We start from the raw sequence: 120,151 nt of genomic DNA, 5'->3' as shown, positions 1-120,151 counted from the left end.
GCATCATGTGACAACTGATACAACTTCTCACCAAAATGTGGCAGTGCTGCTCTGGCCCTCAAACAAACAAACAGGCTTGAAATCAGACCCCCCCTGGGGAGAGATCCCATCCCAGTGAGGATCCCTATCACTAATTCAAGCCCCCAGCCCTAGGGTGTAACTAAAGGGTGCAGTTTGATAGGCCTAGAAAGACCTCCACTACACCTGGAGACGGCAGGCTTGTGGACCCATCTAGGAACTGCAGATCCTCTACACAGAGGCCGAGTTCTGCTGATGGCCTAGAGCTTTTCTGGCTGTAGCCAACACCGACATACTTTTTTACTGCCGCTTCCCACTAGCATATAGCTGCTGTACTCCTGTGGGGAAGGAACAGAAGTTACCATAAGTAAGCAAAGCCCAGTTTTGCAGCCACCATACTAGACTTAACCTCCCGTTACTCTTTACTCAGTAGATAAATCCCTACAGCTTGAAAAAAAAAGTGGCTTTATTACATGACTGCTTCGAGACATTCATCAGTGGTGGCCCAGGAAGTGAAAACAAACACATACTAACAACTACACTACCGAGACATGAACTTTTTTTAATGGAGACACATTGTTGATCACAATTTATTCTGAAGTCATGAGGTGCCAGCAACAGAACAGACTGAGTCAGCAGGTCAGGCTGGACAAATACTTGATTGTAGCCACGGCTGTTGGCTATGGGCAGCAGCACTGAGTTACGCAACAAGGCAACAGTTTCTCTTCTACCTTCCTAACAAAACTGCCAGGGAAGGCAAAGGATGGACAGCTATTGAACTGTGGTATAAACCATGCAAGAGTAACAAATGTGAGAATAGGTGTGTAATAAATACTTGATGACACTGGGGGAGGGGGAACAGGCTTATTTAAAAAAAAAATTATCTTCTGCAAGACATTAAAGCTATTTTAAGTATTGTCACCACCACAGTGGGCAGTCCAGTCCAGTAGTGACAACTGGTACACGGATCAGTTTTGAAACAATACCCCTCTTCAGATGAGAAGGTTTGAACAGATTATTTATCCACTGGCTAAAGCTCTGGGGTTAAAGAAGTGATCAGTAATCAACATTTATTTCACACCTAGGCAGAATGACTAAAACTGAAGACTACTGTTCAGCTTCGTCTTCAATTACTTCAATTCTGCGAGGCCCGTAGAGTAGAACATAAGCTATATGCCAGTCTCCACCCCCAGATAACCTCAAAATATCTTCCGGTGTAACAATGCTGACTTTGTCATCATCAAATTTAATCCATTCATCTGCAAGAAAAACAAGAGGATTATTTGTAATTTAGGTACATGAAATCTAAGCGTGTTTAACAGCCCCTTAAAGGAAAGAAGCTGTGAAGGGTGGTTAACAGTGCTGTAATTTTATTTTTTACCTTGTTTCCTTTTAACCCAAGACACATAATGCCCAGAGGAACTTGATCTGCCTTGATGTGTTAGCACTGCCTGCAGGTCATAATAGCCGCAATTATTAGAACCAGTATCTGAAGGAAGAGGGGGAAAAAAAGTTACACAAGTCTCACATGAACAGTTTCAGTGTGTTTCACAGACGCGTTAGCCATACTGCAGCACTGAGCTGTGTAAAACCCCATTTGCAGCACGGTTCTAAGTCATTGTGAACTAAAAGCAGCGGCTTTCAGCCAGGACAGCCCCTCAGGAAACTGGGACTGTTGTCCATTTTTATGACATAAATATGTATCCTGGGCGTAATGCAAATGCAGTAAGCTTAAGGAGTCAAAACGATGATGTACGATTAGTAAACCTTCTGGGCAGGTTTGGCCAATACTTCCTTCAAACACCAGCTGCTGCCCACATTCAAGGCCAGCCGTGAAACTGCAAGGACCGACTTGCTGAGCACGGGCTGCACAGCGATGCTGCTGAGAATACTCAGGTACAGTAGGTCAGCCCACTCTGCAGTTAGTTCAATTACGCTATTCCATTTTTCAATGGAAAAAAAATGGCTATTTCAAAGGTACCGAGAAGGGTGTTACAGTCCCCAACGTGTCTTAACTGCCCTTCTCAGCACTCCAGAACATCCTGTTTTCACCGTGCTCTCGAGCTAGTCAATGCCCCCCCCTCCACTTCTCATGTAGCGCATCACACAGAAAATTTGGAAGCACTGAATGGTAACAGTTGGGATAAACAAGACCTCCAAAATAATTTCTGCACAGTGTCCTCAACATGAGGGTGAACGCTTAGGACATTCAAGCTCCAAGCCCCCCAAATTTAGGCAACACTAGCACCACCACAGCACTTTTTAAAGTCCAATCTTTCTATTCCTTAAATTTCTGTCAGTTTCTGAAGCTTAATTTTCAAAGGCATTAAAAATAACCGGCGTTCTCAAAATATTACTACTATCAGGTCCACTTCAACATGAGTAAATGGAAAGTTACTTTAAAATAGATTTACTTCCCTGTACTCACCATCAGGAAAAGAAAATGGTTCGTATTTAACTTCCTTCTGTGCACCATCACTCTTACTAGACTAAAGAACAGAATATGCTGAATTAATGTGAAATGGTTTTGAGCAAGCTTTAGCACAATCATCTCAAATACCAACTCTCCATTCATTTAAAGATGTTTCTAAGCCCATACATTTTTTGTTCAACTTGAAACAAGTTCCATTACAGTATTTCTAGCTGGACATCCAAAAGCCTAATCTAAACAGGACCACTTTTTAAAGCAAATATATAACCATTTTAGCACATATTGCCTAGACTGTTTTGTTTACCCACCAGATTTACAGGCTTGGAGCACGAAAACAATTCTGCAACTGAAGACTTTATTCTTTGTTAGGGACTTTCTAGCAGCAGAAGTGGCAATAAGAAAATACCAGAGACAGACTAAGTGCCAATACATTCTGTTTTAAAATAGCACTCTTTCCTTGCTCCTAACTGTGTAGAGAGAGATGCAAGTCTTATTCAAATGTTTAAATGAAACTGCCAGGAGTTAGGCTAGGAAAAGACTAGCAAACTTTGAAAAAAATTGGCTAAAACACTACAGTTTTAGCTCGTTTACTTTTTTCTTCATTAAAGAAAAGGAAGTCAGTTTTAGAATTATGTAGGCAGGGTAGGAGATTAAACCATTTACCAAGTTTTTAGAGTACAGTCTTTTAGCTCACTACTACGTATATTCTGTATTTTATCACTCAGACACATAGTACTCCCTTGTACAACCCCTTCCAGCTGGTGAGCAGGAAACAGGTACCTATACTCCACCGAACAAGTGACCTGCCAGCAAGCAATAATGTTTGGAGAATCATTTTGTGTAATTCACAGAAAACCTTTAGGCATAACACTGGTAAGCAGAAGCACTACATTTGCGTACATTTTGAAATAAAAATGTAAGCAACATGTTTGTCTACAGCTTTTAACATTTCTCATCAAGCAGTCATGCCAAAGCAGGTACTATATTTTCATGAAAATACACAAAAACGTCTAAAGCTTAATACTGAGGAGTTTGAATGCTAAATAGGAAAAAAAAAAATATATTTAAGTCAGTCAAGTTTTCTCTAGTCCTTATTAGTACCCAATTTCAGATGTATGACTTATCTAATCAAAACGTCCATGAAATTGCTGGGAGACTTACATTCTTTGGCTGTTGATTTACTTTTTTGTCTTCTAGATCTTTGAATTTTGATCGATAAGAAACCATTTTTTCCTGAAGGTCTGGCGTACATAGCTCATACACATCCAACATAAGAGGAAATTTAACATCCTAGGAAGTAAAAAGCATAAAGATTATTAGCATAATTTGGTACTCCACATTAAAGTGTTCTCCCATGGGAAGACAACACTAAGTCCAATTAAATGCAACTCTTGTCACATTTATGACAACCTGATCTACTGCAAGGTTGCTGGCAGTACTTACCTAAAGGGCTATAATACTTTCACAGAAGAATGTCTGATTCAGTATAAACAAACCATCATAAATTACTACATTCAGTATAAACACTTAGATTCTTTATTATTAGCTGTCATACTTTTATACTATGGATATACCTATGCAGGCCTAAGGAAAAAAAAATGCATGTAGAATGACTGTACACTTGCAAAAATGTCCATTTGTGTTATCCAAACAACCTTCTACAATAGTTAACCTGCGCCTTCAATCTTTATTCCCTTGCTTCTCTTGTAAGGAACAGGCATCATCTATTGTGATGCTTCCTCAGCAGCCTAGGAGGTCTATCAGCCAAGGTCAACAGAAAGCAAAACTGGAACATTTAGCTGTTTGCAGCTGGTTCTTGCATTTGTCAGTCAGAAAGCCAGACAAAATAACTAATACAGGAAGTGTTTGTTAGCATAAACATTTCTCATCAACTTTTGAATGCTATCCAGTGACTGAGAGCCTGGCCCACTCCGTAATTAAACAGCGTCCTCCGAACCACTAGTGAAGAGACCCCCAAAAAAATCCTAACAGTATTGGAGCAAATTCACTTCTGTTTCTTACCTCCTCCCCCAGTCTAGTTTGGTAGCATAGTTTGCCACACATCATCGCAACTGGGAACAAAGCTACTTTGTACTTAAGAAGAGAAACTGCACTGTTAATATTTTTAAATGCAATTTAAAAGCAAACAATTTAGTAAATAGCCTTCAAGTATTAGTTGTCTACCTATAATAAAAACTCATTGAAAAGCATAAAGAGGAATTAAATTTCAATATGCAGAAAACTTACTCACCTTAAGAACTTTGGCATTCACAGATTCTTTCTCTTTGTAAAAAAATCTAACCATCTGAATAGTCAGGTACGCTGGCAAGCGACTGATTTTAGACTGCAAAAAAAAAATTCAGAAAAAGCTGTCACTTGAGATAGTTACAGATCTTTTATACCTTAAACACTGCTCATCCTAAATTACAGGCTATTCTGGGAACATATTTGTACACAAACACATAGGAATATAACAAGGCCTCCTATTTTGAAGCTCTGTATAGTAGCATACTCAAAGAAATAATTTTCAACTGGTCTTAAATTTCTTGGTCATGGATATTCAGATGCTTTATAAACATGATTCTATAAATCACATGCTGTTGCAGCAGTAACTTTGTGTTTTGGGACAGAAAATTGACAACAGTTAAAAGAATCATAAAGAGAGTAACAAAAGTACCACTCACAGATTTGATATAGAGTGCATTTCTCTGCAGTGTTGGAGAGAGTTTGGTGATTTCCTCTTGAAGACGCTGTTAAAAAAAAAAGGTAGTAACACATACGTTCATCATAAAACCCAGCTTAAAGAAAAGCACAGCACGGATAAACAAGCCGTCAACTAAATCTTGTTCTGCCAATCTCTTCTGTTGCTATCAGCCATTACGACACACAGAATTTTGAAATTCCTTGGCAAAAAGACCATGCCCATTCATTTGTTCAGCTCCAGGCTCATTCCTGAGCCCCAACAACACTAAGTTTCTCTCTGCAGAAAATTTTATTCTACAAGAGTAGAACTTGCAACTTAAATATCTGCATTTGGTTACGAATGTGTCATGTCATGGTTGGAACACAACTGGAAAAAAAAAAAAACCTCTGAAGTTTCTTGTGACAGGAATATTTGCACATTTCTCAACTCTCAGTCTAAAGCAGAGCCGTACATAAAGAGCCAGGTGGTGATACTCTGCTTCCAGGGACCTTTCCAAATTCAGGGAAAGACTGACCTGGTTGTTAGTGTTGTGACTCTCTTGCTACAGGCAATCCAGCGTAACAATTCTAGAAGGCCCTTTCTGGCCTGAAAGTGAGATTTCTTTTTCATAATCTTTATAATTTGTGAGCATTAACTATTTTATTTTACTTTTCATTCTAAATTCTGTCAAAACAGAAAAAGCAGAAACAAAGATTATCTGAGAACCACGCAACTTGGTCCAGTCCTGTACAAACCAGATCTCTGCTTCCATCCCTGCTCTTACAGAAATACTACAAGAGCAGTTACTACAACAGTGTTTTTGTAGTAGCTCCTCTCCCTGCCCCTTCAGATTCTCCAAAAAACCCTGAAAACTTAGAAATATATAAAACACAGACTACTTTAAGAAGTCCTACTTAAATAAACAGCTTAAAGATGATGATGATGTGTCATGGAAGATTTAACACCCCCTTCAAATCTGCAAAATTAAGTTTAAGCTTAATTGTTTCATCATCTGTTTTTTTCTTCTTAGAACACAGCAACAAAAGTGCTGCCCTATTTTAAAACTGACTTTTGGACTTTTTGGGAACCATTTACAGCATGCTTAAATCATGATACTACTCAGTCTGAAGTGAAAGTCAAACAAATAGTTTCAAATTACAAGTAACAAATTGGCTTGCACTTGGTTACCTGCATGGGGAAGACCACGTCAGGGTCAAGAAAACGCTCTGTTGAAGTCTGCTTTACGTTAACAGGCAATTCATTTTCATTTCCATCTTCCCATTAAACACCCCCAAAAAACCTTGGAACTTTGTAAAGTTTGGACAGTAGATGTCAATTCCAAATCACAGATTAAAAACACAGGTCATTTAGAATCTGAATTAAATAAAAAAAAGTTGTAATGGCTTACCAATTTTAGTCCTGTAAACAGATACTTCACTTCTTGATTGATAAAGCAGCTAAGCTGAAGCAGATTCTCCTTTCCTTTAGTTACTTCCTCTTCTTCAGCTTCTGTACATTTCATGCTTCACGAAGTTAAGGAAAACCATCATGCACCAAGAGCTGAACTACTGCTCTAGTGAAAAGAACATGCTGAACAGCACGGTAACTTAAGATAATACTGTGCTTGTGCATCAGTAGTACTTTTACTTCTCATAGTATAAAAATGAAGGTTTGAAACAGCCCTTCCTTCTAACCAATCTGTTCCTTTGTGTCTAATGACAAGTGGTAGCTGAGGCAGACAGCATACCAAAAAAAATAAATAAGCTTTTAATCACCATTTAAGCCTGTGAGGCCTGCTTTGTTCTTTCTTCCCTCCCCACCCCCCCAGGACACAGATCATACTAACTGGCTGCCAATACCAAGTCTTGAAGCTGTCCTGCAACACTATGCTCCGTTACTGTTTACAAGTAATAAAGTTCTATTACTGCTGCTGGCCGGACTTCCTGTTTCTTTCAACGTGCACAGCCTCCTTTCCCTGCCTTGTATCTGCCCTCTTCACTGAAATAAAGTCCATTTCTTCATTATTTTCTACACATTCTTCTAATTGTTCTGCCCAACCTCTTCTTTTTTGTACTTCTGCCACCAATCCTTTTCTCTCATCCACTTCTTCTAACGAGACACTTTTCTGACTGCTCTGAATGCATTTATTCTACAAATGCTGCCATAATCACACTTTGAAGGCTTGCAACACAACTTTTCTACCAAGTTTCTGCCTCCTGCCATTAGCCTATGCATCATTCCTCTTAGCTATTCATTCTGCTCCTCCCAACTATTTCAGGGATAACAAACACCACAGTGCAGGGAGAGATATGCATGACTCTTACCTTAAAAAAGGCCTTTACTCTTCATCACTACCAAGCTATGAGATACAGTACCTCATCTAAGACAATGTTTCCTTATTTCAGACTAGCAACACATATAGTATAATTCTTTCTAAAAGTGGTGGCCAGTTTAATGACAGCCAGGATTTTGGGGTGGTGAAGTGGGAAAACAGTAATACTTGGCATGAGATGCGTGCCCCATGTCATCTTTTTGTTCTTGCTATTAAAAAGCTACTAGAAAGTTGTCAGCTGCCTTAGTTTCTTACTCATCTAACAGTGTACATCCAATTTATTTCTTAAGAAATCAATCAAGCTATCTTTTGTCCATGTTTAATATGCCAAGTATATCAGCAACACTCCCTTTACAAGTCAAAAAAAGGCTATTTAGGAACATAATTACTTTTATTTGGATAAAACATCTCAACGTCCTTGAAGTAGGTAACTGGCAATCTTCTCTGGGAAGGAAACCTGGTATTTAAATTCAGTGGGTTCTTCTGTAAGTTTCCATTACCATTCTTCCTCCCCACATCATCCTCTCTCTCAAAGTACATCCAATCTTAACTTTAACTTCTGTGTACTCCTGCAATACATCATTCCCTCTCTTCCCCACCACACACCTTTATTTTCTGTACTACTCTGGATGATGCTTTTCGTCCTCCCTGCACTCAACTGCTAAAGTGTGAAATTATTATAATTCTTTATGTCTTGCCTTAGTCTTTAGGATACGCTGTTTCAAATTCAATGCTGAAGAACTGATCAATTAAACTCTTCTTTTTAGAAGCTGCTGCTGTAGCTCCAGAGTCTGTCTGCAAAACAAATTCTCTTATGATGTAACTTTAAATAGCACGTAAAGACAGTCTTCTTTACAGACAAAATAACCCCATTTATTTAAATTCTTTGAAGCCTATTCCTTCACCTTTCTCTAGGCGCACTTTCTCCTAGTCAATCTCCTTACACTGTATAAAAGTTTCAAAACAAACGCATTTATAGCATGCTGTTAAAGCCACCTCACAGCACATCAGCAAGCAAGATTTCAATCAAAAAGTCACACCTCCCTGCCCCCCAACTTAAATCTGTCTTAAATTTTAGAGTAGTCTATCAGATTTTTGCCACTGCCAAGACTCTCCAGAAAACAGCTCACAGAGAAAGAAGAGAGTCAGTCTGGTAAAGTCTTGTGAAAAGCTTTAAGTAATTTCTTAGCAGGTTAATTAAGTTAGCTGTCTGTTTGAAATGCATTCTTGTAGCCAAGAAAGCTGTAGCACAAGGATGGGGTTTCTTCCAGAAAAAAAGTTCTTACGTGCTAAATTCACAGGTTATGAGGGCCAGCTGCTGCATACTCACAGTCACCACTACCCTGGTCCAACATACGCCTTACAAAGCCCAAAGGGAAAGTATTCCTATAGTATGCTCCACAGCATAGCTATGACATGACATGACATAGGTAGCATTATGCTGACCAGACACATCAGAAAGCAGTTTCACTTACTGGACAATAGACACGTGCTGAAGAACACACAAAACAGATAATCCTTAGCAAAAAATATGTGAATCACAAGTACAATATTATAAATCCTAACTCTGGTTAGAGTAAGACTACAATTACCTCCATAACTGTATCACCTTCTATGCCTTCCAGCTTCTGCTGTAGTACCCTCATCATCTGCACCCAGCACTCATTGGCATCCTAGGAAAGGAACAGAACATTAAATCTGACTAGTAGTGTTATGATTTAGTAATATTAAACCCATCAATCTTTACACTATAAAACCAAATGTAAGGATTCCTTAACTAAGAATTTTTCCCTATTCCACCATACATTTTCAGAGCTAGCACTTGATATTACATTCAACTTTTCTACACAATACAAAAGCAAAGACTTTACTGGGATAAGTTATTTTCACAAGAGAAAGTAAGTTTTAAAACATCCTTGTTCTCAACTTCCAACATACTGTAGAATCCTCAAACAATAAGCTAATAATCGGTCTTTACCTGTTGAAGGTACTGGCCTTGATCGCCCTTCTCTGCAAACTGTGGGAAGGCCATATGTAAAAACTGCAGGAGAATGATAGGTGGAATACTGGAGGAAGTTTTATCCATGGAATCAAACAAGTCTCTAAGAGCTTGAAGAAAAAGTAAGTGAATGCTTTGAGAAGTGGAAAAACAATTCAAACATGGCAGGAAGTTTAAAAAGAATAGTAAAATAGCAGCAACGTTTAAAGACTGATCATTTAACAGTGTCCAGTTTGATCTTTCCAAAGCAGGACCAAATTTTCCAAGTGGCATAACAGGTACACCTAAGATCTCCTTCGTGAACATGACTTTGCAAGCGTAAAGATGACAATTCTGGGAGTTTGGCACATAGTGCCTTGTCTTTCCTGGCTGCTTACAGAAAAAAAAACATTTTTGAGTAGTTAAGATTTCATTTGAAACACATATGAGGAACAATGTTTTCATAAGAGGACTACACCTAGAGAAACCAGAAGGCATTCACAGTCTATCCTCTAGAGCAGCTTAAGTTCCACGAACTACTGGGAAAAAAAACCTTTCATTTTTCCCAACTAAAATATCTAGAAAATACTCATGCTCAATTTAACACCCAGGAAAACAAGTATGTGTATGCATACGTGCAGACAGTTCGTAACTATGTGCAATTCAATGAACGCTACTGATTGCATGACAATACACATGGCTTTCTTTTTTGCTCCAGGCACATTACTACATATGTCTTATCTACCCAGGTTGCAGCATTTTAAATCCACAAATCACCTCAGAGACACCTGTTAATCCTCACAACAACCCTGTGAGGTAGGCAACAGTCTGCATGGTCACTAATTTACAAGTGGAGAGACTAATGAATGATACTCTTGAATAAGTGAATATAGGCACAATTACAAGGAACCAAGGTCAGTTGCTTCCTCTCTTTAAGAAATATCTTCACTGACATTGATAAGAGGGACAACCAATATGACACAGCAATTAAAAAAAATGCCATAAGTGTCATGCAGGAGTTCTTGACCAGCTCAGCGCCAAAGAATTAACTACAAATTAATTAAACTATTAAGACTCCTAAAAAGCAGAGCTGTCACCTTAAAAAGAAAACAAGGGACACAAAGTAAAGGCAGCGAAAAGGGGAGGGGCAGGCATGGTTGTATAGAGTAACCATTGAACTTACCACCCCAAAATTCGATCAGCAGGCATACCCACAAACTGGACCTTTCCTTCCTTACATTGTTAAATCCCAGTGTCCTGGCCCAGCATCTTAGTGGGGCAATGAAATAGAGTAAAAAAAGAAAAAGTGGACAAGTAGTACCCTTGTTCAAGTGTAAGGGGTCTAACTAGAATTCTAGTTAGAACTTGGGAGATACGGGGCCATCGTGAGCTCCCACATTGTGAGCACCCAGATCACCACAACAAAGAGTAACTTTCCTTTTGAAGACACTACTTTCTATTTCAGTTATGAAATATGGATCTTCAGGGTAAACCAGTGATAAAGCATCAGCTACCAGCTTAACAATAATGCTCAGCCAATAAATCATATTAAAAAATATCAATGAAATACATATTCTAGGAGTATGGCGTTAGCCTACCATTAAGTGAAACAAAGAACTGTTCACTAAAATATTTCTACACAAAACGATCAAATCAACAGATGGATGGAGTCTCCTTTAGGAAGTTCCAATTACTTTATGCCTACATGCAAAACAGTAAGAGATACGAATTATTTCTATCTAAGCCTAGATCACATTTGAATATATTTTTCCCAGCATGCAGCTAGGTAATATGCAGAGATGTATGCTTTGCAGCCACAGTCAGAATAACCTTTAAAGATATTAACAACAGAGCAAAATGAATCCGCCAGTGCTAGCAGATCTGAAATTCCTAAGGCATATGCACTAAAGAAAAATATGCAGAGCTGTAACTGCAATTTTCATCTGCAGTTAGCAGGAAATCACATGCTAGCCTAAAACCCTGTGTTCTACCCTAAACACCAACCTGCAGTAATGTATTGAGCAGAGGCCATTTCTCCTGAAGCTCTTAAGGCACCACCATACCTAAAAGAGAAGAAAAATAATTTGTATGCAATTAAGCACAATCGAGAAGAGCAGTCAGGTTTTTAAATCATAAAGAAGGCAGCAGCTAGATTTATTTAAATGTATCAAAAAAGAAATCAATCACCAAAACAGAAGTAACTGAAGATAAGATTTGCTCACACTCTCCTCAAAGTCTCAGCTATTTTGCAAGCACTGCATGGAAGCAAAGGAAAACCAGCATCCTTGAGACAATAAACAAATGCAGACTGAGAAGTCTGGATACATCACTGCTGCCTCCCTAATCAAAGACTCAATCTATTTTTAAAGAAACTGAGGAAAAAGTCAGAATAGAAGCTACCCCATTTCTGAAACATTTGCCACAGCTTCTTCAGATACATGGAAAAAAACACCTTCAAGGATAGATGGCAGATAAAATGCACAGAAATGGAGGACAGGCTTCCTCCCTCCATAGCAGAAGCAAAACAGTGAAAGGTGAGACATTTTTCTCGGGGAGATATTTCCTACACTGAAAAAGTATGGGAGTCCACCTGTATTACCAGAACTTACCACTCTTCTTGGAATGATTTCTTAATTTACCACCTGCATGAGGAACAGATGGTCTCATCAAAGCATATAAGCCTTCAAGCAAAAGGAGGGTCTCATGCATTCTTTAATCTCAGACTGAACTTTAAAAACTCTGACCATTGCTAGATGATGAGCAGGAAACTTTCCCCCTGTCATGCTACAAAACAGGGAGTACCCTCGCAGAGATCAACGGAGCAGCTGGTGAGAAATGAAGCCGTAATAGTAAGCTTTCCCATTTGAGTCCTCTCACCTCTCTCCCACTGCCATATACCCCTCCATGCTGTCATCAAGCAGGGAAGGCCAAATAAAGGCTAAGTCTCTAGGGGAAAACAGAGCGGCTGCCTGTGAATCTGACTTCCCACAAACAATAAGGCCACATCTTGTATTGCCACCTGCCAGTTTTACAGGGTACATTTTGACATTTGGTATGTTAAATTTGTCAAATACTCTGATTCAGTGCAGTAACTCAGAGTCCTTTACATGGAAATAAACAGACTTTTCTAAAATGACAACACTGAAAAACAAGAAAAAGCTTTCAAACAGAGTTTCTGTACTTCACAAATAGTTCTCAGTGCCAAATAATTGCAAATTCACCGGCTAACAGAATGAAGAAAAATTTATAAGTACTTAAATAACTAGTGTTTACAGTAACCTAGAATATCCAGTTGGGTACCAAGGCATCAAGAAAGCAGTGTATTTTAAAGGAATTAAGTTAACTCTAAGATGGCAATGCTCTACCTAATACTTCTAAATACATTTTTAAATACAGATGGTTTTCTCATTATAATTCATCTGGAGGATAAATTCAGGCTCACATTACCACGTATTCTTTTTTCCTCCAATCTTCTTTTCAAGTTTCTCGTAGATTCCTCACAAAAAAAAATTAACCATTTCCACATTTCAGTCCAGAATAACAAAAAAAATTCAGAAAAGTTATTCTACAATCAGAACAAATGAAGCAAATTCCATAAGGGTCATGCCTTCTGTTCCCTACACAGCTTTTTCCAGTTTGCCGCCACAGTAATACCCATGGCCCTGTCTCAGAGCTTCCTGCTGTACCTCCAAGTACCAAATGTCGGTAACGTCAGAATTTCATAGCTGAAAACACATTATGCAATAAAGCCATTGAAAAAAAATATTCCTGAAAGGAACAGGACTCCTGTACGTTCTTTTATACAGAACAAGACCGTACAAACTGACACCAGAAAACAGGGTTAGGAGTTCAGTAGCTTGTTTAAGCATTTTAAACAAGTCTTGATAGAAACTATTTTTAGTTAGGCAAAACACATTCTCTCTACTAAAAGCCAGTTCCAACAAATACATAGTCTTAAGTTTTTAAAAAGTACAGACTAACACAGCCATAGGATAAACTTTAATCGATCATTATGTCAATCTTGATTAGATTTAAAGAGTAACAGATTGTTACGATAATCCACACCAGTATTAAGACGGACCGTTCCACAAAATATCTATTTCATAAGCTAAAGAAAACATTTTAGTCATGGTCTTTTTGTACTGAATCCTACCTTTTAAGGGCCTCTTTCACTTCTGGCACTGAGCGGATACACTGAACCGTAGCGTTCATGTAGCAAGTGTTGCCAAGGTTTGTCAATCCACATGGTAACTCCATCTACCAAAAAATTTACAAGGGTGCTTGAAGGTCAGAGATGTGCAACCGTTTTTGTATCAACGCTTTAATTTGACATCAACTTCTAAGAAAAGGAATGATCAGAGATGCGTAAAACTGGAATATTCCATCAAACTTTATGACGTTTTCCAGATCCATTTTCTGATCATATTAATAATTTCACCATCTGGTGCTTTTAGAAGACATTCGGGAATGCTTTGGGTTTTTTTCTGTGCATGTTTAGTTTCATGAGCATATTCTTCAAGCAGGCAGTCATTCAGAAAGTTCAATTATAATCTCATTCAAGTTTTGACCTTAAAATTCTATTTCCATGAAATTTCCACATGAATACATTTGTATGAAACACGGATGTTTTAATTAAAATCAGTTTTCAGTAAAACTCTGAATGTGATTAAGTTCATAGTTAGAAACAAGCATTATTTAAAATCCTCTCCAGAAGTCTGCAATAGATCATTAATTTGATCCTTTCAGACAACTTGTGAATTTCTGAAGTTTTGACAAATGTGAAGGCCAACTAATAACTAAACTAACCAGTTGCAGAAACCACTATCAATCACAATATAATGGCATTTTTCTTTTTTTTCTTTTTTCTTTTTTTTAAATCCTGCATATTTGAGTACTTGTCAAGGAAAAGCACGTAGTTCAATGAAAATGAAGTAGTACTGCATACCAGTATCACTTAATTATTTTAGGAAGAGAGAATTCATTTAGCTGTGTATTCCATTTTTAATGAATACACGCAGTACAGACAAATGAATTTTGATGTATAACAAAATTTCAATCAGAGAAATGCAATGTGACCAACTTTTTCAAAATGTTATCTGACACTGAATCATCTCCTTGTTTGCCTCTCAGTTATCTCAAAGTCTATGTATAGGGTTAGTCTCAAAAATACGTAAGTATCCTTCACCTGCTGGTGCCACGGAAAGCATTAAATACTGAAGCACAAAACCAGTCCTAAACTACAGATCCGTTTTCATACAGACATGCATAAAAGCATTCCCGTTCTGCATGCACAGTTGACAACAGTCATGCAATTGTTTTAACTATGACAAAGAACTCCTAGTTCAAATTGACTGATTAGAAAATTAAGCCTTTCAAACTGTAAAAAAGGAAACAACTCAAACAGAAGTTACTTCATTTAAAAAAATAGATTAATTATGCTCTTCCAAACTTTACTCCCATAAAGGAAAACATATAATCTATTCCACTAATGTCAAACTTACTTTCCTTTTTCAGAAAGAAAAGTTTACCTAATACTACTAACAAGGACAAACAAAACCCCAAACACACCCCACCCCAAACAAACCCTAGTTTCCCTTCACAGATATGAAGGAGGCAGGAAACAATTTTGCACATCTAAGAGCCCTTATTCAGGCAAAGTTCAGGACACTAATACGGCAAGGGCAATATAACTTTGTCTTTAAAAACATCAGCAAGACTATTTTTAGAAAATTTACTAAGCTGCCTGCTTAAAGAAAAAACAGCACTAGTTACATGACTTTTAAATTAAATTCCAGACTTCTCATCACTGCTACCAGCTGGATCATCAACGTAAATTTGCATTTCTTTGAGAAGCTATAAATGCTAAACAGACATTATAGTTTCAAAATCCACTTTTAAGCAACTGCAACTATTTAAAAACTTGCCATTATTCAAAGGTTTACAAGAAACCAAAGTTTGAAATATGCTTACAGCTGAAGCCAACTGCTCCTCTGTCATGTCTTCTACAAAGATGGGTCGAGCAATTGGCTCTTCCGGAAGCGCATCTGCAGAACCCATCATTAATAAGGTCATCCCCTTGAAACACAGTAGAAATAGTAATAAATATTTAAGGGCAGTTATTTCCGCTTAAAAAAAAATAAATCATTAAGCTCTTGACATATTTCAGCTATTTCCCCAAAGATAAACACAATCTTTCTCTTAGTTTACAAAACTGATATTGCAATGCTGTTTCTGAAGGGTATACTTTAACTTTCTCATTATCTAGAAAGTACTTATTGAGAACAATTCCACAGCATTATCCATGCTAGACGTTTCCACTGAGCCTGGTGAGCTTGCCAGCAGCTGACAATGCAAGATTCCAATCAGGACTAAAATTTAACATTCATGGGATATCCCAATGTGAAGTGTTCAGAAAAGCTCCCTTCCTGATGGACCACTAGGGATCAAGCATCTTCAACACTTCAGTGCAAGTATTCCTCTTTCCCTTAAGTCTTAGAAAATACCTTGGAACCGAGGATAACTGAGCAGCTAACTTCCAATTTGAGAGAAGCTGCAATGTTTGAGGTTCTCAACCAACAAAATCTCAAGTTCTCAAATTCAGAATTCTCTAAACAACAAAAAAAAATCCTTCATCTTTAGCCTAGAATCTGGGGAAACACTTCAGACATATGTGGGTAATAATGAGGAGCACAGCTCAGTTTCAAATTGGTTTTTTCACCTGAAAAGCAAGTGGGAAAGCACCATCCTTTGGTCTGGCAAGTTCTGAGGACATTAAATTAATCGAAAAGTGAAAAATAACCAAAATGACCCCATCAGTTTAGGCATGAGGACTAACATTCGGGGCGGGGGGGAGCAATCAAGTTACCATGCTTGTTGGACTAGTGTAAGGAAAAGGAGGTTTTCAGCATTCAACAGGAGTACATCTACACAATAAGATCTATCAAAGGGGGAGAAAAATGGCTATCTGGAGCCTTGAAAAATACAGTGCTAAGGAAAAGGATGGACAACAGAATGGAAAGAAACTGGTTTGACAGTGTAAATAAATCCCTAGAACTTGTATATAACATTATTAAAAAGAATAAAGGCAGCTGTTAGCATAACTATGCAGAAAAGGACAAGAATATTATGTATTGGGGTTTTTTCTGAATTACTTTGCTACAATAGCTGCAGCTACAGGCTGCTAATAGATGCTTGCGAACTAATTACAAGAGTAAGAGTAATGCTACCTAATTCAATCTGCTCAGTGAAGAACTGGAGTAAAACCTGTACCAAACAGATGTTACAAGATATCTACAGAAATAAATATATTCACTTTTTGTTTTCTTTTTGAACTAGTCAAAGGTATGAATAACCATTATTAATGGGTTTGTTTTTAAACAGCAGCTATTTACTACAGCAGAACAAATTTCAGCAGGCTGATAAAAAAGGATATAGGCAGTGCTGTAACTTCAGCATTTGTAATGCAACAATTTTCCATGCTGGGGAAATACAAGCGCAATGGACTGCAGACAGCGCCCAGGTTCATAAGCTCTCTCTAAATAACACGACTTATTGTTGTGGTCACAGACACACAACACAGAACGACCACTGGTCTGACCCAGAACATTTCTTGTAAGAAAGAAAGATGCTCCCAAGTACTTCAGGAAGATGGTGTAATTTCCCATCAGACTTCCCTGATGCTAGAAAAGGTTTTTTACAAATCAATGGTGAGGACTTTGTAAGAATGCTTAGGTATGACAACTGAAAAATTATTTGTCATCAAGCTCTGATTTTTAAGAAAGAACTACCCATTCAAACAGAAACAGCAAGAACTTTAAATCTTTCTTTAAATGCCAAAATAAAAATCAAACTAGTAAAATTTAGTTATTCCTCAGAACTTACATTCTTTATTTTTAGGTTCCCCCAGTCATCATCCTGTATTTGAAATTAAATAAAAGACAAGTTAATTATCTTGCAGCAAAAGACAAGCAAGTATTTTCATTAATATTAATCACATATTTCTAAATATACAATTGTGTTTCATCCAAGATTCCACAATATTAACTATTTACACATCATCAAGTCTTGTCTGACTAAAATAAAAAGCAGCCAAGTCATCTTTTCAATAAGGTTCTTCATCTGTTGTTCAACACTGCTTAGATGTAAACAATTTTTTGTAGGAAAGTTGTCTATATCACATTACACTGATAAGTCTCCAGCAAAGAAGTGCCAGAGAAACTTGTCTTAAACAAGCTAAAAGCAGAAAGTTTCGTTCAGATTCTGAACATTAAAAAGGAACAGGGAAAAAAAAAAACAACACCAAGCAGAGTAGTGTTTGGTATAAGAGAGCGAAGAAGTGTTTTAAAACAGCAGTGTACCTCCCAACCACTTAGCAACAAACTTTTGCCCGTATTTTTTAGTAGCAGGCAATGAATCATACAGAATTATTTCTGAAAAGTGTAGTCAGTTTAATATATACAATGAAAGATCTTCTGGAAGAACACTTGGAAATATGGCCATTGCTCATTATGTTATAATGTAATAAAGTTAGAAATAATATAAAAACCCACGGATTTCTACCTTCAGAGTTCCTCCTTTAACCATAACCTTCTGTCTAGCTGGTTGAACTCCAGTCAGTGCAAACAACTGGGCTTTGAAGACCATTGGAGGTTCATCAGTGTTAAGCTCCACACCATCGAATTTCTCTTTTCCCCATTTCACGTTAACTGCAAACAAAATGTTTTGAAACTAGATTATTACCTAACATACAAGAGTGTAATTAGCAAGATTAACCCAGTATTTCAAATTCCAGATTTATACCATCTCAAAACATTCAGTTTTTAACTCTAAAACTTGTCAATAATCAAGCTAAGGACACATTTTCTACAAGGTGTCTCAGCCATCAGAACATACTATTTCCAACAAGTCTAAAAATATCCTATAAACCAACTGTAACCAACATACATACTGAGAAACTTTGGAAGCAATAAATGTGTATAACAGCATCAGAAATTCTTTGGGCAAGTCTTCACAAAAGCAGCTCGAAAGCAACTCTCCCAATCTCTTGGCACTGTTCACTGCAAACAAATTTCCGAAGGAAGTTCAGGTGTGCGATTCCAGTTCAGTTTTCCATAGCATTTCCATTCTCCTTCAATGGCAAACAATACCATGTTCTTTAAAAGCAAAGCTACTCTTTGATAGACATAGTTTTGGCTACCAGTATTGCTTCATGTGGAGCTACGTGAGGAGGTAAGCGTGCATCAAGATAAGCCCCATAAAATAGCACACCTCCTGGCTCACAGCGCCATTTACACCACCATCACTGCTACCCTCCTCAGTTTTGACAGTGTGCACACAAACAATGTACCTGCGTGCAAATACTGACAGCAGCCTAGCACAAGTTGCAGCTTCAGAAGACCTGACCCCAGTAAAGGTGCAGGAATTAAGTGAAGTGAAATTTGGTCACGCAAAGTGTAGCTCTCAATGCTGGAAATGGGATCACCAGCAGGAACATCAGGCAGAACGACACAAAGGCATGTTAAATTCACTTTGGTAAAGCTAGTACCAACCAAGAGCAGACAAGAATGCCTGGAATAAACAGTGTGTTTCTAAAGAATGGTTACGCATTCCAATCACGATCACAGGTACACAAGGCTACTTTAGCAAACTGTAGTTTCGCTGAAAATCTGCAAAATATAGCACACAGTAATATCCTATGTGCACAGTAACTGGTTGAAATACCACACTTTAAGAAAACCATATCCCTCCTTCTACCTGTGCTTCGGTTTTAAGTAAATATACTACGGCAACTCTAGCTCGTCGTGATTTTAAAAAACCTTCCAAGAAGGTTAAGATTTCAGATGTATGCAGTGCTTGAGATGGGTAACAAGGAAGAATCACTTAGTCTAAATTAGCCTACAAAGCAACTCAAATGCCTGGCTTTTCAGTATTTCTAGCAGAAAGTACCTTCTGATTTGTCCAACTTTTTTTTTTTTAAAACACATTCATTATTTTGCATATTTAAGACCTACCAAGCGCAAGCCTTTTCCCATTTTCCAGGAAGACGGCCCACTCAGTCACTGAACAAGTCAGCTGCACAGAGTCTTTTAAGTTTTGCATTTTTGAACAGTCATGCATCCACCGATAAATACGCAGAAGAGTTAGCAATTATTAATCTGTAGTGTCACCGGTTTTGACAACTCGGCACTCAAGAAGAGGAAACAGAAGAGCGTGAGTGTCTTTTCTTCAGAGATAGCAATCAAAATTTCCACCAAAAGTTTCCAAACTAAAGGAGAAAACTGTTAATCTGAAAACAATGGGAAGTAAGAAAAAAGGACACATTTCCCCACTGGACAGAAAATACAGCTTACGCAGATGTGCTAGAGTTCAGGGAAAGTCCTGTTATACTGGCATCAGGATCCCAGTTTGCCAACCATAATTAAAATAGCGGAGAAACACTGACACAACTGTGTACTGCGGGCTTCTACAATCTGTTCCTCACGTACTAAAAAGCCCCAAGAGGCCAGACCTGTGAAATATAAACAAGCCAGTAACTGGTCCTAGAAGCGTCACTGGAGGTTTCGCTCTTGCAGTCTTCACTAGAAACTTTCCTTCACGGCGAGAAGGATGCGATGCAATTTAAGAAAATTTTAAGTCCTCCGGTTTTAACTAGGAAATAATGGATTTAAAAGAGCGGAGGCAGATGCACCTAAATAGATTTGGAGGTGCAGATGAAGAATTATGGCTCGCTTGACAGACAGCGGCACTCATCTTGTTGTACAAAATTTTGTTTGTTTAGTACAAAACAACAACAAAAAAAAAAACCAAGGGCAATACCGAGGCACTATCGCACGTGATACGCGTATAACACCCGTTCGCACGGCCGAGCCTTGCCGAAAGGGCCCTCCCGGCCATCAGCAGCGCTCGCCCCTCTCCCCAGCCGGGCCAGGCCCAACACTTCCTCCTCAGGCGGCTGGGTCGCCTCCCGGGTCGGGCCGGGCCGGGCCGCACGTCCCGGGGAGCTCCCGTCGCCGTCCTCGGCCGGGCTCGGCGGACACGTGCCGAGCGCCAGCGGCAGGACGGCGGGGACGCCGGACGAGCCTCCCGCTGCCCCTCGGGAGGCACCGCCCGCCTCCCCCCGCGAGGCGGCGGGAAGGGCCCGGCCGGGGGCGGCGGGGCCGCCCAGGAGGGCTCGTCGCTGAGGCAACGGCAGCCACCACCGTAGGCGCCGCAGGCGCTGCCCCCGCGCCCCACGCTGCGGACGGCCGCGGGGCGGGCCGGGCCGGGCGCAGGCGGCGGGGCCGGCTCACCTGAGAAGAGCGGCATGGCGGAGGGGGCGGACGGCGCGCCGTGGCCTGGGAGGGCGCGGTGGCGGCGGGGAAACGAAAGGGCGACCGGGAGCGGCGTTGGCGGGGAGCGGCGTTAGTGGGGAGAGAGCGGGCGGGCGATGGCGGCTCCGGCGCGTCCCTCCCTCCCTCGGGGTCTCATTCAAACCGGCCCCTCAGGATGACGCTGCAAGCGGGGCCCGCTCTCCGGAAGCGGGGTGGGCTGCGCGCGCAGCGCCGGAAGGGCGGGGCGGGGCGGCGGCCGTCGCGCGCTGGGAGGGCGGTGAGGGGGGCGGTCGCGCGGCGCGGCCGGTAACGGCTGCTCGGCGGAGCAAGGGCCGCAGCGGCTGGGCCTGGTGCAGGGCAGAGCGCCCGGGGGGGCCCGGAGAAGAGAAACCGCTCCGGCTGTGGGCTGTCCGCGGGCAACGGTAGTTTCTCGGGAGAGAGCGGCGCACGAGAAAGCGTGGCTGAATACCGGGCTTCTCTCTAACCCGGGAACGTATAACCGACCTAAAATTAGCGGCTGCCTAGGTGCTAGGTCTGATTAAACCTGCTGTGCGCAAACCGGACGCAGAGCCACCGCTTAAGGTGTCCGGGTGGGAGCCTGGAAAGAGCCCGGTCCCCAGAACGGGCCGAAGGCGCTGTTGGTGCCACGGGCGGGGAACATCAATGTAGAGGGCGAAGTGCCGAAGGGCTGGGAGGGGTCTGCAGACGTTCTGGTGGTGTGCCCGAAAGCTGTGATTGCACGAAGGTGGGGGGAAGAAAAAAGGACGGGCTGTTGGTGGATGAAACACGTTCGGGTTATACGAAAACGTGGAGTAAGAGAGAAAACTGTCAACAGAAGGACTTTACTAAGGGGGGAGGGGGATGACTAGTCTACCAGCAATTATTTTAAGACTCGGTGATAGGTAACAGAGAAGGAGCGCTGAAGGATGAGTGTGAGGGCAATGGCCAGGAGCCTTCAGGACGGTAACAGTTTTAAAGGTACTAAAAACAGTAGACATGGAGACATGAGCCTCAACAGCTTCTACAAAAGCTCTTGGTATTAGGCAGTGATTAAAGAAACTAAAGCAGTGCTTGAACATATAAAAAGGAAGAGAATGCCAGAAAGAAACATCCCTTCCTCAGCCCCCTCCTAGCTGCCGCCTCTAGAAACCCAGCACTATTACCTTCACCAGCTTCTCTGGCAGCTGCAGCTGTAAGAGCTTCTGCCGCAGCTTCTGCCACTGTTTGGTTGTCTGCATTTGCACTTCTGGCCCTGCTTTTGCTACAGAATTGATACCCAAAACAAGAAGGATCTTTCCTTGATAAACGTGCTGCTCGCCAAATGTGATTTTCAACTCCAAACAGTCAAAGAAGGATATACAAAATGGCCATAAAAATAGTCCGGGGCTTGAAAGTAAGCCTTGAGATGGAAGGCTTAGACATTTCAGTCTTTTCAGTTTGTTCAGAGAAGAACAACAAAAGTTGATTTTATTGTCCGATGTAGGCTCCTAGTCACAGAGAGAAAGTTTTGAGGAACAAGGATTACATTTCACAGAGAAGCTCCAATGGGTGGTATGCTGAAATTAAGCTGGATTTTGAATTAAGATGGGGTTTCCAATTACTAAGGCGATTTAAGTGTTGTTAAAGTTTACCAGCAAGGGTGATGAATGTTCTGTTACTTTGTCTTGCTTAAAAGAGGTTTCTAGAAGTTTTAATCCAGTTTTAGGGTGGGATCCTGCAGACCACCTATTCAAGTGAGAGCAGATCCCAGCTGTCTACCCTTGAGTCGGCAGGATACCTCCAGTCTAGCCATTCAGTCTAGCCATTCAGTCTTAATACCGACAGTGGTCTATATAGAGGCCATTTATTTGTGACCCCTAAATGAAAATTGAATGCTCTACAGTCTGAAGCTGCACTGCATGCATTCTTGTATGTAACCCTTAGAGGATCAGGTCTCGGGCAACCGCCGACCATTCGTTTCCAGGATTATTTGGCAAAGGCACTAGAGGGTGCTGTGCTGAAAGAGAAGAATCAGGGTTTGTAACTGCAGGAAAACTCTTCCCGACCTCCACAAGGTGAAGAACCACTACCTCCTTCTTCTTTCCTCCGAGATCGCGTAGGCCTCTTCCTGCTGTAACCCCTTTGTGCCTTTTTCCTTAAGGAGGGGATCAATAGATGCTGGTTTCCTTGAATCTTACACAAACTGACATAAGGAGTATAGAGACAAAAGAGTGCAACCTGATGTATAAATATGAAGTACAGATTACTTTGATGACATTAAAATTGTAAAAGATTGGTTGAACACTGTTAAATGCATCTTTTTTCTTGGTGAAGACAAGCCCTGAGGGAACCCCAGGCTGGGTCGCGGGGACAGCAGGGCTGCCTGCCCCAGCTGTGTCTCCGTGGCCTTTTGCAGGCCCACCCGCGCTCGGCTGCTTCCCAGCCTGAGCTGGCCGGATGCAAGCCAGCTCGGATCCGAAAGCTGGGGCTGTGTCATCAGCACAATACTGCGTGCAGGCCAGCAGGCCTGGCAGGATTCTATTAATGCTGGAAGATGGGTCAGAGCAAGTCCAGATCTGTTTACAAAAGGCTGTGAAATCCCCCGTGGCTCAGTTCTGAGGAGCACAAGTAGTAAGCGTACCCTCAGATGGTACAAGCAGGTGCTGCGATAACAGCAAAAGGCGTGGGGAAGCAAGGCAAGCCCCTTCGCAAGGCATGCTTTAGGCACCTCTGTGATGCCCATGACAGAACAAAGAAGGTAGTCTTCATTTTAAATAATCAGTCTCAGGAATTAAAATACTGCATTTATGTTTCTTGTTTCTTTGAAGGGAAAGATGTGTCATCCTCATCCAGTATTTTGACAGGTACATTTTATTTTCTGTGGGGACCATAATGTTCTTGGGAACCTTTCTATGTATCTTCAGGCTTTAAACATTTTAATGAGCGTGTATTCACAGCACAGGTAGGACCAAATCACATTAACAACTCCTGTCTTACAGATAATTGCCATGCATATTAAACTCAAAATAATCCTAGTTTTAAGTGCTTTAGGTCTGATTTTCCAGTGTCCCAATACGTTGCAGTGCTTGACATGCTTAAAGAAAAGTTCTTTTTCCTGATAAAGGCAAGCATTCCACTTTCCTGCACTGCAAGCCTTGACTGTCTCCAAATGAGCACCCAGAAAACGAGGAACAGAAACAAGATACATGAACAAAACTCCGGTGTGCACGATCTTCCCAGCACCGCGCAGGGCTGAGCGAGGCCCCAACGGAGATCACCGTGGCTGCCCTGCGCAATAACAGCTCCTACAGCCGACTTAGGGGGCCTGGGGTATGGCACAGCCCAGGCGCTCCCAACCTGAAAGCCACCGCTACATTTGATCCCTATCTCACAGCAACTACAAACTGATAAATGCAGTGTCAATAAGGTGTGACTTCTAATAATAGATGATACAGAAAATGTAATGGCAGGGTAAAGAGAAATGTACATCTGGGGGAAGGAAAAAGAACAAAGCGCTGTTTGCATTCTTTGTGTTTGTAACTAGTACATAAAAAATTCCCAGTAGAGTTCACCAGCTCAGAGGGAAGCTGAGCACCTGCTGCCCCTCCTCTCACTGCGTGATTGCTGACTTGCTTCTGGCTACAGCCTCAATGGCTGTTGCTAAATCCTGCTTGTGGGAGAGGCCGTATCCTTATTACCCAGGCTGTTTTGCTACAGTTCCCGCTTCCTTCAGTGGGAATAGGGGGGCTTGAAGAGAGAATGAAAAAGAGCAGATTTCGGCATTCTACCAATGTTAACGAACTTTCAACCTAATACAGTAATAGAAAATGGAAAAAAGGTGGAGGCAAATCAACAAAAAATGATCACGTAAGAATCTAGACGTCTCGATTTCTCAGTGTGTAAAACTACAGCTTCACCAATGTGAATGAAGCCAGGTTGACTTACGCTAGCTCTTCATAGCTTACACGTTCACATCTCTTGATGACTCTCTGTATTAGATGAGTGTAGGCAAAATGTTCCTGTAAGAGGAATCATCAGCGACAAGGGTAAAAGCTAAGCAAAATAAGAAGGCAAGAGCCGGAAAAAGTGGAGCTGTAGTGAACATAGCAGCACACTGATGATTTTTTTCTGGATGGTAAAGCTGATGCTTGCTAGAAGTTTAATAACAATTATTTTTTTCCTTGAAATATCTGTTTGCACAGTTGAGATTCTAAGCATTACTTTTCCTAACAGTAGAAACCTTTGGCTGAATTTGTTACTCAAAGTATAGCTATTCCTGTAGATAGGCACCTTGCTTACAGTAAAAAAGTGCCAACATCAGTATACCTGAACACAGAAACTGTAATTTGCATGTCTAGACTTATTACAGCATTTTAGTTGCAACTTATCCCAGACATACAAGTCAATGTAATTTTACACTTCATTATGTCTGCAGCTTCTTTCCCAAGAAAAATCAGCATTTAAAAAGAATTGCAGAATTTCAGCATTGCTAAAAAGCTATGGAAATGATAGTATGTGCCAATCTGTAGAGCAAACCCATTTTTTCCACAATGCTTCCCTCTTCCCACTAGTCATTATCTATTCATAACAGTTTTTATGCTGTTTTTCAGATTCATAAAATACAGAACTATAAGATACGACTTTTTTTTTTATTAAGAAATTATTCAAGCAAGAGTTTTTGAGCCTGTAGAGGTAGCCAGTTACACATAAAGGAAAGCAGAAGAGCAATCCAAAACCTAATCTGGGTCTGGAGAATGATAGGCCTTTTCTATTGCTCTAAATTTCCTATAATAATATATATATTTAAGTAAGATACATTTAATCACCTTACTATATTATTTCCCCTCTGGGTGAGTGATAGGAGATTAAAGTAGGTCATAATTATCCCTTGTATTGCTTTGCAAGCGAACAGTCAGTGCGACCGGTGATCTGAAAGGTAGTCTATAGTGTGCTGCATCCACACCTTTGGAAATTGCTGACATTTCTGATACAGCAAGCTCAACACAGAGGAACTTTCTGAAATTACCACATCACCTACTTCTATTTATCTATACTTCCCAGCTCTGTGACCTTCAAAGGATGTACAATCATTCACATGTAATTTGTCCTTACTTACTCCATTGTTCCACAGGCCTTGGCGGATTACCCAGGGAGATTTATGGACAGCTAGCTTCAGGGGATGCACAGGCTGTTCCAAAAGAAAAACAAACAAAAAAAACCCCCAACCCCACCAACAAAAAACACCCCAAGGTTTTTTGTCTTTTGAACAGGGTTCCCTCCCCCCAAATAAGTGGGATTTCTGCAGCTCCAAACCTGCGTCATGAAGGATGAAGCAACCACAAGGCAAGCTCAGGGTGGCGGCTGAATAATAAATATAAGTTAGGCTACTACAGCAGGCCATGAGAATAAGGGAATGAAAAAATTATTTAATATGGTATTTACTTATTCATGTAGAAGAGTAAAAAAATGTTTCAGAGTCCCCTAGGCATTATGTTGCAAATGCACATTGTACTAAAAGCTGTTGCAGTGTCTGAATGCTTAGAAAGATGTGTAAGTTGCCGTCAGGAGAAAACACCATGCCAGTCATTTTCAAAAGAGTCTTTCCATAAATTACTTTATTTCTCATTAAATGAGCACAGAGTCATTACCATATTAATAACAGATATGTTTATTATTACATATCCATCAGTGCGGCTTTCAATACCACTTGAAACATGCAAATCGTCCTAAGGACGAATCAGTTTTCCAGTGCTTCTTATTTAATACACAACTGCAAAGCCATTATAAATTACTGAGGAGGTATTTGGTTAAGAAATAAAATAAAATAAAACCATGCTGCCCATACCATGAATGTATTCCTGCTACAAAGCAAGAGTCTGACAGCATTTACTGAAATTCCTGAATTACACGGAGCTTTTGTGTTGTATGTTTTGTTTGGGGTTTTTTTTGCATTGCCTACACATCTCTTGGCTTATGAAACAGAATCAGTCTTTCTTTGTAAGAGGAATTCTCATTCAAAGATTGTACTTAATTTAGGAAATGCATCTAGCATCTACAATACTTCAACCAATTAAAATTCAGTAAAAACCACTGACATACAATAGTTTTTTAGAGGTTTCCTTTGTTTAGTTTTAGATTTCTACATTTATTGACATGGCAATAATACAATTATCTCAAATTAAGGCACTAAAAGGACAATGTAAAACCCAGTAAAAGTGTTCTAAGAATAATTTACATTTCAAACAGTGCATATATTTTTTAAATGTTTGTTAACTTAATGTATGTTATCACTTAAAATTGTAAGGCAATACATTATACAGTTATAGAAATGATGTACTCCAAAATATGCTTCCGAACTTGGTGGTTCTTTTTACTGTTAGTTTCTAATGCCTCTAATAGTAAAATAATTCAGTATGGCTTGGCAAAAATGCATAGATTAAAGGCAATTACTTGCTTCCCCCCCTTTACAAACCTGCTGAATCAGTATTTTGTAAAGCATAATGCAAAATATTCAACACTTTGATCCATTCCATAGTGGGTGGTTAGCATTAAGGCTGTTAAGAACTCTGCAGTGAAGGCACTGAAGTTCAAGTGATAAGGCTTCATTTTTAAGCTAGTTCTGCAGTCTTCAAGAGCACAACTTTTGAGTCTTGAAAGCAATTGCAGTCCTTCTCACTGAGAAACCTTCCTCCTCTACTCCGTTTCATATGCTCATCTTGACATAAATATCCCCTTCACAGGGTAAACAGTCCTTTTCTTTCACTGATACGAAGAAAGTTGGCTGCATTTCATCATGATTGACAGGCTTTTTTTAAAAATCCAAAAAGGCAGCACCTTTTTTTATACACCTAGCTAAGCTTTATTTGCTTTAACTTGCATTACATAGTAATAATTAATCTAATCTACCTTTAGGCAAACCCGCAATTAAACACCCTCAGCGTGCTTTTGTGCCAAAGCAAGGAGGAGACAGTAATAGCAATCTTAACCCTGAAGCCTGTGATAGTTATGTTGAAAGGAACAACAGCCCGTCTGCACTGCTCTGTGTGGTTAAAAAAAGCCCTGTTTCTCAGACCGCATCCCATGAGATTCCATTAAGCACTGTACGTGTGGTTAGCTGGAACAAAGAAAAAAACAGACAATTAATAACAAATGTAAAAATTAGCTTCATAACACTAGTGCGTGTTTGCCAAGAGCTTCAGTGAAGAAAATACTTTTACGTTAGCAAACTATTTTTTCAATTGACACTGTACAATCCTAAGATCATACCTACACAATCTTCCACAAACTGTTCTTAATTTCAAACAACAGTAAATGAACACAGAGATCAGACAGATGATAATATTACTGCAGCTTTACAAGTAAATGATTAAGAGTAAACAATCATGGGTGCGTTCATGGCAAATGCAAGGTGACCCTCTTTCACTTGCAGGACAAGGCAAGGCTCTCTACAGGGCTAAGAGCAGGCACATGCAGTTGCCAGAGCTCATCTGATGCACAGGAGTTTTGGTTGGTTGGGTTTTGGTTTTTTTAAACACGCATTAACTTGATCAGGTGCCCAAGTCCAAATATATTAAAACAAAACACCTCAACTGTGTTGATCCAATGTGTATAAATTAGCATACTATAAACTATGAAGTGTAGTTTCAGTTCCAGAAGCAGTACTGCAGATGCTGGCAAGTTCATCATGAAGTTCTGATTCCTATTTACTAGTGATCCTATTTAATAAGTGATAACTTATTAAAATGAGGAATAGAACTTGAGATGAACTTATACGTGAAGCTCCTTTTAATGGGTCTGATACACTTCTCCATGAAATCAATGAAGTGCTGCCTACCAACTGCAAAGAAAGGTGGATCAGCCCCTAAAGGAAATGTACTGAAATGTCTTAAAGCATGCGTTAAAGTCTGTATCCATTCGACAAAATAGTTAATGCGTGCTTACATGGTAGGACTCCATGACCGAGATCAAGTTCTGCTATATTGTCTGACAAGAGAACAATTTTCAGATACTTAGTAAAAGCTAAACATGTATATCCCATAAAAATCATCACTGCTTCTCTTACTCCCACATCTAGGTAAAGGGGTCAGGATGACAACTGCAGGGTGCAGTGTCTTGAGTCCAGAGAAGCTGATCTAACAACTGGCTGCCTCCTGAAAGGAAAAGGGCCCACTGTTCCTCCCACTTTATCACCTACCTGCCCCAAGGGGAGCACCCTCCTACTTGCCTGTCCTCAGATCACCGCACTTCTCAGCGGGCTGATCCCACTCACTAGCTCAGCAAAGTCAGTCTACATTTTTTTGATAGTCAGGAAACTGAATTGTGGACCTTCATGGAAGGGTCCAAAATGGATCATTTCAAGCACTTACCAGTGACAGAAGAGCTGGGAAGGAAGACAGAGAGAGAAAATCCTCCCCCTTAAGTAGCAACAGGCTGTCAGATTAGCTCAGCCACTGTGCAATCACCAGTTAAGTGTTCAGTATATAAGATCCATTGTAAATTATTTAATAATCTAAATTTAAACATCTGGTACATCAGAAGTGAATTTTCCTAAAATAAATCCAATGCCTCCTCTTTCTAAACATACAGGATGGAATATGTAGTGATATCAGGGCACAGGTTAGCCATACTACATCACAGCAGTGATTGTCTAGTTCATAGACACAACTAACATCAAATTTGTCTGAGAAAGTCACAAAAACATCCACAGCAGAATAGCTTCAAAGAGAAATTCCTATCTGACCTTTTTCAAATGCTTATTTGCTCAGTGTAACTCTGAATCTTTTCATTGTTCGCTCGCATTGCTCTGCAGGTGCCACGCAAGCCCCACTACATTCCAGTCAACCCAGTGGCAGCCGTCTGATGGGGACAGAGCGCGCCACAAAGCCGCCCGAGCAGCTCCTCAAGCATCAGCAAGGTGCAGGGGCTCCCCACCTGCCTCCTGAGCACATCTCCATGCAGCACGACAGGCCGGCAGCACGCACATACCTAGCACTCTTGCTGGTCAAGTACTGTGCCTCTCTAAATTGCTTATGCTTAATATGCTTCTTCCTCCATATTTGGTGCCTACAATATGCAGTGTTAAAACAGAGTGTGCTGTAAATTAATTATACGTTCTAAGAAGCTACGTCAGTATTAAACATCATTAAGAAGCAAGATTTCTAAGGTCAAATATCAATTATGTCATCAAACTCACTGATGGATTTGGGCTCAGTCTAGAAGAGTAACATAAATGTTAACTGTTTGATTCACATCACAGTCTGTTAGAAAAATTCAAGAAGTTAAAGAGATAAGATACCACGCGGGTATTAACTTCTCAATTGCCAGAAAACTTAAGAGCTTTATTTCTTCCCAAGAACCTGGAAGATCTCATTGGGTGATGGAGAAAGGTGTGAACAGAGGCTGTACACTAGGGCAGATGGAGAAAATGCAAGACTCCAGTATTCTGAACAGCTGATCCAACCTGATTCTTCAACTAGTGCAAGACGACCATCTTTACCCTTCGTCCTTCCATTCTTCAGACAGATCTGGTGCTTTCTGGACTCTTCAATGAACCACTGCAACTTCCTAACCCAACAGAAAACCACACGCTTTTCTTTTGTGGGGTTAGGGTTGGGGTTTTTTTGTTGATACGCTTTGGATTTTTTGGCTTTTCTTTAGTGAAAACATTCCTGGATTAATTCTCTGCTGGAAAATATATCAGTTTACTGTGGTACTCTGTGAAGCATGAGCTGACACAAGATAAAGTGCAGGGACGTGCAGCTCTCCTCCTTCTGGTGCTGGTGAGATATTAGGCTCACAGTATCTCTAGGATCTTAAAAAAACAGCTTTAAAGATGGTGTTTCTCATTTTAAAAAAAGTTCCTATTTACTACTTGCATATTTCTACGATTCTCTTAACACTCTCACACGACAAATGCCAACAGGATTAATAACAGAAATTGTCTGAATAACTGATCTCCCCAAACAGACCCATTCCTTTAAGAGCTACTGTAATTTTTCAAATATGTAAATCTGTTCATTCTGCAAGAGATTAGCTGCAAACTTGTTCTTGCTAAAGGCAACCCCAAACCAGCATTTCTATTAAGACAGAGTGAAAAAGAGTCAATGAATTAAGAAAATGGATTTCCTCCCATAAAAGAGTATGGATGACAGTTTCTGTGCTTTTCCAATTAGCTCTAAAACACTTGGAAAAAAGTTAAGATCTTGAAATGAAAAACTTGAGAAATCACATGGTTATGCTAAAAAAAAAAATCTATTGAAAAGCTAACAGCTATGAGACATCTGAATACCAGAGCTGTTTTGTCTATAGTAGGTTTTTAACCTCCTCCCTTTTTTTTTTTAAATTCTGCGTGTGCGTACAGATGCAAATATCCCCTTCACACCCTAGCATGAGGTGTATCACAGTAACTGCAGTATAGCTCATCTGAAGACCCTCCCAAAAATGGGAAACAAACATTGCAACAGAACTTAAAAAAAATCTGGTTATTACAGCTACCAGAGGACCTCGCAAGGACAAATGGAAAGGAAAGCACACTCAGAATACAATTCAAACAGTCTTTTGGAAAAGAAAGTCTACAACTCTAAATATCACAATGTGAAATAAAGAAGCATGCACTATCTTTACAAAGTGAACTCTACATAGGTAAGGTTTGGCAAGGGGGAGGGAAGAATCTGTATACTCAATAACAGAGGATGATTTCTAAAACGTATGATCAGGACTATGATCTTCCAAGTGTTGTTTTAGATTATTCCAGTTAATACAGCTTAAAGATGCATGCAAATGGTATATTAAAATAATTCTTTCTAACCCCATTGGCTGGTTGGTTGGGTTTGGGGGAGTTGGTTGTTTTGGGGTTTTTTTACTGTCCAAGAATGCTACCTCATCAAAAGATTCTCAGTTAATTTGGCATCTTTTTGGGTAAGCAATGTTGACTAGCATTATTTCAGTGTCGCATTTTAAAAACTCTTTTAAAACTGGATTAATGAATTTTACATTATCAGTTCTGGGGTTTTTTCCCCCAGAATTTATTGTGGGATGACCATTCAGTATCAAAATCATTCCACCTAATCCTTTTAGCATCAACACGATATGCTTTTTCTTTCAGTCTTAGGTGCTCCAGGACTCACTGAAAAATCTTACTAATCAGTAACAGAGCCCTTTAACCATTTCTAAGTACCTCTGTTATCTTTATCTGCCTGTTTAAAGGTCTGCCTTTAGTAACTAGTCTCTAGAATCCTGATTATTGTTCAAATAAATGTATCATACGATACATAAAAGCACTTCCTATTTTTCTCAACCACAGGAGTACTTCTTCAACAGTCCTATTGTAAATAAAAAGACTACGTTAAACAACAGCTATTAGTGATGCCTATTTTACCAAAAGTCTTAAAAGCCTATAGAGGGGTTTAACATTTTTCAGTAAATCTTGGAAAATTGAGGACTGAAGGAAAAATAAGTTTGGAAACACTGTGAAGCTTTATAAAAGCTTTTGGAAGTTGTCTACAAAATGTCCATTTCTCCCAAGACAAACAGTTTAACAAGATTCTGTTGTACAAGTACACACCACATAAGTACCTAACAAACATGACTGAAACCCACTGAAATTAGCAATTACTGATTTGTCTTTATTTGGTACAATACTGAAGATGCTACTATTAAGTAAGCAAACTGATTTTACAGTAATTTTTCTTAACTCAGGTTTATCACTGTGCGCTTTTCCACTGCACTCACCCTTGTTTTCAACTGATTTTTACAGTGAAGACTGTAAGGAAAAACTGCCCACCTCCAGGAAATCTCCCCACAAATCATAAGTGTTTCAGTGTTTCACAACTTAAGCTTGCTTAAGCACCAGTGTTGAAAAATGTAAAATTGCATCATGATTCAGTTATGTTCCCGCCATTTGAACTGTAACTGGCAAACTGAGACTTTGTTCAGTGTTTATGAATATGGCTTCTCCCCAAATACTCTAGCACAGCTACGTGTTCTTAACTGCTGGTCACAGATTTCTTTTTATGTCCTTCTCCTCGTGCTGTTGCATTGATTATTAACTCTAACACAATAATGCCTGCAACATCACTGTTTTTTTTATATTAACAGCTTTGTATTCGAGGCCTAAAGTAATTTTCCTGGATGAGATTATCTTGAGGGCCTTCTTCACTGAATATATTAGTATCTCAAAACTACAATCACTTATGTTTTAGTGTTAATTATGGGGACAAGAAAAATCAGCACCCTTTGTATCTTTCAGATTTTTTTCCCTACTCTCCTCTGCAGGAGGATGTTTCATGATATACCCAATGTCTCTTTACATCCACAAGTTTGCTTTTATTGCACTTCATGCAAGGAATGTTTGCAGGACATTTATTTTGGTAGCACTGCCAACCTAGGAAGACTCTTTCCCTACTGAGACAGTAGTTTCCACCTCATACTGTCGACCCAATCAGTTATTCTGGGGGAAAGGAACACACATACTGTATGAGGAAGCTAATGCAGGTTAAAAATCAGCTTACAGTAACCTAGCATTAAAAAAGCCTATTTTAAATCTTGCCCTGGTTAATGCACAGGGTCACAAACAGCTTACAAGAACAACTGCTGGGATAGGAGAAGACAGGGAATAAGCAAACAGGGAGAAAGAATTGAATTAATACTTAAGCTGCCTCACACCAAAAGAAATGGTGTAACAACAGACTTGAGAATCTGTAAGTTTCTCATTTCATGCCCATTTGCAGAAGACTTCTAGCTTACGCAAGCTCAATCAATCAATCCATGAATGACTATGTGGATCATCCTTGCAGTTAAATGCCGTTGCTGATGTATCTACTAAGCCTTGCCTTTAAACAGGAAAAAATGCAACCAGCTCCCTCACATGCATTGGCATGCCAGGCACTGCTATCTCTACAGTACCTTTCCAAATGCGAAGGACTGATAAATTTACTACAATAGCAGGAGAATTCTGTCTGTTCCTTCCTTCAGGATTTGAGCAAAGATTTAGATCAGCAGTTCAACAGTCATAAATATGGAATTATTTCACAATTTCACATTAAATAAAGATTTATAAACAGAGATTTTTTTAGTTAAAAAATCCGTAGCTTTTGTAGTTTCTCACCTAGTTTTTCCAGAAGTATTTTTAACAACTTTTCGGAATGACTGATTTGCTGAGGATCTTGTAGACATAGTTCTAGGAGAAGCACGAACAAAAGTAGATGGTGGTGTCTTAGGGATCTTCTTTACTAAATGAGTCACCCACTTCTTCTGTTCATCTTGACAGGATGCCAGTAACAACATATCTCTTGCTGAAGTTACATCGTAACTCACTATAAGGAAAAGGAGGAAGAGGATTCAGTGAAAATTAGGACTTGTTATCAAAATAAGAATTATGACATACCAGGTGTGCCACTGGAAAGAGCAATGTCACCTGTATACATACTTGTATTGGAATTATTTATATATTTTTGGAAGACAACAAACAGCACGGGAAATTATGAATATAGTTTCTTTCAACATTTGCCGCTCTGCATTAAGATTCTTGATTCTAACATTAATATTCAAGAAATGAGAAAACTTACACTAATTGCAGTCTTAATAAGCTGGAAAGTTGTGTGGGTGCCTTATGGCTGATCTCCAGAGTACATACCCCAAATACTCCGCTTCACAGGAGCACAGAGAGGAAGCCTTCACTCCAACCCATGAAGTGGCTGAAGAACCGCTCTTCAGGGTCTTAGCACAGCTTGGTGATGCGGCCACTGCATTGTCCGTAATGTGGGCCATGTACAAGGGAGAGAATGGTCTGGGAACCAAGGAGCTGCCCAGTGCTTGGGCACAAACCTCTAAGGACTCTTGTGCTCTCAGGGCCCTCAGCAGAGCCACATCAGTTACACCATCAAAGGCCTCCATACAGAGGCTTGCCACAGCTGCCTGTTCACAAGCAGTGTTAACAGCCTATTATTTTAATTGCACCTTTCACATCTAAAATCATAAAACTAAAAAGTAGAAAACTTTTAAACTAAAGTGCTTTTATTCGCGTTCGATACTTTAGCAGGTCTGGCTAAACATGCAGAAAACACAGAACGCAAAAAAACACGAGTATACCTTTGCATGGTGCAATTAATTCCTCCTTTTTATCCAAGTGGTCTCTATGGCACTTCACATGGCATCTTCGACATTCTAGGGCAGCAGGGGGTTTAAAGACATGCCAAAGAGGTTTGGCACAGGCCTCACAGTTGGCTGGAAAGTGGTATAACGTTGGAATAAATTCATGGCCTTTGTGATTTAGAAAATTTGTCTTCTCTGCCGGCTGTACTGGTTCTACCTCCAAATCCTTCCTGCATTCCCCCTCATTAGCATAGAGAATCTGAAAAAGAATACTGCTGTGTTATTGTTGAAGCACGACGTATTTTTATATACTTTTCAAAGAAGCCGCCAAACTTTTTCAAGAGAGTTAAATAGAAATGAAAATACACTTCTTTTTACCTGGAATATTTTAGGAATTTCTTCAGTTTCAGCTCTATATACATCTCCTTGAGTTACAGGCCTGACATGGAACAGCTTACTAGATTAGAAGAAACATGAATCAGAAAATGCTAAAAGGCTATGTATGTTTTTAAAACAATTATCAAAGTGCTTTGAAGTTCTTATAAAGCTTGTTTATGCAAGCAATACGATATACTTCAAGGCTGCAATATGATTTTAGGAATTAATTCATAAACCATATAGATCTTGTCTACCCAAGTAAGACCAAAACATTTCATAGCATGGAAAGAGGGTTATCTTACAATGGGTTCAAGATCCATCGTGGCAAATTTACCTGTGAAAAAGGCTTTCAAATTCTTCCTCAGAACACCAGGAAGTCTAACTGATTATTGCTAGAAAAGCTTATTGATATGCCTGGATGGAAGTAACCATATATAGTATAGTACTACTCACTCATTTTTTTACTAAATCATGTTATCAGTTGATAAACAATCAATGCCAGAAAATCACAAAAGGCAATCTGGGGCACCAGCTGGTGAAAATGCTATTAAAATTAGAACACACATCATCTTATACTGGGTCAAGACTGTAAGTCCATCTATCCCAACATCCTGTTTTCAACAGTTGTCGTAACAGATGTTTATGAAAAGAGAGTAAGAAACAGCTCAAAGAGAAAATAACTCTTTTCCTGGTTACAAGCAATTGGCAGCTTAAGCACTTCCTGAGTTAGAGATTCCTTCCAGACCACTGTTAGTCACTGATAGACCTATTCATGAATTTTAAAACCTTTTTTCAATTACTACTCTGTAAGGTCCCATAATGTCGATCAGCTGTTCAAACATCACACTCGGTCATGTATCGGTGATGGGCTTCAGTGATATTTGACACAAATTTCCTCATGTATAACCAATGTAAAGGGATCACCATTTATTTTGTCACTCTAAACAGAAACCATCTGGAAAAGTTAAAAATGCTTTGGGCTTGATCGACACTGATCCTTTCTCAGACAGCAAGAAAAAGGTATGAGGCAAGGTGATGAGACCTAAAAATCAGACAGCCAGTTCCCTATCTACCCCACAACTATCATGCCCTGCTTTAGAAAGCAGCTGTTGAAGCAACAGCTTCAGTCATTACACTGAATCATAAAAAGAGATAGCACAGTACGAAGGTTCCACTCTCTCTGACCCTTATCTGTCATAACAAGAAGAGGCTCTTCATTTCTGTAAATTCAGACCAGTCACTACAGACAGTGCCACACTATTGTGTATTTAACTTTTTCTCTAACTTTTAGCAATAGTAGCACAAAAAAAAAAGTAGTATCTTCTGTTCACAGCACCCTGAAATACAGATAAACAGACATTTTCCAACTAGTATGGGAAATTAAAAATTATTTATGGAATTTTGATTCCAAACTTCTAGATTTGTTATCAGTTATCTCACACACAATGCTCTTTTGCCAATTTGTATCCAAAACTAACAGTAACTTTACTTACTCTATATCTAGTACCATGGATGGATTAGACTGGTCCTTGTCCTTTTCATCATTGTAGAACAGTATCTTCTTACTGCTCACCACAACATACTGGAGAAAGAAAGGGTAAAAACAAGTTAAAATTGCATTTTAAAAAGCAACATTTATCCTACTGTACTCCCATATGCACATAAAAAGCCTGAGTATATTAAGGTTTTTAAACTAATATCAGGAGATATTTAAATCATCACGCAGGCAGCTATACTACTGACAGCTGTGCAATGCTACAGGCTGCAGTGACTGTGTATTGTCACTGGAGCACCCTAAAATGCTTGTGATGACTCTGGAAGTCTATCTGTACACAAACTCACAAATTTCACTTGCTACTGGCATGTTACTATGAAAATTACTGGAGTGCAGCATCTATCACTTATTGGTAAAGTTGTAAACAACTTCTCTAGTTCTAGAGACCTGCAGGACTCACTGGTACTTCGCACCAAACTACTGGTAGGCTAAAAGAGATGCTCACAGCTCCAGCTATTTCCTACACTTTCAATTTAATGGACTGGTAAAATAAAGAGCCAAAATGAATCAGCAGAAACAGAGGTCTGGTATACATTCCAAATCTAGGAATACACTGAGACAGTAAGGGAAAGGTTTGCAGAGGAGGAGAAAAGAAATGGCCATTCTTTTGCTATGTGTGACTTTAAAGGTCAAACCACACAGTCTCTTTCAGAGTGGTAGAGATGTTAAAGAACAGAAACATTTGGTAATGTGTTGATTATTTTTTTCCCCCAAGTGTTTTAAAAGTTCTTGCTCAAAATCTGCATATTATTATACCTATCCCATGCCACTGAAAAAGTGGAGTACTCCAGAATGCATGGGATTCTGGGGAATAAGCAAGAGCTACTGGGAAGGCACTGTGAGTTTTAGAGCAGGAGTGGACTGCAGGCCCCATTTCCAAGAGAATTCCCAAATGCTGAGTATGACTGCAGCGTCCACTCCCCCGCCCCAAAAAGCCCACGGATGTTGTCCTCAACCTAAAGTACACAGACACCCTTCCAGTGCTGCTCACAATCACAGAATTATAAACATTTGTTTGTATGACAGGAAAAACAAAGCAAGCTGCTCAGAAAAAAAGTTTTGTAACCCACAGGCCAGTTAAGATCTAACACCGCTAACCTAAACACTTCCTAGTGAGTTCAAGCCTGTAGAATTCACTGCCTGTTGCTCTTCACTGGGTGCTGCCAGTCCAACCTCTTTGCTAAAACTGTCCATAAGCATAAGCTCAGTGACAGCTGTGGCAGTTCTCTCCCCTGCAGTTTCATGTTTTAGAAACAACGTATTAAAAGGTACGAGGTACTAGAGAGGATTAAAAAGAGGTAGACTGACTGCTCTGTCTATATTGAGCTCCAGATTCAGGTATAATATGACCCAGAAGCAAGGGAAAGGACAGAAAAGCAAGAGAGTGAATACACAAACAGTTCATCTTGAATTCCAATTACTGGTAGGTAATTGAATGGGTTTCTGCACGATGCAGATACTGACAATTTAAGTAAATGGTGTTTACTCCTCCTACAAGAGGAGGTTCAACCTCCTTATTACGCAGGACTAAGTCTGACCTCAAAACCTAAATATGAAAGTTACCTTAAGTTTACAGAATAGTGTTTTAAAAATGTGTTGCGCAAGCTGCATGCTACTGTTGTACATCTCAATTACTGAAATGTATCTAAAAAAGCCACAAAGGGTGTTTTTCCCCCTGACTAAAAGGGCTTTCAGCCCCTCAGTCAGGATTCTTAATAGAAAGCCTGATCAACTTGAATAGGTACTGAGTTGTAATGGTATGAGCCTCTTGTGATTTTCCCCCCTGAAGAAAAAGAGTCTGTGCTTGAATTCCTTTGATCTACTTCAACAGAAAGCTAATGCCTTCTTTGTCTTTGAAGTATGCACCTCTGCCTTTCACAGACAAGAGCAAGGCCTTAAGATGACTACTATAACAAATGCAAATTCTGACTGCAATAGAATTCAGTTATCACACTGTATACAAGTCTTGGGGAAAGAACAATTTAACCTCACAAAAGAGAAGTTACGTACAACGGCCTCAATATCCTGTTGTGAACATAAAAAAAAAATCTTCTGACAGTAGTTCTGTTCTACAGTGGTTTTTGAAGGATATTTTTATCATCATCTCCACTTGGGATGAAATGATGTTCCAGATATGGCTAACCCATTTTAGTGTTAGCTTGAGGTATAACTCAACTGTTTCTTCTCAAATGAGTTTTCCACACTCACCCCTTTCTAACTTAAGCTAAATGACTCAGAGGGCACGGGGCAAAAACATCAGTGCTACTGACATTTGAGTCAGAAATGCAGCAGCTTAAGTTATAACAACTCGGACATCAATCCAATTGCACTGCTAATGCAGTTTTGCTTTTCCTTTAATTTAATCTGGCCATGCCTATATTTCAGGTTGCATACCTCCCACCAAGCCCAAAACTGAAAGCACAGGAGAATTTGGAACAGAAACACCTGAGGAGGCTGACTACAAGCCAGCTTGTTTCAGATGCAATACAGTTCAGCCAACAGAATACACATATAAGTCAACATGGCCCCTCACTACTGCATCTCACTGGTTTGAACCTCAGCTAGTTTAAGGAATCTTATCAGCATGACTCATTTTATGACAGAGGCATCCATCTGTAGTTCAAATTCCTTCAAAGTGCAAGAACTGTTATTCAAACGAGGAAAGTATGAATGGTGTACTGCCTAACATATCTTGAGGGAACTAAGTATGCCTATACTGGGCACGCCTAAAGGAGCTCAGATAGCGTCTTTCACTGGAGAAGCTGCATTTATCAGAAGTTTAAAATTTTCATCATCAGAGGATGCAAGAATAATCTCCGTTTCTAGAAGACAACCAGAAAAGTCTTCAGGAGGTATTTTGACAGGAAAATGATGCAGTATTTTAGACAATCCGGAGCAGAATAAAGCTACATGACTTGTGCCTAGGCACAGTCACTTCCATTCACGGACACTGCCCGAAGTCTGACAGCAACCTGGAGAATCAATTCTGGAACAACAGGAGTCAAGCAGCCTTAGCTATCAAACAGAACAAGTTATGGAATAGATTTACAAATAGGTGTGTTTCATGAGACACATGAAGAACATTCAAACGCTATTGGTGTTTGACTCAAATATGGCACCAGGAACATTCTTGACCTTGCCCTGTAGATTTTCTGCAGTTCTGCTAATAGGGAGACAAAGTAAAATGCAAAGAGACCAGAAACCAACTGAAAAGCATTTGAGGTATCTGTAGCAAACCCCAGGTTCCAAACTGTGGTAAGCAAGCATTTTCAATATGGCATTTGTTTGCATTGCCTCTCATCTGAGGGTCTGGGAGAATACTCTAAGCAGCCATTAGTTGAAATAGGGCAGAGCTTAACACTCGCTCTCTGCAAGCTAGAATAGGTAGCGGTTTTAACTTACAGACACATCACCAAGAAGGTCTGATATTGATGTAAAAATAGGCAGGTCTGGAACCCAAAACACTTGGGCTGTATAAAGGAGGTCATGTTAGCCAACTGAAAAATGGAGTACTTCAAAGGAGTTCAGCAGCTAAAGGCCCAATACAAACACCTCAGTGCTTCTTTGCCAGGAATTAAATACTTCTCCTTTAAATTTTGTAGGAACTACTTCTAACACTTGTAGAATGTGAATGTAGACAGGAGCATCTGAGAAGGATCTTTCAGCAGGAATCAGGAAGTTATGCTGCAAGTGTCATGAATAAACTGAGTAATTTCCAATAATGGTCTTTGAATATAAGTAAGGAAGATGCAGGGCAATTATTTCATACAAATTGCTTGCAAAATTTACAAAATTCTAGTGACCATGTTAGCTTTTGCAATTTGTTATACTAAAGGATGTTCAAAGAGGAGAACTTGAAAGCCCGAAAACAATCAGAAACTGGTTCCAAGCTTCTAGGCATCTCAATTTGAACATTAGAAGTTTCAAAGAACCAGATCATAACCTCTGCAGAGGCAAAACAATACTGCTTTGTTTAGAGTGGGAATTCCAGCACAGAGGTCCAGTTTCTGAGAGTAAACCAGTTCAAGAGAGACCGACCATTTTAAAAGTAAGGGAGACGGAAATGTCCTTGGAAATCATGGTGTGGCAAGTTATAGTGTGATGCACTCTTCCATGGCCTTCAGAACATGTGTGGTATTCTCTACTCCCTGCTGTCAAGTTGCACAAAGAGCTTATTTTTCAGTAACAGGATTATAAAGAAGCTTACTCAAAGGAGAAATGGGATTTTTAATCATTCCAAGATGCCCACTGTAAAGCATTTCCTCACCCACCCGTTTGCACAATGTTATTACTGCAGATTTCATACTGAACTTGAATTTTCTTATTGGATTTTTTTTTCTCTTCAATGAAGTAATGTATACACACTAATTTACTCTAATTTTGTTTGCTTCTTAAAAGTAAGCTGTAAAACCAATTCACCGTATGCCTAAAAAACTTTCCAAGGGAGTTGAGGAAGAAAAAAAACCCATTTGTACCTGTTTCTTCCAGCCATGCCGCTTTATATTTCCTTTGTTTGGTATTGAAAGCCAGCCTTCAAGTCTTGATTCTGGTTTAAAAAAAATGCACATTAAATAATTTTATGTATTTATAATAATAAAGCAGAATAGCACAAAAGCAAACTATTACTAGAAAGGAAGATGTACTACATGCAGTAATAGGCAATTACCTATTCAGCAAAGCAGAACAAAAAGCACAGCTAAACAAAATGAAGATATAGGCATTTACTTCATGCTTCATCACAAGCTAACACTTGATGATACAGTTACTGCAAAATAAAGTTGTTTTCCTTGATGCCAACATCTAACACTGTATGTAAACAGTTTGCTAAGAGCCAGGCAGGAAAGACTTTGCTTTGAAAATGTGTTACAGCTTAAACGGAGGATGATTAAGAGATTTTCAACATAAACATAATTGAACATTCAGAGGGGCTATATGAAAATACTCAGCAGGAAGATGCAGCAAGTAAAACAAACCAGATCCACATTTTCCAAGGGAAACAAAAAAAGGAGAGCGCACAAGAGCAAGCAAAGCTACACGGGTGTCCCATTACTCACAGAAGATAAGCATAGGAGATAAATAAATAAGGAATGCAGGAAGAATCAACTAGATATAAAGAATAAGAGACAAGCATTTTATTCAAATTTTCAGTGGACAATTTTCCAAAGAGTAGTGTAATAACGTATTTTCCTACCACAAAACTACTTAAATAACAATGATACAAAGAAGAGTCACAAGAAAATTAGCCTTCTACCTAATGTGAATCACAGATTTTAAAAACCCCTCCAGCTAACCAATACTGGGTTTTGATAGATATTATGAAGCCAGGTAATAGCAGTGAGAAGCTATCGTGATTCCATTAATCTGAAATGACATGGTAAAAAGTCTCACAATTTTGTAAACGTTGAGAAGGAAGTAATCAAAATTTCACTCCATAATTATAAATTTATTTCACAATTGAGAAAAAATTTGTAAATTTTTTAAAAATTATCGTTAAAAAGTGATTTGTAAAAAAAGTGTCACAGTACAGAAATATAGCCAATAGCTAATGTATGTATTCTTTACAATAAACTTAACTGGCAGCAGTGAAAACTTCAAAAACATGAAGTTAAAATTTGCTGAAACATTCTCCACAAATATTTATGTAAGAAGGAGCTACTGGTCCCTTTTATCCTTCAGGGATAACTCGGTGAGGTGTAGTCCAGCAAGCTCTGAAAATACATCCAAATATATAAAAGATATTGTCCATACACTTTGTTATGTAAAATTATAATGAGACTGACAGCCTAGCCTTCTACAAGGCATTAAAATTAGGCATAAAAAACCCCTTCCCGCATTAGCCTTACAGCATACAATATTTAGAAGTGGACTACACTTAAAAATATAGAATCATTTCCTAACATTTCTCCACACAGAATAACTTCAAAATACTGGGGGACCACTGAACTATTGAAATTCTAATTGGAAGAAAGGCATGTTAGCAGAACTCATTTAGGTAAGAAATCTTCCTGGAAAAATGAAGGAAATTTGTATTTCCCTGCCTCTCATATTTGCGTAAGAATTGCGGGGGGTGGGGGTTGCCCCCCCAGACCCCTCCCCAGTTCTTGATATTCAGTAACTTTGGAAAAGAAAACCTATTTCCTTCATGTCTGCAGGCATCACAGATAATGCTTACCCTATTTTGAATACTTTGATTCATTTTTACATCAAGAGAAGATTCTTCCATTTTTAGAAATTTTAGAAATATCCTAAAACTCAAGTCCTCCATTGCAAAATAAAGCGATTAACTGCTAATAAAGAACATAGTATGGACGACTGTGATTCGAAAGAAATAAGTACACATCTGTGGAAATTGTGGCATATGAAAATCTGGAAAGATCCAATAATGATAAATTTTTAAAGATGCACCAGGTACTATGCTGCTTATAGGGACAGCGTGAGTAGGAGTTTTTCTAAGTTCACTTCTATTTCAGCACATTCTGAAAGAAGTTTCAAAGGAAGTAGAAAGTGGATGAGCTATTAGAAATGAATCGGTTGACATTCTTTTCTGTCTACTACAAATCTATTTTAGTGAGAAAATTCTATTTGCACGAGAGATGATTTCTGAGCTGTGAATAACGTCTTGCAGTTGAAAATAACAGTTTCTGAATGTACTCCTTTCCAACAAACCTAACATTCGTCTGGAACCAAATGTACTCTTGAAAGGGTAGATGAGTCCTTTCATTCCAACCTTGCCACAAAGGTTTGTCTCAAGTAATATTTATAGTGCATTTTAATTTCCCTTGACAGAGTTAGCTAGCACAACTGCAAATGCTCATCTGGCCATTTCACAAATATTTGATCCAGAATATGAGTATTCTGATTAAGTAATTAAGAAAATATGGGCTATCTAGACTATGAAAAAGAATCTTCCATTCCCGTCTTTAAAAATAGGCTCAAAACTATTGCCTGACAACTTCCCCGTATTTTGGAAAGAATCCCAGAATTGATACTTCGTATTTCCAATCCAGAAAATCCAAGATAGGCCTCAAAAATATCTGATGGCTAGCTGGACCTGAATAGAATATGAAGAAAGAATTCCATGAAGGCTACAAATCTTATAATTACCTCTGAACATATATCAAAATGTAGATTTGCACTCTAAACATCTTCATGATTAGTATTCATATTGCCAGGATTCGTTGTGATTCAGTATGATAAATGTGAGTTCTAACAGTAAGTCTTCAATAAAATCACACAAGACAACCATGACTGTACTGATCTATGAGACTTTTTGTTGTTTTGGGGTTAAGTAATACGCGCCTTCCTGAGCAGTAGAGCATCTCTTTCCCATGTTCAAGAATTCCTACTCCTCAGACTCTTCCATAGTAACCTAAAACCTGGAGATACTACCTTGTATATTCTTTCCAGTCCACCCTTCCCATTGGATTCTTTCCTTCCTCAGACTGTCTTACTATAGTTTCATGTGTATCTCACCAAGGATTGCTGGCTGGATCTTACTTTGAGGTTTATTCAGGTGACAGCTACTTGCAGGTTATTTCAGAAAGTCGTATGTGTGTCGCATATTCCAAAAAAACCTGTTGGCTTAAATGGTCCACATTTATTATTCCACCCTATCTTTGTGTAAAACATGATTTATAACATACGCTGTAAAATATTATGTGCTGCAGTTAAAACTGTAGGACAGCTCAATTGCTTAAATTATCTTGCCAATCAGATTAAAAGAATTAATTCACAACAGGTTAAGCGCCCTATAACAATTAGGAAAAAAAAACCCTTAAGTTCCTGACTATGTTTTGTCTTGACAAAGAAGGATTCTGTTTACAATCATGTGAGTATTAAGACTTCCTAAGTCCAGCCAGGAGGAAGAGGCATTCCAAAGGCATCATTAAAAATCAAGTATTTCAGCTGTTTCAGCAACGACTCTGTTAACATTGGAGACATCAACTGAGACATGAGCTGCTATCTGAATCAATAATCAGGAGTGAGAGTTACAAAAAATGCCTAAAACTGAATACAAGCAAAACCTTCCTCCAAGTCACAATCTTTCCCATCTGGTGAAGCAAAAGCCTGAGAATAGCCTGGATTGTCTAAACAAGCCAATCCCTACCTTGGGAACAGCGTAAGCTGCCCTGGGAGCTACCAGAGCTTGAGAGAGTACTCAGCTCAGCGACAGACAGAAACCACCTCCAAGTAAGATGCAGCTGTAAGGTGTGTTACCATGTGATTTCTCTGTATCTACCTCCAAAACAGAAAAATTTGCCTTAAATTTTTCTGAGTATTAGGAATTCATTTTAGTATTACCTTGAGTTTATTCAAAGAGTGCAAAGCCTTCTGACCCCAAAATTTTACAAGATGCTCTTCCTCTAAATTATGAATTCTACTCTTGTAGCCTCTCTGGTGGACGGTAACCTAAGCTCCCTGATTAGACAAGACACTACCCCATAGCCTGAATCTCTCTGCCACGCAGGAGGACAGCGGAAAATGCCCGAGAGCCAAGGGTCTCTCTGGAATTCTGCCAACATTACTATCACACCATTTCATACCAAGTTTTTTCTCAATTAAACCAAAGACAGCCCATCACCAGAACTGATACCACGGAATCATTCTTTTATACATGTTTACATTATTCTGTGTTTTCATTCTTTCCCTGGTGATGTTTTTACTGTGACAGGAAACTGAATAAATCATACTATAATTACTTTAGTAATTCTACCATTCATTTGCCTTAAATATTTTTAAGGAATGTCTTTGCCTTAAGAGCAGATGCATCAGCTAGAGAATCTTATTGACTACTCACCAGATCCACCTCTTAAACAAGATGCTATTCAAGGTGCTCTGAAGGAATGTCTGTGGGCTATGGAAGTGATGGGAACTTAGCACACAGTTGAGGACAACTTCATACAACTAAATTGTAGTAAATGAACTGCTGTGGTATGCCACCTTCTGTTTTGAAGACTAATTACTTGGTTTGCAGAAAAATAACTATGCACTGGATAATTTCCTCTTTCTGTGGCATGGGGTATTTCTACTTGGAAGACTGCCTTTTTTTTCCTCCTTATAATGCTAGTGCACTCCTCCTCTACCCTCTACTTGGCTCTTTGACAACTGTGTGAAGTCTGACTATACTAATGTCACTTAATCTCTTTTCATTACCTAAATTGCTTCTTATTCAGATCCTGATCAACTCAGAGCCTCACTCAAAAAAAAAAAAAAAAGGCAGCATGTAGGGACATTATCTAAATCTAAAGAAGTCCTAATAATATGTATTAGAGGTCCTACCTGTATGACACAGTAACAACAGCAGTAAAAATCAGAGGCGTGTGTAGAGAAAAGGGCAAAAAAAAAGACAGAAGAAATGAAAGGCTAGTAAAAAAGAAATAGTTAGAGGGGTCATGAGTATAGAAGACTAAGAGGAAGACCGCAAGAACTTCCAGTAATTGTGATGTTCTAATTAACAATAGAAAAGTTACAGCTGACTTGAAAAGGTCTTGCACATACCAAAATTTCTGCCCCAAAATTGAACTGGCAGGCCTGACTACACACATCTCCAGAGGTAAAACTGAAAATAATGTACCTTAATGAGGCAGAAAAAAGACTGTACTCCTACAGTCTTTCCAAGATCTAAGAGACAACAGGGTCATATTGACATACTATTGCCCTCAAGAAGAAAACAGGGAAGGTGCCTATGCCCAGATGGAGGCATTGGGTGTTTTCAGTGTAATACACAACAGCTATTATGCTGAAAACGGCTGAGAAGGAAAGTGAGGAAGTTCAAAACTACTCTTTTATGTAGAATAAATTAGTCTGTTTTCTTGTAGAAAAATTTAACCTCTCAATTTACAGGAGTTCAGAAATTTTCAATAAAAAATTACGAACTATATTGTTCTTCATTTAGCAGACACTAGCAAACATAAGGTTTGATTCCAAATAGAAATTTGAGATGAGAAAAAAACACTTCACTAAGTAAAACCCCTCTGATTTCTTTTCTACCCCTGTTAAATGGAATACACTGAGAATTAGTATCTACGAGAAAAAATCCTGAGAAGTACTGACAGTTCAGAAATACCAGAGGGAGTTCCTAGCAGGCAACAGCTAAGGAAAAAACAAACATGTTCCTTCACCAATTTAACAGCTCTAAGAATTCCCAATGCTGAGTTTTGATGAAAGTTTGGCCCAGAAGATGTTTTTGAAAGTAGACGACAGACATTTGCTTTACAAGATGGAAATTGCCTGAGGGTTTTACAGATCAAACTTCAGAGTGCAAAAAGGCTTCCTGGACAGAATGGAAGTTGTGAAGAAAAGCCTGTATCATTGTCTGAATGAAAATCTATTCTAGAACAGAATTAATTTAAATATTAACTAAAAATGAAAATCTAAAAATATACTAGGGGAAGACAGGACACAAAAATAGACACAAAGAGGAATAACTACATAAAAACATATATTAAGTCTCGTAACCTACCTGAAATTTCAATCGCTCTAAGACCCCTGGAAAAACTCTAGAACGCAGCAATTTGAGCAGCACAAAGTGCATTAACAGGAGAAGAGATACCTAAAATGATTCTATTTACTTTTATCTGATTACTCATCCACTAAGGTCTTAAAATACCCAAAATGGTATTCTATTTTCATATGTTTTAATATATTTTTCTACAATAAAAATCAGACTGTAAATCTGTAAGACAAGCATGTAAGAAGCATTTATTAAGAATTTCATGATTAATTATAAAAATTACTTAATTATACAAAAACTAAACCTAGCTCCAACATGGGGAAATTGTTAAGCACAGCTTATTACCACTAAAAGTTTTTCCTGTATCTAGAGATACAGAAGTGGATCACATGAAAGTACTAACTGATTACACTTTTCAAACATTGGGGAGGGGGGAATCACTAACCAGTGTAACAGTGGGTCTCAAAATATAGTGCCTGGAACTGACAGTACATGGAAATGGCTAACTACACTGTATTATTTGTTCTTATTTTAATCTGCTAAATCAGAGTACCATACAACCATAAATGCATCACGGAAATTCCCACAATTATTTTTCACATCAGCAGTTATTGCCACTTGTCACAAAAGGTGCTACACGACTGTGCATAAGAACAGACAAGATCAAGGCAATTCTGCATTCAAGATATAAAATATAATCATGATGTTGTGGAAGTGCTGGCCCTGTGTCTTACTCACTGGACACTGCACATTGCATTCACTATATTCAAACAGCAACAGATGTAAAGATACTCTTTCCACGAAAGTGGATAAAAATTATCCTAATGCCAAAGCCATACAGTGGGAAGAGTGATGTGAGAAGAAATTAAGACTTAAATATAAGTGGCTGAGCTATGAAATAAAAACAAAAAAAAAGGAAGTGGAGATGTGATATAGAAAGAGACAGCCAGACGATTTTAAAAGGTAGTAACTTGTTAGAAACAGTACCTTCCAAAACTATGTGTATGCACAAAATCAAGTAGTTCAAATACGCTTTTCTCTTACCTGAAAGATTTCCATCTGTTTCATCTGGCTGGAGACTAGCAACACTGGTAGAATCCATTCCTTGCTGGAGGTCCAAAATTTTCCTTCGTAGTTGTTCTATGTCACTCTCTTTACTATCCAGCTGCATCTGGAGCTCATTCCTGTACGTGGATTCTTCTGCTAGTTGCTGTATTTATATACACATGCATAATTACTGTGATACCAAAAATATGGCAGCAAAGTATTCTGAAAACAAAACTCATTACTGTTTTTTTTTTAATATCTCTAGATACTTTTGATAGTAGTAGCATAAGTTATTATACTAGAAGTGTTCGTTCAGCCTTGGAAAAAAGTTAAAGATCCAGCAATGCATTCAAGTACAAAACAGTCTGATTAATCTATTAAATTACCATTTGTTTTGAAAAGGAGACCACCTACCAGTGAAATAAACTGCATAAATAGTGTGGCTACACAGTATTCAGTTTTTTAGTCTCCATAATATATCAGTAACTTCCACAGTTAAGAATTTCGAAAGGGGAAATGAATGAGAACAAGCACAGCTGGACACTTGTCAAGTTCTCTGCCTCACTAAAATTCTGTAGCCTGGAACATCTGAAACAGAACTTGTTATTTTTTCAAGTAGACTAGGAGCTACACATTTTTCCTGCGGAGAGAATTCTACAATGTGACAAAAAAAATTAAGATTATTTTACCGCTTGCATTTCATTGAGCTCCTTTTGGTATTTCACTACCATCTGATTGAATTTCTCTTTTTCTTGATTAAGCTCTAATTGGAGCTTTCGGTTTTCCTTCTCTTTCTTCCTCAAATCTTGCATGTTAGCTTTCTTTCTGTCTATTTTAAAATCTTTGCGATTCATTATCTCAGCCAGTTTGTTGACAGCCTGTTAAGAAAAAGGAAAACCAGTAAGAAAAATTATATATGCAAGCATGTTTCCTACAAAACTTCTAAGTTCCTCTAGTTATAGGATTCCATCAGAAAAAAATTTTCACCAACATAAATGGCCCTTACTCACAACAGAAGTAATACTGAAAAGTACATCGCATCAAAACTTACTCTTTCAACTGTAAACATCAACAATGCATATTATACATCATGGTTAATATAAACTTAATCTCAAAGGAACTAAGAATTAGTTGCACAAAAAACAATAAACTGAAAATATATCTGACATGCAAAGTAATTATTGTTATTAAGTTGCATAAAAAGTTATACCTGTGTCTTCAGAGTTCTTTCAGTGTTAAGGCTCTTCTCATAATGCATTCTAATATTATTGATTTCCTCCTCTTTTTTCATTTTGTATTCTGTTAAAATAATATTCAACTTTAAGCTTAGAAATATTTACTTTGTCCTAAAATATCTCAATCACTTCTACAATTGCATCTTTTTTTTTCCTCCATTTTCCTGTTGTGTCACTTAATGTGCAAAATACAGTTTGCAACGATAAAGGTTACCAGTTTAATGCTACTGTAATGACAGAAAATTACCAGAAGGATATCTCAGAAAGGCACCAAGATTAAATACTAAAGCCAACATATGTATTTTTGTTTCCTGGTGATGACTAAGTTTGTTGCCCCACATCCTTCGTGTTTGCACTACCAAAAGTGTTTCTGCAGTACCAAAAATTATTAAGTCAGTACCCACACAGAATAAGACTGATATGACTGGACTCACATTCAGTACAGATTCTCAAATCAGGCATAAAGAGAACGTAGGGAAAAAGGCTTTCTTTAAACAGGGAATGACTCTGTTATGTTCCACCCACCCCTCTCACACACCAGTCACTCAATTCTACCAATCTTTCTATCACACCTCCAGTCTGCTGATTTGTTCCCAAAGTTTCTGGAAGGATACATTTCACTGATAAGGATTTCTCCACCAAAACTACAAACAGTTAAAGAACAATTTTCAAGTACTTAAAAGTAACAAAGTCCATAAACTAAAAAATACAGAAAACTGCTTGCTCACCCAATCCATGCTCTTACAGAAATGCAGAACTAAGGGAAAATATTTTTGTATGCCTTCCTGCCTACATAGTGTTTGCAACAACGCTGCCAACACAACCGATAAGGCCTTTACTCTCATAGTCAACAGATATTAAAGCATGCATTCCAATTTTATAATGCTTGCTCAAATGCAAAACCATGGGGGTTAACTGAATAATAAAGTAACTTCCCATGTAGTCAGAACGCATGTAAATAGAATGCCAATCCACTGATACGCGTGAGATCACAACTTAGATTCTGAATCTAAGTGAGATCTTAAGGAAGTTGAAATACTGATACTGCTTTACTGTAAATACTGGAGATAGAAACAAAAATGTTAATAAATATATTGTGTGCAATATGAAATGAGTAAATACTTTTCCTTAATAACTTTCATGCAAACAAGGGCATGGCTAGCAGAAGGGGGTTAGACAGACAATATTTGGATGAGCTGTACTGGACAGGCATTCCTGACTATGCCTGCAGGAACTTAGTGCTAACTTGTTTTAAAAAGTGAGGGGGTACTGTGAGCAGAAACTCACTTTTTCCTACCTGCTACAGCTGAGGTTTTAATCATTTTCAACAATAAAGGCAGTGCATGGAAATGGAAGCAATACAGTAGAAAGAGTGGCGATTTATATGGAAGATATATTTTCAAGATTAAAACAATGACTTGTGTTATTTTTCATCAAGCCCAAAATAATAGGGAAGATAAACAGTAACGTCTTCTCCCATTTCCATTTTGCCACATATGCTTCAAATTCAATTTTGCTTCATAACAGATGAATTAAAACTCCAAACATCACATACCTTCCTCCTGTTTCTTAATTTTTTCACTGATCTCTGAATTTTCCTTTGTTATTAAATCAACATCTTTGGTTAATGTGTTATTAGTTTCTTCCAGCTAAATGAAAACAAACACATTTTAAAATAAAGAACTTGCCATAAATTCTAAAAATACTTATACTACTATTATTTTAAATACCCTTAAATCTGTAACAGCCGTTTACTTGGAATGCCTTCCTCAGCTTATACTAAAAAAAAAAATCTGCTTACTTTTCAAACCTGGATTTTTTAAAAAAATGATACTGTTCTTCTAAGCTGTCTTGATTTACCAGAAGGCTCAAAATGTATCTGTCCCAGAAAGAATTCTTTTTTTTTTTAAAATGATCTTTGCAGAACTGACAACACTGTAGTATATAATTAAAAACTCAACTTAAGCAAAATTAGATTGTCAGTTATTGAATGTGGCAATTTTCAATTAATTTGTGGTACTTTAGAAGTAGTAGTACCTAGAGGCCTGATCCCCTGAATCCAGAGAGAAAAGCAGCTGATAGATGATACAACTCCAGCATTCAAGGCTGGAGTAGATTCATGGCATCTGCTGCTAAATAATTGTCATATATCATGAAAAACAGGTATAAATCAGCATAAAAATAAAACTAAATTTGGTCTAAGTCAAAGCATACATAGCCAAATATGTACATAGGTTTAAAAAAAACAAAAACAAACAAACAAAAAAAAAACTGGAGAGGAAAACCATTACACTTTGAATACTTAGCTGCCAGAAGACACAGTCAGGATTACTTTGCTAATCACTTAACAAATACATGTTAAAAACCAGACATAATTAAACCTTTTTTCAGGAATGCAATTATCAGAATATGTGAAACCAACAAACATATTGGCAAGAAGGTATTCCTTCGATACCAGAGAGACAGTCTTCTGAATGCTTCTTAAGAAATGGTGGCATTCTGGAGATTTCAAGCTTATAAAAGGAAACACATGTAACAAACACTACTTCCGCTATCTTTACGCAGAAATGTAATATCCATGGTAGCGCTAACAGAAAGCTTTGAGCAATGGATCCTAGTTCAGTTACGCCTAGAGTTTTACTGAAGTTTTACACCCCCGGGATTCTTAAGAACATCTGCATAGCTGATGCTAAATGGGAAAAAACAATAATGATAAAATAACTATGCTATATATGGCTTGCTATTTGAAACTCCTCAGTTAAGACATTTATCAACCTGATACTAATACTCAAGAGCTACGCCGTAAAGTATCTTAAAAAATTACAGTTTGGGGTTTGGTTTTTTGGTTTGTTTTTTTTTTTTTTTAAATAGTTTACCAGTGGGAAGAAACTCAAGAATTCCAAGGTGTTTTTTTTAAAGACTAAGTAATTTTGCAACAAGAGTCTGTAATACACAGCTCCACAAATTTACAAGATTTTAAAAATACATTTGGCCATGACAAGAAGTAATTACAAAAGGCTTAATAACTGAATTATAGACATTCACTGGATTTTCAATCTGGCTTCACCTCAGATTCATCGAGTCTACGTTTCTTTGGGAGTTCCAACTGAGTCCAAAACTCAGATACTTAAATAATTATCACTTATGACCACAACAAACTTTATAAATTAAAATAAAAAGATAAATTTCTGTTTCCAGCTGGAGGACATATTAATTACAGTGGAATAATTTACCCTTCTTATGATGCTGTCCTTATCAGTCATTTCTTGCCTGTGTCTTGATGCTGCTTTTTTGCTTTCCTGACTCAGTTCAAAATACTGTTCTTCAAGGAGCGCTCGTGCCAACCGTTCTGACTCTGCTTTGGTTTCAGCTAAATCCAACTGGGTAGTCAGCGTTTCTCTGTAAAAAGGACATTAAGATTTTGTTCTCCTATGCAAAACATTCCAAATTTTCAGGAAGACTAACAAACCCAAATTATACCATTCAGCTAATTGTCATCATCATAGTTTCTTAAGAAAAACAAGATTTACAAAACCACACTCTGTACACTTGTATATTTTGATAGTCCACACAAGCTTCAGCAGCAAGCTTACTATAACTCAATTAAAATTTTAATCATCCATGAAACACTAACCCTTAGGAAACCAGGTGTCAAATTCTCCTGCCTTTGAGGAATAAAAAATGAAATTAAATTGCATATACAGTGTGGTCCATCAAAAAATACTTAAGCCTATCAGTATTAGCTACTTTCTCACACAAGATTACTGCTCATGAAGATGTGTGCTCCGGACTGTTTGAACAATAAGGAAAATTGCATAAAGTTTCTGAAAACATACAGTGGTTCTATGCCTATGCAACCTTTTGCAGAAAGGCTTGCAAATTCCATCTACAGCTTGAGAGGCACGGGGCAGTAACTTAGGTGCAGTACCTCATTAATGTACACAACTTCTAATCAGTTCAGCATACAAGCCAAACTTTCTTGCTCTTGCTTGGAGTACAGGCACAGCTCCTACATATTTGCCTGCACAGAAACCCACATAAAGCACGGTGGCCAGTCTAGCACCCACGAGTCGGATGTACCCAGCAACACGTGACACAGCCCACAACATGCTGAGATAGAAGTGGCAATACATTACTGCAGTATGGGCTCATGACAGATGCCCTTCCTGCTCTGCAAAATGAAGAGAGATTTATGCAATGAAATATGTATTTCTATGGAGTCCACTGATTTGATACATCTGTAGTAGATATGGGCCTCTACTGTAAAAAAGTAACTGTTGAAGTATACTCAGAGTTTGTCACAATTCCCATAGTTGTATACAGGTGAAAAATGTCTATGATGAACGCAAGATTGTGGAGAACAGTGAGGGAATAGAATAAAAGGAATCTATAAAAATAAGTAAGAAAAGACAAAAAGAAAAACCACAAGAGGACTAAAGGAAGTCTCGCCTTCCTTCCCCTCCTCCTTTTTTTCTTAAGTTGTATACTACTCCTGAACAACTTTGCATAGACAGGTATTTTCCTCCTACATCATATTTACTAGTCCAACATGTTTTCTTTCTCCCTTTCTTAGCCCACCAAAATGCATTATGAACACTCTACATAACCTCCTCCTTTTAGATTGCTTTGCAATGCTGATGCTCAAGTAGAACAAGAGACCCAGACTTCATAAGAGAGAAACTCTGCTTCAAGCATAAGGCTACAGTCTCCTTCTTCAGAATAAATATATATTAAATAAATTAATAAATTGGAAAAACAAGCTTAAAATCTTCTTTCCTTATTTGCTAACTTAGAAAATAGTATATCACAATTAATAGCTGTTGGATTAACTGGTTTTGCTGTAATCAGAAGTATACTAAACTTTGAATTCAAAGTATTTTCATTATCTTTTTCTCAAATTATTTTATTGGCTATAGAAATATACCAAGTAATTATCAGGATAATATAATCAAATAAAAAAAGTTGTTACACAAGCAAGATGATTACCACAAATTGTAATGTTTTTTCAAAATTTTGCATCTTTCTAAATTCTCAGAAGTCATCATTCTTCTTCCAGACATTACAAATAGAGTCCAAAGCAAATATGAAGAACCATATTTGGCTTTGTGAGTCAGCATAGGTAACATCCTATGTATTTGCCATCTTACAAAGTGTTATGGAACACTTGAGACCTGTCTTTTTCTGAAGGAATTAAACATTTTAAATCTGATTCAGAATCTTCATGAGTGAGACCATACTATATGGAAAAACATATGTCTATTTGAGAAACACAATGGGCATACTTTTCGTTTTGCAATTCCTGCATTTTTCTTTGAGTTTCTTTATTCTTTTCATCAATTTCCTCTTTCAGTTCCTTAACCTGAGTTTTGTAAAGTGTCTGTAAAAGAAAGCATAAAAAAAGAATCATTATTCAAATTCCATAGTGAAATTCTTCATTGTTTTGGTACTGGTTGGTCTGAATCTATCAAACGCCAACACATGCCAGTACTGTCTTTAATGGAATTTCCTCCTTCCTGCCTGTCTGAAATGCTCCTTTCCAGTTTCCCTTGTGTAGGGAACTGATGTGACCAGGTTAATTTTCAATTTTCTAGCCTGATTTCCTACATAGTTGTACAAACACACCTGCTGACAAAAGGGAAGGAAGGCACTAGGATACAGCTGAGCCCGTCTCTTGGAGACAACAGGACAAAACCGTGTCCTGTTGTAGCATCACTGTCTCAAAATGTTAGTCAAACAAGCCTAATACTGTCCTATGCTTCCACCTGTTGTATTCTGTTTGTATCCATGTATCTTTTCTCTTAGACTGTAAGTTTTTTGTGTACAGACTGACTTTGTCTTAATAACTGATTCAACAGAAGTCTGATTTACATGAATGACTTCTGTTCTTAATCACTGTACTGTTATTAACACCACCAGTAATTCTGAAAGTTAAAATTTGATCTTCTACAGTAAAGTACTTTTGCTAAATACTCAGACTGAATTATGAAGGTCTCATTTAAACTACATGCTAGTGAAAAAAGAGAAAACTGAGAATGAAACACAATACTCCGGATCTTATTAGCAGTATATTATGGAAAAATGCACAAAAAGCTGTAACACAATGAAGTTACAATCATATGCAGTTTAGTAAACAAAAATTTTTATTGCCCCTCCAAGGAAGAACCGAATTTAAAAAGTACTTCCCAAAGTGAAATGACACTGCCGTATTCACAAATGTATTTGAAGTTCAGACATTATAAAGCATCTCATGCTATTGTTTCTTTTCACAGAAATGAAACAGATCAAACTAAGCCAAAATGTGTATTTCATAGATTATCTGGAGTACCAAATAAGGCTCTTCAGGGACTCAGGTGCAGAGAAGGTATCTTTTTAGAAGGATGAGGAATACGTGCAGAATGCTACTGGATCTATAGTTCTTAAATACACTTATGGTAGATCAATAGCATGGAATATATTCCAGTGAGTATGGAGATTTTGAACTCTCTACAAAGTTTGCAGTTATGTCAGAAAAATATCTTTTTCCAACCTCAAGATAGGAACTAATCTGATGAATAATTCAGATAAGAGTTACTCAATGTAATATATAAGATTAACAAAAAACTACAAAGCAACATATTAGACTATCTAATGTTCTCTAATGTTTTGTTCATTGTTTGTATTTCAAGCAAGATTTTGTGAATTGCTGATTTATGCCAGGTTCTTATTGACATTTGAAAAATTTTAATATGTCAAACTATTCACTGTTTGTAAACATGTAAAAATGTAGCACTCACAATTCTTTGCAAGTCTTACCGAAAAATACTGCTCAGCTTCAAGCTGATCCTGAAGCTCACGCATTTGACCTTCATTTCCTCTGTACTGTCTTTGAAGGAATAAAAAAGGAAAACATGTAGAAAGTCAGCTACTAACAAATGACAAAGACAGACTATTTCTAACCAGAACAACATCCTACAAAGATCTTGCATTTGCACACAATTTCACAAAGACCAGCAGTTTGCTGCATCCTAAAATTCTGATTTAATTACATTCCTTATTCTACCTTGATGATTGTTTCAGTACATAATTTAGAAGACAAGAAGTAGTCTAAATGGAGAAATGTTAAGTCAGCTGAAGAAAGATATTATAGAAGCCTAATTAATGAAAAATGTCTTCAGTCAGCTTAAGAAACATTAAGAAAAAGAATTAGGCAGTTAAAGGGGGGGAAAAAAAGCTATCGACTCCCATGTAGTAAAACTAAGTCCCGTATGATTTAATAAGTAGTGTCGCAGTCTGCTGGTTTTGGCTGGGGTAGAGTTGATTTTCTTCCTAGTAGCTAGTATGGGGCTATGTTTTTGAGTTGTGCTGGAAACAGTGTTGATGACACAGGGACGTTTTCGTTACTGCTGAGCAGTGCTTGCACACAGTCAAGGCCTTTTCTGCTTCTCACCCCACCAGCGAGCAGGCTGGGGGTGCACAAGGAGTTGGGAGGGGACACAGCCGGGACAGCTGACCCCAACTGACCAAAGGGATATTCCACACCATATGACATCATGCTCAGCATATAAAGCTGGGGGAAGAAGAAGGAAGGGGGGGACATTTGGCATTATGGCGTTTGTCTTCCCAAGTAACCGTTACACGTGATGGAGCCCTGCTTTCCTGGAGATGGCTGAACACCTGCCTGCCCATGGGAAGTAGTGAATGAATTCCTTGGTTTGCTTGGCTTGCGTGCACGGCTTTTGCTTTACTTATTAAGCTGTCTTTATCTCAACCCATGACTTTTCTCACTTTTACTCTTCCAATTCTCTCCTCCATCCCACCAGGAAGGAGTGAGTGAGCGGCTGTGTGGTGCTTAGCTGCCAACCGGGGTTAAACCATGACACACAATCAATCCATAAAGAAGTCACTCAAATAGAAATGGCATATATATATGCCTTGACATAGATTGATGAGCCAAGAATTGTTCCGCATCATAGCTCATAACAAAAATATTCCAACACTGAAAGCTACATACAGAAATCACAACATGCAGCTAAAAATATTCTTTTAGTTTAGGAAAAAATGCCTATGCACCAGAGAACTTTTTTCACTAACAGGAACAGGCAAAACAGTACACATATAATTAAGCAACTTTTTCCATTTTACTTCAGATTTTTACTTACTTAGCAAGTTGAGCCAACTCAAATTCCAGTAATCTCTTTGCTTCCAACAACGTATTGATTTCCTGTTTCAGCTGCTTCTCGGAACCCTTCAAGTTATCTGCTTCAAAAGCTTGCGCCTTTAATTCATTCTGTGCCATTATTCGCTTATTTGTCTCTTGTTCTAGCTGAAGTGTTAGATTCTTTACCTAAATGAGAAATATTTCAATTTAGGAGCGTTTGCTGAATAACCAATTGCATGTGGTTGAAAGTGTTTCATGTATGGATTATTTTATGTCAAACACCATTGCCTAGATGCTACACATTGTACAATATGTAAAAATATTCCTGAATCTCCAAACATTTCAGTGCAATAATCTTATAGAAAGCTGCTGCCCTTACAGAATGTACTGATATGATGCCCCATGATGATAAAGCTTCCCCATACTTAGCTTACTTCAAAGTCCCAAATGTGTTTTATCTTAAAGGCAACAATGGAAGAAACTCAAATCGTCTGCTGAAAGGTCCTGCAAACCTCTCTGTGGATTTCAGATCTTAAAAACTTCTCACCCTAGAAATAAATGCAGCCTACCAGCCATAGAAAAACTAATTTACACAAGTCACGACCCCTAAGAAAGGTGTTATAACCTTCATTCCCAGTGTCCTGTAAAGAAAAAGTAAGGATGAAACTATTATTCTTAGTACCTAGTTTTCACACTCAATATTCTAATTGCACTTCCTTGAACAAATGCTTTTCTGGAGAATGCGAACTCAGAACTGCAAACCACCCAAACCAATCAGACTACACAGTCAAATTCACAAGCAAGTTTTTCCTTTAAAAAAAAAGAAAAGGAGACACAAAAATTTGCATTATATTAAATTAAGGGCTCAAATATGTAAGGCATCCAAGAGCTAAGAAACAAGTGGAAATTACCTAACACTATTTAGGCCAACAAGGATCTTCAGTTCTACTGAGAGATGTATTATACAAGGAGCTGAGTGTAAGTGAATTTCATTTTCTATTTCTCAATGCAACTATAATTTATTATTTATATAGAAAATTGTTATTGATGAACATTTTACTTACTTCATCTTCCAGTCTTTCCTTTTGCTCAAGAAGGTGTTCCAGTTTCTGCTGAGATTGCTTCAGGTCAAAGTCCAGCATGGAACACTGTTTTTCAGCTTGAACTATTCGATTTTCTGCCTTTTCTCTTGCTGCCCTTTCTTCCTTTACTTTTTTTTCCATTTCTAAACAAGATTAAGGAAAGAAAAAACAACAAAAATGAATACGTAGCATCTATAAGAATGCTTTTGTAAACACAGTTTTAAATATTCCAATATTTTTCAGACCCTTTTGTTCAGCTATTTAAGCTCCTCTGCTGTTAGACGGACTGATCGCTGAGTAAAAACTTCCTGGCATTATTACAAGAAACACTAAAAAAGAAATATAATTCCAATTTGCATTCGAAGCACTGGAATAAATCATGACAACTGAAAGATAAATAGTGAAAGAAAAAAAAATATGCAGATTCTTGAAGTAATCATTATAAAATAAAGGCAAAGTTTCATTTCCATGAATGGATAATAGAGGGAAAGAAAAGAAATGCTACCATTCACGTTAGCTTTCTGAAAAGTTACAAACTACACATGCAGATACCGATGACCTTCACAAAGAAAACCTGATGGATTCAATTATGATATCAAGACATATCTTTGATTCATGGATATGTACCTATAAAAGAAACTTCACCACTTCAGACAAGCCTAATACAACACCAATATTTTTAATGCAGTTACGCAGGAATTAATGCTCCAAGACATGTGTCTTGATAATGCATTCTTTCAATTCCGTTTAGCATTAGCCAGAATTTCCAGATTCAATAGCATTTTAGAAGCCAAGGAAGGCTTTGAATTGCAAACACAGTAAGATATTCAAAACATTAAGAAACAATGCAATTTTTACGGTACAAGTACCATGTTAGAGAAAATAATTTAAAACGTGTAGTTTTCATTGCGTATGTTTTAAGATTTTAATATGCATTTTCTTTAATTAAACACTTGTATAGAAGTACTACATTATAAGACGATGTGTTTTAAGATATCATAATCAGAATACCTTTTATTATGTATTTACCTGAAACTTGCAAGAAACACTTACCACACATTGCAACTGATCTTGCCTCCTCTATTGACTGATGTTTGTCCGTTAACCGAGCTTTAGTCACTTTGTGTTCATTTACTTCCTGTTCTAACCGGTCTTGTAATGATTTGAGTTTGTAGTTCAAATCTATCTCTAAATTATTCTTTTCCTAAAGATAAGAAAAAAAGTTACCAGATTTCTATAATATCTGAGGGAATCATATTTCCCTTCCCTTTTTTCCCTTTTTTAGTGTTAACTTTTTGTTATGAAAAAATTATCAATGTTATTTTCCATGCTTAATAAAGAATGGTAACAGACAAAAACTGTACTCAGTGCTCTGGAGAAAACTTCATTAACTTTTTTTTCAGTAGTCTATAAATCCGTAAGATAATGGAAACTTCTCAGTTTGACTAATCAGTAGTCACCTAAATTGGAAACATACAACTAAGCCACTGACAACACTAGAGCAAAGAGGAATTTGAATTATTGTTACCTGGATGCAATTCTGTTATTTCATTGTTGGGATTGCCAGCCATTAACAGTAACTCATGAAACAAGCACTGGAGATGAGCTTTGAGAGACAGAGACTTGCCTTTGGATCACTGCTTCACATAACACCAAATGAGAACGGTAACTATTTGCACCCTCCCTCATAGGTAGTCTTATCTCTCTGGTTTATTTGGATAGACCACACAGCCAGCAAGTCTTTACCTGACCTCAACACATAGGCTACATAGTTAGCTCTATCTGGAAAAAGGGTGCAGGATTTCCTTTTACTCTTCTTTACTTGTTTCTCCATCTTGGGGTGGGGATCAGATGTTAGGGGAACATGCTGCTACCATTCGGAGGGAGGGAGGGAAAAATCGAAACGGTTCAGCTCCAAAGTTGATCAAAAGGTCTGGCACTGATCTAGCCAAATTAAAATCCGGTAAAAGCAGAAATTTAAATTTCAGGGGTTTAAAAAGTTCAATTCATAGATTTTCAGGAGGCAAGTCTCTGCAGCGATAGTTAGGCAGGCAGAACAAAAGTTACTTGCTACTGGCAGAAGGGTTAGATCTTTGAATCAGTGCTAGTGAATGACAAACATGAATTTTACACTCAAAGCTACAAGTTAGAACTACCTCAGGACTTGTGAGACTTACCATCCTGATGAGACTGTAAATTAGCACTATTTAGTTAATCATTTTAACACAAGACTGTTTTAGAGCAAGAACACAGGACTTGGCAACATCAATAAATACTATTTGAAAATAGTCAAAAGCTGACAAAGAACATTAGCCTTAACATCATTATTACCATACCTTTTCTGAATGATTAAGCATATCCTGTGCTTGTTTTCTTTCCGCTTCCACTCTTTCAAGATTGTTTTTAACGTTTTTTACTTCTTCTTGTAAAGTTGTAATCCGAACTGCCATAAGAAATGAAATACCGTTTAGTATTAGTTACTCGACTTAGATCAATAGGCTTTTCAACCTTTATTGATTTCTGGGCCCCTAAAATATTTACACCTTCGAATTTTTGAGATACACAAAGGCTGTACATTGTAAAGGAAACTCATCTTTTCAGCCACTCCTTATGCATGTCATTAGTAACAATTCACAAAAAACAATCACATGCAACACTTGGTACCTGCCTTCCATCACTCCCAATATCTAGTATGCAAAATTTCTTCCATTAATCCAAGTTCTGCTGTGCTATGCAACAAGCACCTTTTCTGATGTTAACTCCAATAATATGCAGATAAGGCACATTACACAGAAAGTCAGTCTCAAATGGGTCTACAGGTACTAATACAGTAAGTGTTCACCTAACTGTGACTCAAGTACTCTGCCATAGATAAAGGAACTATTCCCTGTCCCCCACAGCATCTACCACAAGACCCTGTGTGGCATCGGAAGTTTATACTAAGTAGAATCACAGAATGGTTTGGGTTGGAAGGAACCTTCAAAGACCATCTAGTCTACCCCCTCTGCCATGGGTAGGGACATCATTCACTAGATCATGTTACTCAAAGCCCCATCCAATCTGACTTTGAACACTTCCAGGGACAGGGCAACCACAACTTCTCTGGGCAACCTAATTCCAGTGTCTCACCACCCTCACTGTAAAAAATTTCTTCCTTATAGCTAATGTATATCTACTCACTCTCAGTTTAAAAATGCTGCCCCTTGTCCTGTCACTGCAGGCCCTGGTAAAAAGTCTTTCTCCATCTTTCTTATAAGCTCCCTTTAAGTACTCGAAAGGCCACAATAAGGTCTCCCCCAAAGTAGTGTGTGTGTATATATAAATGCAGTTGTGTGTGTGTGTGTGTGTATATATATATGCGCTGAAGTAGTAGTATATGTTTCTAGACTGAAAAATTTGCATTAGCTCCTTTAAAAGAAATACATTAAAAATATTTTGTATTACTCTATTACACTTAATACCTTAAATACAGTATACAAAAATATACCTATCAGGTACAGTCCGCTTCACTTTATTTTTAAGTATAAAGAAACCTCCTGGCAATATGTAAGAAACTACAAGATGGAAGAAGAGAAAGTCTTCCTAAATCTTATAATTTTCTCATTCATTTTAAATGTGCTTTTAAAAACAGCTGTATGAGTGTTTGAATTACATAAAGCTGTTTGGGTATATACCAGCAAAGCACCTTAACCCTACACCCTTCAGAAAAATATCCTTTTCCTGCAGGCTGCTGAGTTGGATGTGGTCAAAAACACATTTTGAAGCGCACAGAATAGTCTTCTCGTGCCATTTGTACCCCCTGCTTGCAATTAACAACAGACTGGATCAAACTACACTCAGTCATTTCAGAGGAACTTTACAATCATTCAACTGGAATTGATTTACTATATTTGAAGCACAGTAAACAGGCAACTTGGTTCTTGATAGTTCTTTCTTTGTGCTAGCAAAGTTTACCTTAAAAAAACAAAACCAAAACCACCCAAAAGTCCTTAACAAAAGATTGTGCCTCATGGAAAATGATTTTCAATACTGCAGACAGATGGTTTAAAATGACAAGTTAAGAGGCAGGATGCATTAGCATAGGCACAGTCATGAACTAATGTATCTGAACAGTTTCTAGTATGAAGAATCAGAAGTACAAATAGTAAAAAGTTCCAAGCATCCTGAAAAAAGGGATTCCACATCTGCACCCCTTACTATGCTCTTCATCTTGCTTATAAAGTAATGTAGAAGCATCATAAAAGAAAACAAATGCAATTTAACAACAAAATAGCTTTCTCCACAAATGAAAGAAGAAAAAGTACAGGGTACGTCAACTTGGCTACTGCACCAAGGCAGTAAGACAGTGTTGTGTCTTCTCTAGCACTGTATCAGCTTTTCATATTTTTGTACCACTGGACTCAGACATTTAGTCAGGGCAGCCCCATAGACTTACAATCAGTGGTTTCCCACTCTGATTTTGATACTCTCCCTCCCAAGAGCAGCTCAGATATCATCAGGAAGCAAGATCCAATCTTCAGAAATTGTTCTATTAAGTCACACTCGGTTTGCACGTTGGCTTTCCTCCCTTTGTGTATTAATTTATTTAATAATGTAGGGTTATCACAACTTTTTTGGTAAAGTATAAATACAGAAGAATTACCTTGTAGTTCTCCAATCATTTCGGATCCATGACTTCTGTCCCTTCGTTCCGACTCCAAAGCTGCCTGCAGTTGGTAATAATCTTTCTCCACCTGCAGTTTTGTGCTTTCTAGAACTCTGCACCTTTCCTGCAGTTCTCTATTCAGTGATTCTACCTGACTTAATGACTTGCTCATTTCTGTGTTACCCTTTCTCAGTCTTGCTGCTGTATCCGATTCTGTCCTCAGCAAGTCATTTGCTTCTTCTAGCTGTTAAAATAAAACAGACAAGATTCTCAAATACAAAAATTAATGGGACCAGTTTTGTTGCATCTGAATGCTCAATACTGCTTCTCAAATCTAAGAAATAATGAAGACAATGAGCAGAAGCAACATACTTGTTTTTGTAATTGTGTTATCTTCTCATTTGTAATTTGTGAATGCTGGCTGATTTTTTTCAAGTCTTCCATCTGATCTTTTAGTGTGGACACTAAAGAGAAATGACACCATTAATACATCAGATTTAAAAAATCCTTTTTTGTTTGGTTTTGCGGGGGTTTTGGGGGGTTTTTTGTTTGGTTGGTTGGTTTTTTACACAAACATGCTCAAATAAATTCTTGGCATATAATAGGTCTTTCATTGACTTTTTGCTTCTTATATACATTCTTAGGTCAAATTCTGTGCTTCCAGAACAACAATGCATACTGTAGAGAACAAATTTGAAAATAAGACAAAAATACTTTGTTCTCATTAAAACTCAAATAAAAATAAACTCAAAATTTGTGTTCATTATTTGAAAAGATCCCTTTAAAGTTGCGTAGCACTTAAGATGCTAAGGTAGTAAATTATTCCTCAAAACACATCATACACCTCACCAGTGTCAATATTTGGACAACGTGGCATACCTTCATTTTCCACATTCCGTCTTTTTTCATTCTCTTGTTCAATTTTTCTTTGGTAGTCATTTATCTTATGTTGCAATACCATCTTTTCCTTCTCAATCTGAGACAGTGTTGATTCCAAGTTCTTTCTTTGATTTCCCTAAAATTAAAAGCATTGGTATTTTCTCTTTACATTTTAAGGAATGATCCCTAAACGAGTATCTCTGCAACTAATTAATCAAGGAAACTGATGCATTGTTTCCAATGAACGAGTTTCTGGCTTCCTTGAAATGGTTTTCAGAAAAAGATGGCTTTTTTAATTTCTACATGACAAATTTATGAAATTACTAGAAAAGTTATTGTAAACATGATTATATGTAAGTAACTTAAAATTATTATTAAGAGACAACATAAGGACTCAATAGAAAATCATCTGTACATTAATTTTTTAGAGTAACTGTTTTTGATAAACTCCAGAGAAACTGTGATGATCAAGACTGAGCAGAACACTTAGCAGAGGAATCAGAATTCAGTGTGACTTGCAGAAAGAAAAAGGTTTTGAAAACATGTACAAATAAAAATATTTCTCCCAATGCTACGTATTGAAATGTGATGGTTTGGTCTCAAATTTAAACTCAGAACAATTTTTTTAGTCACAGAAGAAATATCTTAAATCATGAAAGTACTATCCACATTCTTTACCCAACGAAGAAGGCTTCAGTGAGAAAAAAATTACCTCTTCATCCAGTTCTTTCATTATCTTGTCTAGCTTTATGTTTGAAGATCTAAAAATAAAAGAAAATCATGTAAGTAGTACTTGAGAAGGATACATTATACATAATGTTTTTCTAGTGAAATAATTTGGGACCATTACTAAAGGGAACATTTACATTTTGGCTAATGCCATTTTGTAATAAACATTTGAAATTGAAGAAAACAATCAATCACTGGCAATAATTTGTAAAATATATTATTAAGTATTTATCAACTGTGCTGCAGATTATATATGCAAAACTTTAGGTGCCACATTTTCTCCCTTAATCTGCAAATGTAAACACAGTGTATGTACACAACAGGCTACCATTAAAATTAGAATACCCTGGTGAACTGCTAAAACTTCCTCTAGTTGTGAACTTTCTAAATATCTAAAATGGTTCATTAATTCAACAGCAGACAGCTCCCTACCGTGGATAAAGATCTTTGAATAGTATTATTTAAAAGTCTCTCTATTGAAGCAATGTATTAGAACATAGTACTATAGAGAGAGTGAGGTTAAGTGCATAGTAAAATCTCAGTTAACTGGCAATAACATTGACACATCCATTGCATTTTTGTAGCTAGCTATCCCTCTTCAAAGAGATAACAAAAAGGACCCAGACAATGTTACCTGGCAGGTACAATGAGGAGCAGTTACAGCAATAGATCTTATCTACCAACTCTGCAGTAAACAGTATGACATATCAGAAGACACACTGTTGTGCTCTGACAACTTCAGTAGTAGTGCAGGAAGACAGTTACTGAATATCTTTCAAGCAATGTACGTCCTGCTTGTGGAAAACAGTCAGAATGTGTGAACAGTGAAGTTGTGTTTAAGTAAGCGACAGCGTCACACAGCCTAAATACCCACCGAACTGTTTTGGCTACCAGTTCCCACATAATTAGCTTGTACAGCTACACATTATGGTCCTAATTCACAAGCCTAAATTCTTCCCACATCTTAGATATAAGCGTTGCCTCCTGGCTTTATTTAGGCCTTCAGGACAAGACTTCAAAAGGAGAAGCTAACTGAAGAGGAATTTAGTTTGCATGAATCTGAGTAAAAGTTTCCGATTATCAGAAAAAGAAGAATCCCAACTGTTTGTTCGTAAGTGTAGCTGCAAGAAATAGGCAAATTCTCACGTAGCTACTTCTTCAACATGGTAGAAACAAGACTTCAGAAAGCAAATAGTTGTTCTTATCTATCAGTCACAGGAAAAAAAAGGAATATGGTTTTCCAACAAGTACCATGTATTTAGAAACCAGTTAGTTAATTTTAATAATCCAATATATGTTGTATATACAGTATTTTACGTTTTTAAGAAAATCAGCATGATCCTTGTGAACCTCAGTCCAATAAAACATCTGAATTCAGAGATGTTGGGTAAACTCAAACATTCAAGTGTTCAGAAGGAATATGTGTTACATGGGTGCCAAGGAAAACCAAACATTTTCTTCACACTATATTCAAGAAAACCATTTAAATATTGTTTTAGGACTACTTAAACCTGTGCTTGGAACTCCCTTGGAGAAGTACAGTACCATTCTTAGAGTTATTCTGGTAATCCCTAAAGCAGTAATACAGAACTGAAGTGTTAGATGTATTTAAATTATGTAAACAGTTAAAGTTCAAAGTCTCACCTGCACTTTTGCTCCATTTCATCTTTCAACTGCATTTCATTATGTAGTTGTTCTTCCAACTCATAGATCATCTTCTGCATATTTTCCAGCTTTAAATATATATTTGTACATGAAAGAACATGCATTAAGTTTAAAAACTTCAAAAAAAGTATTTCAGAATATTCAGTGCTGCTTATGTTGTATCACAGCTTACTCACTTCTATCTAAACACTAGATTTTTACCTTATTAAAATGTGATCCCCCCCCCCCCAAATCTAAAAGAGTTGATTACAAGAAACAACTTCAATATTACACATTTTTATCATTTGAACGCACATAAAATTTTAGGGTTCTGAATAGTTCCATCAAAATTCATGGGGCTAAGCTAAGTCAAATCCTCCTTGTTTTAAGTATCTTCAAAATCAGACTAAAGATATTACTGCAAAGATATAAGAAATTATTTTAATTAGTCTCAACATTTCTCTTTTCTAGCATTAACCACCACATGTATTTTGCAACGCATCTTCAAGTTCTCAACAAGTTCAGGAAGCAGAACAAGGCCTGTCAGTTATTAGCAACGGGGAGAAAATGCTCTTAACATCTATTTAATCAGATAATTTTTACAGCTAGCACTGTACTAAGGTTTGAAAATAGTAACAAACTTCAGATGTTAATACAGAACATTACTGTATAGCATGTGCCGTTTGCCAGCAAGATAAATTCAGAAATTAATTCTTTTCATGTAGTCTTAAAATATCTACCTTCTACTGCATCTCTGGGCACAATAATCCCACTCCAACGTCAGCAAAATCCTCAATTAACAAGATGGTGTCAACTTTAAGGAAGCTCATTAAGTCAAGCCCATGCTGATTCACTCTTTTAAACCTTTTTGCTGATCTTGTCAGGATTTCAGCCTTATTTAGCTTTCCCACACTTCCCTCAACACTCTTGGAACTCCATAGAGAAGAATTACAGTCCTAACCTAGGCTCTCTTCAAAGCAACATATTCAAGTGGTTCTGACCCTTTGCTTTCTTGTTCCTTGTTCTAACTTCAAAAACTCTAACAATTGCCTGACTCCTTTTACACAATCATCCCAGAAAAAGGAGCAACAGAACAGTTCCTCTTATGTCTGCCTCTTCCTTTTTTTGTTTTCCCACAAAATATGCTTAGAGAAACTAGAACTGCTCACTGAGATCATGAAAGGAGACAAATTACACTTGTCTCCATTCTTTCTTGATAGCAACAGTAAGTGTTCTCGACAAGGACTGCCCTCTGTACAGTCTTAAACTAAGATTTCAGTTTGGAGACATATTATAGAATGCTTTATCCATATTAAATGAGAAAGTTATAGGTGAGATTATTTTTGCCTACTTCCAGGCAGGCGTTTTTCTTACTTCCTACTTTCAATCTGTTCTCCTTCCCATTGAGTAGGAAATGAAGCATGGAGCACTCAGGTGCTCTCAAGAACTGGACATCCTTTCTCATTTCCTCCTTTTTCTTTCTTCCATGTTCTTAAGCTGCTCTGAAGTTTTCAGAGAAAGAACACAGACATTGCGACTGGGGACTAAGCAGAAACTACATATTTTACATATTCACCACACTATTCTATATATTTACCACTACCTATCACAAAGCCTTGAGAGAGCAAGGAAATACTGGAAGAAATAGACTTCTGAGCACTTACAGAACAGCTCTGGAAAGCCAATTACTGGTGTGACATACAACATAACACCATGTGGATGAGACAATGGTTGTAGTCAAAACCCACAGAGATGACCTCTAAATCTAAACTTTGAGGAAAAAGGAAGGAGGATCAGTACACAACACATTTATCTCCTTGGTACGAACCACTGAGAAATCAAGAAGCAAGACTGTTTAAAGGCTAGCTCTCACTTTAATAAAAAGGGACCACAGCTAATGCACAAAAATAAAGAAGTTTCAACATAGCTGCTCTTCCACTCCTTGGTTACTCATTTTATAGCCCTTCCAGACAGGCTGCATAAAGGAACTAAATGGGAGGGATGAGGAACAGGTCCAAAAAGACTTCTGGCAACTAAGGCATTTCTGTACTGACTCCTACTAGTTTGGACCTCTATTGCCTCCTCTTGCTTCTTTCTGTCTCTGGATGCTTTATAGTGCTGTACCCGAAGGGGCCTATCTGAGCTTGCTGAGCAGTCTAATTACATTAGTGCAAGACAACAGGCTTCCAGCGAAGTTTTGCACAATCGGATATCAATAGACTAAATAATACCTTAAGAAAATCCCAAGTTACAATTAACTCAGTATAAAAGCATTCCTTTATGTTTTAGTTTGTTCTCAGTTTCCATTTTGAGTAGGAGGCAGGGGAGGAAAGGAATATGGAAAAGCCTGTCTACAGCAGAGAAGCCAAGAAAAATCCCTCTGGAACTGCCATACTTTTTTTTTTTTTTTTGATCACCACAGCATAGTGTGTCTGGCTCTGCACCCTGAACCATGAAGACGACCAAAGACTCAGTGCAAAAGAATCTGTTAATCTCCTCTTTCTTAATATCTGAACTGTTTACAGGTGGTTACGGTAGCACTAAACCAAAGTAAATAATCAGATCTTCAAAGAGGCTTGAAATTCAGTTAAAGGACATTGAATTCTATTTTTCTCTAACCTCATGGCCTAATTCTGTCAAGTTTTACACACTTGCAAAACGCAATGAATTTCTTGGAAATTTCTGGCACTCAGTCCCTCCCAGAAGACAGTACCATGCCAAAATGCAGATAGACCAGGTAACATCTTGTGTTATATTTCCAGAACTAATTAATTTGCTAACCATGTGTCAACATTACCGTTTTCATTGCAGCATGTAATGAAAGAAAAACAGCTGAGAAAGAACTGTGGGGTAAAAATACCTTGTAGTAAAGACTTAACATTTATTTAAACCTTTCTATATCACTCATATCCTTCCAGAGCTTCACCTCCCCAAACTGTTAAAATCGCAAGACATTCAAATACACCTGACAATACAGACAGGACTCTTGAGGGACCTTTAACTACAATGCCGGTGCCTGTATCCCATTAATTATGCCAAGTCCATTCAGTAACTGTCTCCAAAGTCAACCCAAGGCCAGCACACAGCTTTAAGTATCTGCAAATATTTGAAAGTCTGGCTCTGGTTTTAATTTTACCATATCCACAGCCAAATGCTTATGAGGAAAACAAAATTTATGGAACACATCAACATATGTAAAGAAATCAAGACACTTCAATGCTTAATAAATTCAGTTAGCCCAATAAAGTACATAACCAGTTCCCCTGCCCTTTACAAATTTTCTCTGGGTAATACCATATATCATTAAAACCTTTATATTGCAAGTTTAAGAGATAAGGGAACATGCATAGATATCTGTTTCTCTTCTACTTTAAATGGAAAACATAACAGAACAAAATACTAACAAAGTAAATCATAGTCAAAGCCAAGAAGATTTCTTGTAAAGTTAATTATCAATTTTTTGACAGTGTTTTCTTCTGGAAATAATGTAATTTGTAAAACATCAGACTCTAAGGGAATAGCCTGATTTACACCAGAACTTACACAGAATCCAAGCAGGCCTTGTTTCCAACACCTCAGCATACCTTCCTGGAAACCTGACTGCCAAGAAGCTTGGGAAGCAGTAACTGAGAGAATTCCTGAACATTTCTTGCTAGGTGAACTACTCTATGAATGCAGATCCTCAGTGCCCCAATTCCCAATAGCTTATGGGACACCCTTGGGAAGGAGCCGAATACCCAAGCTTGGTACATCATCTGCCACCTCCCACTTAGTTCACAGGAAGTCCAGCTCCAGAGTTAAACTGGCAGGTTGCTGGAAAGCCCAAGCTTCCCATCACACTCACGTCCAGACTCCATGATTGCCACAAAGCCAGCGTACACCTGGGATTGATAAGGCACTCTAAAAATACTGCACAAACACTTTGATATTTCAAAGATAAAAACTGTGAATCCAGTTCCACAAAAAGGGTATGCAGTTTCAGCTATTTTATCCCAATTCAGGAAAACCGATGTTACATGAAGAACTGAAATTCTGCTTTTCCAATAACTTTAATAGGCAGGCCATACTACACAGTTAAAATTTATGCGTTGATTTCCCATATTCCAAGCACTAAAATAATTTGAGACATTTAGAACTCAAACACTTTATTCCCATATACGCAATAGATTCTTTGCTAGGATCCAACAAAGCTGAAAATCAGTGAGACATACCACACTTTTATCCACACTGGAGCCTGTTCTGTTATCATTGGAATTTTCTGCAGAGACAGCTAAATACCTGTAACAACATTTAAAAAGTTTTATTTTAAGAGTTGTTTAAAAGTAAGGTTATGAAAAAACAGAATACAATCATCCTAAAACATAACCCCCATATTTTTTGCTCCAAAATGTGGATAAACAAATAGTAACATAATCACATTTTTTCAGTTCTGTATTTATTATACTTTATGATTTAAGCACATCTAATTGAAAACCTCACATAATTTATTGTAAAGGGTAAAGCAGAAAACTGTAGTAGAAGACCTCCAGAAAAAAGGATTTCTGCCAAATACTAATACAACCACCTTTTTTTTTTTAATAACCATTAAAAAAATCTTTGCTTTCCATGGTTACAACACTCTCATTGGCTTCCATCCCATAAATATTTACTCAGGCACTTATGCAGCAAGTAGCAGCAATGAAGTGAACTCTGCAGAGATTGTGTAACTTCCAACAAAGTTACTAAGAGTTCCACACACAAAAAAGTTTGCCCTGAAGCCAGTGTTCTTATTTTACGTAAGTGTTTTCTAAAAATACCACAAATTTCTATTTGTCATGATTCTGAAAAGTCAGGTAAATAAATACAAATTACTATCTTCAAATTCCTTTGGTATTTGATGTGATATTCTTGGCCTGGTAACTGATCTAGAGAGACAGAAAGCATCTCTAACTGCATCAGATTTTGTGAGGAAAAACTCTCCAACACATGAACTGAGGAAGATGGACACATCATCTTTTTTGTTTCACATGCATATTTTCACATATACAAAAACCTCTTCAAAAGATCAAGGAGGGTAAAATCAAAGACATCTCCAAAGCCAAGCTCAAATTAAACATCGAGACTGCTTTCAGACAATCAAATGACAAAGAGGAAATGGAACAGTTCCCTACAGAAAGGGGCTTGCTGTCTTGAGTACAAGCCGCCACCATATTTTGCACACCAGGGCTGTTGAGCAGTGAGAATGTGATATTTAAACACACCCAGCACCAGCTCCATCAGAATCCAGAAGAGAACACACAAGCCAGATGGGGCTGCAAAGTGTTCTCAGCTAGTATTCAAAAATCTGTGTTATAGGTGAAGTTCAATAATAAACAACCATATTTCCTAGTTTACAATCAATGAGATTACAGCTGTAGAAAGTGTTCTATACTAAAAAATTGTACTACTTCCTTTAAGGACAGAAGTCATCATTCTCCTAGATTTTCATTTCTTTAAACTCTCCAGCATACATGAATAAGATGAAAGCAAAGGAGGGTGGAGAGAAGTGTGCAACTTTTTTCTAAATATGCAATTATTTTTAATGTTTGAATTATTTTCAATACAAAAAGGGAATAAAAATTAGGATTACACGTTTAGCAAGTATGAATGGTCGCTTCAGACTTTTCAAGACTATCACACCAGCAGAGTATTATGGGACAAAATTCAATTCTAGGACAGCATTTTAGTTCTGGTAAGCCTACAAAGTTATGATAGCATTTAGTAGCAGAGTTCTTCAATGACAGCAAAAACACAGCCACTTAGTTCTCTAAATTCCTGATACTGTCCCCCAAGAAGGAAGAGGGGGAGAGAAATTTTGTTATTAACAAGCTTCTGTATGCTACTTCACCTTCTTGATAATATATTCCAAAATCTTCCTGCAAGGCAAAAATAAAGACTTTTTAAATTATAGACTAAAATCAGAACAGTAGGTGAAATGCCTGAACTGCTGAACTCACACAAACTGTGTGCAAAGCTTGTAAGTCCTTCTACACCTTACTATGCAGAAAGCAACAACAAATCCAACTCTTTGCAGAGATGGAAATAATTTCACCACAGGCTTGGAAAAGTGGTTCCTCTTCTATCCAAAGACAAAAACCAGATTTATTTCCTTTAAGGCTTTCCTATTCAGAAATGCTATCAAAACTAACAGTCTCTATCTGACATGGTCCACTAGAAGTTTTAGCCCATTTTAAGCCTGACTGACACCCACTACAATTAACAGCAGCTTTCAAAGTAAGAAAGTTATCAAGATTTTTGAATGTAGACAGAGCTATCCATAGTGCCTACAATAATAATGACAGTTGAAAGTATGAATTAATATAATTTTAACTGATGTAATTTAAAGTTTTCTAAGCAACAGTGAAAACTAAGGCATCACAATCTCACTCTGCAGTGGATGAGTACTTTGGGAAAAAAAAAGAAAAATTATGAAGCAGATGACAGGCAAGTAGAAAATATTTTATTTCTAGTAAGCTAGGGTTTAATTTATCACATGCTAAAACACTGACGTAAAGTATGGAATCTTCATATACAGCTCAGGAACAGTAATTAGCAGTAAAACAAAGTAACATTCATATCCCTGACTCATGACTCTACATATATAACTCAGTCCTCTGCAGGCAGCTCTGCCTAGTAGCAGCAACAGTGGATTTTTCTTGCTTAGCTTCTGCAGCACCACTATATAATATTCTTAATGCAGAGTAAGACATTCACAAATTCAGTGTGATATTTTAAGGTACTGATGACTAGCAGTACTGGTTATCATTATTGAAGCATCAAAAGAGTATAATTTATTAGGATTCTGACCCATTAATAAGAATCTGAAAAGGCTTGTATCTAAATACTGGTTGGTAAGAGTCAGAAACAGTGTTGACAAAAGAATACACCATTAGCTTGCTTTCTGCATACATACCGACGGTTGCTGTAGTACGTAAATCCTACAAAAGGAAGTTGGTTGCCCACAAATGCTTTTGGTATGGGAAATGTTTCTTCCTCTCCTTTGTCTTCTTCCAGATCATCAAAATTACTAGTGTCAATGTCACTACTTAAGTCAGGCACAACTGGCGCTACAGCTAGGAAAAAAGCAGAATAGTATGATAATGATCATTGTATTACAAGTGACACAATCAAGAATTTTTTTGGGGAACTTCTCTTTTCTTGGTACAGAGTAAATAAAACTTTAAATTCCATTAAAAAGAAGTATGGCAGTCCTTTTGCTGACATAATACACAAACCAGATCACTGTCTCTGAGAAAAGCATTATACTTACTGTCTCTCAGAGTTTCCCAAGCCCATTGATCATTTTTGAAGAAAAGGTGCCGTTTAATTTCTTCTACGCCATTTCGTCCTAGCCTCACTTCCCTGTTGAAGAGTGTTTTGGTTAAGCATGGAAGATCACATAAATTATTCTGAAGGAAAGACTCATTCTAAGGCATAACCTAACAACAAAGACAAAAAATTACCTCACAAACTAAGGTAAGAAATAGATATATCTCAAAGTTTTCATATGAAGATATCTATAGGAACACAGCAGCTACATTTCAGAACACAGTCTGGTTTTAAGTCTGGTCCATAAGAAGTCCTGCTGATGCTGTTTCCACCATCACGGACTGGCTAGGCAGCTGCCAAGCAGTAGCTAAGTTCCACTTTTTCTAGAAGTTCATGCTGTTGTTTGAATTCCATGCAGCCCCACAAATGCAGCAGCCCCCCTCCTTCGTAGCACCAGTTCTCAAGCAAAGGTTATGCTTATATTAATAAGTAGCATGGGTACAACAGGAGTGTATTCATAAAGTGGAACAGACCTAACACCCACATTTCAGATGGGCTTCCGCTGGGCTGACTCCACCCTGATCCTGAATGCCCACTAAGAGCTAGGGGCACTCCTGAAATGCACCTTTTGCTTTAGCTTCATCCAAAAGTAATCCTTTTTGCATGCCCCTCAACACTGTGCAACACGGACCAAGGTAACGGTAGCTGTTACTAAGGAGTAACACTTCATATTCAAACTAAATTTATAAAGATATACATACCCATAGTAGCAGCACTTCCCTTCCCCCAGTATACATGCTGCTACCATAAAGAGCAACAGCAACCATTGGTGACTCCTCTCCCAAATACTCACTTATGTTCAGCAGTTTAGAAACCCACACAAAACAAATATATATATATATATGTTTTGTCAACATGAGAAGAAATTCTCTTAACGAAGGCTTACTTTCATTTTGAGTAAAGTTTAAATCTTACCTATCAGTTAAAAAGGCACAAATAAGGTTTTTTGCCTCTTTAGAAATCTCATTGTCATCAGGGAAAGTAAGGGAGTTCTTATGGTTCATAATCTTACTATATGTTCCAACCAAAGAATCTGCATAAAAAGGTGTATCACCTGAAAAAGGAATGCAAAAATTAAAAAACAGATCAAAAGTATTGTAGATTTGATTTATAATATTTGAACTACATACACAACAATGGAAGCAACTAAGTGAACAAGAGGCAAGGACAAATGTTTGAGAACTGTGCCAGAATATTTCTAAAACATATTCTGTAAATACCATGATCAGTAAACCACAGCTTATGTCAGAAGAGTAATAAATTAAACAGTTAAAAAACAACAGTGACTTTAACATGGAGTCTAGTTAAGTAGTGTAGTCAATTCTGATTATCCTACTACTCACCTACAAGCATCTCATACAAAAAGACTCCAACTGACCACCAGTCGCATTCTCGCCCATAGTAACCATCACCACCCTGGGACTTCAATACTTCAGGAGAGATATAGTCTGGTGTTCCCACAGCCGTATCACATCGTACCATACCTTCCTACAAAGAGGAGGAAAACAGCCAGGCCCAAATATAAGATCCAAAATTGCAAGCCATTTCCAAGAGTTTAGGCAGCCTAAGCAACATCAACAGATCAACATCAACTTTCATCAACAAATGTTCTTTTTTGAATGGGTATTTTAACATTTTCAAATTCTAAGCTACTAAATACAGAACAAAGCACCAGATTTGTCAATCACAGTGAAAGTTACTTTAAAAACCTCAGTTAATATCCAAGAAGTAATCCGAATTGCATCTAGGCCCTGTAAACACTGCATAGCCTCTCCTGCTCGTGCCAGTATAAATGTGTCATATACTGACAGGATGTACCATAAACAGGGAAAGCTCCTCTGTTAGCATAAATGGATCAACATCAGGGATTTTGCTGACAGGATCAGCTAAAGCGCAAATTTTTCACTTCCGACCCAATATACTTAATGCCAGGAAGACTAAATGTAGGCAGGGCCTTGAAACGCTAAGTAGACAGACTTCAAAACAGGTAAACAGGTGAGAAGAACGTTTGACGTTCCTCACACCCCTGAGAAAGGGCTGGCAGAACAGAGATCAGTCATGCTGAAGCTGGCATCTAGAATGCTGAAGGTGCAACCACGTGCCCCTCTCCAGTGCCATTCAGGCACTTCTGAAATAATCCTATGCCATTCCTAGAAATGGATCAGTAGAAAAACTTGCATAAAAATATATAACTAAGTAAATATAACAAATATAAATCCACTGTTGCATATGCAGCAAATCCAGAATGCACCTAAATTAAGCTCCTATGCTAAGCAGTTTCTCTCCCACAGAGTAACTTTTCTCTTCCGAAAGACTAGAGGAACCCAAGACTAGGTTCAAGACTACTCAAGCTAGCTTTGTTTAGAACAGCACAAAATGTAACGTGTTGTTGACAGAAGTTTACTTCTGTAATGATAATATACAGCAAAGTTTCATAATATTTTTTCTTTTCTTTTTTGGCACTCACAGCTTAAACACTAGGATAGTGCTTTTTATTTCAAAATTCCTCATTGTTAAGAACACAATCAGTCAAGGATAAATCTGTATTAAGTCAAAATAAAGCCAAATTTTGTGTCACCTATTCCACTGAAGTGGACTGTTTGTGACTTGAGGCAGCTCCTTGAATTTGTACACATAACCTGCACTTGGTTTTCATTGGTGCCTTTTGTTTATGGCAAAGCAGCTAAATACACTGATTTATTCGAAGCTCCTGGAATATGTTGAGAACACAATGTACATATTACACAGACTCTATCGAGTACCACGTATTTCAGATTGTTCTCCTCATATATATGTGCAGGCTGACACAAACCAATCAGAGTTTTGTGTAGGGAATAACAGTGCTTCACAGTATCTGAAATACTGTTGTAAAATGTTTTGGGTTTTTTTAGTGACCTCAGGATACATAAAAAAATAAATAATTCTATGACATTCTTTAACCTGTTTCCTTCGGATTTGCCCTTTTGCTACATCAGCATATGGCTAATAAGTACAATTGGGATTCAGTGACTTGTACATCAGTTTTGATTCTTTCATTACTGACACACTACGTAAAAATAATCTCACTGCTTTGCATTAACTTTTGATAACCAAAGACTTAAATAATCCAGAGGATCTAGAGACAATCAAAGGCTTGACTTCAGAAACTTTCTCTAGGAAACAGTACAGAAGTTGATACAGTTCTTACTTCAAGAACCATTTCTGCATTCTACATTATCATTGACTAGGATGCATAAAGAACAGAGTGTAACTTTCAACTCTTCTCATCTAGCTAAAAAGTTTTCAATATATTTTCTTTTCACTTTTAAGTATGTTTTCCTTTCACAAACAGAAAAGCAAAAAGTTAAAAACATGTTTACCTTGTTCATCTTCATACAAGTACCAAAATCTGCTAGTTTTAAATGACCAGCTTTATCTAGCAGCATATTATCAGGCTTCACATCTCTGAAAGGAGAAAAATACATTTGTTTAAAAGTAAATAAATCAATTTAACTTACGAAAACAATAATAGTCAACTATTTTTCAGATGCAACATTGCAAGGAAAAACACTAACATGAAAGCACCACTATTTCCTCCATTTTTTTTCGGCTTTCTCTAAGTATCATGTCCAACACAGACTGCTGAACTACAACATTTAAACTATAATGGATGTGGGAATACAGTCTTAAGTCACCAAATTTAACAAATCTGGACATTAATGTTGAACATCAAGTTCCTAAAAAACACTCACTGGTTGAAGTACCTCTCTGCTAGGATCCAGCTACCGAAAAAAACCCTGTTCTGGTTCTGAGTTAGCTATCTCAAACAGACTCTGAAAACATAGCTTCTTCTCTGTACCACTTCTATTTTAAGGGAACAAATGGATGTCATTTTCAGAATTATATTAATGTGAATAAATATTTTTCCATTGCCTTATGCACAAAGTACTTCCATTATAGAAAAGAAGTTTTCATAAAGTAACTGGTAAAGTTCAGCACATCTAATGTTATTAAATATACTAAAGCAGAATAATAGTAGCAAACAATTATCAAGAAAGCATAACACGAATTTCAGGTGAAAGTATATTTCTGGGACCTCAAAGGAGAACTCTGGCCATAACTGTGAAATGAAGCGCAGTGGAAATGTATCAGTATACTCACAAAATAATTTTGGTTGGGAGGAATTTTTCTAAGACCCCTAGTTCAACTGCCTTATCAAAGTACAGCTAACAGAGTCAGACTCAACTTCAAAGTTATATTAGGCTCCTTAGGGTCAAATCCAGTCAAGTTTTGAATTTTTTTCAAGGATGGAGATTCCACAGCCTCTCTAGGGCTCTCTTCCACTGTTTGACCACCCTCATAGTGAAAAAAAAAATACTTCCTAATGAATAGCTAGATATTCCCTTGCTGCAACTTTTGTCATCCATTGCCTTTCATCTTTTCAGTGTGCAACTTCGAGTCTGGCTCCACCTTTTCTATGAAGTCCTGCTGGGCAGCTGATGACTGATGCTTTCTGTCTCACCTGAACACTGTTCATGTTGTGAATGAAAACATAGTGCTGACTCCAGTATCAACCCACTGAGGAATCGCTGGTAGCTGACTGTTGGCTGGACATTGTACTCCTGAGCACAACCCTTTGTTCTACCTATTCAAACCGTATCTTTCCAATCTGGCTACATCAAAAACCTTGCTAAAGTTAAGACGAACAACACACACTGCTCTCCCCTCATCAGTGGAGCCCATCATAGAATCATTAAGGTTGGAAAAGACCTCTAAGATCATTGAGTCCAACCGTTGACCCAACACTACCGTCATCTCATCACAGAAGGTAATTGGGTTGGTAAGGTGTGCTTTACCCTTGGTAAGTCCATGCAGGCTGTTCCCAATCACCTTCCCATCCACGTGCTTAGAAATGGTTTCCTGACAATTTACTCCATAAGATTTCCAAAGACTGCCCTTAGGCTGATCATCCTGCAATTCCCCTGATCCTCCCCTCGTTGCCCTTCTCAGGTCAAGATGGGTATGCCATTTGCTTCTTTCCAGTCATCAGGAATCTCCCAATTGCTGCAACCTTCCAAAGGTGACAGAGAGCAGTATCATTAGGATACTGGCCAGCTCCCTTACGACCCTTGGTACATCCCACTTGGTGCCTTGGACGTGTGTGTGTCCGGTTTGCATAACTGGGACTCAGCTTGATCTTCCTCTGCCACAGTAATACTTCACTCTCCCAAGCTCTGCCACTGGGCACAGGGACCTGAGAGGCCTGAAAGCAGACCTTATCAACAAAGGCTGAGGCAAAGGCAGCAGCCTCAGCTGTTTCCGTGTCCTTTGTCACTAGGTCCCTGATCCATTAAGCAGTGGGCCCACATTTTCATCAGTTTCCTTTCATTCCTCAGATTTGAACAGACTAGCTCCAGCGGAAAACAAATTCCAAAAATCTGCTGGTGTCAAAATAATCTAAATTTTCAGGAAAAAAGCTCGCTGCTGGCAACTTCTAATGCCTGCTTTCTAAAGCTTGCAATACACATGTACAAATGGTTCGTTCAGCCAAATAATCTATCCATTAGATGTGGCATAGCTACATAATTAATGATGCTCTAGATCCTACACTCAAGCAACGGATTAGTAGCTTATTTTGCTTTGCCTTTGCTTTTTTTGCAAAAGCTTACATGTTAACACTGATCTTCTGGCCAAATTACAAATTGAGAATTTATATACTGTGTCTTCCTCAAGTTCTTCTTGTATTTTGGTTGAAAAAACTATTCTTCTGCTCCTAGTTAATACAATTGAAAGTTAACAACAGATAAAAGTTCAAATATCAAAAAGAAAACTTAACCTATCTGAGAAGTGACTACATTTCACTTTAGGGCAAGTACATAATATGAAACTAAGCCAAGTCCCTTTGCTATGCACGTCAATTTTCCATTTTGCCCCTTACAAGAAAACATGTAGCTGGGAGATTTTCCTCACATTGTTTACAGATTCTTGTTTAATGGGTCACTGATACCAGCTGAGGCTTCAAATGCAGAGCAGAGTTAGTAATTCCTAACAGTGGATACTACTGCTATCAAATTCCCAAAACAGCTTTTTCTAATCAAAAGAAAAGAACCATTTTGGGGCCAACTTGTTCATACCACTTTAGTTCTTGTATCTCTTGGTAAAGTGGGACAATTTTATTACTCCCTAAACTGAGGAACATCAGCCTGCTGAAAACCTTTACTTTGGCTGTATCACCTCAGATTTGTAGTTTCTGATGACATGAACCTTTGAAGTTGTAAAGATGGAATAATTATGAAATAATAATGAAGAAGTAACATCATAAATTTTAAACCTGCCTAAACAATTACTGAAGTAATTCTGGCAGCACCAGGAATAAAACAACACTATGTAACAACACTTTTTTTCTTTTTCACCTGTGTATAAAACCCATTGAGTGAATTGCATCTAATGCAAGTACAACTTCAGCAGTATAAAATCTTGCCCATTTCTCCGGAACATCATAGTTGCTCATTAAATTCACAAGGTCCCCACCAGGCATGTATTCCATCACCATGTAAAGGTAACGGTCATCTTGGAATGCATAAAATAACTGTAAAAAGCAAATGAAAAACACCAAGTCACTGAATGTTCCAGTTATCTTTAACCTTTTGCTTGTTGGAAATCAAAGGAATTTCTGCACAAACTGATTTACAGAGTAACAGAATTGCTACAACTACTGCAGCAATTTTGCATCATCCAGCAGACCTCCTAAAAAGGAATTAATCTCTAGAGTAAATTTCAGCCAAATCTTCTGTCCCTTTATATTACAATGGAAGGAGTAGAGTCCTGGTTACAAATTAAGATTAGTGAATTTGGTGCAATAAATTTTGAGATAATTTCAAAGAATGCTCGTTGCATAAGAGGATAAAATGCTTCCTTATTCACTGGGATGCTAGTTGACAAATATGTAAACATGAAACTACTGTACTGCAAACATCTGCCTGATTCTATTTGTGTTATCACTAAATGTTTATTATTCTACTGTCAATGTATTTATCGTTTACAAAGTGAGCCTAATTTTTAAACACTTAAGTAAAAATGTTTCCCTTACAGTTGTCAATGGTCTGTTCAACATGAGTAGTGCAAGTAGATTTAAGTTTCGTAACTCAAAACTTTTTGAAAATCATAAAAGTACTATTCTAGACAATCACTCCCAGACAGGCAGTAATGTAGTTACCTATTTGATCTAGGCAAATCTTGAATGATTTTGTTTCATTCTAACCTAACAGAAGAATTTACATGCTTAAGGGTAAGAACAGTTTAAATGAACAATGTAATGTGCGCACACAATGCATGATGATTGCTTCAGGTGCACTCCTTATAAACTTCAAAGGCAGCAATGCCTCCCAAAAAATTGTCAGTGATAACACTGAAATGAGGGGACAGGAAAAAAAAAAAAAAAAACAGTGGGCATAATTTGCAGTCAAACATACACACAGAAATTAGAATATACAGAAGCTGTGTCTTAATCATATCTTTCTGGTATGCTGGATGCCTCAAAGAATTACTGCAGAGTAGGCTCACCAATATATATCTGGCAAAGAGTTTTAATAATAAACAGAATAGCTTATCTTGTAAATGTTATGGCAAAGTACAGTTTTGAAGCAAGTGCAATATCTGCTATTTGTTGTGTACAGCATTCCTAATGTCAATAATGTATTTCCCTAACAGACCAATACAACAAAGCGGGAGTTTGAAAAGCTGAAAATGAAAACACGTAGTTCCAAGTCATGCAGTGTTATAATAACACTATTCTATAATGACAATATTTTAAAAGGAATATCACTATACCTGAACAACCCAGGGACTATTAGCAAAAGCCATAATATCCCTTTCTTCCCAGAAGAATGCAGAATCTGATCGTTTTATCATCTCAAATTTGCTCAGAAGCTTCATGGCATACACTCTCCTTGAGGATTTATGCCTTACCTATGAAGACAAATGTGACATACAGATCATATTAGTTTGCCACATTAACATATGAACACCACCACTGAGTATATTACTTTTCCTGCTTCACTATTTAACAAGTTTTATAAGACTCTTCACATTTTTATAAAGAATTATATGTTGTAGGTCTACAGAATAATTACATTGCATTTTCTGCCAATATATGCATTGCTCTTAAAGTACTTGCTAGAACTATTCAACATAGAAGTCCGTAGGCATAACAGTTGCTTTATAATTTGTAGGTATGTCTTCAAAAGGACAAATATTGGCACCTGTTAAATACTATAAAGTTAAATCTAGAAGCATTTTCCAGAGTTCATTAGCAGACATATATATACTTACTGCCATATTTCCAGTTTCTCCCACCAGTCCTCAATTTAATAAAGCAGAATGAACAAGCCTGGTTGTAATCTATCACAAACAACACACAACATCTCTCATTTGTGACAATTATGTCCACAAAACTCCGGTGTAGTCCCTGAATTGGCAGAAATTCTTCTAGTCCTGAAGATTTGTTCATGTGTCCATGTATACAGTGGCAAAGGGTAATCTTCTTGATTATGAAGAATATACATTCCACTTTATTTTAATATAGATGCATGACTACAATGCAAAATAAGTATTTGTGCATATTGAGAGTTCCGAAATATGAGAGTCTCAAAAACATTTCCATGGCATAAAAAGAAATAAAGTTTCACTGAGCTTAAGGCTATAATATTATAAGCTTTCATCTTCTGAACACTGTATTCTGAAACAGACACATGAGCAAATACTACGGAATACATTCAAAATGCACAAACAGAAACATAACTTACCAACTGAACCTCCCCAAATGCCCCTCTACCAATCACCTTCACCACTTCATAATCTTCAGCTTTCATGCGCAGATCTCTCATTTTATTTACTGTGTCTTTATCTACATGAAAGAAAATTCACATTTCATATATAATCAATTTAAACAAACCCATTCATCTCATTTCAATTTTTCATAGTTATTAGAAAATGTGCTGCTTAAAGAGGGGACTTCCTTTTGAACCTACCTTCCTATTGGAAACCTCTCTGCAAAATGCATGACCTCATTCTCATTACCATAGTAACCAAAACCTGACATAAACATAATGCAATGACTCTACTGTACAAACAAATTACCGGAGATCTTAATTTGGGAATTTCTTTTAAAATAATTACCTGCAAAAAAAAAGCTATGCAAAAATTTCATACCCAGCATGATCTTGCTTTTAAGCTGATCAGTATAAAAAGATTATTTCTGGATAAATATGCAACACATCTGAGAAAATATCATAAAGTACACATATGAGACACTTGAAGAAACTATTTTAAAAAAAGTAAGCTTTCACTTTTCTGCACTTTTAATATTCCTAATACTCAAAAAAGTAGATTTTAATTTAAAACATGCAGTGGGAATCATTGCAATTATTTATATAAACCTGTCATTCTATAAACTACAGTAATTTACAAACTCCCAGCGGGCAGATATTCTAATTCCAAATTTGGTCAAAGATTAAAACAGTCTATTTTAATCCATGTGGGTCAACACTGGCATGAGATTACACGGAAAAGCTTCATGCTTCAGTATTTCTAAAAGCAAGGAACATCTACTGAAACAGATATGCTTCTAATAAAATAAATGATGCAACTATATTTTATTTTCAAAAATATTCTAGGCCTAAAAGCAAAGTTTATAAAGAAGTAAGGACAGAGGAAGAGAGAGGAGGAGAAATGTCATCTTTTATGTTCATATTTTTAAAAAATGATTAGGCAGACGACAGAAAATTATCATTAGATTTCTACCTACACTGGCTGTTATCTAAAACAAAAGCAGCATATGTACAATTAAAATTCGGTAAGATTTTATTACTGCAACAGGAACAAACATAGCTTTGTTTGAATAAATACTCTGTGACATTACTGTCTAATGTAAAGCCATCCCTTTACAATGCAGCATACCACTAGCTGACTTCAATAAATTATATTTAAATTGTAAATTCTGACAAATTATTCCACACAAGGATCAAAATATTCGGTAATTTTAAAAAAATAATGTATTGCCTTATTTGCCCTGGTGAAAACTGACCTATAGTGGAGGATGAGTAAGACTGCATGGAACTAAAATGCAGTAATTCTCATGACAACTATTTTCTAGTTCTTGTTAACTTACTGCCTAGTAATCTCACAACAAAAGGTCCATCTCTTCTGAATGAAAAATCTTGACGTTGGTACAAAAGAAAGCTAGGCACAATATTAATGCATTAAATGGTTTTCAATCACAAGCCTCGCCTACGGCTTAAACAGAATTAAGGAAAATACATCTGAAGAACAACCTAAGCTAAGGATTTTTAAATAATGTGAACCAGGCTTGTGAGCAGTTGCAAATTGCAATTTACTGCTTGAGAGACATATGAACACTGGATTATCTTCAGACAATATGCTACAGTAACAACAGCGTTGGAAATTTGACCTCCGTATTCTAAGATCTGTTAAACAAGGTTTATCAGGCTGCAACATATTTAAATAGGCAGTTCCTTATCTCTCACTAACAGTGGAGGCCCAGCCAGCTTACACTGTGTGAACAGGTGGGGTAGCTCCCATGGCAAAAGACGGCATTCTCCAACTTGCCCTGAAGCCTGATTATAAGCTTAGATGCTGTCTTGAAAACTGAGTCCCTGCTGCAAAGCAGGGCTCTCAACCATCTTGAATATTGATTTCTGTATTCTTTTAATTCCATACGGTAGAAAATTAATAAGGTTCTACATTTGCAAAAATAACCCTCACAACCTTAGGCGGTAGAAGCAGATTTTGGAGGCTCCACAAATATACAATGTAAACCAGAGAAAAATAAGAGAGGATAAGGACTGGCTCAGAGGGCAATCAGTCTATAAAATAAAGAAAGCAAACTCCCATTTTATTTGCAATCTAGAAATTCATCTTGAAGTTCCAGAATAATGGTGCAAACTGTTTGGACAGCTAATACTGCAAAAAGATACTCTGAACAGTTTTCTATTAGAACTAAAATAAACATGAAAATGTTCCTACATGTCTATTTTTTTTTAAATCAGAAATGTGAGACAAACTAGACTTCACAGTTCCCTCTAAGGCCACTACTCGCAGATCCACAGCTTGCTTTCATATTTCAGCAAACACAGCAAGATTACTGTTCTAAAGGCAGTCTGAAGTGAAATAATATGGTCTGTTCTCCACCTTCATATTACCACAGATCACATCTTACACAGTATATTATTTATACCTACAAGATATTCATTATCAGACTGTAAATGTAAGTTTTCTTTTCCTTGACTCAGCCCCAAATGCAAAAGTGAAGCTCTTTAAGACTCACTAATGATTTCACTATTCATAAAAATTACATTCAAATTATCTGTTGCAGTATTTTCTTTGCCTAATACAACTTCTCTTTTCTCCAAGTGTTTCACCACACCTTCTCTGTAAATAACTGAGGATACAAAATGTGCATGTAACATGGTGTACGATATCAAATATAGTTTGAACTGTGAAAAGTTAAACAGAACGTTTGAACTTAGGCCCTTCAGCAACCAGCTTACGTGCAAGTGAGCCGTCAACTAGACCTAGTGGATTCATATATTCCCATAAATGGGGAATAATATAAAATAAAACCCACAAATTCATTATCATTGCTTACAGTTGCACCAAGTAAACATTTGAAAACACCTTGGAAACAGAAACAAAAACATAAATTTCAATGAAGCAACGACAAAAATTATTTTAGTCAAATTACTTTATATTTGCCACAAAAGCCACTTATTACAACATTTAATTGAGATGCTTAAGCCTGTAAAAATCTAACAACATTAGTTTAAGTTCAAGGCTTGCCCATTCAGTCCACAGGCAGAAGCAAGTCTCAAATCAGCAAACATCTCTGCCATGATTTCCAGAATTTGTCAGTTTGGCAGCCTTTAGAAAAGACTTAACTCTTAAATGCCTTTTTGTTTGGTTTTGGGTTTTTTTTTTTTTAATTATGAAAATTATGGAACTATGACTTCTATAAAAAAATCAACTTTATTAATTTAGAATGTGCAGGAAATCTGGTAGCGGAAAAATACAGAGTAAATGCCAACAAGAATTCTGCAGGCACATCAGCTGCATGCACAAGTAAATACAGCAGCTATGCAGTATAAGGATTTCATGGGATAATGAAGAGAGGCCTTTTATACTAAAAAAAAGTCTACAAAACATGCTCCAGTCTGTCAGTGAACAAATTTTTAATATGATTTCTTGACACTGTATACATGTTATGTCATTTGACTGTTAATTGCTTATGATATATTAGTACATGAAATTACAAAGCAAGTTATAGGAATCCAGAGGGTTACCAAGAACAAAGATAACACGCCTTTCTCTTAAAAGGCTTTGTGCCACTGAAAACAATGCCATTTACAGTGGCAACAAACTTGGACATTGCTGGGGATTAGATTTGTATAAGTAGCCAGTAGTCAGTTCTCACTGAGAAATAAATAGTCAGACTCTTAAAACAACTTGCACCCAAAAAACTTAATGCACTCCAAATCCCTAGTTGCCTTTCAAAAAGCTAGAACCGCTTTGATTTTTTATTTTTGCTGGTATTTATAGTCTTTTGTTATTTAGTAACTGAAACATTAAATACTTACACCTGTTTAAGAAGTTATCAATGTTTTTGTTTTTTCTTAAGGCAGGAAAATCCAAGTCATATACCAAAGCATCTAATCCATCCTGGGGGGGGGAAAAAAAAAAAACAACCAAGCAAAATTAAGTGTTTGGAAAAATAATTACACATGCTGCTAACTGAAAAGACAAGATAAAAACAGTTGTCCCTATTAATTTTCCATACAAATGAAATTATTCACATTTATTTAATGATTCAGTTAGCAGTTACATGAAACAGCTGTTACTCCTCCACTTCCATTACTCTTCAAAATTTAATTTCTATCCATCCCAAAACAGATATACTTCTATGAATTACTAATTACCTTAATTAGCTCCACATTTACATGAAAAAAATTATTTTTTCCAAATATGAAAACAACAAATAGCAGTTCTAATGAAGTTCATCAATGTTAAAAAGTCACAATGTATCACACAGTAGGCACTTGAACATTAAGTGGCAACCAGCAAACAGGACAATGATGGTAATTTAATTCCAAGAGTCAACCCCCACTTTTTAGTCATTGAATTCAGACGGAATTTTCATGAACAAGATATTGGCTTTATGCATTCTCACTTAAAACTAGGAATGAACAGCCACAAGCCCATCTGGCATTACTACCATGGAATACATCCCTATGAACAAAACCAAAACAAAACAAAAACCACCAAAACCCAACAGAAAAATACAACAATAACAAAGAAGATAGTTTTAAGGTCTTGTTAAGTGCCATAAACTTCCTGACTTAAAGTTTAAGTCTAAATTTTACAACAGGTATATATGATTCTTCAGTGGATTGCATCTTCTCAGAGAAAAACTAAGCAAGGTATTTTGGTTGAAAACCACAGATATGGTATCTAATGAAGAACAATCAAGTATTCTAGGGAATTATATCACAAAGAATCAAAGAGCGTTAGGGAGTCTTCCTTCTCAACTAGGTAATGTTTAAGTGACAGCTGCAAAAATAGAGAGGAACGTCATAAAATACAAATTGATAGATGTTAACAAAGCATGCCGGGAAGTACTGCTATTTACTTGCCCAACTCCTACCTACATGTCTATGCCATCTGTTTTTGACCTGTTGGGAGTGAGATACTAGACCAGACATATCTTTGATCTGGTCAGTTCAGACCTGATTAGACCTAATTTGACTGTTTTCAGCTTTTATAAGATTATGCAACACAGGATTGAAAGCTGATCCATCCATCTTTGACTCCTACATCCATCAAGTAGCTATGCCTGAAGAAAAGCTAGAGTATAAGCTTATTGAAAGCTTGTTTTCCAGGAATATGTATTAAAGCTTTAACACACTTGATCTAGATTAAAAAAAAAAAATCAGTCTTTGATCCCTCACTTCAAATTCAAACCTATTTTTTCCCCCTCAATCTATAGGAGACTTTAAGCTATAAAAAAAGCTATACAAAGGGAAACACAGAAGCATGGCTATTTTAATTGGTATCACTGGTGAACAAATAGGGAGGAGGAGCACACAAGCTCAACAGTGAGAAGGCAATGCCGGTTGAAAGTGGTGCAAGTCATAGAGATGGGAATATACTAGAGAGTTTTAGCAAGAATGATTAGGAGAAAAAGGATGAAGGCCAAATGCAAGGAGACACGATCGTTATTCTTGAGGGCTGCAGAGATAACTCATCTCTCAGCTTTCTAGTTAGCATCTTGCTCAAACTCTCAATATGCCATCTGATTTTTTTCCTAATACAGAAAGGAAGGAACATCTTTCCTTCAAGACCTATAGTAGCCAAACCCTCCTCCTCTTAAAAAAAAGGATACTAAGACATCATTATAATAGGCAACTATACATCCAATAGTTTAATACGTTCTATTAAAATAAGAAGGCCTCATTTTTATGATGGATTTTTTCCCCACTTGGATGGGTTCGATATATTTTTAGTACGTATCTTCTTTAAACACAGCACACCCTGTACTTCTTAGAAACACATATTGTAGCTTAGAGGTATTTTCAGCTAACGCTAAGTTCTACCTTATTCTGTCATTACAGAGCAATTTTCCTGTTTAGCTTTGAGGTCTACACAGACATTTTTCTTTTATGTTAATAGTTAAATTAAATTACTAAAATAAATTGGTTTATAAAAGCAAACATATGACTTCCACTTACATCTTACATGGTAACAGTATTTCAGAGGTGATTAAAAAAGAACAGGAGAAAAAACTTCCTTTATAATGTCCTTCACTCAAACAGTTTCATGGTCTGATACAGTCTTTTCTGTATCACATTCGCTTAATGAAATCATCAATAGTTTCATAATCTATTTAAAATACCTCATTTTATCCTGAAATTAAAAAGAGGCATACTAGGGAGCCGTTACAATGTACAGAGAGTTCTTCCATACGACACCAACGTTTCCACATATTCTCTTGGCTTGGTTTCGTTCATTACTATACCACATTTACAAGTTTCAAAAGAACAGATATATGGAGTAAAATCAAAGGTCAGTCTGGACGCATATACTGCCTCCGGAGATGACAATAAGGGTGTCTAGGAAAGAGGATATGAACAAGTCAAGCATACGGTAGTACTGCTCTGGTGTATTTGTGAGCCAGGAATGGCATTGTCATAGTTAACAGCTCTAGCCAGAATTTTCTTCAGTGATTTTGTCTAAACATTTTCTGTATTTGTTTTAGTCTCCTGCATTTACAGCATCATGTAGATATGAATTCCACCGCCTACAGGCTGTGTGAAAGTGTACCTCATTTTGAGCTTGCCATTCTTCAGTCACAAAAGGAACTGACTCTTTACCCACCTGCCCCAAGACACAGCTTTACACACTTCCATCACTTCTCCCTTGGTCATCTCTCTTCCAATTATCCTTGTATGAAAGCTACTCCAATTCCCACCACCACCACCCTCCAGTGCTTTTTTATTTCTACTATATACTTTTTGAATTGGGGGGAAACTGCAAATAGTATTTGTAAGTTGCGAGCACACCATAAGTACACGATGCAATACAATGTCTCCTGTTCTTCATTAAATTTTAAGTTATTAAACTGAAATATCTGGTTAATTTTTATAGACACTGTGTACTAAATTGATTCTTTCACACAACTAGGTACTATAAATCAAAGCTAGCTCAACATTCAACAACAGAAGTACGTAAAGATGAGAGGTTTTTCTCCCATGCATTCACTCAACATTCATCAATGCTGAATATTTCACCTACCACTTTTAATCACCCAGGCACCAACGAATATTAATTTCTTCTGTGATTTGCTATAGCTTTAATTTTTACTACTTTATCATCATTTATTAATCATTATTCACCATTTTAGATCACTTATGACTGTGAAATAGCACAGACCTGTTAGACTCTGTTACTCATCTCTCTGTTTTGAATAAACTGATCACCAGGTCTCACTTCATTCATTCACTCCATTCATTCACAAAACAAGCCTAGCCCAAAGCAGTTTAATTCTGATAAAAACTTCAAATGAAGAGCCTCATCAAAAGCTTTTTGTTATCCTCACACTCAGCAATTACTTCAAGGAACTCCACTAGGTTTGCAAAGTATGACTTTCTTCCACAATACACACGCTAGCTCTTCCCCATCGTAACACCTGTGGGCTCACTTGTTCTGCCGCTGGGCTGGGGGCTCCTGCATTATCCACAAGATTTTTTCCTTCAATAGAAAAGATAATAAAACAGCTACATATTTACCATCTTCCCTACTACTGCTGTCAAAGCAGTTTTAAGCACTAACGCAGATGAACACTAAGGTTATACACACACTTATATGCCTTAATGAGACACAATCAGATACAAAAAAGATGGATAAATATCAAGCAGTCTCAACATTTCAGCAATCTTAGTCTGTGCCATTTTGTCCAAAAAACTTTTCTAGTACTGCTTTAGCTTGAGAGAGATCCTCCGGCATGAACACTGTAAAGAAGGATTCCAGTATGGAAACTCCTCTAAGCTTCTTCATGAAGAAATGTGCAGAAAGATTTCTGCAACAGCCTTTTCCTTTACTTTCCCTTCAGTTTTTCTAAAAATTTAGAATGCAATAACATAAAAGTTATCATTAACATACACACTAACTACACAGTCTATTAGCACTGAATTTCTCAGGCTGTTATGCTAACTTCTTTTCATTAGGTTCCGCTAAAATGTATTGGTTTTCTTCAGTTTGACTTAAGCAGTCCCATATTAATTGGATTTTTTCCCACATTTTGGTCTAAAGCTATTTCCAAAGTTTTAATGCATCAAACTGTCAGTTCTACCATGACTATACTAGACTGCCTCACTCTGTAATTACATTCCTTAATCTCAAAACTCACTACAACTATGTAATGCTGGTTTTATTCAGATGTATAAATTAATATTAATGCAGTTTTATAGCGAAATTTACTGTTAGGATATTTCAAAATATACTGCATCAAGCAACTTCAGTTCAGCAAAACATTATCTCAGGATCCACAAGTGATGTAAAGTCAAAAATATAGTATATGATCTATATTATCGGGGTACAGTTATAGCATCTTTATATTTTGAATTTTTTAATTCATACACATTTCATTATGACATAGTATCATCTAGTGAAAGCACATGATAAAGAAAAATGTATTAAATCCAGTTGACACTTTGTTATTGAGACACTTGTTTATTTTACTATTTATCTAGCATTCAAAGAACTAAAAAAAAAAACCTTAATGGGTATTACCAGCATACAAAATTTGCATTCCTTGGACCAACTGGCAGTTACCCAAGTTTAAAGTCTTTGCTACTTTTCCTTTTTTGGAGAGATCAAAATAAGCCTTAAGATCTACAACTCTAACTATCCATATTTTAGTTCCCTGTATTGTAGCCATTTTCCTAATTACTTCTATAGTACTAAAGCTTCCTCCCATACTTTAAATCAACAAACCTGACTGAACTTCATTTTCATGTGTTCATCATAATTTGTCATAATACCCTGTCATACATAAGCGATCTCTGTGGTCAATCATAGATACTGAAACAGCCTATTTAAGTGCTATAAGCGAGAAGCTAGATTTTTATATTCCATTTTCAAACACGCGTGAAAAGTAATACCTCAACTCCATCATAAAAAAAAAAATTAGAAGTTTCTTTGAATCATTTGAATTATCAGATCTTTGAATTGTCAGAAGAACCTGGAGAGACTGGAGAAACTGGCAGAGAAGAATCTCATGAAGTTCAACAAAAGGAAATGCCAAGTCCTGCACCGGGGGAGGGACAGCCCCAGGCACCAGTACATGCTAGGGGGGTGCTGACCAGCTGGAAAGCAGCTCTGCCAAGAAGGACCTTAGGTCCTGGTAGACAAAGTGACCATGACCCAGCAATGTGCCCTTACAGCAAAGGCAACCAACAGCATCTTGGGCTGCATTAGGCAGAGTATTGCCAGCAGGTCAAGGGAGGTGATCCTTCTCCTCTACTCAGCACTGGTGAGGCCACACCTGCAGTGCTGGGTCCAGTTGTGGGCTCCCCAGTACAAGAGAGACATGGACATACTGGAGCAAGTCCAGCAAAGGGCCACAAAGATAATGAAGGGACTAGAGCATCTCTCATACTATGAGGCTGAGGGAGCTGGGACTGTGCAGCCTGGGGAAGAGAAGGCTCGAAGGGGGAATCTTACCCATATGTATAAAATGGGAGAGAATTAAGAAGATGGAGCCAAACTCTTCTCAGTGGTGTCTACTGACAGGACAAAAGGCAATGGGCACAAATTAAAAACCAGGAGATTCCATCTGAACACAAGAGAACACTTTTTTTTACTGTGTAGGTGGTCAAATACAGGTTGCCCAGAGAGGTTGTGGAGTCTCCATCTGTGGAGATGTTCAAAACCTGACTGGACATGGTCCTGGGCAACCTGCTCTAGCTGACCTTGCTTGAGCAAAGGTGTTGGACTAGATGATCTTAAGAGGTCCCTTCCAATCTAAACAGTTCCATTTTGCCTACAACACCAAGCTATGCTTTTGGTTTGCATAAAGGTAGGTAAAAGGTAGTTCCTGCAATGAATTATTCTATCAAAAATTTCCTTTAATTCCCTACCAGTGGGGCATGTGATAAACAAGACGACCTTGTTACAAGGCTTAGTTTTGCATGATTCACGTTTTTCAGCCCTCCAAGTAAGTCCAGAGCAGCCATTACTCCTTTGTGACAAGGACTGGCTTTTTCTGATGCTACTGACTGAATCAAGAGAAAACCTTGGACCCCTCCTTCAATATTTACTGTTTTAGGGAATACCCTACCGCAACTTCACTGGTAAGGAAAAACACACACAGTCCTGTTCTGGTCTTTCCTCTGGTGCCCAACATTAATACTTTTTTTTAAATGAGCTTTTTTTTTTTTATTAAATGAGCAAGTGTAAATTTACCTGAGAAACAAGTACTGACTAGATCTATACAACTCACTCGTTTCAGGCAAGAACACCGTTTGAATGCCAACTTTCAAGCCAATGCCAATAGTACTACATTTATCTATCTATCTCTGATCAAGTACACAAAAGATCCCTCTACCTAGTTTTAAGTTAATCACATTCATACATTTTGCTGTCCAGAGAACAGAAAACCACAATTTAGTACTTCATCTTTAAAGCAGACAAGTCAATGTAGACAGTTAAGACACTTCACTTAAGAATTTTCATTACATTGTTAGACTAGGTAAAGTATACAAACTGACATATGAGCCTGAGTACAAGGCATTGATTCATCGCCCATTCTTGTTGCCAGCATGAGACAATTCTACAGAGCTTGTTACTTCTTAATATCTTGCAATACTCATAAACAGCTTTTGCAAATTTAGGTTAAATACATAGCCTTTCACAAAGAAAATTTTTTTAACTCAGTGAAGAGCTAAGGGTTTAACTCAGTAAAGATTTAAAATCTCAATAAGGAGATCTTGAAACCTTAAGGCAGGACTATTGAAAGTAGTATGGATTATTGCTTTCTTTTCAGCCTTTTTAAAGAGTTATTCCATGTGTAGTTGCAAACTTCACCCATACCACATTCTGTGTAGTTACATATATAAATACACGTACTTGCATTCTGTTCAAACATCAACTGTTGAACATTTTTACTGACAAATTCCTAGAGTATACACTTACTACATGACTCAGTAAATTATTAATATGTCAATATATAGATACACACATATATATCAAAATATACACAGTCACTAACACCAGAGCCCACAGACCTCTCAATATTGTTAACATCCATATTAGCACTGAAGGAAGCCTCGGGTGCAAGTCTACAGACAGGTATACATACAAGTAGTAATGCTCTTTCACAGGCATGTAGTTTCTCTGAGTATTGCTGTTTTTCCACTGCAGCAATGAATCCTACCACCTGAAATATCTCCTAAAATAAACTAAAATAAGATGCAGTGCAAATCTGTGAAATCAGCTCATATACAGTAAGCATGCAAGAGTAATATCAGTATCCAGTACACATATAATTCAGAGAACCTACAAGCCTCGGGCTTCCACTAAAACTGAGGGCAAGTCATAGCTTCTTCACACCAGAGCCCCCCTCTGTCCACTGACTAGATGCAGGAACCTTGGATCCATAGATCTGTTCTGAATGACACCTATTCAAGGCACTATTTTATGCCTAAAATTATGGAAAGTTCACATTGTCTGAAGATGCATTCCAGACAATGTATTTCAGCGGAGATTTTCTTCCCCTCCAAACTCAAACTTCTAACACTAAATTACAACACTGATTTCCCTACACTAGGATATTTTATTGTGCTTAATAGTCTTTACATCCAAACTTCAATTTATTACATTAGTGTTTTATTATTTCAATTTAGCATCAGAATTAATTCCATTTAATATCACATCTTTAAGAACAACTTTCAGATGAGAGAGCAGTGTCTTTAAGGAAGATGAAGAATCTAGACCAAAATATCACCAAGAATATATTTCAGTAAAATTTATGCAGAAACAGGTACAATAGATCTTGCTTGAAAATAGTTCAGGGAGATGTATAACAGCAGCAAAAGCTGATTGCTATCAAGTCAAATTATATTATTTCATTTTGCAGCAAGTGAGATCTCTGGATATTTGCAGCTTATTTTCCTTAAAAAAGGTTCACTTGCATGGGTTGATACGCTCTGTGGGCAAGTTTCACGAACTACAAAGTTTCTATACCAAATGTGGCACATTCTGCCATCAATAGAATACCTTACATAAAAAGACTAAGACAGTTGTATAACTATCTAGAGGGCTACATAGATTCCTGATATTTTAATAATGTGTAGAAAATAAGAAAAATAGATGGCATACTTTAGGTTTAAATGATTTATCAAGCCTTGTTTGTCTCACACTAAGATTAAATAAAGCGTAAGTACAGCTTCTTAAAACTGCCCTTTTCAGCAAAACTGTATAAAATGTGTTGAACACAAGTACACTTAAAGCTTATATATTTAAATAGTGACAAAAGAAGAGGGAGTACTGGAAGTTAAAGAACTGACTGATGTTTATCACCACGGAAGCAGCATTCCACAGCGACTTCAGCACTTGGCATTAGGAAGTGCCTCATAGGTCTAGAGTCCCCAGCTACTGTAACTGCAGCTGGAGATGAGCAGCCAACCTGACATACAGCAGAGTAACACTATCCACAGAAATACCTCGTGGGAGGAAAAAGTAACCTCGCATCCTTTCGAGTTCTCAAAGTTACCATATTCACCAAAAATATAAGGCAAGCTCTGTTCCCTCACCTAAAATGTAAAGTAATTACTTAAGAAAATTTAAAAAAAAAAAGCCAAATCTCACTTGTAAATTACATCAGCAAAAGTCCTTTGAGGTCCCTACAGCTTTCTTGGTTATCCTGGGAGGACAGATTCTTCCACAGGCAGTGCATATAGATCTACTGCTTCTGGTTTAGATGTCCTAATGTTTTCATTTTAAACACACACACTTATAACTACCAATTTAGACCAATGGGAGTCAACTCTAAGGAACACTCACTAGAAAGCAAAAGATGGACAAAAATTAACACTATGGATGCAAATACCAGTACATAACTTCCCTACAATAAAATGGTATAGAAGACAGACAGATCAGAGACATGAAAGAATAAAGAGAAACTGTCCCAGTCCCAGGTGAAAAGTCTTAGGCTTCTCTGGGCAGCAGCCTGCAAGGAATCAGGTAAAGACTTTAACGAAAGGAAAGCAACTGCACAACTCCATTAAGAAATAGTGGTATTTAGCAAAGGAAACTGAACCCCCAACACATCTGTTGCTTGGGAAATTGCTGTCTGCCTCTCAGATTTTTTTCCAGGCAGGTATCCATGAAGCCAGAGTTCAGGAAGTAAGCTTTAGTCAGTTGGACAAGATGGAAATTAGCAAGATACCAACATGTTTGTAAGAAGAAACATAACACATTATTGCAAACAACATAAATAAAAGTGCATTAGCTCTTGTAAAAGCTGTTTAATATGCAAAGCAACCTTAGATCTCTTAGCTTAACACATTATGGTAAAAGTAGAGTACGTTCTCCCATCAATAGCTTAAACTGCTGCCTCTAGCTGCCCCACTATACCTTTGTCTGAAAAGTGTTATCTCTGCTATGAAAAAAAACCAAACCAAACAACATTACCAGCAAAGTTTACAATATAGTAAGTCAGTGGAAAGGTAACTAATTTTTCTATAAAGCAACAATACCTCATCAGCCATATAGTACCTGTTGTCACCTGACCTGCGTTATGTTTGCTGCAGACAAAACTGTGTGTTAACTACAGATATAAACAGTAAGCTATAAAACAATAAAAAGGCAAGTTCTATCTTTAGCCTTGACAACTCAGTCTCTGGAGATTATATTAGTTCAATAACTATGTTTTAGAAAAGACTCTCCAAAAAGCTTTATCAAAGAAGAAAAAAAAACTCTATTACTAGTAATACCATCTAGCCCACAAAAAAGAACACAGCGACTGGAGACAGAGGCTAGACAAACTGAGAGAAAGACAAAAAAGTACTTATTTTTTTAAACAGAGGGCAGCCAATTAATTGAATAACTTTCCAAGAAAGAGTGAGAACATAATTTTTCCAGCAGTCTGGAAACACTGCACAAAATCTCCCCTACCCCCCCACCAAAAGGGAAATTCTTCGCTAAAACTCTAGAACAAGTCAAAACACTTTTTCAATTAGAGGTGAATAGCCATGACAGCAGTCCAAAAATGGAGGTTATGAAAGAATTATACTAAAAACACTTTATAGAAACTGAAACAGTAATTTCTAAAGCTATATGCCTTTCTTTAGCGTCACATGCAACCCACAGTCCGCAAAAAAAAAAAAGGGAACTTGTGCATAACTCAGAGTTACCAACTCTGAGAAGCTTCTCTGATTGTGCAATCTCCTGTCAGAGCTCTAGCTACATTTCTGCAATAAACATTCCATCACAAGCAATCACACGTCAAACAGATATTTGAAATATGCAACTAAACAAGAACTTAACACTACTTAAGAATTTGTGCATCATTATGCAGTTTCATAATGCAAACCCTAGCAAAGCCCATGGACTTCTTTTTCATGTATTGATTAAAAGAAAAACTTCACTTTCAATAAAACAGAAGATTTATGTATACATAAACCCAATTTGTTTTCTATATTTATTCTTTTTTCCATGATGAATATAGCCACAAGAATGATTTTAAAGTAATGGGTTTTTTTTTAAAAAGGTAATAAAAATTCCATGAGAATTATTTTAGATATAGACAAGTTACTTCTACTGCCAAGTACTAATATTCTTCAGAATTGACAGGATTTTGTTACTAACAGGAACAAAACAGCAAGTTTTTCACATTTTTCAGGGATTTGCACTGCTAATATAGAACAAAACACTTCTGCTAAGAAATTGTTTCCAGATTCCAGAATCCAATGCATTAAATTTATAAATTGACCTACAACAACATGCTTTTACCCACTACCTTTAAGCAATTAAAAAAAAAAGATGTGATAAAGAGACATGCTCTCTTTTTCAAAATCCACCTGAAGAAAAAATTATAACATGTACAGACAATGCCATTAGTAACACAATTTTTAATTAATACTGGATGTTTAAGTGTATTTTCAAGCCACTAATAGTGACTACTTTCAGGTCAAGAAATACTTCAACAGTATATAAAACCAGTCTCTTCTAAGCACTCTTTTTACCCTTTCTGACACCATAGTACAGTCATGACTAAGATCTTGAACGCTTTGGACTGCATGTAAAAAAAAAAAAAGAGAGGTGTAACTACAAAGTCAAAAACCTACATGAAAACATGATTCCATATTCAAGTACAGAAATGACAGAACTGAACCAAAGCTGTCCATAGAAACTTAGGGTGGCTTTTTCCAATTGCAAGTTTCTCACATGATAATCAGTAAGGGTTTTATCATATGTAACACTGCAAGAATACAAGTCAGTTTACCTGGGATTTTCAAGTACAGTATTTCAAGACTAGAGGAAGAGAGGAACTATTATAATTTCATCAGTAGGATCCAACACTTTTGATTTTGAAAGGGCCCGGAGATGTTGTGATTTATTAGGTTTCCAGTTCGTTTAGGGAGATGCAAATAAGTTTTTCTATGTTCCTTTCAAGTCTTGAGACTCAAGCTTGAGGAAAACTAAAGCCATTGACTTCACATACCAAGAAACAAAGTATGTCCCAACAGTTCCAATACAGTTGCTCAAGCATGAGACACAGACAGCAGAACTTCGTAAAACAGTAGTATTCAACTTTTAGAACACCGGGTATTCTCACCAAGCTTATATACTGCTACCATAGCGATGAAAAATACTAAAATGCTAAGAAATAGCTGAAAAACAACTCTTCCACCAAGTTTTCCAGCTACATTGATATGAACAAGTGAGTCAGTCAGCTCTTCCCTAAAACTATTCTCCCCACATAACACTCCAGAACTTGGGAAAAACACACCCCCACCCAAAGAGGATGCAGTAGATTGATATATGTCCTCCAAAGGCACGATTTTCTTTTAGATTTAGAAGAGGGGAGAAAACAAATCTTAGCCCAACAGGAAAGAGAGCCAGGGCTGTCTGGACCATTGCCACTACCATGGAATCTTGTCAAAGTCTCTCCTGCCTGTCCTTACAAGGGAGCAAGGCTGAGCTTGGACTGATTAACTTAATCTCTACAGGAGATGAGGGTGAGCAATGTTTTTGTCACACCATAAAAGCCTGCCATGAAACAAATCAGAGCACACTAACATTACGTTTTCTGTTCCTCTGTCCCACAGACCATTTTGAGTAGCTGTCATTTAGTTTCTCATTAAGCAGAGAGCAAAACTGATGAAAACATGTTTTCTGAAAAGTAAAACAAAAGCTAATGAAAGGCTATGTTTGACTTGCGTGCAACTTCTACATGATTTTTTTCCCAGCATTTGTTTTATGAAAGCATTTTTCCAGCATCTAACTAAAAAAAAAGCCACAAAAAAGCACTACTTTCTTGGAAATCTACATGAACTAAGGGACACTGTGCTATCTGTATGTGTGTATATATATATATATATAAACAGTGGTTCAAAAGCCATGTCCAGTCAGGTCAGGTAGTATCTGCTACTTACCATTCATATAAACTCTATGTTTGTAGAACACCTAGTAAAGCAGGTTCCCAATTTCTAAATACTACAAAATATCAACAAGTGATATTCCAGAACATAACTGAAGAGCAGTAATAATATCTCAAGAATTCAGAGTTATACTTTGGTCAGACCCCCTGTACTTCGCTTTCCAGAAGTCCCTGCTGGACCACAGAGCCAATTTCTGAAGAACTACATAAATACATGCATGTAAACAGTCATTTTGGAAACAGATACTTGTTACCAACCATGGTCATTTTATAACTGAACATACTTACCTAGCCACAGAGACTTAAGAGGAAATTAAGAAAACAGTTACATCTTTTGTGGTATTCAAACAGAACGCACTGGCACTGAAGTAAACTGTTACTAAAGTTAACTAAACTCTGAATTACAGATAAGCAATTTGATTTAGAAAAGGAATAAAACCAACCATTTGGTATTAGGAGAAGTCTAACAGCAGGAAGTGTGCGTGTGTGTGTGTACAATCTGTATACATACATTCACACATCCCAAACAATAAGCCCTTAAAAACTATCAAAAAAAACTGACCTATCACTCTTATTTTGATTCACATTTTAAAAATTGCTTGCTTGGCAAGAGAAATGAAGGACCAAAAACTGCAACAGACACACACACTCTTTTGCACTTGAAAAATTACAAGCAGTTCATGATGCAAAGCTCTATGCTTAAGACAAAGTCTTCAGAGATGACAAGAAATGCAGCATTTCATCTAATAGTATCATGTAAAACACACTCAAGAAAACCCTTACTTGCTTCAGTCAAGATACCTCATTGTATGACTTGGAGTGAACAAAAAAGAACTGAATTTCTCTTTTTTGAATCACTGTAGATCAACTTTAAGATCACATCACACACAAATGTTTAGAGCGAGCTTTCTGGCTCCTTCCAATTTGGATTTAAGAGACAAGCATGTGAGCTGGTCCTCTCTTAATAATTTTGTCCCTTTACCTACCTACCGAACTATGACATGACAAAACTCAACTCTTATATAATCTTTATATAATCTTACCTCACTGAAAAACCTCTTAATCCATTTATTCTCTGGAAGATAAATGACGCTTAGTCCAGTTTAACAGATTAATTTAAAAGCCAATTTTTATAAATGAGAATGCAGGTTGAAAGATGACTATATCACTTATGATATCATTGACTATACCTCTTATTTGTACATATTGCTGTAAGGAAATAAGAATACAGCAGAAGATTAACATCGAGCCAAACCAAACCCATCTATGAACAGACAAGTTATTCCTTCTGAAAACCAATATGAAAGTTCATGGCTGTCCAGAAGACAAGAGCAAGAAAGTTCAGGAAAAGAGCTGAGTGGAGTAGTTCTAAATTCTCACATGCTGTTTCTACATAAAAGTTAAGATTAACAACTGAAAATCTTCTGAAGATCCTACAACCTGACTCACTCTGGTTCCAGACACCGTTCAATATCGTGAGCATGTCAAAAACATATTTTGATTTTTAATTACCAAAATGCCAAAGCCATCAATAAGTATGGCAAAGCCAGCAGTAAGATCTTAGAATCATAGAATCGTTTAGGTTGGAAAAGACCTTTAAGATCATCAAGTCCAACCGTTAACCTAGCACTGCCAAGTCCACCACTAAACCATATCCTGAAGCACCATGTCTACACATCTTTTAAATACCTCCAGGGATGGTGACTCAACCACTTCCCTGGGCAGCCTGGTCCAATGCTTGACAACCTTTTCAGTAAAGAAATTTCTCCTCACGTCCAGTCTAAACCTCCCCCGGCACAACTTGAGGCCATTTCCTCTCATCCTATCACCTGTTACTTGGGAGAAGAGACCGACACCCACCTTGCTACAACCTCCTTTCAGGTAGTTGTAGAGAGCGATGAGGTCTCCCCTCAGCCTCCTTTTCTCCAGGCTAAACAACCCCAGTTCCCTCAGCCGCTCCTCAGAAGACTTGTGCTCCAGGCCCTTCACCAGCCTCGTTGCCCTTCTCTGGACACGTTCCAGCACCTCAACGTCCTTCTTGTAGTGAGGGGCCCAAAACTGAACACAGTATTCGAGGTGCGGCCTCACCAGTGCCGAGTACAGGGGCACGATCACTTCCCTACTCCTGCTGGCCACACTAGTTCTGATACAGGCCAGGATGCCATTGGCCTTCTTGGCCGCCTGGGCACACTGCCGGCTCATGTTCAGCCGGCTGTCAACGAACACCCCCAGGTCCTTTTCTGCTGGGCAGCTTTCCAGCCACTCTTCCCCAAGCCTGTAGCACTGCATGGGGTTGTTGTGACCTTAAGAATGGCAAAGCCAATAATAAGATACTATAGCTTACATTTCTCATCCCATCCTCAGAATAAATTTGCTGCTTTCTGTAAAAAGTGAAAAGCATACCTTTAAGTGTCTTAAAAGATAAGCATGGCTTACATCTTCAGTTCTGTCGAGTCAACTACCAACACACTGTATTCTGAACTAGTTAAAATACAAACAGCTGATGGTAAAAGTATGACTAAAAGATATCCTGATTTAACCTCTTTTCCTTACCACACCACAGTAACAGAGCTTGAATTTGCCCATTTGGCACAGCAGATGTTGGAGCAGCCACTTTCTTCAAAAGTGAACAGAGGATGCCAATAGCCTTACATAACTGCGACCAAAAAAAGACCAAAAGCACTAGCTGGTATTTGATTTGCTCTTTCCACTGAGTTTTTCTGATGCACTTTTATTTCATCTAATACATCTCCTGCTATTAATCATGGTACCTGCCCCCCCTCCCCCCCCGAAAAGCCAAAAACATTAAAGAAAGATATATGCCTTTTAAAATTTACCTGAGTTCTACAGCTACCACATGTAGCACAAGGGCAGTAGCTATATTAAATGCTGATTTACAAAACAGAGACAAGATGCTGTTGCAGCAAGACTGTGGCCTCACTCTTGATGGACACTGACCTGGGGATTGTTGCTACAGATCACCCTAACACCTCTCTGATTGTAAAAGTGAAATTCTAAAATTAATCTCTGGCACTTTTATTACAGAATAATCATCTGTTGAGAAAAAAAATACACTTGAAATTCGAGCACAGACCAGGCATTTTTTTTAATTTTTTTTTAATTCTTGGGGCTCCATCAGAATGACACCAGATTAATCCAACTACTTCAGTTATCTTTTGAAAGCATATTGATATGCATACTTGAAGTCATGATTTTATGCCCAAATAAGTTTTACTGCATGAAGATATACAGTTTAACTGTTGCTTGGCTACAGTTAACTGTATATGGTAACAATCTTTCATAATTCAAATTATCTGTATTACTGCCATACTAATGAAAAAGAATTATATCCCATTTACTGAAAACTTTATTCTATGCTAATTCTTAATTTGGAGAGTTATATACTAATTGAGCAACTTCTCACCTGAAGCCATCATGAGACAAAACCTACTGAGTGCATAAGAACTCCTACTAGCTCCTGATCATTTTGCAAGTTCCCCTTAGCTTAGCAGAGATCTTTTCTCAACCTAAATGGATAATTTGAACTTGCTGGTTTAAATCTTGAGAATATTTTTTTTTTCCTCCTTCCAGATAGAGTTCATCTTCACTTGAAAGGTATTAAATGCCACTTGAAAGGTATTAAATGCCACAAAGAGAAAAAATTAACTCTACAGGAGCTGTTTTTCCTATTGTTTTTCTTTTTTAAATTCAGATACAATTGCAATTTATAGTTGCCATTTAGGATGAAAAATATTTAAGAAAATATCTAACAGCAGTTTATCTTTTTGTCCATTTAGAAACTAGATTTGTTGTGTATGGTTGAGTTTCCTCCATCTCTTCACACCACTAAGATTTTTCTCCTTAAGTCTGTTTCTTTTTTTTTATTCTGACCAGAACTGATGTTACAAGACAAACGACATTAACATTGCGCTGCTCAGCATAGCTACCATATCCCGTATGGTGTCACCTCAGAAAATAGGGCCTTGATAGCTACGGCTGAGAAAGCAATTTGTACATATACTATATGTAATCACTGTGTGGTTAACTCGCACTGCTGCCAACAGATTGTTGCACCAATTCAAGAACTTCACTGATGCTTTGAAACCAAAGCTAGAAAAAGACAAAGGGAAAACCAACCAGTGAAACACTGTACAGGTATTTTCTCAAAAGCTTGAGAATCACAGAACCATAGAACAGCCCAGATTGGAAGGGACCTTGAAAGGTCATGTGGTCCAACCTTTCATGGGAAAGGTAGCCTAGATAAGATTATCTAGCACCATGTCCAGTCACATCTTGAAAACCTCCAGCGATGGGGACTCTACCATGTCCCTGGGGAGGTTGTTCCAGTGACTGTTTTCACTGTAAAAAATTTCTTCCTTATATATATACGAAACCTCTCCCAGTGCAACTTGCGCTCGTTACCCCTTGTCTTCTCTATGTGGCTCCTTGTGAAAAAATAGCCTCCATCCTCTTCATAGCTGCCATTTAAGTACTGGAATACTGTGATGAGGTCCCCCCGCCTTCTCTTCTTCAGGGAGACTCCTTCAGTCTTCTCTCACAAGGCAGGTTCTCTAGCCCTTTGATCATCTTTGCGACCCTCCTTTGGACCCTCTCCAGTCTGTCTGTGTCTGTCTTGAATTGTGGGAACCAGAACTGGACACAGCACTCCAGGCATGGCCTGACCAGCACTGAGTGGGATGATCACATCTCTATCTCTGCTAGTAACACCCCTGCAGTTGCAGCCCAGGATCCAGTTTGCCTTTATTGCTGCAGCACTGCTCTGCTGACTCCTGTTCAGCTTGTTGTCCACCAGGACCCCCAGGTCAGAAAGGCTGCTCCCCAGCCACACAGATCCAAGCCTGTACTGGGCTCTTTGGTTATGTCGTCCCAAGTGCAGGACTTTGCAGTTGTCTTTGTTAAACTTCATACAGTTCTTACCTGCCCACTCTTCCAGCCTGTCCAGGTCTCTCTTCCGAAGCGTCCACCTCACCACCCAGTTTAGTGTCATCAGCAAACTTGGTGAGGGTGCTTTCAATCCCATCATCCAGATCATTTATGAAGATGTTGAACAGTGCGAGGCCCAGTATCCAACCCTGGAAGGGATCCCCACTTGTGACAGGCTGCCAGCCTCAGTAAAAACCACTGACCACCAAGATTATCTTTTGAGATATTTTTAAAATAGTGTATTTGATGTCTCACCAAAATTAACTTTAATTCAACTACATATTAGCAAACTTTATGCAGATAATTCCTTGTGCCATTTTGGTGTCATCATACAGGATATAGAAACATTCTCATCATAGTTCCTTCTAACAAAATCTAGAATAGGAAACTAATTTCACAGTATTGAAAACAAAAAACTCCTATCAATTATTCTGAAGCTTAGAGTACTTCAACTGAATTTGCAAGGTTTTTATTTTAAAGGAAAATGCATGTCAGGACTTAATATTTTTCATCATATATATATACATACACACACACACAAGTACCATGAATGTACTGAACATAAATCTTTCCTTTCTAGCCAACTCATTTATTTAATGATGATCTCAAGTGATTAATGAAGCTTTTCACAGAAAGGCTTTCCTGGAAACCTGTGAAGCACACCTTCAGAAGGAAAGTAAAAGGCAAGCAATAGTTGCACGTGAATTTGTTAAGGTAGAAAAACACTACCTACTCAATATGTAAGGCTAACAAGAAGGAGAATTGTTTCAGAGAACTAATGAACTTTATTTATTACAACCCTCGAACTATTTAGGTCAATAGAACATTTTAGTGATCTTTCCTCCTTTCCTCCAGTGATTACACCACTGGAAACTATGGCAAACAGGAACAGCCTCCTGTTACACAACTGAGCATTATCAGCTGAGCACTGGATACTTAGCAGTTTATAAGTTTAACTGCAGTTTAAAATGCATACATCTTCATTTTAACAGCTTCGTATACACACACAACAGAACTCAGTCAGTCAGGCAGTACTGAACTTTTTCCATAAAAAGCATCAAGTTTCATGAAGCTCTTCTTAATTTGTCTCCAATTTTCCCCCTAGAAAATACAATAAATCCCTACCACACAGTTTATGCAAACTTTGAGACCAACGAACATTAAAGTTTCCATGCTACTAAAACAGTTAAGGCATTGTAAAAATTTACTTATTATACTGAAGCAAAGTAATTTTTAGGCTCATACTAATATACACTAATACACAGAGAAACTAATTTTCTTTACTTAAAAGTATCTTGCAGTCATAAGTCTATGTTCAGATAAATTAGTTTCCCCTATTTATCTGTAGGAACATCTGTAACTAAAGAAAATACAACTCTAACTCAAAATACTTAAGAATCTGAAAGCAATGGCTTATATTAAAACAGCACAGTTTAACACCACATCTTCATTGGTATATTATAAACAGACTCACACCTTCCTTTTGACTTAGTTTAAAAAGTCTTCTTGTGGAGTCTTTTTTGGTCATTGATATTTGCCACATGCGTGCTTGAAGCTTGATGTCTGTTTTTCAAATACACCATGGTACTACCAGTGAAATTTCCCTACCTCTTAAAAAGAGTACAAACAGTAGCTTGCCTCCACACCATCAAACCCACAAATTGGGGGGGAAGGGGGGGGGAAGTACTTCCTTATTTTAGATGCAGGAAATAGAAATTCAAAACAGTATCACAAAAAGCCTGAAGAAATCAGGAAACCCTGACTTAAGTCACCATAGGCCAAACAAACAATTCCAACCCCAAAATCATCTTTAATTACAATCTTCCTAATTTCTCTGCTCATTTTCCAAACCTTGTATTTGTATTTATATCTTACAGACAGACAAGACTTCCTTTTACACAAAGAGCTTTTTTTTTTTTGGTTTTTGTCCCCTATCATCACCCTGTAAGTGAAGTGTTTTGTGTTCTTCAGTTAGGAATATTCAAAAGTACAAAAGGACAATATCACAGTCTGATATTGCACTGATGCCTCCTATTTGTTGATATTTCATTTACTAAGTAGGAGGAGAAAAGAGGATAATACAACACACCAACTTTGATTTCAACTTCTCTGTCTTTTCAGGCAAGATTTGATTTGTACTCAAATAAGAGAAAGTATTTAAATGGAATGATTGACTTTCCACAATGTCAAAGTCAAATGAATAAACAGTTCTTTTTTAAAACTATTAAGAATGAAGTAATTTATGGTAGACAAATATCCACTGCACAAGTTTAAAAATTAACTCGAGAGCCTATGAATAGACAGGATTGGCATTACTGACAATTTCTTTTTTTTGTCATCTGCCCAATTAGTTGCTCCTCCTCTTTCTATCAGAACTTGATTACTTCTTTACTTCTTCTGCAGTAGAAGTGAAACAGAAATTAACTGATCTGAACAGTGAAGAACGTGAGATCTTGATAACAGACATCCCCCTTCTGTATTAAAAAATTAAGTGATTCTTGTGTTTTGCAGAGCTGAGGACACGGGTATCTTGCCCAACTTAAGCATGAGCTCTTTTGGTTGACACTGCTTCCACCTTCTTCTAGATGAAGAAAGGAGGCTTAACTAATAAAACAGCTCATTTCTATAGTTCTAGGATGGATAAGCTGCACTTCATTATACCTGAAAACCATTTGTTTCTCATGATGCAATTCCAAGGCAAGCAAAATCTACAGGAGATTGTCTAATCTTAAGTATGAGCTTTAGCTCAAAGTTGCAAGTTACTTGTTAAAAAAAAGATTGTGCCTTTTTCCATTGTTTTGAAAAAAGGTTATGTTGATTCCAACTCCTCTGAGAAAATAAATGTCTTGTGAAAACATCAAATTACTTCTGAAAGTAATTCTTAAAAAACTCATATCCGTATTTCGTTTTTTTCACTTTTGCTAACTCATCACTTCATAAGACAAATTTTTTAAATTAAATGTAAAGACTTGACTGATAACTCCTCTTGCAGAAGAAAGCTTACCATTTCATCAAATTGTTTCTAAAATACAACTTTGTTGGATACTGTTATTTCCTCCCACAAAACGTGAGTAATGCAACACCACTGGAAAGTAAGTTTGCTGATGTTGAAACACACAAGAAAGATGGAAAATTAAAGATGTCCTGTTTTGGTACAGATAGTCAACCTCTCACAAGACAGCTTGATCTGAAGGAAGATCTTCAGCTGCAAATTCCTGTTGAATCTTAAATTGAAAATAAGTTTCTACTCCCAGGGCATCAGAAACTTGGGAAGAAGCTTCCCAACCTGCAAATACATGTTTTTAATCAATCTTTTCTTTTATTCCTGACCATGTCTATGAGTTTGTCAAACCGCAATGAAAAAGAGTATATAAAAAAAATTCCTTCTTTCCCCTAGAATCAGCGGTTCTCAGACCCTTCATTCCAATGAACTTATCAAGAACTATGATAGAAACTATTCTTTATATGAAGGTGAAGTCGACCTGACTCACCTCTTTGCCAGGAGCTCAAAGAGGAGGTTGTCATGACCAAAAGAAAAGGTAAGGTCAAGAACAACGCAGCCATCCCGACTCTTCCCTGATGCTAGCCAAAATCAATTGCACTGTACAGAAGGCAGAAAATTACATAGGAGTCACTTGCAGTTGCAGTCCCAGAACCAAAGCAGCTCCAGTAGCACCAGCATCGTAACACTCCAGTTTTTCCTCTAAATAGCATCTTTGATTACATCTCAAGTCCAAACTACTGATGAAAATAGTGTTATGTATATATCACATCAAGAAGGATAAAAGCTTTGTTATGAGAGCTTGAAGGCATTTTAGGACAGAAAAGAAACAATAGAAGAAAACTTCAAAGGCTTCTCTGACCTTACACTCATCAAGAATTAAAAGCAAAAAAGAGACTTTTAGTCCTTGCCTTACTCCAATCCAATCTGCCAAGTGGAATCAATGAATAGCTCTGAGTGTGCAAGTTACTTGATACAAGACCTTCTTCGTGTTACAACTCTGTTCTTTAGATAAATAACCCATTTAGATAAATTCTCCTGAATGTGGTCTTCCTAACAAGAGTCTTCACTGCTTGTTTCAGAACCACAGTGTGACTAGTTCTGAAGATTTCTCCAGCCATCTGATTTTACAAGCCAAAAGCATCTCCAACCACTTTAAGGTCATGTTATGTCCAGAAACCACATGCACAAAACAGTTTGTGGGGTATGAGAAAGGCTGAAAATAGCCACGAGCATTTCATTAAAAGACAGAAGACAAAAGCTCTTCCAGGAAGCACACTAATCTATGCTCTACAAAGAGCCTAGCTTCTTAATGACATCTCTAATTCCAGATTCAGTGTACTTAAAAAAAACACAAGACAAAAAAACCAACCCAACAAAACACACACTCACATCAATAGTTCAGCTTTCACTCCGTAGCCCTTAATGGGCATTTTGTTATTTCCGTCACCGTCTTTGCTCTGCTAGCGTTGGCAACAATAGCCCCTGTTTCAAAAGCCATGACAATTGTTGCCAACGCTAGCAGAGCAAAAAATTCAAGTCCTAATAAGTCTACCATTTGGCTGGCACCATTTTTGGCCTTGTATTCCTACAAAAGAGGATATATAGCATGTAATAGCAGGTTTGAATGGTCCCACAACCACCACAAATCATACCATCAGTATGTTGGCAATTGTTTGTTTAACTGCCAATGAACTTAGTAACTGGAGTTTAAGGAGGAGGACAGCAGCTCACAGAAGCTGTATTAGAGCAATAAACAAACTGCTAGGTGGATTGAAGTGGCAGAAGAACCCTTCCTCTTTGCAAGGGGTGAGTAAATTCTCTCAGCTTAATACTGACAGGATTCTTTCCATGCCTACAATCACAGCTACTTTCTAAGAAGATATTAGTATATTGATATATTGGTATAATAAGATTTCATAACAAAGAACAGCTCTTGAGGAAATTCTATGATTCCACCTCTAACAGCAGCACAAAGTATCAAGACAAAGTTACGAGGCAGCACTATTGCCTCTATTTTCAACTACAGCTTCATGTCATGTCTGGTATTGTTCTGCGCAACCTGGCATCTGTGAAAAGGCATGGGGCAAGTATAACCAGCACAAACTCACTGTCCTACCTTCAGTCTTGCTCCCCCCGAAGGATCTTCCCTATCTGCTCCTACTCTATCGTCTCCTGGCTGGAGGGGCTTCCTCCACTCCTAAGTACCTTAACATAGAGTCACTCCACACTTGTCGTCAAAGGTGCTCCTAAATCTCAATGGTGGAATTAACGTGCTGGACTCTGTCATCCATACTCCAGGAAGATGATGCTTGTTGTACTGACACCTTGCCCTTCAGCTTCTACCACAGGCAGTCTCCTCTCCCTCTTCACCTATCTCCCAGTGACAGGTTCCTGCCCCATCAATGTCAAAGAGTCTTCCACATTGCCATGCCAATAAGAAAGTCCTACCCAGCCTCCCTCACTGCTTGTCAGAAGGAGAATGAGGTACACACACAGATAGAGAAAACACAACGCTACCAAGGTTCAGAATCATGGAAAAACTGAAGTAGCACTACTGGAGTGTAAATTGGACATCAGAGCAAGGCATTAACTCTTTCTTTTTTCCTCCAACAGAAAAATTCTATGTCTAATCTGTTTCAACTGCAGTCACAAATTAAATTTAATGAGCTTATCAATTCACAGCAACTTTCCTCTCAGATACGAATCCTTATGCTTAAAATCTCCAAATCTACAATTGCCTCCACGCAGAAAGTTCCTTCTGGTCTTCTGTGGCAGATGCTTTTCAGAAGAAAGTGATTTGGGTTATAAAGAGGTTTACTGACCAAGTTAAGGCGGCCAAAACACTTAGAGAACTCTGCAAATAAATGCAAAGTGAGTACTGATGACTCTTCTGTTTAGTTTCAGTTAATTTTATTCTCCGCTATGAAGCATCAACCAAGTAAATGTACTGCTGAGAAGTTACAGGTTGCCCAGAGAGGTTGTGGAGTCTACCTCCTTTGAGATATTCAAAAGCCATCCTGGGCAACCTGCTCTAGGTGGCCCTGCCAGAGCAGAGGGGTTAGACAAGATGACCTCCAGAGGTCCCTTCTGGCCTCAATCATTCTGTGAAATAATAATCACTTGTAATCAACGAAATACGACTTTCACTGTGCATATGGTATTAAATATTAAAAAGGCAGACTTCCAAATCATCTTCCAAAGTAACTGATTTAGAGAGAAGAAACAAATTTTTGAGTTTTCTTTAGAAGCTTCTAACCAAAATATGGACATAACTAACCTGTTTTTATCTCAAGATCTCCATTTTCTTGGAATAGTAAGCATAGTATCATCTATCAGTGGCCAAAATGAGATGAATGCCCTGACCATCCTTCCTTCACGTTTTCCCATTCGAAATAACAAGTCCTACTAAACATCTTCTGAAAAATATAACTTCCCCAACCACAAAACAGGGTAAATTGTCCTAGCTGAAATCTCCAGATGTCAGGAGAAGCTTCTGGCCTCTTCTTTGGAAAGTGCATTCCAGATGACATACTTAATTTCATGTAGTCAGGACATTTTTTTGGCCATTATTTATCTGCTAAAAAAGAAGCCCAGCCTCCAGAGAAACAATATTTTCATAGCAGTTAGTGACTACATGGGAAAACAGCCATCTTGTATGAATGCATTTTATATGTGGATATCTAACATCAATAGACTTTATCAGGAAGTATCAGTTTTCCTCTGAATGTGTTCATACCTTAGAATTTAATACATCCGAGTACAATGCAGCACTATCTGAATACTATGCAGCTTTTAAGAGAAAAAAGATGATGACATAATTACTCAATATTTGCATAACTATTAGAATTCAAGGCTTTCTTAGTTATATTTTTTTTTTAAGTGAATATTATGACTCATGAAGATCTGTAGGAAAAAACAAGTACGTATTCAACTTGTGTTTCCAGATCAACTGTAAGTTCTGTAGCCTGGACACACAAAAGCTAGAAACACGTTTAGGTAGTTCCAACCTACAGTCCAAAATAAAGCCTTAGTTTGTGTAGTGTTTTCTACAGAGGTTTCCAAGCATCAGCTCTTTGCATCATCTCAGACCATGCAACTGAAAAAACAAGAAAACTTTCACATATTTCTCAACTCTATAAAAGAAACATAAAAATTAACGCATATAAGAAACTAAAGAGGGAAAGCTGAAATAAAGAAATCAGCAGTTGGATTTAAATTATAAAGAGATCTTACGTACTGTCCCCATGACAGTTTGTATTGTATAAATATTGACAAGGAGTGGCAATCTTTCAGTTAGTTAAAGCCAATCCTTTACAAAATTTTGAGTATCAGAATAGACTTTGACCTGTGCTCCAGTTAGAAGCTGGTACCAATCCTGTGCCGGTTCTCCCCTAGCAAGATGGGTAGCTAACTGGACCAAGCAACTGCTGCTTGTCTAGACAGTCTCTAGACTGCTGTAACTAAAGATGCACCACAGCATGTTATACTCTGCTAATGCTGTTTGGATATCCATCAATACTGAAAAGCCCAAGAAGAAACCTGACTAGAGATTACACTACACGAGATCCAATCGTCTCAGCAGAGCAAAACACTATGGACAAGAAGAGCTCCAAACCACTTTTCTCCTTCACAAAGATCAAGTTTCGGCTCTTGTTCAACCACTGTTAATCCAGGCATTTATTTCAGCAGACTACCAAGAAAGCTAAAAAATGGTTTATTTGCATTTGTTTTAAATCAGCTATAACTCGGTGTTGTCTGCTTAGTACTTAAAGTTTTACCAATATTGTCTCATCATCCTTCTGGCTTTATTGCTGCTTGAATGACTGGACAAATTAAGGCAAAGACAGAATAGTTTTCAACCATTCTCTAATTTTGTTCTCAAAGAAGGAAGTTCAGTTTTTTAGTATCTCCATTTGGAAGTGCAATTTCTTGATGACAAAGGAGTTTCGATAAATAGCATCAAGCAACATCCACCAAAAAAAAAAAAAAGAAGTTTTTAATTACATGTTTTGGGACCGCTCAAATTCAAGATAAACATCCTGTATCGAGACAAACATCTCAGCATTCATTGGTAAGAGACCTAAAAAAGGTTTTTTATTTTTATGTAGTACTAAAGTATGTCCTAGAGAATTCTGCTAACAGCAACTGTGAGGCTACCAATATCATCTGCTTACAGTGCGTGGCTCCTGAAGCTATCATTGTTGCCAAAGATTTACAGACCAACAGGTTGATTTTCAATTTGTCCAACAAACAAATTCCAGGTGTTTCCCTCTTCCTTCCCACCACCACCAAAAAAACTAAAACACTCTGCAGTTGTCAGGGAAAATGACATTGTTTACAAATATTTTTACTTGATAAGAGCATTTATAACCTACTACCAGGTTTTGGTTGGTTTTTTAATTCCTCTTGTTGAAATGTGTCTTAACATCAACTTTCTATTCTCATTCTTGATTAAAACTTTTTATAGGAAAAATAATTACATTCCTACGACCTCTAGTTTTATGAGCAGAAGAATTGGCTAAGTTAACTGTTATTCCTGTATAAAACCTACCATACACTGTGAATCAAATGCTAACATTTTGACAGTCCTGCCATCTCTACTGTTAACTTTCTAGAGGCTTACATAATATTAAAAAAGTCTTCTAAGAGGTGCAACCTGAAATGAGAATTCACCAAGCTACTGCATTTCCAAAGCCAACTTACAGTTGCATTTTACCTTTGATTAACATACCAAGCTATATATTTTATCATTAATTTCACATCAACCTATGTATTTCATAATTCTTAGTGATGAGCAGGTAATATTAATGTGCAATTACAATCAGGTTTGCATATAAAGCTTGGATATGGTAACTTGAAGACAGAATTGTATTTCTAGGTCAGCCAGAAGTCTTATTTTAGATCTAACTACAGAATCACAGAATGGTTTGGGTTGGAAGGGACCTTTAAAGATCATCTAGTTCCAACCCCCATAGCCATGGGCAAGGGCATCTTTCACTAGATCAGGTTGCTAAAAGCCCCACCCAACCTCACCTTGAACACTTCCAGGGATGGGGCATCCACAACTTCTCTGGGCAACCTGTTCCAGTTCTCACCACCCTTATAGTAAAAAATCTTCTTCCTTATGTCCAATCTAAATCTATTCTCTTTCAGTTTAAAACCGTTGTCCCTTGTCCTGTCACTACAGGCCCTGGTAAAAAGTCTCTCTCTGTAGGAAGACAGGGATATTCAGATATTCTCTCCAAATATCCCCAAGTCTTTCTCTGCAGGGCTACTCTCAATCTATTCAACACCCAGTCTGTACTGATACTGGTGATTGCCCCAACCCAAGCGCAGGACCTTGCACTTGGATCTTAAGAATGGTAAAAATGTGTCCAAGGAGATTTAGTCAATCATGACATTTCCGCTCACTTTGAACTACCTCCACACAACTCACAGCATTCTGAAGCTGACACTCTGCAAATGTTCAAACTCTGCTTTTTCTATGCATGAGCTTCATTAGCAAATGAGTAAGCTTCTCAGATACCAAGTTTCTCTAGCATTTTATCACTCAGATTCTAAGAGCACTCATAGTTAATGCAGTTTCAGTGAAGGTGATTTTCAACAGTTATTTTGATAGATAAGAACTTCTGAAGTAAAGGTACTTTGAGTTATATTCTTTAGGGGTTTATTTATTTATTTACCAAATCCCTAATTGCAAGGTCTTCAGAAGTGCTTTCTAACAAGTTAAACAGAAGGGAAAAAAAGATCTAGTGACAATAGAGATTTAGAACTCCAAATCCCAAAGATGAGATCATCTCACCTTTTCCTATGCAAGACAGATGAACATGAGTTCATCTAGCTGAATATTAAATAGATCTAGGAAAAACAGGTGAACTACGTTCTGTACCTGTGTATTTTTGGTGCAACAAAAATGGAAATCTCTTGAGACTAGATAAAACAAGTTTGTCATATGCAGTGTTTACTGTTGTCAGTTAATTTGAAGCCAAATTCACTTACTGAATAAGTGAAACATTTGATATCTTTGAAGATTAAGACCATCAAAAGTCTGAAGTTTTAAAAATCAACTACTCAAGTAATTGACTAAGTACTTGAATAATTTAGTTACTCGAGTGTCTACATAAAACATGAAAAGACTCTTTGTGAGTTAGTATCAGAGCAGAGGGAGCACCAAAAAGCATTTTCATGAAAATTTACTAGTTATTTTTGAATCAAAAGCATAGGCAGCTTCAGGTCAAGATGTCCCCCATCCATTCATCTGTTACACCCCTCCCTCCCCACTCTCCAAAAACTGGAAGCCCATAAACCCCAAGGATTTATTAACAAACACAGAGGAATAAGAAATCTGGTTTTATTCCAAAATTGTTGTAGAAGTATGCCCATTGAATACTACTTTCCACTGCTTAATATCATTAATGAGACATTAAGCTCAAGTTAATAGCTAGTTCCTTACATTGCCTTTGGCTCTACTTAGCACATCTATGGTATTCACCAGTATCTGATCATTGCACACCCTAAAGTGTGACTACCTATCTAACACAGCCTTCACAGTCTTATTAGATCTTTTTAGGACTGTAGGACTCCTAGTACCTGGTATTTTGAGAAAAAGCACTACATTATGCTGTGGCACATGCTTTACACAGAACTTAGGCTTTGGCCTTCTCATGGCTCATCAGAAAAGACAGCCTATCTATGATTTCCCAGGCAAGTACTAAATCAAGTGCAGGGAAGCCCCAAAGAAACAAATTTAGTTACAGACAGTTGCAACTTAGTTTTCTTACTCTGTTTTTATTACAGTTGCATAAGAGAAAACAGGAAAAACAAACACATCTCTCTCCTGCACCTCAGCTTTATGAATTTCCTTCCTGCAGCATGTAAATTGAAGTTCTGTAGTCTTCAGTGTGTCTTTTCCGCCTGCTCTGTTGTCAGCACTCTTCCCCCACACCTTCCTGAAACAGTAACACGCCTTCCTTTGTATCAGCCCCCCCCATCTTCTTTTCTTAGTGTTCTCATACTACTTCACATATAAATTTAGAATCTTTCTAGCATACAGAACCTAGCTTACAACATTTACAAAACCCAAAATGGTTACAAAACTGATTTAAAGGTTATTCCATGCCTGCCTTTTAGTCTACAGGGGCTACAAACTGATGGGGAAGAAGGCTAAGAATAGAAGCAAAATGAATTAAAGCTAAAGAGGATAAACACATAATAGGAGAAGCTAGGGGCATTGCTGAGACTTTTCTTCACACAGCCAAAAAAAAAAGTGATTTTTGAGACTAAAGGAACTCCAGCATTTTAAGCGTACATGTATAGAATATCAGATGCTGAATTTAAAGTGTCTGTGCATCAGTTATTCATATATTACCACTCAGATACACACAGTTAGCTAACACCTTTGCTCAGGAAAAGTGAAAACAATTATAAATAACATAAATTTACAACTTTAATCAAAGAAAAAAAAACGTTTTAGATTTAAAAGGTTTTATAAAAAAGGATTTCTTCTTTTTTGTATGGAGTCTGATCACAGAAAACATTTTCTTTTTAAGTGTACTAGGCCTAGAGACTGACAAATTTCCCTCTTTAACCAGGAGTTGGGGGGAGGGGAATGGGGTGTTCATCTTGGAAGATATTTTACATACAGATCAATTAGACCTACACCTAAGCATTTCTTCTTTAAAAAGATATCCACATAGATTACAATTGATTTGATATAGAAATAGTACCGTGGGCCAAGAATGACGCTTGTCATCACACTAAGAACTGGTGTAAAATATTTAAACTCTTTAGAAAGTGTTAGGATACTTAAATTCTATAGAAAAGAGCCCAAGAACCAACTCAGGATGAGAGATATGAAACAAAGTAAAAGTCCAGCCAGCAGAGAGATTGATATAGTGACCCAACACATATGAAGTTAACCTACCAGCTGATTTCTTCGGAAGAAGCACTTTCTTTTTTAATTGGCATTAGTTTAAAAGAACAGTATCTGTAACTAGAGTTAGCTAAAAAAAAAAAAAAATCACAAAAAAACAAAAAACACCCACAAATCATAATTCTGATTACTATACCATAAGAAGCTGCCTTTAAAAGAATACACAAAGGTATGCCCAAAAATCTCAGAAGCTTTCTAAAAAATTGTCACTGTAAAAGACATTCTTAAGATCCAAGATGCAAACACATGTTCCAAAACCTTACACAAGCATGACAGGAAGCATCCCAACAAATTCATTCCCAAACTGACTACAGCTTAGCTCCAAATCGCAATTAAGATAACTGAAAAGGGGCAAACCCTTAAACTGATTAAAAGGTGAAGGAATACAGTCAAAAATACTATCAACTGTATGTTTGATACCTGCAACCTCTTTACTATCACTGTAGGAAGGTCCCCATAGTATGGCCAGCATTAAAGCACATACTAGCAAATTGAGTCATTGTTAATGTAAAACTCTGGATTCTTAATTAGATCTATACTCTTGACATCTATCAATAGAAGCTGCGTGTAAAAACATCAGATTTGACAGTAGTCTTGAGTTATCAAAATTGACACAGTATACCCTAAGCACCAGAGCTCTTCCCATTAGCTGTGGTTCTAAGATGACAGATATGTAAACTAGATCAAAAGAAGCAAGTTAACTGGAAGATGCAGTGCTATTTTCCCTTGTGGCAGCAGCATCCACTAGGCTCTGCTTTTATCCAGGGATGTAGGTTTGACCTGTCAACACTTCAGAAGCTCACAAATCAGTAATAAGCTAAACAGAGTACACAGTATCATGAACTTGTACAGATTCTTTCATTAGATTCTTTTCACCTCTTCACCGCCCTATGCTCAAGCGAGCTTTCTGCTAAAAGCCATGCAGCAGCAGATGAAGAATGACTATTAAGAGCTATCTCCACCCCCACGCCTCCCTTGCCCCCCAACCCCAAACGTCAGAGTTCATAGTAGGAACAAATTCAATTTACTTGTTCTCCTCTCTGACAACAGAAAGCCAGAAAAAGAATACACTAAAGAACTTTTATCATCTGCTACAAAGAAAATAAATTCTCTACTTCAGCATAAAAACACAAATTACAACTTGCTACTATTTAAGGGCATCTCTAGGCATATCTAAGTACCCAGCTACACCCCAAACAAATTGGTTGGATTTGGTATACACTTTGTTGAGGGCCTTTTTATAATCAGAACTAAAATATCATCCACTTTTGTCAAGCAACTACCAAATGATGTTGGTTTTATGTCAGAAAGTTTGCTTTCATATGATGCAATTATAACACTGACAGCACTGGAGAGATCCATTGAACCATCAGGTACGATCAAGTAGGGAAACAATAATCAAGCAGCCCTCTATCCCAGGCCTAGCACACCAACTAGTTTAAAATGCATTTAAACCCCTGCCATGACTACTTCCCCACCCATCAGGGCATATTAATCTTAGAGCTGTGTTTTACACGTCATTAGTTAGCATTTGCTAACATCTACACTAAACAGGCTGAAGTCAATGCTGCAGTGCTTAACCACAACATAAGAGGACTTCACTCTTAAAAAAAAGAAAAAAGTTGTTGAAGAGGGAATTGGTACATCAAAGCTATTTACAGTCTCCTGCTCACACACAGGACTGGCACTCACAAATTACGCCTTTGTACAAAGTGTCCACCGCCCCTTATGACAGTCGATGAAGAAAAGAAAGGTGCATGAAGCGAGAGAGATGACAAGTCTGAGGTAGGACTGGGCGGGCGCCTCCTTGGCATGAAAGCCGCTCTCCCTGCACAGAGACATTCACGCACCCTCAGCTCAACGCTGAGCAAACAAAACACTAGTGCGGAGTTAAGCAGGGTGGTGACTCAGCCGGGAGTGCGAGATTCGGTCCCACAGGGTAAGAAATTCGGGGAGACGGGACCGGGGACCCATCGGTGCTCCCTACTCACCAGCAAACAGTCCACGTTCACTTCGGATTTGGGATCCTTTAAAGTCACGTCGATTTTTTCAAACCGAGACTCAAAACTTTCTCCCGTCGACATGTTTCCAGAGATAAAAAGTTTACCTTATTCCAGAGTAAAGTAAGGTTAAAAATAATGAAAAAGTAAAAAACAGGAACAAGCAAGCACAAAAGAGAAACCACACAGCCTATACCAGGCTGAGGAGCGCTTCCTGCAAAATCCCTTCAATCACAGAAGTCTCTGAGGCAAGTCCCCCACGCTGCCCGGCCAAGGGGAGAGAAAACCGAAGGAGAGTGCCTTAAGAGTCCGCGGCGGGGGGGACGAGGCTGCTTCTCCCCCCTCCTCCACGCACGCACGCACTTTCCTGGGCTGCTCACAACTCTGCAGCAGCAGGTTTCCTCTCCCTCCCTCCTCTACTCGGGCCCCAGCGTCTCAGCAACCTCATTTTCCCAGCCGGGGAAGCCGCCCTGGGAGCCAGCGTAGCGGTTCCTCCTCCTCGCCCTGCAGGAGCGGCAGCGGGTCGGTGCCAGGTTCCGAAGCGCAGCTTTCTTTCCGGAAAACCAGAAGAAAAAGCAACAACAGAAAAGGAAAAATAATAATAAAAAAGGCAACAGCCTGCAGGCACACCAACAAGGCAAAAATGAGGGGAAAAAAACCGTAGGAAAATCCTCTCGGCGGCGTGTCTCAGCGCCGTGGGGTCGGTCTTTCCATGGGCACAGAGCGAGGGAGCCCGGGGCGAGCCGGGGGGAGAGGCTGCCCCTCTCCTCGGCTGTGCCCTGCCTGCTCCGGGCGGGTGGGCAGTGCAGGGCTGCCAGCTGCGCGCACAGGCCGCCCCGGCCCCCGCTGCGAGTGCCCCCCGCGAGCAGGGGACGAGTCACTTCAACGGCGGAGCGACGGCAACAGCATCTTTCTTCCTCTCTCCTCCTCGTCCTCCTCCTCCTCGCTGTCTCCCGCCGCTGCCAACGCCGGCTCCGCTCCCCCCCGCCCCCCGCCCCTCCGCCTCACGTACGGGACGGCAGCCCGGACCACTTCAGGACCGACCCGAGGTTGCAGCGTGAGAAGGAGGAGGGAAGGAGGCGGCTTAAGGGGAGGGGAGAGCGCAAGGTCCGACCGCGGCGGCTGTGAGGAAACCTGCGAAAGACACCAACATGTCCGCCTTCCTGTTTGAACAGTCGGGGGGGGGGAACGGCTGGGACGGAGGCGCAAGGCGCATGCGCGGAGGGAACGGCTCTGGCACCAGCAGGGAGAGGAAGGAGGCAGAAGGTATGCGCGCGGGGCGGGGGCGCGCGGCCGCTGCTCCTCTCCCACCCGCCCTCCCTCCCCTTTCACCCGCCGCGCCGCCGCTCAACGGTCGGAGGGGGCGCGCGCGCGCCGTGCCCGCGAGACCCGGGAAGGAAAGGGCGGGAGGGGCTTCCGCGGCGGGACTGCGGGAGGGAGTGGGCGGCGCGCGGCAAGCCGCCGCGGCGGGACGCGGGGGGAGGGGGCGCGTTCGAAACGGACGCGGCGGGACGCGGGGGGAGGGGGCGCGTTCGAAACGGACGCGGCTCCGGTGGGGGCGGGGCGGGTTTGACAGCCCGGCGGCGGCGCTGGGCCCTTCCGGGAGCGGGGCGAAGCGCGCCCCTCGTAGCCGTTGTCTCTATGTGCTCCCCCCGCGGCCGTTCCTGCGGGCGTTGCGCGCAGGCGGAGGTGTGCTTCCCCGTCCCGCCGGGGAAAGCGTCCGTTCCAGTCAGGGGTCGGGCAGCGCCGCCGCCGGCGTGCCGGGGGAGGACGTTGCCCGCCGTACGCCCGCCCCGGCTCCCTGGAGGCGCCTCGGAGCTGCCCGCTCCTTCCTCTCCGGGAAACTTCTTGGACGGGCACCTGCCACCGCCGCGGGCCCGGCTCTGCCGTCAGGCGGGCGAGCGTTGCACAGCGCGGGCCTCTGCTCGTTTCTGGGCGGGGACAGGTGCCTGTGAGGGTCACCCAGCTCTGGGTGCCCAAGGAGCTTCTGGGGTCTCCGTCCTTGGAGATCTTCAAAAGCCGGCTGGACACAGCCCTGGACAGCCGGCTGTAGGTGGCCCTGCTTGAGCAGGGGGGCTGGAGAAGTTGACCTCCAGAGGTCCCTTCTAG

The 120,151-nt window shown here is 38.1% G+C and overlaps 2 protein-coding genes across 3 annotated transcripts; both read right to left on the bottom strand.

The window, feature by feature from the left end:
• Positions 1 to 560: 560 nt before the first annotated feature.
• On the bottom strand, positions 561 to 20,954 carry USP14 (ubiquitin specific peptidase 14). Its single transcript, XM_076329876.1, has 16 exons — positions 20,731 to 20,954; positions 18,002 to 18,147; positions 17,324 to 17,356; positions 15,413 to 15,517; positions 13,596 to 13,699; positions 11,447 to 11,505; positions 9,443 to 9,573; positions 9,057 to 9,137; positions 8,180 to 8,259; positions 6,541 to 6,655; positions 5,134 to 5,199; positions 4,701 to 4,793; positions 3,611 to 3,739; positions 2,447 to 2,507; positions 1,400 to 1,507; positions 561 to 1,277 (listed from the first exon to the last, which is right to left on the bottom strand). The coding sequence occupies exons 1-16, from the start codon at positions 20,744 to 20,746 to the stop codon at positions 1,126 to 1,128; spliced, it is 1,479 nt and encodes a 492-aa protein (XP_076185991.1). The 5' UTR covers positions 20,747 to 20,954; the 3' UTR covers positions 561 to 1,125.
• A 5,428-nt stretch (positions 20,955 to 26,382) lies between these two features.
• On the bottom strand, positions 26,383 to 118,931 carry ROCK1 (Rho associated coiled-coil containing protein kinase 1). 2 transcript variants are annotated; one of them, XM_076329874.1, is made up of 33 exons: positions 118,034 to 118,930; positions 86,582 to 86,663; positions 82,736 to 82,836; positions 81,762 to 81,899; positions 80,345 to 80,520; positions 77,312 to 77,396; positions 75,296 to 75,440; positions 74,868 to 75,006; positions 73,894 to 73,985; positions 73,537 to 73,696; positions 70,817 to 70,883; positions 66,606 to 66,694; positions 64,945 to 64,993; positions 64,233 to 64,368; positions 63,726 to 63,817; positions 63,351 to 63,597; positions 61,045 to 61,151; positions 59,762 to 59,912; positions 58,691 to 58,851; positions 57,628 to 57,812; positions 56,282 to 56,351; positions 54,772 to 54,866; positions 52,723 to 52,888; positions 51,045 to 51,138; positions 49,465 to 49,553; positions 48,944 to 49,132; positions 48,252 to 48,417; positions 41,230 to 41,300; positions 36,693 to 36,781; positions 35,200 to 35,278; positions 34,819 to 35,080; positions 33,836 to 34,043; positions 26,383 to 27,844 (listed from the first exon to the last, which is right to left on the bottom strand). In XM_076329874.1, the coding sequence occupies exons 1-33, from the start codon at positions 118,124 to 118,126 to the stop codon at positions 27,841 to 27,843; spliced, it is 4,077 nt and encodes a 1,358-aa protein (XP_076185989.1). In that variant the 5' UTR covers positions 118,127 to 118,930; the 3' UTR covers positions 26,383 to 27,840. The 2 variants fall into 2 exon arrangements, with proteins under 2 accessions (XP_076185989.1, XP_076185990.1); XM_076329875.1 differs by lacking the exon at positions 26,383 to 27,844 and adding an exon at positions 28,497 to 29,793 and having other exon boundaries at positions 118,034 to 118,931.
• Between the last annotated feature and the right edge of the window lie 1,220 nt (positions 118,932 to 120,151).

Source organism: Aptenodytes patagonicus, chromosome 2, assembly GCF_965638725.1.
Source record: "Aptenodytes patagonicus chromosome 2, bAptPat1.pri.cur, whole genome shotgun sequence".
NCBI classification, from domain to species: domain Eukaryota; kingdom Metazoa; phylum Chordata; class Aves; order Sphenisciformes; family Spheniscidae; genus Aptenodytes; species Aptenodytes patagonicus.
The sequence above is the reverse complement of the archived record's forward strand: the minus strand, read 5'-3'. Positions and strand labels throughout refer to the sequence as shown.

Bases quoted from the DNA above. Each gene is read 5' to 3' on its own strand.
- USP14 (XM_076329876.1), bottom strand. The intron at 11,506-13,595 runs GTAGGATTCAGT...CTTCTCTTTTAG, and splicing joins GTGAAAGAGGCCCTTAAAAG to GTATGGTGGTGCCTTAAGAG. The intron at 8,260-9,056 runs GTAATTGTAGTC...TTTGTTTTGCAG, and splicing joins AAGGTGATACAGTTATGGAG to ACAGACTCTGGAGCTACAGC.
- ROCK1 (XM_076329875.1), bottom strand. From the start codon at position 118,126: ATGTCGACGGGAGAAAGTTTTGAGTCTCGGTTTGAAAAAATCGACGTG. The intron at 64,369-64,944 runs GTAATTTTTTTC...TTTTAATTTTAG, and splicing joins TGAAAGAACTGGATGAAGAG to GGAAATCAAAGAAAGAACTT. The intron at 58,852-59,761 runs GTAAGTGTTTCT...AATCTTGTTTAG, and splicing joins AAGATCAGTTGCAATGTGTG to AAATGGAAAAAAAAGTAAAG.